The 129619-nt window shown below is 40.4% G+C and overlaps 1 protein-coding gene across 3 annotated transcripts; it reads right to left on the bottom strand.

Moving 5' to 3' along the window:
* Positions 1–14645: 14645 nt before the first annotated feature.
* BCAT1 (branched chain amino acid transaminase 1) lies at positions 14646–127373 on the bottom strand. 3 transcript variants are annotated; one of them, XM_046013407.1, is made up of 11 exons: positions 93412–93840; positions 92258–92329; positions 81874–82074; positions 70212–70322; positions 67141–67260; positions 48012–48175; positions 39977–40119; positions 34935–35020; positions 32112–32252; positions 29056–29130; positions 14646–20871 (listed from the first exon to the last, which is right to left on the bottom strand). In XM_046013407.1, the coding sequence occupies exons 1-11, from the start codon at positions 93628–93630 to the stop codon at positions 20830–20832; spliced, it is 1374 nt and encodes a 457-aa protein (XP_045869363.1). In that variant the 5' UTR covers positions 93631–93840; the 3' UTR covers positions 14646–20829. The 3 variants fall into 3 exon arrangements, with proteins under 3 accessions (XP_045869363.1, XP_045869364.1, XP_045869365.1); XM_046013408.1 differs by lacking the exon at positions 93412–93840 and adding an exon at positions 92403–92712; XM_046013409.1 differs by lacking the exons at positions 92258–92329; positions 93412–93840 and adding an exon at positions 127042–127373.
* Between the last annotated feature and the right edge of the window lie 2246 nt (positions 127374–129619).

Genomic DNA, 129619 nt, shown 5'->3' with positions numbered 1-129619 from the left:
TAATGGTATGAGGAAGTGAGAAATCTCTGGGAATTTATCTGTCCAACTATATTCCTAAACTACAGTAGAGAAGCCACATAATCTAAGAAGCATTCCCAAATTAATTCTACCCATTCCCAACATTCCCAAGCTCAGGAAATATCTGACATTCCCTAGCCTTCTTTCTTGTACACAATTATTAGTTTCTTGAAGAAAAGACATCTATTCTGTTTACTAGACTGTAAGAATTCTCAGGGACTTACTGTCAAAGAGTAGGGCTTGAAAGGTAGAAAAAGGATGTTGAGATAAGTCACTGATTAGGAGCCATGAAAATATACAGCAGGAGTAATACTCCTTTGTATTGGGTAGAAACAAGTCAGACCTCAAACCTACTTTAAGAGAGGAAGAAAAGGCTTACATGGCTTTTTGAAAGTGAAAAAAGTAATTTTTGTCTACTTTAACAACAGCAACAAAAAAAACCTTATGCAAATTCTGTTGTAAAGAATAACCCTGAATGATTCTGGCAGCCAAAATCAATGAGGACCACTCTTAATAACTGGAGATAAGACAAGTTTTAAATGTTAAGTGAAATGAGTAGGAGTTGGAAAGTGCATTTTATCAGGAAATGTGTACTCAAGCTACTCAAGCAATAAAAATTAGATTATTTTAAAAAAGCCAAAGTAAGGACAAGATAAAAGTGAAAATAACAGAGGTTACCTGGTAAGTCTTCAAAATATTAATTTAGACTCTTATTGGAGGAAGGCACAGAAACTATACTCCATAAAATTTTTCATCATCTTCTTCACATTGAAGAATGCGTATTTCTCTACTAAAGGCCTGATTTGTATGAGGACAGATTTTGCTCTTTGAAAAGAACAAAGTTACTCTTTTACCTTTAAAAAGCCCAAAATATTGGGGCACCTGGGTGGCTCAGTGGGTTAAAGCCTCTGCTTTCAGCTCAGGTCATGATCCCAGGGTCCTGGGATCCAGCCCCACATAGGGCTCTCTGCTCAGCAGGGAGCCTGCTTCCTCCTCTCTCTCTGCCTGCCTCTCTGCCTACTTGTGATCTCTGTCTGTCAAATAAATAAATAAAATCTTAAAGATAAGATGAGATAAGCTACAGAAGTAGTAAACAAGATACTTTTTAGGACCATGCTGAAAAGTACAAGCTTTTGGGAGCTTACATCCAAAACCAAACTAAACAAATCTAGTAACACTCAGTGGGGGAAGGGGTACCTAAGTGACACTTCATAATGAGGGACCCTCATGTATGACCAACTGTCATACAGCTATAGCAAAGGATAAATGAGAGCAAGGATTTCAATTAAAGTCATAAGGGTCAATATTGAAGGAAGAGAAACAAACCAGTTTATATATTTTTAAAATATTTATTTGTTTGTTTATATGGAGGTGTAACTGTCTTGGTCCATAATTTTAAAACTATAAATGACAGTCTACTAGGTTATAGCTATCTACAATCTGTCTGTCTATTCATACATTTTAATCCAGATATTTAGTGTCTAAGTGATACTACAGGAGGTGTGTGTGTGTGTGTGTGTGTGGTGTGTGTGTGTGTGTGTGTGTAGGTAAACCACTCAAATTAAGTGCCTTCAATGAAAGGATCTAAGAGTAAGCTATAGTGCTATTTTCCTCATTTTCATTTTCCAAAGATAGATTTACCTTAAAGAACCATATTTTTCTTAGCATAACTAGTGCTATCATTTGGCATTTTATTAAAATCTTTTTTGACTTAATATACTTGTAAGCTGTACCTTATCCCTCTCTCAAAGTAATGTTCCATGCCCACTTACTCATAGGAAAATTGATATTTTATTTACCAGAAAATACTTGCCTTCAAGCTCCAATGGGTTTCAAGGTAAAGCAATTTTTTCTTTACAATTTACCAAAACAACTTTAACTTTGTGCCAGGAAAAATTTAAATCTGGGGAAAGCTAAACCAACTGGGGCATTTCAAGTTGAGAAAGGTAGTTTGGAAGATAGAAATTATAATTTTTAAACAGATATTAGATGTGATCATTTTCTGGGTATTATTCTGGACTAACACTGAGTTGATTCATAGAACATGGAATCCAAAAAGGACTTAGAAATTACTTGCTTACAACTCCCTACTCTCCCCACTTTTTTTTTTTTTAAGATTTTATTTATTTATTTGACAGACAGAGATGACAAGCAGGCAGAGAGGCAGGCAGAGAGAGAGCAGGGAAGCAGGCTTCCTGCTGAGCAGAGAACCCGATGTGGGGCTGGATCCCAGGACCCTGGGATCATGACCTGAGCTGAAAGCAGAGGCTTTAACCCACTAAGCCACCCAGGCGCCCTCTCCTCACTTTTTTTGCAAGAAGGAAAATTGTGAAGGTTAAGTTATCACCTAAACAAAGACATCCCCTTCCTCAGGTTGGGGGGGAAAGAAATGAAAATAAAAACAATTTTATTTTATTTTTATTTTTAAATTTTATTTATTTATTTGTCAGAGAGAGAGAAAGCACAAGCAGGCACAGTGGGAGGCAGGCTCCCTGCTGAGCAAGGACCCCCCGATGTGGGACTCGATCCCAGGACTCTGGGATCATGACCTGAGCCGAGGGCAGAGGCTTAACCGACTGAGCCACCTAGGCATCCCAATAAAAACAATTTTAATGCATGAGACAATTTTATCATTGTGAATAAAGGAGGAATAACCCATGACATATACTTAAAGCTCACTAAAGAAACAATACCAACCAAGAGAAAAACTAAATTCAGTGGCTTGGGTTACTTGACTGTGTTTTAACTGTTTCATTTACTCTATTAAAAGTGACTCCATGAGAGTTCAGAGCTATTACTGGTACAACAAGGGGGATGGTACTTATCATAAATATCTGATCTGCAAACATACATTTGAAAACATATAATTTTTAAAATGGGAATAGAAACACACACACACACATACACACTCTCAGTGAACAAACCTCATAGGAGCTTATTCTTACATTTGAATTCAAAGGACCCTTAAAATTTTGGTTTAATGTAACAGTTGCAGGAATACCACAAGCATGTTCATGCTGGTAACTTTGTCAGAAATGATCAAGGAGAGAGGAGCCTGGTTGACAAAAGCTGCTTCATGAAAAAAATGCATGTGTTTTCACAGTTCTTTGAAGCAGACCTAGAGCAGTTCATTATCTGAAACTTCTAAGCCATGTGAGTATCTAACGTAGGCGAAAACTTCCTACTTCCAAAAACTTTCCAAACTTCTGTACTTGTAAATGCTCGCGTGAATTGCAAGAACTAGAAACCTGGACAATGAAGAAACTCCCAAGATAGAGCTGTTGGTGTGAACAAAGTGTTTTACAAACAGGGACATGAAACGCCTCTGCTAAAGTCAAGTCAAAAGGAAGCTGTCTAAAATACGCAGGCCATGGCTGTGTTGAGCAGTAATTACTCATTCATGTCTCCTGTTGGCAATACATCGGTGGCATTTAAATTCAAGAAAGCCGAAGGCTCAGTAAGAGTCTGTTGTTCTATTTCATATCTGGGTAGTTCATTTTGGGAGAAAACCTGTACATGATGTATGATTAATAATCCCTTGTTGAAAATGTGTCCTGGAGAGCAGGTCACCCTCTTAGAGAAAGACTTTTTGTTTGCTGTATCTGAAGGCTTAGGTCTTGGGCAAAATAATGATCTGCTGTGGCTTATTGAGTTTCTCTCCTAGAAAATTCGAGCAGACACTGCAAGTGTGGCTGCAGTTATAACCCTAAAGTGAAGAGTTGTGTTAGGAGGTTTCCTAATAATCAGCTTGTCACAGACTGCAACATAAAGCCATGGAGAGTTGAGGAACTAAATTCATTTTTCCTCCATTCTATAACCAGAATACCTAGATCATGCCTAACAAAAATAAAGAAGAACATTCCCTAAGAGCATTTAGTTCCCATTCCATATTTAAATTTCTCCAAATTTTCCCAAAGGTCTTGACAGACAGTTTTGGCTCCCAGCCAGAGTGTGATCGATCATCCCACAAAGTTGTTGCTTTATCTCTAACATCCTTATAAATACTTGGCAACACCTCCAACACCGCCCCCCTGTCCCTGGTTTAATTATCCTAAACTGAAATAATAATAATAATTATTATTATTATTGTAGATGATTGTAGAGTCACATAGTGTATTTTTTACATGTAGTATGTAAAAAAATTCCCCCAGTTATAAATACTATGTTACAAAACTAGAGGATTCTATCACAACTAGGATATTGATTAAATCCCACTGAGTTTATTCATATTTTCCTACCTTAGCTTGTACGTGTGTGTGTGTGTGTTTTGGTTGTGTACCTATATTCATTTTTAAATAGTGATTTCAGCTAAAACGTGTGAGTGCCTGCTATCTGCCGGGCACCATTCTAAGTCCTCTGCATGTATAATCTCATTCAATACCCATTAAGTACAGTTCTTATCCCCATTTCACAGATAAGAAAGGCTAAATGACTCAGCAGTGGCAGAGCAGGACCAGTGTACTTGACTGTCATGCCACGTGTCTCATAATTTAAGAGCATTTCTTGGTACAAAACATACAGCCTGGTGGAACTAGACTGTTCCAAGGGGAACATGTTTCTAAAATAGCCATACAGTCACTGTCCCTCACAGGGGATTTTTAGGACTGTGAAAGTATTCCGTATAATACTATATGGTAGATATATGATATTATGCACTTGTCAAACCCATAAAACCATACAACACAGAACGTGAACACCAAGTATAGACTTGAGTTCATAAAAATGTATCAATATTGGCTCATCAATTGTAACAAATGCACCACACTACAGCAACATATTAATAATGGGAGACTGAGGGGAGGAAGAAGTACCTGGGAACTCTTTGGACCTTAATTTTTTTGTAAACTCAATACAGCTCTAAAAAAGAAAGCCTATTAATCTAAAATACAGTTTTTAGAAAGTCAGTGGCTCTTACCGATGGACTCAACAAAGTAAGTGAAAATACTTTATTGTTGGAAGTCTCCAAGCTGTGTTCACTGATCATGTATATTTCACCAGCTGCCTTACATTATCAGAAGTGGCAGGAAAACAGTGACAAAAACTCAAGCACTTAGAGGGTGTCCTGGGGATACGGGTAGCTTTTTTTCCCTTCTGAATCTTCTCCCTACTCCAGCCTCACCAGCTGAACAGAACAAGGGCAGACAGAATAAAGTGTCTGCAATTCCCATCCATTCCTGGGCCCTGTGGAATTTGAACTTCTGCTTCCTGCATTGTCACTTGAACATTAAATCTTAAATGTCAAAATATTCCTCAGGGCAGAGGGAGGATTTCACCACGGTATCCCCAGATCTCTTTTCCATACTCTTTTTGGAGCTCTGAAAGAAAATTTTGCTACTGCTTTAAAAAATTGTTTTTATGTTCCTGTCGAAATTCACAAAGGGAATATTATATTTAATCCTTACCACAAGCAGAAATACTTATTTCTGGTGCAAATACTATCAGACAGGAATATCATGGAAAATATTATCTAAACTTTTATATGGAGTAAGCTATTTATCCTGGACCTCAAGAGGATCGTATGCACACAGCAATCAGGACAATTGCCAGTGACTACCCAGTCTGGAACTTGTTCCTTTGACAAACATGCTATGCTCTCAGGCAAATCTTACCACTGCACCATATCATATAAAACCAGAGAGACAAATTAATCTTAGCAGCTATTTGGAGGAAGAGATCCAAACATGCCTCACCTTCCTCCGCCCCAAATCACAATCCAATATTAACTCATAATCTGTTTCATCGTCTTTGGTAATTGTACCCTTTGAAGACAATCTATGAATATGCATACTGCCTTTAGGCACTTTAATTGCCATTTCATCCAATTAACAGGTAATTAAAAATGCTTCATGTGAATACCTTCTTCCCCACTTTCTTTTATCACCAAAAAGAGTTCGGTGCCTCTAAGAGAGGAGTGCAGGAAGCAGTCCATGTCAATGGCAGATGTCAGGTATCTTAGAGGCTGACACAACCAACTTCCTTCTATCTGACTTTGTTGTCACTTGACCCTCTAGATCTGGGATTTAATGATCTGCTATTCTCCTTTAACTAGTCAACTAGTTCCCATGGGACTAGTCATGAGATCTTCCCAAAGTGTCAGTGTGTGTTGCAGGAGTCATTTTCATGCAGAGTTCATGCGTGGATTATTTTCATAGGAAACAAGGCGTAAGTCATATTTATGGCTCAACAGGTGGTGATATATATTCCTTTATAGATACTGTAAGCAGCCTTTTCGGCGCTCATCAGTGGGAAGAAAGGGGCATACCTAGCCTCAAGAAATAAAACCTAACTTAACAGAATAATCAAATAAATGTATTTTAAGGGATTTCTTTGTTCTATAACAACGAAGAGGGAGGTTGTTGAACTATGATAATAGACAACCCTCAGATCTCAGTGTCTCCATCCAGGTTTACTTCTCATTCCTGCAACATGTCCAACATGGGTCAGCAGGGGTCTCTGCTTACTTTGGTCTCTCAGGGAGCCAGGATGACAGAGGCTACATGCTAACCCACGATCCCATAATCACCGAAGTAGGAAAAAGGAAGTTTGCAGTTGGGCACCACCAGTTAAATGCTTCCACTCAGAGGTGACACATGTCACTTCCACTCACATTTTATTGGCTGAAGCAAGTCACTGACCAAGTTTAATTTCAGTGGGGTAGGAAATTGCAATCTTAACAGGGGCCCAGAAGGAAGAAAACCAGAAAATTTGTGAATAGTTCTAATTATTACCATACTGCCTATTTCCTTTTACTGACATGTAGGAGTTTAGGAACACAATGCACTTTGGTGACCTTTGAGAATTTAACATTGAGTGTTTCAACTACATGTGAGTGACCCTGAAGGTCTAGGATAAGCTCTAATGAGGAAGCAAGTCGGCCAATGAATTGCTTTGTGGTTCTCTATTTGTTACAGTCACTGTAACTCAAGGAAGGTGATTAAAACTGTATCTCTTATAAGCATATTTGGTTGTCATTTAAAGAATTTTGATTGTTTTAGGAACTAAAAAATTCTTTCTCTTCCTGTGAAGCATCGGTATGTTTCCAGTTGTAAATCAGTTAGAATCTGTTGATTTTGCACAGAATCAGGTCACAAACTTTGGATTAGTCCCAAGAACTAATATATTTTCATATTTGCCTTTATTCTTTTTAAAGATTTTATTTATTTATTTGACAGAGAGAGAGAGCGCAGGCAGAGCAGCAGAGGGAGGGGGAGAAGCAGGCTCCCCGCTGAGCAAGGGAGCCCGATACAGGACTTGATTCCAGGACCCGGGGATCACGACCTGAGCCAAAGGCAGTCACTTAACCAACTGAGCCACACAGGCGCCCTCATATTTGCCTTTAAACTTGTTTTCTCCTTTGTAATTAATTTTTAAATAATGGCATTATATTTGTCCTTTTCATAAACGACCCTAGGCCTTTTTGTGAAAGACACCGAGAATGACTTTTTTTTTTTAAACAAAACTAACAAAACCCCATCACTTTGTTTAGAAACAACACTTTTCCTGGAATAAGTACTGTTGGTAGAGTCCTATGTATGTAAATAAAGTGTCAGCAACAGGGGAAATCCATTTGTTGATATGCAGAGGACAAAACATAAGTATGATTCTCAGAGCTAGCTATTACTAGTAGGAAGGACACCTTGCTCCCCACATGTTTTCCATCTGCCAAAAATTCTTCTACATGTATATACAACCTATTTATTTTATTGTTAGAGATTAGGCTTGAATATAATATTTCTTGTAGGAGTAACATTATGACTTAACCTTACATTAAAAACTATGTGACGATCTTAAAGAGAGGGGACCTCCTAGGGTTAGAGAGGGAATTGCTGTAGATGAGATGATATCCAGAAGATTAAACTTTCATGGTAATATCTTACGTATTTTTTTTTTTTTTTTTTTTTTTTTTTTTTAAAGATTTATTTATTTGACAGATAGAGATTACAAGTAGGCAGAGAGGCAGGCAGAGAGAGAGAGAGGAGGAAGCAGGCTCCCCGCTAAGCAGAGAGCCCGATGCGGGGCTCGATCCCAGGACCCTGGGATCATGACCTGAGCTGAAGGCAGAGGCTTTAACCCGCTGAGCCACCCAGGCGCCCCGGTAATATCTTACGTATTGAAGTGGTGATGTGGATGTAAGAATGATAAAGTATTCATGCCTTTAATGTTTTGGATTTTGTGTATTTCTTAAGAGTTTTCTTTTAAGTAGATCATTACCTTCAGAGTCTCTCCTAAGACTCATTTCTTAAACAAGAAAACTCTTAAAATAGGGAAATTAAGAAGACGGGAAGGGATGGAAAAGATCATGGCAAAGACTGAGTCCTTCAGTGACAGATTTCTCAGAATTGAGGAGGCTTAGAGCAAGAAGGGACTTTAGGGGTCCGCTAGTGGAAGCCTTTCTTTTTAAAAGAGTTAATCGGTTTGAGATCATGTAGCCAGTGCAGCTGGTGGAGGACACGGAGTAAGACTCTCAGATCCAGAACTCTTGACTTTAGTCTGTGCCCAGCATTAAACAACTTCCTTGAGTTTCCTTTTTGTTTAGTCACTGGTGGCATTAAATTTCATCTTTGTGACAAAAGAACATCTCTGAGTTAGAAGTACACCTCAAAATGATATTTATTGGCAAACTGGGGGAGGCATCTTAAACAAGGATCCCAATGGACAATGATTAGGATAACCACCAAGACCAAAATGAAAAAGTCACTGAAGAAGTAACTGCCCTTGGTTTCCTAGAAGAAGGAAAGCCATGTGGGAAGAGCGGCATCATATCAGGAAGTACAAAAGGAACGCCACTCAAAAGAACTGTGTCCTCTCAACTGACAAGAACATTACTAAAGCTCATTGTCCAGGGGGAAAGAAGCAGAGAGCTTCCAGACGCTTCATAGAATAGGCACAAAAGTTGAAGAGCAAAAATGTGATCCGAAAAGGAAAGTTAGAATCTCACCTTGGGAAGCAAAAATTGTTGCTAGCTGAATAATATATCAGCTTATATCATATGGAAGGATGTTATATGGGGAAACTTAGATTTTCTCCAGTTTGTAGATGCCTGTCTGTAGATAGAATACGAAAATGTCTTTGGCATCAAAAAGGACTTAGACTTGAGACAAAAAAAAAAAAATCTTAACACTTTAGACACTAGAATGATCTCCAAAAAGGGCCAGCTGCTTTTCCTGTTCTGGCGATAGTTATAAAGGAATAAATTCCTCATATCTTGCTGATTTAGATGCAGTCCAGCCCAATCTAAGAATTACTTCTGGTGTACAAATATAACAAGGAATCACGTTTCTGGTAAGAGCTAACCCTAACTGACTTGATTCTCAACAGCCTAATTGAGGATTCTAGGAAACCTAGACTCAGAACTGGGGAAAGATAACTCCCTGGGCTCACTCGGGCCAAGCACTGTACCTGCGGTCCCTCGCAAGAACCCTTGAGTCCCTCAGGTTATCAGCCAACCGTCACTGGCAGAGAACTTACCTTCATATAAAAGGAAGCACTTGTCTAGCTTAGTATTCCAAGAAAGTTAACAACAGCTGCAACTTGGCTGGGAATCTTGTTTGTCTTTTTAATTGTGTATATATGCCCAGAGGCTCTCCAATGGCTCTAAATATAAAGAATAAATAGTGTGCAGGAATTCAGTAATTAAGAGTCTCCTGTTGTTTCCTGTGCGGTAATTTTCACAGAGACCACCATGATAATTTACTCACTTGAGGCCGAGACAGAAAGGAAGTGCCAGGAAAAAAGTCAGAAGGAATTAGCAATTTGGGAGGCACATTTCATAATCAGACCTGCATATGTTGGGTTTTGAACAAACTCTAAGGCTACCTTGAGTACAGGGATGGAAAAAAATCCCTTCTTCAGAATGAATGTCTTTTTTATAAAATTGATTCTGCCTGTTAAATGAGTCTTGCTTCTAACCTCACAATGATTTCTTAGTAGTACCTCCATTTGATGTGGCTGTGTTCCCTGAGAAGTGTTTAGATTGGGGCTTTCGGATTTGAATGTGCAGATGAATCATTTTGTTAGAATGCAGCTTCTGATTCCGTAGGTCTGTGGAAAGGCCTGAGAGCCTGCATTTTTTTTTTTTAAGATCTTATTTATTTGACAGAGAGAGACACAGCAAGAGAAGGAACACAAGCAAGGAAAGTAGGAGAGGGAAGCAGGCTTCCCACTGAGCAGAGAGCCTGCTGCGGGCCTTGATCTCAGGACCCTGGAATTGGGACCTGAGCTGAAGGCAGAAGCTTAACGACTGAGCCACCCAGGCCCCCAAGAGTCTGTTTCCAGCAAGGGTCTAGGAAATGCTGATGCTGCTGGTGGTCTGGTAATGATGCTCTTGCTTTTGAGTAGCAAGGCTTTAGATAACTTCTAAACTCATCTGGCAGTTGCTATTTTAGATTTTACAAGACACTCTCTGAAAAAATTAAATTAAATTAGATTAAATTAAGCCCAGGCAACAGGAAGCTAGGATGATTTTCAATGCTAAATGGTTATGTCTCTTCGGGGCAAGAAGGGAGCTTTTGCAAGTTGAGACCTCAAGAGCAAGCTGGCAGACAAAGCAGGGCCAGGCAAGCCTCTAGCCTATGGAGGAAGTAGGGATCAGCCCAAATCACCATGCCCGAGGGGTTATGGCAAACTCAGGGTAAATCAAGGCCATTTTTCATAACAAAGCATTAGTCGTGTTGACGGGGTCCAGCAATAACCATAATTGAGTCAGGAGGCAGTGATTTTGTTCCAAAATGGGAACTGGATTCATCTGTGTTGAGATGGGAAAAGACAAAAGTCCAGGTTTGAGATGGTAGCTGGGCCTGGTCAAACAGGCTGAGGCTGTGAGCAAGGTGACTACCACAGAGAAGAACCACACCAGGCCGGAAATCCAGTTCACCAGGATGAATGGACACACAGGTGGAGAGTTAGGAAGAAAGTTGGCTGGGATCAGGGGCTCCTCCAAGGGACACCAGATGCTGGGATTAGGGCAGCAAAGCTGATTTCATGCCCCTGAACCTCAGCTGTGAATGCACTATCAGACCTATTCCCAATGAAGTCGGGAATTGGGTGAGATTCAACCCTCAACAAGAAGTCTTCAATCTTGGAGCTAAATGCTGCTTTGAGGAAGGAAGGTGTGAAGCTGCCTACTGGATGGGAGGCACGATGCAGGGTGCTTAGTACATCTTGCTTATGTCTGATTAAAGATTTTGTTCTCTAGGAAGATAGGAGAATGAGTTGTAATCCTTTGAAGAGTTACTAGTCAAGTGAGAGAGGCAAACCCTGGCATAAAGAATTACAAATTCTCACAACCGCCCAGATGAAAGGGGAGGCTTAAAGGCAGAGCTGTCTACAGCCTTCATACACTTGACTAAAGGCTATGCCTTCAAGTGATTTGCAAGAATAATGGTTAAATAGTATCAGGAGGAGCAGGACTGTTGCCATTAAAGAAAGTTTGCTTTAGACTTAGGGGTTGGAGGGTGGGGATACCCTTGCAAAAAACGCAAACATTAACCTCACGATTATGACAAAAGCAAGCCCAAGAAAAATACTGTTCCTTCTCATACGAAATATGAAATCACCTTCTCCTCTGTGAGAGCAACCAAACTGGTGGGGAGCTATTTTGGATGATCCCTGCCCCCATCACTTAACCTCATTTGGCTTCTTAATGTCTTTTAAATTGCCCTGTCAAATCTCACTGGAGAAGTGGACCTATTTATTCTCTTTATTCAGGAGTTTACAGAGCCTGTCTTGCAAAATATAACTTTAATACATTGGGAAGATAGGGAAATAAAAGTCCAAATGACTATAAAAGATGACTCTTAAATGAAGTGCAGCAGTTAAAGCATCGGTAAGTGTGGGGTTGAGCCTGGTTGCCCTGCTGTGTAAAGTCAGCAGGGTCCAGATGACTGTGATGATCTCTGTGGCCATACAGCTAGAAAAATCGATGAGGCTGATTTTTATCATGAGAAGGTTGTCTACCTGTCAGAATAACCCCATCCCCCAATTATACCAGAATTATACCAGAAAGGGAGTTCTTTCCATCTACTTGTGGCCACATTGCATTTTCTGGGCACAAATTCAGGCCAGAAATGCTAAACTAACAATATTTTATTTCCCTCACTGATGTCTGAAACTTCACTTGTGATATCTGCCCTCATTTAGTTAGTTTGGATTGTGCAATGTCACTTTTCCTGAAATTCTTACTTTCTCCTAAGCACCGTTTGCAGTTAGAGCAGGCTAATGTTGACACCTCTACTCGATTAATGATTTTCTGAATGCTAGGCATGCCTTGGATTAGATGCCTGTGTCAAAAGGGAATAATACAACACATGGTTTTCTTTCTTAGAAGAGGAAACTCCTGGGGTGCCTGGGTGGCTCAGCCCCTTAGGTGTCAGACTTTGGCTCAGGTCATGATCCCAGGGTCCTGAGATCGAGTCCTGCATCGGGCTCCCGGCTCAGCGGGGAGCCTGCTTCTCCCCTTGCTTGTGCTCTCTCTCTTGTCAAATAAATAAATAAAGTCTTAAAAAAAAAAGAAAGAGGTTTTGTTACCTCCAGCCATGGTTTGAAAGAAGACAGAGATTAAAAGTATCCACCCCCTGTTTATCATTTTGATGAATATTAAGAAATGTTTACTAGATTATTGTAGCTATCTTTAAAGCAAATACAGTTTAGGGAAACTGGGGTAGCTTAATCTGTTGCGCATCCAACTCTGGGCTTCTGCTCAGGTCATGATCCTAGGATGCTGGGATGGAGCCCCAGGTCAGGCTCCATGCTCAGCAGGAGCCTGCTTGGGATTCCCTCTCCCTCTCCCCTTGCTCCTGCTCTCTCTCTCTCTCAAATAAATAAATCTTTAAAAACAAAATATAAAACAAATGCAGTTTAATGGCTCTTCACAATTGAAACAGTTCCGCTTAAAAATAGCTACACTGATTTCTACCACATCTTCTTTATCCATTCATCTGTTGATGGACATCTAGGTTCTTTCCATAGCTTGGCTATTGTAGACATTGCTGCTATAAACATTCGGGTACACGTGCCCCTTCGGATCACTATGTTTGTATCTTTAGGGTAAATACCCAGTAGTGTAATTGCTGGGTCATAGCGGTTTTGAAGGGTCAGGGGTGGGAGGTTGGGGGAACAGGTGGTGGGTAATGGGGAGGGCACGTTTTGCATGGAGCACTGGGTGTTGTGCAAAAAGAATGAATACTGTTGCGCTGAAAAAATAAATAAAATGGAAAAAAAATAGATACACTGTACTTGGGGTACTTTCTGCCTGATTCTCGTAAACATAAAATTTTTTCATGAGTTACTCTCAGAAAAATCCTATCGATGTAGTGACCACAGAGACTTAGTGACTTCGGAGAGAATGACCATGGATTTCAGTCAACATGGTCCCTGTTTCATACAGACATAACTAGAGAGTAAGACCGGTGATTGTTCTAACATACACATAAGAAGCGTTTCCATCTTGGCTATGGGCCTGTTGGTTACAAGACTGTGATCCTGCAAGTCATCGCCATTATAAATGAAGTCAGGCTACCACAGAACATTTCACCTAAAGATAAGTCATCATGGTATGATGGCAGCTATGATAGGCCATGTCGTGGACTCGAGACGCTTGGTTTTAAAAAAATATGCCTACAATCAAATTGAATCAGCTTAGCAGAAAAATAATTATGAAGATTGAAAAATCCCCATTCCTCCAAGCCTTTTTTTTGGCTTGTTAGTAAACTGATGTGGAAGAGACACTTTGTCCCCTGAAGGAGACTGCTGTCTCAACTGATAAGTCCTACAAGCTCCAGTGAATGTATGCCATCACCCTCAGGAATGACCGATCTATCTTTGTCACTCTTGTGGGATTTGAGAATTGATGCTGTAAGAGGACTTGACTAATAACCTTCACCTGGACCTCTAAACTCTGCACGTAATCCTTGAAAAAGGCTAATATGTTCACAGGTTGACAAGGTTGGGAGAAGAGGGTCACTGAGCACTTTGACACTTTTAAGTCAGCTATAGTAACTCGATGAAAAACCTTGGGTTTTGCTGTACTTGGGAATCATTGGGACAAATGACAAAAAAAAAAATGAGTATATGTGACCCTCAGAATGCATTTGGCTTCATTCTCTCAGATATGTGCATTCGAGGGCAGTTTGACTAAAAGGATGCATCATCGATGTTCCTTGAGTTTTGATGGAATGCCTTCACTTTATACTGTGTTTTTAATTCTAAGGCTAGGGGGCCACTTACGGGTGTGTTGTGTCACTGAGGTAGAATCATTAGGGCGGTGAATAGGAAGAAGCGATCTATTCCCCTTATTCCTTGTAAAAGTTAAGACAGAGCTAAACTTTACTAAAGACAGACCCATACTCAGAGGAAAGGACAATTCTTAAAAGCCCATTGTATTTCTATCCAGATATTTGAAAACAGATCTATTTAGATTCTCTCCAGGTGTATGGTTTTGGGTCTTTCTGGTGTGCTCAATTCTTCTCCCACTCACAATGCCATTTTGGTTTAAAAATACACTACATTTACATCCCATGACCAAAAACCTTGGAACATCATGGAAATGGTAATTAAGCACTATGTTTCATGCACCCAACAAATGCTGATTTCAAGAGACTACACAAACAGGATTCTTTTAAGTTGTTTTATTGATGGCAGAAACAAGTGTGTAAATGAAGATTTGATGAGGAACCTGCAAACAATAAAGAATGTGTCTATTGCCAGCAAAATACAATTATCCCAGGTCCTTTAGACGCTACAAATATAGAGCTCTTTCACACCAGATGGTTCATATGTGACAAAGCCATTTTAGGAGGTTTAATTGTGCTTCTACAAAACCTTCAAAGAGTGAGGTAGTTTCCTTTACCCACATTGTTCTCCACATTTCCACTACACTTTCAATGAGTTTAAGTCCTTTTACATAACCTGTAAACAGAAGGCCAAGCCTTCTTTACAAAGCGTTCTCCTTGATTTTCCTTAAAGAAGATTTCAAGAATTACTGCACAACTAGAGAAATCTGAGAGACTGAATGGCTGGGCATTTTCATTGCAATTACATTGAGATGCACAAGAACACATACTAAAAATTCCATAGTTAAGCTGATACACTCCTGTTTCTATCTGTAAATTCTGATTTAAAAACGACTTCCTCAAACTACATATTTTCTCTCAGTCACCACTATCAAGCAAGTGCAAATTCTTCACAACAGTGGGTTAGGCTGTTTATGAGCTACTTGACTCCACTACAGAACCATCATTCATTCTCAGAGGCCACCAGGGAAACATCTGCAGAATTTATAGACACATCCAGATTAGCTAGCTTATTCGTAAGAGTTCACTCAAACTCTACTTACACAGCCATACAGTTGAGAGAATTCCTGCACTCTTCAAAAAGTTATCAGTGAAGTAAAAATTGAGGCAGATACTTGCATTCCTGCATTAACCCTGAGAATGACTTTAATGACCACTGCGAAATCAACTTGGGGAAACTGCAGCATGATTTTAATTTAAAACTAAATGTCCGTATTCAACTGATTTCCAAATCACTTAACCTTCACCAAGGAAAATGGGACGGTGGTAAATCGTATTTTTAAGGGGGGGGAGGGGTGGAGTGGGGCAGGGCAAAAGGCACAATCTACTCCTTGTACTTATTTTTTTAGCCTCAAGAAGCTTCACAAATCTTAAATCGTTGAATAAATTACACAATAGATCTTACAGACAGTTGCAATTATACAATAAAGTCTTACCCAAATTTGTAGTAAAGTGGTTTCCATGTAACAAGACCATCAGATTATTACCTCAAGATCAAGGCCTAATTCTAATGTCTGAGGAACTGGCCACTCTATTTAGCCCCTTCCTCATTGGCACTATTTGTATTTGGCACCTATGTTGAAAGCTGAAGGTGCCTATGGCTGGCAGAAGCAAGTTTGACCCCCCCCCCATTCCTTCCTCTACCTTGAGTTCTTCTTCTGACATCTCTAATTAAAATTTCTTTCCCCATAATTTAATAACAGGCAACCTAGCCATTGTGAAATGGATGTGCAGAGAAATCCATCAATGAAACCGTATTTCAATTCATTCTCATACCACAGCTTATCGTCAATTCTTACCATCCTACCAGTGGATTCTGGAAACTGGACATTGTGCAACCCAAGTTTCAGGCCTTATTAACAAGGTCTATGGTGGTAGGAAAAATATAGCCTCAGACAGAATACGATTGCTTAAGACTTCTATCATTTTACTCACCAGATTTTAAAGACTGGTTCATTTCTAATACTGAATTTCATGCCTTTACCATTCACTAACCCAAATACATTTACTTGTATCTAATCCCAGGGAATTATTTACCCACAAATGCTATTATATCTTGTTGACTTTTTATAATCAAGCCTCCCCAAATTAATATCTGAGAAGTCTTGTCATAGAGTATGTATGCGGAAGAGAAAAATCATTTTCTTCTACCTTTGAATTTCTTAAAGTGTGTTTTGGCAATGACGAATATGATAATCTCACTGCAAAACCTTAAATGGTCTTTCTTTTAAGACCTCAAACCATGAAAAATCTTTGTTATATTACTCTTCCACCTGTGATTTTTCTGAGTAGCCGAATCCATCAGTTTCAAGCTAACACTCTAACAGTTTGATTCATTATAGATATTTTCCAGGAAAACACATCCTAGGAATATTTTTTTTCAATAATACCAGACTTTGAGTTCAAGAAAGGATGCTCTAATTTAAGGTGATCTTTTGTTAGATGAAGTATGATAAGTTAACACTGCTCCAAAGAATGTAGTTAACCAAGGCACTAGGTAGGTTGGCAGTAAGCAGTAAACCAAGAGGGAATTCACACCATGTAGACAGTGGCTAAATAACCTCTAAATACTAACCCAACTGAGTAGTTTCACACTAGAAGGAAGGAAGGAATGAAAATAGGGGCAAATTTCCTTTAAAAAAATGAGATGAAAATGTTCGTTGTGATTTCTTGATGAGAGATGTGTTCTGGCTGTCATCTCCTTACTATCTAACTGCATTAAATATTTCTTTTTTTATCTAAAAATTTACTTCAGTAGTAGAGTATCAACTCCATGAATATAATGTCCATTTGCTATTTATTTCGAAAACTAACTTCCTAATCCCTATTGCTAGTTATGTTAGATACAAATTTGTGGGTACGCAACATCTATCCCATTAATTGACCAAATGAACTATAATGTTTATGATGTTTGTCATAAGTAATGCTTATCAAATAGCTGGTACTCTTTGTCTCCTTTGGGGGGAGATATCTGGAAAACAGGTGAACAAATTCTACTTGTGGTAAAACAAAGTGACAGCTGTTACAAAGTGTCTACTAAAACTATTTGTGAGCATTACTATGTATAACTTAAGCTTCTGCATAGCCACATAAGAAGAAATCCACATTACAAAGAATTCTTTGATCACATTTAGCATCAGGACATGAAACAGGGGATGCTTACAATGTTTCTCCAAAGCCTTTCGCTTTAGTCCCTCTGATGAATCCTGATTGCCCTAAATGTTTTAGAAAAGATAAAGTGGACAAGCATTGTCATTTTCTGCTTAAAATACATTTTCCCAATCATAATGGTAAACTGAACATATACTTTCAAACAGGAATTTTGTAAGGAAAAAGAACACAGTGACTGAGCACTGAGTGGGAATGGGGAGCATAAACTTATTCTGGCAGCTGATTTTATAGCACATCTCCCCTAAAGTGGAGGGAGCTGATCCTACCACCTTAATGACGAGGCTCCTACCATTCTTCCGACCAAGATACACTCACTAATCGCCTCGAGTGTTCAAGAGTGCTGATGTGAGAAAAGCGAAACCCCTTGTTTAGGTACAATCACATCAAGCAATAAAATGGACACAATGAAGAAGTTAATTTATGGCATCTAACGTAGGCTTCTCCGAACTCTGGGAGCATTGACTCTGCATGTCATATAGGTGGTGTTACACTGTGCTATCTTGCTGCCACCGTGGGTACCTTTTTTTTTTTTTTTTAATGGTAATATTTCGAGAAAAGAATAAAGGGTGTTTATCAAACCAAACCAAACCAAAACAAAACCCATGATTACCTAACAAGTTTTCTCTTATTTCTTTCCCTTTTATTCTTCCTTTGCATTTTTGAAAGCAAAGGTAAAAACAGGTATTAGTGTGTTCATTCCTGCTGGTTGCAGGTCCCAGAGAGTGAGCTGCATATCCTCGCAGTGGATGGTTCTTTGGGTACATCATGAATGGAATCCTTAATAAATGACTGTAACTAAGAACATGTCTAACAGCAAGTCTCTTTAGGAAATGCCCAAGTTTTGTTTATGTCTGAACACTTCATTTTAAAATCCTGGTTTCTACCCATGTGTTTAGGAAAAAGCTGACAAACTTGGTCTGAAATGTAAAAACTGAAAAAAAAAAAAAGTGGGAGGAAGAGAACATGCAAAATAAGTTAATCATTATCATTCTAAGTGCCACCAGTTCTGTTTATATTCATGCACATGTGAATTGTTGAATCTCATTTGATCAACCCAATTAAACATTAAATAATTGCAGCCAATTATGCAAATATCAGCAACAATATTAATTTGTTGATCTTTTTGAGCAGATTAGCCTCACATGTTCCTAATGCTAGACTATCTTACGCCATAAATGATCAATTAGTGTTAGGATAACTAAGTCTTGAAGAATGGGTAATTGCCTAGTTATAATGTGTCACTCTTGCTGTATTAATCCACTGCAATTAAACAAATAGTGCACAAGGAAAAAAGATGTGCAGATGTTCCTTTTAAATCTATTTAACAAGTTAGTGTCAAGGTCAATTTTCTGTCTTATTACTTAAAAGAGAATGGCAGATTGTGTTCTCTGTTTTAGGAGACCTCCAGTTTTTTAAAATGTATATCCTTCGTTTTCACTCCATCTGGTAGAAAGGGCTTAAAATGCTCTTAAGGTTTGATGAAAGAAATTATAGAGACATAATGTCAAGACATATTGTTCTCTAACTTCTACGATGGACATGTGTTGCCATACTAAATTTAGAGATGCAAAGTATAAAATGTATTTATGGCAAACAAATGATTTCTGTTTGTCATAGAAATGTGAGTCTAGTTATTAAGTGCTACTTGACAGGTTAGAATTACCTTTAAGTCTTTTCTGGACTACTCAGTTAAAAACGAGGTCACGGGATTTAGCCAAGGCAAGTGCATATCCTTAGAATTTGGTGAACGTGTGTAGAGGACAGTTAAAGTACTTGAGGCCTGAAAAGAACAGACTCCTCCAAGATTTCAGATCACCAATTAAAAGCCCCCCAAAAGATATTTTTACTATTCCTTTTTATCTTATACTTTCCTAATTTTCATTTTACCATTCCTATCTAGAAGGACCCTATGGCCAAAAGTCTTGGAAAAGAATCAAAGCCCCATTTGCTATGTGCCACTAAATGCCTTAAGGAAATTTTTCTAACACATCAAACTTTTAGAATGTTTTTTTTTCCTTCCTCTGAAAAGAGAATGAAATATGATCAGCAAGATGAAAGTTATTAGAACTGAGGGAAACCAAAATATAATGTCTGAGAGTTGACCTTCCAAGGGTAAATGTTTTCCAGCAAGATCTGACTTTCCCCTAGATAAACCAGGATTCAATTCTAACTCACAACTCCTAAATGAGGAAAATAACATCTAGAATTGCTCTCCCTGCACCCTAATCATGTGATCATCCAATCCCCATTCAACAGAAATGAACACCTAAAAAAGCAAAGTATACCTCTTTGCTTTCTACCGAAAAGCTAGAGATGAGGATTTATTTTGTACTTAACACCTAACAAATGTCATTTCCATTTGGTTGGTATGATAGCATGACCTCGCTGGAGCTGTTATTTCAATTTCAAGACAGTTTTCAAATACGAAATAAGCCCTCCAACAAGCCATGCCTTTGAGTATCTCTAATGACTTAGTAGTCCCTAGAAAATAAAGAAAATATGAGGTACGTGTGCACAATGTCAGAATCAACCATGAATTCTAATAAAGAGGTTTCATAATATAGAAACAAAGGTGGTACACTTCTATAGAAGCTAAATGTTATTCATTATTTAATGAGTATCTATTATGTGCCAGGCAGGGGACCACAAAGATCTCTCAGACACAAGACCCTCGGTCTTGTATTGGAGCCTGACAAACAGCCAATTACAACACACTGCAGAAAGGGCAATGGTGGAAAGGTGCACAGGTCTTGCCCCTGCACAAGGAGAACTTGGAGCAGACTGTGACAACATTAGGAAGAAGGGGAGAGATTTACCTTGAGATGGACATCGGGGTGGGGGGGCTGCAAAAAAAAAAATGTGAAGGGCAGAGAACCAGTTTTTCGAAGTCTTAATTATAAAAACAAAACAAAACAAAACAAAACCGAACCATTTTCTGAAGATGAAGATACATCATAGGAAATGTTACCCATGAAATTTACTCAGATCAGTTTTCAAACACAAACGCATTTGGTTGAGGAAAATGTAACTTATGCTAAGGAATAAACAAATACCTGTGTATCTGAGTAAAATATTAAGGGAGGCACTACAATTATTGAGGAAAATTCTATGCTATATGGCTTACATGATCATCTTTCCAAGAGAAGGTAAAGTAAGCTTCTGCTACCAAGTTTACAAAATAGCTCTTGATTGCAATTCGTCTTCTCTAGCATGAGGAAACAATCACCCAGGCAACACCGACAATACAAACTACACTATGCACAACTAAAAACAGGTAACTAAAGAAATCTGTTGTAATTCAGCTGCAACAGTCTGTCTCAACAGCACACAGATGATATCCTGTATTTTCCGTTCAGGACACTATGATTGTCCAGTCGCTCTCTTCTCTTCCATACTATAACAAAAAAGCAAGAAAACATGTTTAAGTGCAAAAGCTAACAGTGCAGAAATCGCTTGTAAACATTAATACCACCAACATTGTACAACAGGTATGCTCCTGTTTTGAACATTAAAAGCATATTCACATTAAAAATAGGATTAGAGAGAAAGCATCAAATATGTGGAATGAATCACAAATTTTTAAATTATGGTTAAACTTAGAACTTATAGCTGGTATAGGTCTTGAAGTAATGCCTTTTTATTACCATTCCGTATTTAGCTTCTGCTGTCCAAATAAAGTAACTGAGTTAAATTTAATTACTGTCCTCTTCACTCTGAAGAAGTGATGCTCCAAGTGTATCCCCCAGACCAGGAGCATCAGCATCACCAGGAAACTTGTTTCAAATGCAAATTCTCAAACCCAAGCTCAGACTTCACTGACTCAGAAAAGTCTGGGGGTGGTCCCAGCAACCAGGCTTCAGCCAACAAACACTTCCACTTCCAGGTGATTCTGAGGCTAAGGTTGAGAGTCACTGTTCTTTTTTTTTTTTTTTTTTTTTGAGAGTCACTGTTCTAAAAGCCCCTTTCTCAAGAGTGTTTTGTGTTCATGGAGAAAAATATTATTTGGATAAGCCCGTGGCTCTGAACAGCAGCTCTGTTCTCTAAATTAAAGGTGTTCGTGTTATGTTAGCACCCCAATTTTTCTGATTCCTTCAAAAGTTATGGAACTACATCACAATCAGAATTTGATAATTTGCATCAGCAAGTGATTCGCTTTCACAAACCTGAATTTTCATATACTTAAAACTGAATTAAAATGAAGATATTCCAGATGTCAGAAATAGAAAGCTAGTTTTGATTCATTTGTTCTTTCCTTCATTCATTCATTTCAACATCCCTGTGTGTAAATGAGCTCTCACTCTTTGAGCAAGGACTGCCTGGAAAGGCAATGGTGCCAAGAGCTTTACAGACTTAATACTCAATTTACGCTCATGGCAACTGCAGAGAGTAGGTGCCACTATCAATCTCATGTTATGGATAAGAAAACTGTATTAGGGGATTAAAAAACCTACTCAGGCAATTAGTAAATGGTAGAGCCCAGACTCTAGCCAAAGGTCTCTCTCACACCAAATTATGTGTTCTTGGCTACTCTCTGGAATTCCCGCCACATGTTCACACAGCCACGTGTGTGGAGACTTGGAGCATCTCTCTCCTACCCCCCAGAGGAGCGTGCCATTATGTCTGCCACCACGTGCCAGCCTAAATCACTCACACGATGTCCCCTTTGCACATGAACTGGCCTTTCAGTCCTACTATAACTTCAGTTGAAATTCATACAAAACATTTGAAGTTCTGGGGGCACCTGGGTGGCTCAGTGGGTTAAGCCGCTGCCTTCAGCTTGGGTCATGATCTCAGGGTCCTGGGATCGAGTCCCGCATCGGGCTCTCTGCTCAGCGGGGAGCCCGCTTCCCTCTCTCTCTCTCTCTGCCTGCCTCTCTGCCTAATTGTGATCTCTCTCTGTCAAATAAATAAATAAAATCTTTAAAAAAAAATTCGAAGTTCTGAATTGGGAAGAACTTTAATGATCCTCCAAAATGTAGGGGATTGGGGCATCTGGCTCAGTCTATAGAGCATGTGATTCTTGATCTTGGGGTCTGAAGCCTCGTTTTGGTTGCAGAGATCACTCAAAAGTGAAACTTTTTAAAAATAAATAAATAAAATGCAGGGGATGAGTCAAATAAGCAGGACTCCGGATTTTTACTTCAGAACAATTCCACTTTGATTGGCTTTGTATATTGGGATTCCAGGAAAGATTTCTTTTGTAGAAAATTCTGCTGCTTAAAGATCAAGTGTGGGGGTATCTGGCTGGTTCAGTCAGTTAAGTGTCTGACTCTTGATTTCGGCTCAGGTCACAGTCTCAGGGTTGTGGGACTGAGCCCTGTGTCGCTCTGTGCTCAGTGCATGAGTCTGTGTGTCCCTCTCCCTCTGCTCGTCCCCCCCTCAACTCTCCTCTCCCTCTCTCTCAAATAAATAAATAAATAAATAAATATAAAGTCTTAAAAAAAATATCAAGTGTGAAGAGCAGTGAACTTTTTAAGCCAAGCTTCTCATTTTACATATAAGGACATTAAAATGGCTCTAGAAAACTCTAAATCACAAGCCCTGGGCTTATATAGCATCTGTTTGATGCTATTTCTTCTATGTTACACACTCTATGTGCTATGTTCCTCTTGAAGACCTTTAGAGACCTCGAAGAGCAGAATTTATCAAATTGGTCAAAATCCTGGAAGCCAAGAATGGGTCTACTTAAAACCTTCTGGTTTACAGAAAAAGAAGAATGAAGGAAGCTCAATGACCCTAAGTGACTTGTTGAATCCCTATGAGAAAGAGTCGCTTAAAGAGTGTGGCTTCCCGGGTGCCTGGGTGGCTCAGTGGGTTAAGCCGCTGCCTTCGGCTCAGGTCATGATCTCAGGGTCCTGGGATCGAGTCCCGCATCGGGCTCTCTGCTCAGCGGCGAGCCTGCTTCCCTCTCTCTCTCTCTGCCTGCCTCTCTGTCTGCTTGTGATCTCTCTCTGTCAAATAAATAAATAAAATCTTTAAAAAAAAAAAAAAGAAGAGTGTGGCTTCCCACTGTGAACTACAGATTCATGATGAATGCTGGATAAAACATTCCCAAATTCTGCTTGATTGATAAATGGTGCCAACATGATTTAAGCTAGGATCAAAATATGTTTTATTTCTCGTACTTGGATTCCCATTAATACATTAGACACTTAAGCCGTTAATAACAATTGAGTGTCATCATATTGACACTTCAGCAGATCTATGTTACCGTGATTCATGCCCACCATAATTTCATCTTGAATCTCATCAGTTAAAGTCAACTTACTTCCAATTAGTTGTTTTAGTTTTATAAACAGTCAAAAATCAATTTTCATTACAATGAGTCACAGGTCATAGCACTCTAAGAATCTACATAATCATGTTAAGATTTACCCCTCGCCTCTGTAATTTATGCTTTTATGTAAAATGACAGCATTCTGAGATGCATCCAAGACAGGTGATAATACAGGTCATTTTTAATACCTACACCTAGGCAGTTAGCAATCAAACTTTTCATTTGGATGATAAATAATTCAATTTAATTTTTCAAGGCAAAATAAGTCAAAAACAGAGGAGACAAATTTTAGTAGAAATAGAAATTATCTTCTTTCCTCAGAAGTAGGTGTCCAGAGGAGGGGAAAAACACATGCCTGCCTGGGCGAGGCTGTTCTTATTGCATCGTCGGGTGATTATAAAACCACAGTACAGGCCCACACCTTCAGCATTTGGCAGGTCTACTCTAAGTCACACTGACTTGACTTTGTTCACTGGAATCCAAGATGAAGTTAAAGCAACATGGCAAGTCAGACTGAGCCTATGGGGTGACACTCTGAGCCTAACGATGTGATGTGCAGAAATTTCACCTTTTGTGAATTCCAAGAACACTACACCAAAACACGACTAACAACACGTTTGTTACCTCCCATTCAATGTACATATGGCAAATAATTGTACATGGCCTTTGCTAAATAAAATGCCTTTTACCTTCAGCAGAAAGTTCTGAGCAACTTGAAAGGGCGATCTACATGTCATGCATTTACTCTCTGCGATGCCAGTAAAAATATAATGGGGGCTACCCCCCAGGTAACAATTTGCTATTCTTGTTCTAAATCCTGTTCAGTGGCCTGCAAAGCTCTGTAATCCTGGAACATGGAGAAATGTGTATTCGGGAACAAGGAGGGGCTGGGAAGCCGGTCAAGGGATGAGTCATCAAGGCAATCTGGCCCTGTTCACTTAGTATGCACACAAAGAGGAGGACAACTCAGGACATCAGCAAGGGCAAGTGATGGGGATGGAACTAAAAACTGTCACGCTGTTCCACTGAAAACAAGAAAAATGCAAGACCGCTAATGGTCACTTATTCCACAAAGCTGTAGCTGCTAGTGGGGAAAACAGATTTTTGAAAGAAGTTCCATCTGGTGGCCTCCAATCAATACAGAGCCTGCTCCTATCTCACTGGGCTTTCCTCTTCCTAACCTACTTAGGACTTCACCTCTCAAGTCTTTGCAATCACTACTCCCCATCTTCTAAGCCCTCAAGAGCAGCACTGGTAGTCACGCGAACACACTGTCCTGATACCTAAGACCCAGCGTCCAGCTTTTGTCTGGATCCTGATAGCAGTCTTGGTATGTGGATTTCACTTAAAAAAAAAAAAAAATCTAAAATCAGGGCCTCTGAAAGTTCTCTTGAAAAAGTAAGTTGACGTCAATCAAGACCTTCCTCCCACCTCCCCTCAGAATGTGTTAACATACAAGAGCAACACGTTTCTGTTCTGCAGTATTTGTCTGGTATATCTCTCACTTGTTCATTCCTTTATTCATCGATGCCAGAAGCATCCCTGAGTCTGTACTGCAGCCCAGGCCCTGCATTGAATATCGGGGTTATGAGACGGAAATAAAACAGTGCTTACATTGAAACAACCTGGAACAAAGACAAGTGTGTGACTAGTTAAATAGAATTTAAAGGCCATGTGTGATCATTCCAGGTGCTATGGAAGCTGGAGGAAGAAGCAACATTTGAATGGATAAATAGGTGTTTGTATTGGGGCAGAGGGATGTTGTTCAAAAGAGATTTTAAGGGTTCCTCAAGGAAATGTGTCTTGAAGGACTACCAATAAGTTCTCAAGTGGACAGACTGTAGAAGGTAGAGGAAGGCGGGAAGAAGCAACAGAGAGCAGAGCATAACTGGAGAACAGAGAAGACCCCAAATGTCAGGCACATTGGTGAATATGATGGTGAGAAATAAGATTAGCCAAGAGGCATGGGAGAGAAAAGAAATATTGGCAATATGGCTCATGCTCTCCAAGTTTAAGTCTGGTTAAGTACCATGAGACAAACCATGAGAGACTGTGAACGCTGAGAATCAAACTGAGGGTTTTGGGGTGGGGGGTTGGGTGAGCCTGGTGGTGGGTATTAAGTAGAGAACGTATTGCATGGAACATTGGGTGTGGTGCATAAACAATGAATATTGGAACACTGAAAAAAAATAAAAAATTTTTAAAATTATAGATTTCAAGATTAAAAAAATAAGTAACACAAGAGTGTTTTTGTTTGTTGCTTAAAAAAAGAAAATAAGAGACTGTCATTTGAAATGCTCCTCTCACAGGAAGTATTTGTAGGGCAATCTAAAACCCATGGAATTATATGGAAAATTAGCCAAATGCAATGACTGCTTAACCTCAGAGGTTCTTACTCAGATACAGAAATACACAAGTTAAATGAAAAGCAAATCTGTGGTTAAGAGGAATTTCCCCCCTTAGGTCACAGTGGCAAGAATCTTGAGGGTTTTTTGGTTGTTGTTTCTCTCCTCTTCTTCAATTTACCAGAGCACTTCGTAGGAAATGTCCACGTTTCCACATAATGTCAAAGAGATCAAAAGTAAAACATGATGTCATTCTATGCTTTTCTCCTCAATAATTACTTAAGTTATTTTTCTTGGAGAAAAACAGATACCCGTAGCTTCGCTGACAGCACCAATTTGCCATCTTATAAGAGGATACTTTTGAAACTTTAGGTTCCATGCCCACAGGCATAAAATAATTGAAAAAGGATGTGGTCTTAGGTTCTGAATGGATGGTCCTTTGTTACTTAACAATTTGGAGGAGAGTTGGTCCTTCTGGTTTGTGGTTTAATTCAGAATCATTGTATTACTTCATGTATCCTGTAACTATCCCTTTCTTTCCTTGTTCCTAAGGAGCTCTGAGTATATCATTAATTTTCAGTGTTATTACCATTATACTTTACTACCTAGGGTAAAAAGAGAAATTATTAATTTCTTCTTTAAGATTTTATTTATTTGACAGAGAGAGAGAGACAGTGAGAGAGGGAACACAAGCCAGGGGAGAGGGAGAAGCAGACTTCCTGCTGATCTAGGAGCCTGATGCGGGGCTCGATCTCAGGACCCCGGGATCATGACTTGAGCTGAAGGCAGACGCTTAATGACTGAGGCACCCAAGTGCCCCTATTAATTTCTTCTTAGCCACAGGTATTATAGAGAATATATACAGGTAAGAGGAAAATGTTGTTTCTTCTCATTCTCTGCTTCATATATATCTTTTGTTTTTAAACATATTCATGTGGTTTCCCATTTAAGCTGAATATTTATTTTGTCTTTCTATAGCTTAGACATCTCTAATTTTTTTTATCCCTTTTATCACTGTTACATCACCAGCACCTACAACATCCTCTTGCATAATGTTTGCTCCACACATATATTTACTGAATGAATTAGAACATTCATTTCAGTCCTAATCTTACTTTAAAAATCCTCTGAGAACTTTTGTAATGGCTTGTCGTCTTGCCCCCAAAATATGTCTTTGGGCTTCTCGCTTCCTTATACTTTAGGGTTTGGATGCATATATTTTGTCACGATCTCACTGGGGATGACACACACTTCCACTTTTGCCTACCTTAGCCAAAGCTTCATGATTATGTCCATCAAACACCTCTACTTAGATCTTTCTTCCAATTCAAGTTTAATACAGCTTGATTTTCCCCTCATCCTAGTCAACTAGTCATCCTAGTCAACTAGGATGAGGGGAAAATCATTAGAAGAAAATCCTTAGAAGAAATCATTAGAAGAAAATCCTTTTCTTCTAATCCTTTAAACCAAATCAAATTAAGTAACTTTTTGTATCCCATATCATCTCTAAGAGGTGACTCTGAAATCTCTTGTTGTGTGTATTAACTTCAGTAGAATGAAACATTGTCTTACATACAACTTATTCCAGAAAATTTTCCAAAGTGATCTTTTCTTATCCTCATAATGACACTACCTCTCCTCTTAAAACTTTCAACTTCTGTTGTGGATAAAGGCTTCCGTAATCTAGTCAATTATAAACTTTTTTGTTCTATTTATGTTTTTTATTTGACGGAAACACTAATAGCTTACTACTTTCATCAGATTTACTCAGATAACTGTAAAAAAAAAGATAACTAAAACATCCAAGTATTTTTCATTAAATTTGTACTTAATTCCTTCCAAATTATCTCTATATACAAGAGTAAAAAACAACTCATTAAATTATATGTCTCCTAATATTAAGAAATTCTTTTATTTCATTTATGGAAGATTCCTTTTAATAGCCTTCACGGAAGAGGGGAAGAGCGATAGTTCATTAATTCAAAAACCACAATCATTCTTACCTTTTAATATTATTAATTTTGCATAAATGTTGCTGAGTAAGTTTTCCAAAAATACCATTTTTATCACTATCCTAGGACCTCACTCTGGAGGGGTCTGCTGCTTTGCCAACCAACTTTTTTGATGAAGCCCTGGCATTGTCAATTGTCACCCAAATTATCAAACTTTATTTCACATTTCAGTATAAATCTCAGCTTCCCCTGGCTATGTTCAGTGAGAGGCAGTGATGATATCTGGGCTCAAGAGAAACCTTCAACAACTTATAAGGTGTTTGCAAGTTATAGAAAAGTCTCTTTTATATGACCCAGCATTCACTACCCGGTACTTTATATGCCTGCCTGGAAATAGGCTTAACTGTCTGAAGAGACACTACTGTAAACTGTTGCTCAGAAAAACACAAACAGAACAAGGTTAACTGTATTAAAAATGCACACACACACACACACACACACACACACACTCTTTGACCCAACAGTTAAAATCTCAGAACTTATCCTAAGGAAATGATCAAAGACTGCACTGTTCATAACAGTTAAAAATTGTCAACAGCATAAATGTTCAATAATAATACCTCTTTAAAAGTTGTGGTGCATCCATATAGTGGAATTCAATTACATTTTATACAAGGAATTGAGAAATTCATTGATATGAAAAAGCAAATGATTTACTAGGTAAAAAAAAAGCAGGTGACAAAATCATGTATGACCCTATTTTGTTAGGAAAATTATCTAAAAGTATATAAACACAAAATATTGAAAGTTGAGACACCAAAAATTAACAATGGTTATATTTCAGCATTGGAAGCACGGCGATTGTTTTCTTCTGTGCTTTAATTCTACAAACTTAATTTGTTAACCCCAAATGGCAGTGCTTACTACTCTCTTCTCCCCACTGACACATGATTTGGCTTTAAGCTCTGGTTGAAATAAATGACATTTTAAGAGAAAGCTCTTACCTGAATATCTGTCAATTTGTCCAAGATCCGACTTGCAAGCTTTGGGCCATTCTCCATAGTTGGGATGTGTATGGTCTACAAAAGAAAACCACATGCAGTATAACTTGAGGATATCCATGTGGACAGTGCCAGTAATAAGACACTCAGCAATTCTACTGTATCCAATATCCACTGAGATAAGGAATGGCACCATGATAATGTGACTAGCTCCTTATGCCAAAGACTTTTTTTTTTAATTTTTTAATTTATTTTTTATTTTTTTTATAAACATATAATGTATTTTTATCCCCAGGGGTACAGGTCTGTGAATCGCCAGGTTTACACACTTCACAGGACTCACCATAGCACATACCCTCCCCAATGTCCATAACCCCACTCCCCCTCTCCCAACCCCCCCCTCCCCCCAGCAACCCTCAGTTTGTTTTGTGAGATTAAGAGTCACTTATAGTTTGTCTCCCCCCCAATCCCATCTTGTTTCATTTATTCTTCTTCTACCCCCTAACCCCCCCATGTTGCGTCTCCACGTCCTCATATCAGGGAGATCATATGATAGTTGTCTTTCCCCGATTGACTTATTTCACTAAGCATGCTACCCTCTAGTTCCATCCACGTCATCGCAAATGGCAAGATTTCATTTCTTTTGAAGGCTGTATAGTATTCCATTGTGTATATATACCACATCTTCTTTATCCATTCATCTGTTGATGGACATCTAGGTTCTTTCCATAGTTTAGCTATTGTAGACATTGCTGCTATAAACATGCAGGTGCACGAGCCCCTTCGGATCACTATGTTTGTATCTTTAGGGTAAATACCCAGTAGTGCAAATTGTTGGGTCATAGGATAGTTTTATTTTCAACATTTTGAGGAACCTCCATGCTGTTTTCCAGAGTGGTTGCACCAGCTTGCATTCCCACCAACAGTGTAGGAGGATTCCCCTTTCTCCGCATCCTCGGCAGCATCTGTCATTTCCTGACTAGTTAATTTTAGCCATTCTGACTGGTGTGAGGTGATATCTCATTGTGGTTTTGATTTGTATTTCCCTGATGCCGAGTGATGTGGAGCACTTTTTCATGTGTCTGGATGTCTTCTTTGTCTTCTTTGCAGAAATCAAAGACTCTTTTTTATTCTGAATTAGAATAAAAACAAACTAGCCAATGACAGGTTGTTTCTTGTCTACCAACGGATTTTAGGGCACAAATGGTTTATATGCCAATCTTTAGGCTGATGTGAGGAACCAAAGAGAAACTAGGGGAACCGAAAATAGTGGGGAGACATAAAGAATCCTATTCCTTTCAGGATTTTGAGAACGTGTAGGATGAATGAATGGCCTCCTCGCCTAACCCTTCCAATAGGGGATGAGAAATCAAAAATATTTTGCCACAAATTAAAGCAAATCATTGCAGGAACATAAATTGAAGCAAGTCTATGCCTTCACAAAAGACTAAACCTATGTCTGTTCAAGGTCAGACCTCCAAGGGCCACAACCTCCACAATGCTGGACAGCATGGTTATGTTGGGTGCTGAGAGATTTCATGCTCCTAATTTATATTTGAGTCATGCCCATTCCTGCCCTTACTGGCTTACAGGCTTTTGATAGTTTGATTTTAACACACAGAGCCCATGCTGTCACTTTTCTTCTTATACTCTTTGGGATAACAGGATAATTAGATGTACCTGTTAGCTCTGAATGCCCTTGGACACAAACCTATTAAAAATGCATTGAACTTTATCAACTTCTTATTTCTAGAGGTGAAATAATTGGACTTAAAAAAATCTGACTTAATGACAACTTTAGTTGATTAAAAAAGCAGGCCAATGATGCATGTACCCAGATACTACCATAATAAAATGTGAAACAGTAGCTTTATAATCAGTGTAAGTATTGATACATAATAATTCAATTCTTCTCCACTGAAATGATTAATCTACAGATGGAATCATGTCAAAAGTCATTCCTCACAATCAAGTTTGAAAATTTCAAACAATGAAGCAGCCACCATTAAAATCAGAAAAGAAAATCACTTATGCTAAATTTAAAAACCAATTTTATTTTTATTTATTAATTTATTTTTAATATGTTTAATTTAAGCCAATTCACACTTAAGAATAATACCCACATGAATTTAAGCTATAAGACGATGATGTTAAATATCAGAGCTTGGGGTGCCTGGGTGGCTCAGTCGGTTAAGTGCCTTCAACTCTGGCCATGATCCTCGAGTCCTGGGATTGAGTCCCACATCGGGCTCCCTGCTCAGCCCCTAGTCTGCTTCTATCTCTTCCCCTCACCCTGCTCGTGTTCTCTCTCTCAAATAAATTAAATCTTTTAAAAAAATTTTTTTAAAAATATCGGAGCTTTGTCATAAAGGGGAAGCAAAAAAAAATACCCAAAACCCCAAAACCTACAACCCCCCCAAGAATGGAAATACCACATATTAAATCAGACTTAATTTATTGGGAGAAGAAAATTTCTTCCAACTAAACGAATGAATTCCTTTTGGAGGATTTTATCATGTGTGCCAAATTTGCCAAATGAAAATTTTTCATAAAATAGTCTGAGTAGTAATTACAACAGCAGCGATAATAATAATAATAATAATAATAATAATAATAATAATAATAATAAATGTAGGAGTTGATCATTCAAATGAATTTCCCATAGCTATTTGCCATTACTACTCCAGTAGTTTGGAAGTCCTTTTGGAAGCCAGAAATTGAAACCTAACTACCCGTAGAACTTTTTTAGTGAGCTATTACAGAGAAATAAGAGTGGAAACTTACTGGCACATCTCCAATCCCTACACTGACATAAGGCAGATGTGATACTTTTCCGAGGACAAAGCTGACTCCCCCCAAGACTGGAGCGTACACAAGATCACTGGAAAGATGAGAGTAAGTTTGGTAATATAGGTTTCTTGGGACAAACTGCCAAGTCATATTAAAAAAAAAAAAAATCCTTTGCATCTTGGGTCCAACTAGCATTTCATTTACACATTTAAAGGATTAAATTATAAGCAAATGCTTGGAAATGATAGGAGGTGAAGAAATAGTCTTACCTCACCCTTGTACAGTATATCAGAAATTGGGCAAACAACGCAGGCTGTACCAGAGCCAAACATCTCCCTCACCCGGTTCCCCTCCAGGGCTGTTGTCAAGTCATCCATGGTGAGGTACCTCTCTGACACCTTAAATTCACCCTGTTTGGAATATAAAAAATAAAAATATTAATATTTTCAAGGAAAAGGTATGCAAAAAAAAAAAAAAAAAAAAAAGAACCCTAGTGGTACTTACCTTCCTACATTATATTCTGACTACATTCAAATGTGAGACTCATCCTGTGAGGGAAAGCTGAGGGGAGCACCACCACCGTGTTCACACACGGAGGAGTTGAGCTACCTACTTGAGGTCACGGCATTTCTAAATGAGGTGATCAGAGAGAATAAAATAAGACGATCACTATAAAATACATGGTATATGCTAATACAGGCCAGGTTTCTTAGCCTTTTATTTGTTGTCAAGCCTGAAGCCTCACAAGATAAGGCACCCCCAATGCTAATTAGGGTGTGCTCTATGTTAAGAGTGTCTTGAACCCTATTTATCATAAAAGAATGTATCATATAATATTAATAATTATAGCTACCACTTATTGAGCACCCATTGTGTGCCAAATTCTCTCACTTTTAAGGGGGGGTTTATCATCCCCATTTCACGGATGAAGAAACTTAAGTTCAAGGAGAGGCTAGATGACATCCCTAAATGCACACAGTTACTTAAATGGCAAAAACTGAACTTGAACTCAGGTCCAATCTGAATGGCTCCAAATTTCCTCCTATCTCTACTGGGTCTTTCATAGAGTAAAAACATAGACTGAGTTTCACTATCTGAAATATTTCATTATTTTAAAACATAGAAAGTATATTTGGACTTTGAGAAATTACACTCTATATTTCCTTTCTTCCTAAATTCACTGATTCAGTTGACTTTATAGCAGAAATCCTCTTCCTGTCTTTAGTATCTCCTTAGGTCAGATTTCATCACTGAATTATTGGTATAACGTCATCAGCTTCTGCCAAACCATTTGAACTTTTATTTGCTTGAAGATAGGAAATGAAAAAAAAAATCTGATGTTTTTAAGCTATCTGCTTAAACGATCTGTTTAATACTCATTCTTCAATGTGTTTCATTCTCATTCTTTTATGTTAATGGTTAAAGTTCAAAGCCTGTCTCATCTTATTTAAAAAAAAATTCTCTGTTGTTTTCTTTTTTAATAAGATGAGAGTATTTTTTGAAACTTACAGATCCACGATAAAAATGAAAATCACAGCCCTTGGCAAGATTTAAAACATTAGAGGAAGGTATCATGCTCTAAGTATGATTTGAAAGGGTAGGAAAATATGTCTGCAATAGAAATATGGCTTTTTGCAAGTTTCAATTTATCTCAGTCTGCAATTGCAATTATGTCGTTCAAAGGTAAATAAATAAATAAATAAATTCCAGAAAATCAGCCAAGTTAACTGAAAACAAGATGAGCTCTGTGTTCTGGAAAAGAAAAAAAAATTCTTGTAAATAAACAGAATTGTTTTTACTCTGCTCACCCTTACTTATCTTTGGACAATTTCCCCTGTCTGGCAAGTAATGGTAACCCCCCACATGCCTCTTGGCATTTATGTCTCACTGTTTTCAAATAGCTTTTAAAATAAATTACAGCTGAGGAGTCAAGGAAAAACTTCCTCCATAATGACCTATTTTTCGAGCTAGCAAATCATTAGTGTGGGAAAGCATTTCCACTTACAGCTTGTCATCAAACCTTCTGTACGTGGTTGATTTTTTTTCTTTAATAAAACAAAAATTACTGAGCTTCGAAAATACATCTTTCCAACTGCAAACATATTTAGGACAGGGCAAGCTGCTTGAAATTACACCAACAGTTTGCAAATGTCATGCCCAATGTGCCAGCCAGCATGTGGCAGTTGGGTCTTGTCTACTTCAGAGTTTTGTAGAATTATTTATAGCACATTTCCTTTACTTCCAAAGCCTTTTCCAGAGAAACTATGCTAGTCCTCTCCTAGATAATACGTGCGTTTCTAAACATTTGTGCTATTAATACTGTTTGACCACAGTGCGCTCAAAGTCTTTTCATGTCCCTTGGAGACCACTGTAACACATGGGTCAAAAGTTCCATCCAAGAACCTTTGCCAGATAACCAACTCTTCCAACATTCATCTTGAGTATGTTATAAATGTCATTTCAATACCAAATGGCTTAACGTGCTTGCCTGTGTCACATGGATGAGAAGCTCTACTGAAAACAACTACATTTGCTTGAGTGTTTTGACTTTAAAATAAGCATGTATGTGAATTGGGGAGGACAGGGGGCAGGAAGGAGGGAGAAAAAAAGGCAGCCAAACTAATAATGTGATGTTAGTAAACATTTATATGTCAGTAAAATTCTTTAATTTCTCTGACTAGCGTGGTTACATTGGAATAAATAGAGGAAGGGAAGAACTAGAAATCACTGCCGACTAGAAACAACACACTCAGATTTGAGAAGTTCAGGACGGGTAAAATGGTAGCATGTGAAGTATAAACCAGGTGAGCTGGTAGGAGACACCTGGCAAAGAGTGTGAGATTAGTACTAGAAGACTTCCTCACTAGGATAACTCGCCAAACTGCTTTCTCTCCGCCCTTCCTACAAACAATACTTATCTAGCAGTATTGCCAAGACAGTCCATCTGGAAGAGTTATTTCCGCTCAAGTTCAGATTTAAAGATTAGATAACACTGGATGGAACGACAGAATATTATTTCGACACGAAGCTGGGCTTCTTTCGATTGATTTTTGTTTCATGCTTATAAAGTTGTTCCTGTCAAAGGCACCCACCCACTTGTGTGCCAGGTCCAGAATGCTCTGCCTCGTCACTCCTGGAAGAATGATGCCATCTAGTGGAGGAGTTGCCAGTTCTTCTTCTGTTAATTAGAAATTGAAAGACTTTCAAACTTGAACGACATTAGCCATGCCTTATATTAACAGCCATTAAAAAAAAAAAAAACTGTTTCTTGCAACTTTGCTGATAATAAACATGAAGATGATGTTACCGGTCTGCATTACCTAACTTTCCAAATCAATTCACACTCCAGGTAAATCTTTATTAAAAAGAGGAGGAGGAAGAAAAAGGAAGTAAAGCCACTCATCCAATCATCTTCAATGTATCCTTGCCTAGTAAAAACTGAGAAGATGTTCCACTACCAAACAGTAAGAGGAACCTTCTGAAGTCAAAATTTACCTCCGTGGATTAACGCTGGTTAGTGATTAGGATCATGTAGCTAGATTGGATACAGGAACGCTGATCATTACCAAACCATCTGAGACTCCTGTGGAGGACAGGAAGTACATATGCCTCTTCAGGTTGGTCACCATTTCTACACTGCCCTTTAGAGATATCCCTATCTATAATGATTTTCAAAACCTGGAGGGGTATCCACATCAAAGAGGGAGAGATACTGACTTCACACCTCTATGACTCAAATGTTAATGCATTCAGGGTAGGCTCAAGCATGGATGTGGCTAACAAAGAAAAAGAGAGAGGAAAACAAGAAATCCAAAAGATCAAAACATAGGTTCAAGGGTGATTCATGGAGAGAATAGGCTGAGACCCTGTTGTACTGTGAGAAGGATCACATGCATTACTAACCAACACGGGGGCCGGTATGATGATCTGTCTACGAGAATCAGTGGGATCCGACAACCGCACAAGCTCTCCTTACAGGAAAAGTCTGGTACTCAACTTCCCCTTCTCCTCCCCACATCTGGCACCCAGGAGTCTAATCTAGGGGGGAAATTTAAGCCTTAAATCATCACTCTATAAAGATGTTGAACCTTGTAACAGATGTGTTGCTTATCATTTACTTGCAAGAGCAATAAACAGCGTATGCTTGAAAGGATCGCCAGGTAGCAAGAACTGTAGAAATCACAGTGGTATCCGTAAGCTCCCCCAAGCCATTTTAAGCAGCTAAAAAGGACTTCAGAAATCACCTCATGCAATCCTTACTTTCCAGAAAAAGACAGAGGCTCTCTAAACATAAATGACTTGCAAGATTGGTGACACCAGGGGAGAGTCAGGATCAGAGCTTGTGTGTCCCAACACTGGGGCCACTGTCTTTTCTTTTAGTATCCTGTGGTCAGGGCTCCCCTACTCCCCTGTGGTTCCCCCAGACGTCCCCAACAAACAAGCTGTCTGGAAGACCAAAACCCTACATTCATGCCTGTGTCCCCTGAACTTGGCGCTGTGCCTGGCCCAGTGTGGTACGTAATAAGTGTTTCCGCATTAAAAAAATAAATAAATGAATGAATGAATAACCCTTTTTTCCTAGGAGACAGCAATATGATTTTTTGGAAGTTTGTTTCTAAAAATCATCTGCTGAAAACCACTTTCTGGAAAGGAGAAAATTTGTTCTTGGCAATGGTCTTAGGGCTACTTTTTGTCATGTTTAGAAGTGTTGATCTCAAAATAAACCTGTGTGTTGCGATAGCTAGCTAGCTGGACACATAAATGTGGGGATCTATGTGTGTGTGTGTGTGTGTGCGTGTGTGTGCGTGTGTGCGTGTGTGTGTGCGCGCAGACCCCACACCGAGAGACAAACACACTTCCAGCGCCTCCGAACTGGACCTTTCCTAAAGCCTGCTGAGCTCGAAGACTACATAAAGTTAAATAAAAACAGAGGCCTCGGATGGGCAAGTGCAGTTCTGTGAAATATACTTAACACCCAAAACTGCAACCACTAGCCTAAGGTCAAGGCACAGAACATCTGTTTCTCTGTTTGCCAGACAGAGATGATGACATGACAACATTTGGGTGAGAAATATTCATTTTCCTCTGCAACCACAAACATGCTTACAAGAGCCAGAACTGGCTCCAGATTGCCCAACATGAGGAAAACAGAGCCTACAAATACAACTTGTTTTTGACAAAGAAATCATTGGTAGGAGATGAAGAATTTAGAAGCAGTAACGGCAGATGTCATCTGTGACATCCCAAAGTCAATTTCCAATAAAAAATTCATTATTTTTTAAAATTATAGTTTGTATAGGGTTTGTAGTGCCCAAACACTGTAGTCCCCAAACACTGTCAGCACAAGGATTAAATTTATTCAACAAATGACATACTGAGGGCCTACTCTGTGCAGTTGTCTTATCTGTGCACCGTACGTATAGCAGTGAACAGAACGGATATAATTCCTGTTTACTTTCTAATAGGTAGAGGCAAATAAGTATTATGTTAAATATACATGAGATTATGGAGAAAAAAAAAAAGGAAAGAAAAGAGGGAAGGCAAAATGCCAGGAGTGATAGGGGAGGGAGCCTGCCATTTATTAAGATGCTTGAGGAAAGCCTTACTGAGAAAGGGATATGTGGGCAAAGACTGGAGAGCAGGCAGCAAGCCACACACACATCTGAGGGAGGAGGGCTCCACAAACAAAGTCTACAAATGCCTGATATCTGAGAAGGCTCATGGGGCCCGCGCAGACCGAGCAACATCAACATTCACTGCCATGATCATTCTCCCAACTAACTCTAAACTCAGCCACACCACTGGGTCTTATTTTCAGGGTAGCTCCAGAGACCAGGGCAAGGTAAAATGGTTTGTTCCAGCTGTGAATAGTAAGCATGTTTGGTAAATTACTCAGCAATACAGTGAGGCAGAGAATCAGTGCTGTGTGATCTTGCTCGCAGGGTCGCTGTTACTAGAATCAAAACCACATGAGTTACAGGCCCAGTACCACGGATAGCTACAGTTCACGGCACTGTGCTGTGAGAACAGATTATTTACTTGGTATACCTTTCTGGGGCAGCTGTCTTGTCCAAAAGGGGCAGTGAGTGTGCTCATAGAAAGATGGCAGGTTTTTACTGAAAGGACTCTACTCAGACCTCCGAGGGGTAAGGTTTGTGACAATCAATATCATTTTGTTGATTTTCAACTCATTATTCTTTGTATTTTCCAAAAGTCGCGTGGTATAAATCAAAGCTACTATAGAGTTCCTTTAGTGTCTCTTTTGTTTTTAGCCCAAAGGTTATTCCTGACATTCTACTGATTTCTCTCATGGTATTGTCCAAACATTTATTGTACTTCTTTTCCCTTTATTTCAAATTTTATTTGCTCTGTTAGGTGAACACCAACAAGTTGAAAAAGCATTAAAACTAAAGCCATCTCAGGCAACCATAACAGTTAACTCTTAAGGTCTGATATATTTTCTAAGAGCCAAAAGAAAAATTCACTCATGTCTATTCTGACCTTTAAAAGTCATGGTGGAAATGGTTCATGATTGTTGTTTGGATAACGGGTAATTTTTTCACCAGGACAAGTTTCTAGTGTTTCTGTTTTAAATCATGTAGCCCTGATTTAGACTGTACTTAAATCCTGACATCTCCCATCCATAAACAATGATGTTACCACTTCTGTATGATGTAATTGTTTTTTTTAGGGTTGTGTGGTTTTTTTGAGGGGAAGGGGGTTTGGGGGTAGGAGTGGGTAGGTGGAAAGGAGTCGAATCAATATATTTTCTCCTAAATACAGAGTGTAACACTGGCTGTCATCTTTCAAGCATAGCTTTCGATATATGTCATTTGCAATGACTCAAATTTAGAAATCACAAATATTCCAGTATAAATTTTGTTTCTAAACAGTGCCAAGTACAAAGAACAGAAATGGAAGACTCAGCATGATCTGCATCTGGCTTTTCAAATGCCAAGGATTACCAATGGCCAACCCAAGGACAAGGTGTACTCACCACACCTGTTTATTCTACAACTGACTGGAATATAAGGCTCATCTTATTAGTCTCTGCAACTAATGCTCAAATTAGTGCATAGCTCTGAAGTCAGCCACATCTGAATCACCATTTTCCTCCATAAGTAGCCAAAAACCAAAAGAGCAATAGAAGTTACTGTAGCTACTTTAAAAGAAAAAGTTCACTTGAAATTTTTATTGAAACGAATACTTAGACTTTACAAGTATTTGAAAACTTTTATCTCTAGTCTCTATACTCAGTACTGTGAAATGAACAGCCTAAGAACTTAAGCCTAAAAAGATGTTTTTAAAGTTTTATGACTATTAAAATTCTAATGGAAATAAATGCATATATATATATATATACACATATATTGTCCCCCATTATTGATCATTTCGTCCAATACCATAGACATTGTCAACATTTTGCTAAACCCCTATGGTCTCTACCAACTAACTGAAAAAATAGAAAAGAAAGATACTGAGCATTCGGGATATTTAAGGCAATGAAGAAATACAGATTTTTTTATAATGGGCACATATTAACAGTCTTGAATGAACCAGGATCTAAGTACAATCCCAAAATGGACCAATCTGCCCTTAAAAATAGTGTGTTTTAATCAAATTGAGCTCCAGAGTAAACCTGGAACGTTTCTGATGTATTATCCAAATATGCAGAAAGGGCAACAACTGTTACATGACTTTCAGCAAGAAAATACACTAAATGTCCTATCAGTAGAATCAGCAGACTATGCTTATATAACTACAGCATTTTTCAGCCGATAGCATATGATGAATGGCCACTGAATTGATCTGAGACTGATCTCCAAATGCAAGGGATTTTGGATAGGAAAATGGGTAAGAAGACAGCCGAGGGAATAAGGCAACACATCTTCAAATCACGGAGATTTAAATTCCTTAAGTTGACATCTCCACAATAAGCACATCTAGAGCCCAAACCCCAAAACAGAACTCAGTTCTGTGAATTAACACTCATTTCTACTTGAACAAAGGCACAGTAGTTCTTAGCCTATGGGCTCATGTACTTATTCCTTATTCTAAGGTTCTCGTTCTTTTTTCTCCAGCCTCATTTAAAATGATTGACAAATTGCAAAGAACTGAAATCAGAGTGAATTACCTCCATCTTCATTTATCCAGTAAAGAAAAAGATTCATAGTTCCAACTTCAGTTATCTGATTATCTTCTCCGTAGAGCCACAGAACCTGCTGACAGCCGTGATCCGCGGCTTCACATTGGGCAAAAAGGGATGAGCCGTAATTCCTTTTCAGAAAGAGAAAACATATTGACTGTGAATATACCACCCTTCTTATGCTATCTTTCCTACTAAAACCCTCAGATCTTTAATTTGTATACAGATGTAGTCAGTGCACCATGCCCTTTACATGTGTGTGCATGTATATTCTCTAGTTAACTGCATAACATTAAAGGAAACTCATTCGACAGACTAAATGATTTAACTGCACTCACGTGAGCGAGAAAGAAAGAACAGAGCAAAATCGTGGCATCCTAAATTGAAAAGTAGAGATATTGAGGACAAAGGTAGATAGCCAAGTTAATGATAACAGTCAAAAGTTCTTGGGTATTTTTTCAACTTCCAAGAAATCGTCTGTGGATTATTTCATTGAAACCTCACACCAGTACTCTAAGTTAGCCAAATGTGTATCAAATTACATGAAGTAGCAAAGCACCAAATTGTGCTCTCTTAGCTGAGACTTTTCGATAATATCCAAGAGATAGCAAATGCCCAATGTCTATATTCTCCAAACGGTGGGACAAAATGTTAAAAATCCTGCTTTTTAACCAAAAATATTCCAAAAGCCCATTTTGTTCAACATGCACTACTTATCCTAGATTATTCAAAATCAAAGGAAGATAACACATCTTCCTAGAATAACAGTTTAGTTTAACAATATTTTATTAAATTTGTTATCTTTCATCAAACTTGAATGAGAAAACTATGGAGTATATTACAACATGTGGATGAATGTTTTAGATAAAACAGAAGAGTCCTCAAATAAATATGATGTTTGCTTGCCTCCCTAAGTCCCTGGTTGTATAATTCACTTTCCTGCTGACATGCATTAATGTTAGCGTCCACAAAATACCCACCTAGGCCTTTTAAAGTGCCTCTTTTACATTCGGTCGAGATAAAAATGTCTAATTAAAAGTATCAGTTAAGCACGAGAGCCCCATTCACTGTGGCTGTCTGCCATTTTCATCCTACTATATTCTCTTTGGGCCCTCCTTTGGAGCCAAGTCATTCTGCTTGGGTTGATTGGAAGTCATTATACCTTGACCTACACAACTGAATTAAAGGGTGGGCATGTAGCTGCTCATATAAGCCCTTCTTTGAGTGATTCACTCATCCATTTTAATGTAGGGAAACAGAAAGATGTTATTTTACCCTTTGGGGGTAATGGCAGCCTGTTTGCTCTGACATAAGCCTGGCATCTACTGCATTCACGATCACTACCCTTCACAGGAGAAGGCATCTGAAATAGGAGAGCCCGAGGCTAACGTCAGGCAGAAGCTACCACAGAACATGGAGGGAGGAGAGAACCAGAAGGGAAGGGCAAGAGAGAGAGAGACAGACTGGGTAGGATGGCGGGTGAGCAGGACATACACAAGGGCTAAAGAGACTTGGCAACAATGATCTGAGCCCCTAGTGGGTCCACCGCTGCCATCCTACATACATGAGCCCCTCAATTCATTTTCTGCTTAAGATGGTTTGAGTCTGTTTCTTTTTTTTTATTTTTTAAGTAATCTCTACACCCACTGTGGGGTTTGAACCCACAAGCCCAAGATCAAGAGTCACACGTTTCACTGACTGAATGAACCAGGCACCCCTTGAGTTGGTTTTCTGACTTGCAACTCCAAGAATATTGACTCATAACTAAAACATTCTAGAAAAACTATAGGAAATAGGCCTTACCTTATATGGCTTCATGGGTCATGAATTTATTCACATCAAGGTAATGTAAGATTCATATAAAGAGTTTCAAAATAGGGCACCTAGTTGGCCCAGCCAGTTGAGCATCTGACTCTTGATTTTGGCACAGGTCATAATCTCAGGGTCACGGGATCGACCCCCACGTGGGGCTCCAAACCCAGTGCAGAGTCTGCTTGGGATTCTCTCCCCCTTCACCTTTTCCACTGTTTGTGCTCACTCTCTGTCTTGCTAAAATAAAAAGATCTTTTTTTTTTTATTTTTAAAGATTTTATTTATTTATTTGACAGACAGAGATCACAAGTAGGCAGAGAAGCAGGTATGGGGCAGGGGGCAGGGGAAGCAGGCTCCCCACTGAGCAGGGAGCTTGATTCAGGGGCTCTATCCCAGGACCTTGGGATCATGACCTGAGCTGAAGGCAGAGGCTTTAACGCACTGAGCCACCCAGGTGCCCCAAAATAAATAAATCTTTAAAAAAAAAAAAAAAGACCTTCAGGGGCGCCTGGGTGACTCAGTGGGTTAAAGCCTCTGCCTTCGTCTCAGGTCATGATCCCAGGGTCCTGGGATCGAGCCCCACATTGGGCTCTCTGCTCCGCAGGGAGCCTGCTTCCTCCTCTCTCTCTGCCTGCCTCTCTGCCTAGTTGTGATTTCTCTCTGTCAAATAAATAAAAAATATAAAAAAAAAAAGACCTTCAAAATGCAGATAATAAAATGAAAATTATCAGCCAATCTAGAGAGGATACAATTCTTCATATAGGAGGTTTTTGTTTGATGACCATAAAAAGCTGGACCACCCAGATTCAGAATTAATGGTAAATAAGCAATAGTGGAGTTAAAATTATGAATACTTTTCAATAATGGAGGATAAATGAGACTTCAGCAGGAGTCCAATAGAAAGAGCATGGGTTTGGGGCCAGTGGACTTTATAGTACAGCTCTTGAACTTCTACTATTTGGCTATGTGTGCACTTAAGTGAGTCAGTTCATAATTTTGCCTTAATGGATTCATCTGGCAAATACAAATACTTTACACACTGCATGGGCTATTTGGAAAAAATGAAGCAATAACAATAAAAGCTAAGAAACAGCTCATGTGAGCCACTTATAGCCTAATAAAATCAAGTTTTTTAAAAAAATAACTATTCTAGGGTACCTAGGTGGCTCAGTTGGTTAAGCAACTGCCTTTGGCTCAGGTCATGATCCTGGAGGCCCAGATCTCAGCAGGGAGTTTGCTTCTCCCTCTTACTGTCTACCCCTGCACCCTGCCCCATGCTCTCTTTCTCTCTCTCAAAAAAAACAAATAAATCTCTAAAAAAAAAAAAAAAAAAAAAAAAAAACTCCTCTATTTCAATTGACTTTTGCCTAGTTCATAGACATAGCCACTGAGACTTTATCATATATGAAAATGATTTCTCTCATAAAATGTTCTTCGTTAAGGATGAATACCCAACTTTTGTAGCAACATGGATGGGACTGGAAGAGATTATGCTGAGCGAAATAAGTCAAGCAGAGAGAGTCAAGTATCATGTGGTCATATGGGCCACCCAAGCGCCCCCAAATAAATAAATCTTTAAAAAAAAAAAGACCTTCAGGGGCACCTGGTTGCTCAGTGGGTTAAAGCCTCTGCCTTCGGCTCAGGTCATGATCCTAGAGTCCTGGGATCAAGCCCCGCATCGGGCTCTCTGCTCAGTGGGGAGCCTGCTTCCCTTCCTCTCTCTCTGCCTACTTGTGATCTCTGTCAAATAAATAAATAAAATCTTAAAAAAAAAAAAAAAGAAATACATGTCCTTGGGAGAAAGAGAAAAATGAAAAATTTGGACAACTGTCTATACAGAAAAATTTTAACTGTACATGGAATAAAAATTTGGGAGAAGATAGATTAAATACATCTGTCCAAAAGAGTAAATTCTATTGTGTGAAATCCAAGAGACTGCTCCTAAAGTAAGGTCCAGGAGATGAAATGAGAAAGCAAGCAAGCCTCATAGTATCAACTATTGTCTGCTGAGAGGATACTTAGTACTTGCCAGGCAGGGTACTGAGTACTTAAGTCCATTATTTCAATGAAACATCTTAAAACAACACTAGACTTTATTACACTTTGGAGGACTTAAAGGAAGAGGGCACTTAATAATAGAGGATCACACAGATACAAGCGTAGGACTCTCAGATATCTCTGAGTGCCAAGCCCATGCTGTTAACTGCCAGGTTATAGCACCACACTTATTGGCAGCTTTCTACAAGTCAACCACACGGTCCTAGGCACTTCATAGTACCCTGCTTCAGCCTCACAGGTAAGCTAGGTATTAACTGTCCTAACTTTATAAATGAAGAAACGGAGGCTGAAACCAGTTAAGTAATAGCCTAAGACTGTAAGGTTTTTGTTTTTTGTTTTTTTTAAAGATTTTATTTATTTATTTGACAGAGAGAGATCACAAGTAGATAGAGAGGCAGGTAGAGAGAGAGAGAGGGAAGCAGGCTCCCTGCTGAGCAGAAAGCCCGATGCGGGACTCGATCCCAGGACCCTGAGATCATGACCTGAGCCAAAGGCAGTGGCTTAACCCACTGAGCCACCCAGGCACCCCAAGACTGTAAGGTTTTTAAGCCAGGTCTAACTGACTTCAAAGCTTGTATTCAAGTACATGTAACTAATTAATTAATTAAGATAGAGGGGGGCAGGGCCAATTCTTTCCATATTAACAAGGAAACTAAGAAATCGGGAATAAAGATGTTCCTATGATGAAAGACCTTGTTCTAACTCAGTGTTTCTCAACTTTGTTTTCACATTAAAAAATTCTGATGCTCATAGAACTACCCTATAATCCAGCAATTATACTACTAGGTATTTATCTAAAGAATAGAAAAATAGTGATTTGAAGGGGCACATGCACGCAAGAGTTTATAGCAGCAATATCCACAATAGCTAAACTATGGAAAGAGCCTAGATATCCACTGATTGAGGATAAAGAAAATGTGGCACGCGCGCACCCACACCCCCACAGGAATATTACACAGCCATCAAGAAGAACAAAATCTTGCTATTTACAATGACATGGGTGGAGCTAGAAGGTATTATGCTAAGTGAAATAAGTCAGTAAGAGAAAGACTAATACCATATGATTTCAGTCTTATGTGAATTTTAAGAAACAAAGCTGATGAACATAGGGGAAGGGAAGGAAAAACAAAAGAAGACGATATTGGAGAGGAAGACAAATCCTAAGAGACTCTTAACTATAGAGAACGAACTGAAGGTTGCTGGAGAGGAGGTGTGGGGGGATATGTGGTAATTGGGTGATGGATGTTAAGGAGGGCACTTGACAAAATAAGAACAGGGCGTTATATGCAACTGATGAATCACTGAATTCTGCTCCTAAAACCAGTAATACACTATATGTTAACTAACTTGAAAATAAAATTTTAAAAAAATTCTGATGCTTACTTAGGCTCTAGCCATGGAACCCAGAGAGGAGTAGTTGGTAAAGCTGATTTTAATCTGGAACCATAGGTGAGAACCACAGTGCTAGAACTTTCCTTCAGCTGTGTGCCATTGTACTACTTCTCTCACTTATGCATATTTAGATGTAAAAGAACAACATTATCTCTGATGGTTTCAAAAAAGTGGAATAATCTTAGAATAAAAAGAAATCCAGAGTGCCTGGGTCGCTCAATTGTTAAGTGTCTGCCTTCGGCTCGGGTCATGATCCCAGGGTCCTGGGATCGAGTCCCGTCATCAGACTCCCTGCTTGGCAGGAAGCCTGCTTCTCCCTCTCCTATTCCCCCTGCTTGTGTTCCCTCTCTTGCTGTCTCTCTCTGTCAGATAAATAAATAAAATCTTAAAAAAAAAAAAACACACAAAACAACCCTTCTCTCTCTTCCTTAGCATAACTGGGAAGGCAGAAATTTTCTTGAGCTGAGGAAAACCAATAGCTATTTAATAAATGTCAACTGACTACAGAGGTGCTAAAAAACTTGGAAGGTAATTGTTGAATTAATTGGTTTAGAAAAGAAGCAATAATAAAATCTAAGGGGGCTGCCAAATGTCTTTGCCAACGAAATAGGTTGATACTAAATGAAGAATCCTGTGTTTCCCTTGCACGTCTTCAGTTAAAAAACCACCCTTCGGGTTACCGCCTTCCCACTTGTCATTCCTGCTTTATTTATAAGACCCAATATTCTCTTCTCTAAGAGGTTTTATGCCAACTTCCACTGATCATGGCCCACCTGAGCCTAAAGAGTCCAAGTATATTGATTTTTTTATAAGAGACTTTATTATTTTTTATAACAGTTTTAGGTTTACAGAAAAAGTGAGCAAAAAGAGTTCCCCCGTGTCTTCTCTCTGACTTCAGTTTCCCCTGTTAACTTCTCACATTCATATACACTTGTCAGGACTGACGAGCCAACACTGATTCGCTAATATTAACTGAAGCCCTTAGTAACAGTAGGGTTCAGTCTTCATGCTGTACAGAGAAGAACAGTTTTTAATTGGGCTCTAGTGATCATGTATTCTGTTCATACTGCATTATATCATCTTTACAAAAAGTTACAACCTGTCCCCAACACTAAAACTAAATTTCTCTGCAATTTCTCAACATCCCCATGTTACCTTTACCCTGGGCAGGTAGGGGGAGCTAGAAAGCAAGATTCAAAAGGAGAAAGGAGCTTATTAGGACCTCTTCATCAAAGACGGATTAACTGTAAGGTGAACTCTAGGGGAGGTTCTCACAAAGTGATCCATGTGGTGTCAGGGGTGCCTATGCTGTGTGAAGAAGTCTGAACAGGTGAAAAAGACATCAAGAGAACACCCAAATAAGTTGTTTCAACCTGACTAGCACAGCCCACCATCAGGGAGGAGTGCTCCATGCTAAAAGGATAAGAAAGGGACTTCTTGGGTTTTTTTTTTTTTTTTTTTAATATTTTATTTATTTGACAGAGAGAAATCACAACTAGGCAGAGAGGCAGGCAGAGAGAGAGGAGGAAGCAGGCTCCCTGCGGAGCAGAGAGCCTGATGTGGGGCTCGATCCCAGGACCCTGGGATCATGACCCGAGCCGAAGGCAGAGGCTTTAACCCACTGAGCCACCCAGGTGCCCCGGGACTTCTTGGTTTAATGGACTTCGTTAGGATTTCTCTAGCTACTGAGAGAATGAAGCTGCTAAAAATGCAGGGAGGACAGGACCCAGAATTTTTTTTTTTTTTTTTTCTTTTTGGTAGAAAAGAAAAACAAAAACAAAAACACAGAGGGACAACAGAGGGTTCAAACCCAACTGTCAACATCTCTCCCACATCCTAGTCATACATCGCCGGACACTCCCAGGTCTCCCTGAGTCTGCATGTTTTCCCTAAGCCAGGAAGTCGCCACAGCATTACCTCCCAGGCCTACTGCTGCTTCAATGTACACAAAGGAAGAGCCCCTGGGTGAATTTGGCTATTCAGGCTCACCCAGAGGGGCATTCTCTGTTCACGGCCAAGTCCACCCCTGAAATTGTCTAACACTTTTCAAATGCTCTTTTATTTCCAGCCAGCTACATATGGCCAATGAGACTGGCCTGACAGAGCCAAAGCAGGGTTGTCCCTTAGCCAGCTGGCAGCAGGTACGGCTACAATCTGTGGCAATGAAGACAGCACTTGAGTGAAGCGGGCACCTTCCCCAGACAGGACTCCTTGGAGCCGGCGGAGAGCCTCGGCCCCAGCAGCAGACGCTCTTTCAGGCCACCTGTCCGCCAGCAGCCAGAGCACCAGCCTCCAGGGGCAGTGAATTCAAAGCAGTCATGTTATTCCCGCTTTACTCATCTTAGTTCTTGCTTCTGTATCACACTCAGTTGTTCTCCCTTATAAAGGATCACAGGTTATCCTTTGAATGAGCGCCAGTTTTTTTTTAAACGATTTTATTTGAGAGAGAGAGAGAGAGAGCACAAGCAGGGGGAGCAGCAGAGGGAGAGGGAGAAGCTGACTTTCCGCTGAGTGGGGAACCAGACATGGGACTCGATCCCAGGACCCTGAGATCATGACCCGAGGCGAAGGCAGATGCTTAACCCACTGAGCCACCCAGGTGTCCCTGAACTAGCACAATTTAACACTGAAGAGTAAACACCAAACAGAAAAAGGGCATTTCAATTTGAATATTAACATATGTACTTGGACTGATCTGAGATGGTGATAACGGAATGGTTGTGAGGGACTCTTTCCTTTCATCAGAAACAGATTCACTTACCCTCCCATCTTGCAGTCCCCAGTCCCACCTTTCCAGGCTCTCACGTACTTCGGATTGGCCCACAGGGACACCGGCTTAAAGGTTCCACTTGAAAAATAAGGCCCCACTGGGCTCAAGATTACAAAGAGCAGGGCTTTGGTAGGCTTCTTGACTCCAAGAGAAGGCTGTGATGGAGTAAAAGAACACACAACTGTTAATGTAAATGGAGACACCGGTCCTGAAGTCTAGAACAGATCTGTAACTCTCTCCCAGAGGGGCTGTCTAAGCACGGGGGCTATTACTTTTCCAGTTGAGTTACACAAAGCCAGATGGTCTTTTAAGAGCAAAACACAAAGGCCAGAGTGCTGAGGATCCATTTTGCTTTGCCTTCTGAGCTCCGGTTTTAGGGGAAAAACAAATTTATCACAACTTTTTGTGAGGAGGGCCTTGAGAGGAGAAATATGTTTTTGACAACCAGCTTTATAACACCTTGCATTGACTGGGAATTGAAAAAGGGAAGAACCCAGACATGATTTTCATCTCTAGAGAGGAAATGCAATATTTGCTTTTCTAACTTCCCCTTCTGTGTTCACAGATTACTAACCACTTCAAGACATGCCGGGGCGGGTGCAGGGGACAGGTGGTGGGTACAGGTGAGTGTGCCGTTACTATACCCCACAGTCATAGACAGGAGACGGCAAGAGTGGAGCTTCACAGGAGGCGAAGATACCAGATGAGATCAAGATTCCCCCAAAAGCCAGAGGATGAAGGACTGAGGAACTGGAGTCGTGAATGACTAAGACAGAACATGGGCTTTCCCCACAAACACTGGGAAAGCATAAGGCAACCACGCAAAACTATGTTGTCTCCAGCACAAAAGAGTTATAAGTAATTACTCAGTTGTTTACTAAGGAGGAAAACGGAAAAACTGAAAGCTTTGAGGTTATGTATTATAAAGGCAAAAGAGACCACTGCCCTATCCTATGTGATTCAAGACCATCGGGAATAAGAAAACGAGCCCAGGACGATTACAATGACAGTCTCAGGATAAAAAAATGCTACGTCCAGTCTTCAGCAGAGTGGTGTCTGCCTAGATGGTGGTTAAGAGTCTGTCATGGTAAGAATTAAGAAGGGACTCAACTCCAGCTGATCGTGTGACCGTTTTATTTGCTTGATGAACTGACTAAAGTAGGTCCGGTGGTATTTTTTTTTTTCTGAATTTTATTCTGTCTCCCTTCCAATACCTATGGGCCTAAGGCCCCCACTCACTACTTATGCCCAGATCACCAAAACTCGGGTAAGTAAAATATTTGTGGGCATAAAAAAATCTATTTGTATATGTGCACACTGATGTCCTCCAAAAGGCATGTAACCCTCAGAAAGTGGGAAGATGATTCCATTTGTATTCCATGTGAACATGAGACCAAGAAAGGCTTGGATGGCCAGAGTCAGCAAGCAACAATGGGTTTTGGTTTTTCACTTGTTTGGATTTGTTCTTAGTTGGGACTGAACAGGACTCCCCTACGGGTAAAGAGGGAAGAGCCTTAAAGGTTCATTTGCCTCAAAAAACTTCAGAATAATAATACATACCTGTCTTTCTTCCCAGCTTTGATAAAAATTGACTAACTTATCTCCACACTTTTATGTACCTATCAGTTAAGTAAATACAATGATACATTCATATCAGAGGAGCTTTAAAGCTTAATACTTAAAAAGAAAATGTTTTGGAACCTCCTATTGAGTAATAAAGAGAAACTTCCCAACACAACTTAGAAATCCAATCTGCAGCACAAAACCTCAGTAATTTATCTATCCTCTAAGTTTCTGAATAAAATAGCTCATTTGTGGACAAACTGATGAGCATTTTATTAGAAACCTCACAAATGTCTGAACTTTTGTCACTCTTAACTCATGTATTTTTCGCAACCTGCATTATACTAGAAGCAATACCTCATCATCATGGAAATGTGGGATAAATTTCATCTAATTCATTTTCTTCCTGACTTTAACTGACAGTAAACTTGCATTTCCTCCACTAGGTGGTGGTATAGAGACCACAGATGGATAAAAGGAATAATGAGGCATGAAATCTCTTTCTGGAAAAAAAAAAATCAATAAACCTTTAAGTAACACTTTTATTCTTAGCAAGCAGGTAAGTTATAGATGAGAAGTTTTCAATGCTGAGAGATAATGTGTTTATATGTACTAATATTTTATTTTCTGAAATTTAAGCAAAGCCAACAGTTTGTTTTTGGTTTTTTTTTACAAGTACTTCAAGTACTAGTGTCAATTACAGCTTGGTCACCTTCATCCTTAAATGATTATTTATATTGATCGTCTTCTCATGAAAAGAACTCTGTGACTTTACTGCAAATGGCCACACTGCTTCAAGACTGAAAATAAATAGGTAACTGCATTAGGAAGGGAGCTTGGGGACTGTTTCTAGCCTCAGGAACCATTATCTGTTTTGTCTTAATTCTCCCTTCTATCCTGGAAAGCAATTTAAATTCTGTGCTACTGCTACAATTAAGAGCAATTTCTTCTATAATATTCATTAAATGTTAAGAAACATACTTCTACAATGACCTGGTCGGGCGTCCGTTTGAATAAAGCAAAAGCCACATAAATAAAGAGAAAATAAGAACATATGATAAGCTGTGAAACTGTTTCAATAAGTCTCATTTCCTTATGAACATTTTTTATTCTTTTTTCTAATTTCCAGATTATTTCAATATATAAGGAATTGAGGGCTTTAAAAAAAAATAAAAGCCATGGGAAATGAGGAATATAAAGTCTCATGGATGCAAAGTATGTCACTTCTCAAGGGACCACATTGACTTAAGCTGAAATTCTGATGCATATGAAAAAATACTCATCTTTATATTATACCTCACAAACACATATACAAAAGTACATATATATTCTGCACAAAATAACAAGACCCTTGGGTGTGATGGAAAATAAAGTGACCAATTCCAGGGAAAATCACCACTTCTGAGTCAGTCAGAAAATTAGTATATAAAAAGGCAGAATTTCAGAGGTTATGTGAATGATGGCAGAAAGTGTCCCAGGGATTGAGAAGTACAGCAGCCATGTGGAGGATTGAGAATAATTCTGTTTAAGCATTTGTCAGTTTAAGACAAACACAGGACAGAAAAAAATAAGATAATTAGGAATAACAAGAACATTTTTCAAAAACAGTGGCATGACTTTTTTTTTTTTTTTTATTCTAAAAAGAGCCTAATTTGCTTTAGAGGGGGAAACAGTGAAGAATGTTGGGCTGAGGGGCATAGAAGAGGTATGGAGAGGACCAGGGGTCCAGGCAAGGCCTTCAGTGTGTGAGTTACAAAACGGAGGGATAATAAATACATGTAGTTTTTGCAGGAAAAATTAGTTGGTTTGGTGAATGATTAAAAAATCCTCTATAATTGTATAGTTTTTGGTTTCTAAGACATTTCAGTTATTGCCTCATCTAATCCAAGAAGCCAGGAAGTTAAGGGTTTTAATTTCCATTTTTATGTTGAAGAAACTGAGGCTCCAAACAATTTGCCCAAGGTCTCAATTATTAAGCTCTAGATCTTCTACTCTTAATCTAGACCTCTTTTTGTAATATCAAAGTTTAAAACAAGAAGTACCCAAGATTCCTTACTCTGGAAAGAGTTCAAGTCGAGGCATCTCTTGCTTCTATCTCAGCCTTCAGCATGGCCCTCACACTCTACGTACCTCATGCTCAAACCCCCTCACTTTCCTGCCTCCACAATGTCTTCCTGAACTACTCCCCCTGGACCACTCTCCCTCTCCCTGTTATGGACTGAAATGTGTCTACCCCCAATTTTAAGCCCCAGCCCCCAATGTGACTACTTTTGGAACTAAAGCTTTTAAGGAGGTCATTAAAGTCAAACAAGGTCAAAAGGGCTAATTCAACAAGGCTGGTGCCCTTCTAAGAAGTGGAAGAGACATTAGAGCATGAGTTCTCCACTCGATCCACAACCCGCTCCCCCCGACACACAGAAGGCTCTGTGAGCACATAGTGAGGTAGACCTCGATGGGGAGTCTGTTACCAGAAACTAACCCTGATGGCAGTTTGATCTTACCCCTCCAGCCTCCAGAACTGTGAGAAAATAAATTCTAGTGTTTAAGACATTCACTCCGTGGTTTTCTGTCATGGCAGCCCACTAAGACGTGGACCTCTCCTTCCTAAGTAATACAAACCCTCCAATCTCAATTTAAATGTCATTTCAGAAAATGAACCCTCTTTACAAAGTCAGGTACTCGTGTTACATGCTATCACAGCTCCCTGCACTTCTGTGCATTTAGATAAAATGTCCATCACACTTGCTTACAAATGTTTCTGTAATTCTCTACCTCTTGCTAATCTGCACAATCAGTGACGTGCAAGGCCATCTTCGTCCCCTACACAGAATATTGTGCCCTGTTATACCAGGTTTACTACATCATAAGAAGTTGTTTACAGAGAGGAGCTGTGAAAACAACCTAGATAACTTATTTGCCAAATCTGAATTACTTTGATTAATAAAAAAAAAAAAAAAAGATACTAGTCCTCCTATGTTGCATTGACACCACAGAGAAAATGTTCCTTTGTCCCCTGCCTTATTTCCTAAACTAACTGAATTCATATGTGGACATTCAAAAATACCACGAGGGAAGCTAAAGTCCAGAATATTCTGAGGCTTGCTATAAAAGACAGTATATATTTAACACTTGACAAAAAGACAGGATAGTACTCTTCTGTAGTTTTAAAATAAGAATGACCTTAAAATTTAGAAAGCACATAGTCAAAAGAAAACTTAGGATAAGGAAAAAAGAACAGCCTGTCTAAGGTTATATAAACGTAGTCATAATGACTGCTTACAGCATCAATGAAGGGGTAAATTAGATAAACTGTGGAAAGCACCCAGAACCTCCTCTTTTTCGACGATCCAACAAACAGCAATTATTTTTGTTTTTATACCTACTCATTTCTAACAGTAATAGTGGTAAATAAATTCAGTATTTATCAAAACGCAAAGCCTGAAGGCGACATTAGGAGGACTCTTGATGGGACCACGGAAACTATATTCAACACTCAGTGTTGGAATTGTGGCGAATGAGCACTTGGGGAAAAGACAAGATTATTATACCAGCATCCGGGAAATACAGCTTGGTATGTCTGAAATCAACCCTAAACAGAAATTTTAGCATAGATTATTAAACAAGTGGTCAAGAAAACTTGATAGGGAAGTACCCAGGAAGAGCCTGAATGAGTCACTCTTAGAAACACCATGCTTCATTTCCCTTTCTGAAATAACTAGATCAGGGGTCAGCAAACTTCAGTCTGCTTCCTGTTTTTTAAAGTCTTATTGGAATACATGCATTCATGCATTTATGGGTTGTCTATCGAGGTTCTGTGCCACAAAGGCAGACATGAGTAGCTGCCTGACTTCATTGGAAGTTTGCTGACCCCTTTCTTTAGAGGACAGGAAAATGCTACAGGAGCATTTTTCTTATATCAAAAATGGCCTCGAAACCAGGATGTCCTCACTACCTAGCTTCAGCACTCAGACTTTGACTTTGTGATTCCATCTAATTTGGTTCAGTTGACTGGGCCAAGGACACAGTAGGCCTGGAATAGAGAGACAACTCAGGCCAATAGAGGGAGTTGACATTGGCAATGAAGATGCTCCCCAAATAGGCAAGTCTCAACCCAGCCAACCAAGTGAGATCCTGAGTGAGCTGAACGGTACACTCAAGGGAGCCCCAAGAACTGACTACTGGCTGTGGCAATGTGAAGGTCCTTGGTGATCTTGACAAGCATATTTCAGTGGGAGTTGGTGGGGGTGGGGGGTAGTCAAAAGTCTGAATGTTGTAGATTCAAGAGAGAAAGAGGAGAGAGGAGGTAATAAGGGCAAGTATGCACAAATCTTGTGGGATATTGTGTGACGCAGTGGAGCAGAGAAATGGATGTGCTGTACTTCTGTCCCCTTCATCTCATCACACATCACTGCCTGCCTGAACCGTCACCCTCAGAAGTAGAGCATGGGAAATCTTTTTAGTTTTTTAGCAATTTTCTCTTTCCTCTGGATCATTCCATCAGCTTAGAAATATGTAGTAGTCGCTCCCGTCTAAAACAAACACATTCCCTTTACCACATGTCCCACTCCAGGACAACCACCTCACCAAGGACCTTCACGTTGCCAAATCCAAGAGTCAATTCTTGGGCCTCACCTCTCTGGTCCTGTGGGCAGGATCTACCACAACTGATCATTACTCCCATGTGCCTTACTTGGCTTCTGGTATACCAAGGCTTCTTGTTTTTCTTTCTACTTTACAGGCTGTTACTTCTCAGACTTCTTAGCTGATTCCTTTTTGTCTCCCCTTCTTCTTAATGCTGCAGGGCTTAGTCCTCACCTTCTTTTCACTAGTATCTAGATTTCTTCTCTTAATAACTTCACATGTTCCCTTGACTCTAAAGGCATTACATGTTAAACACTAAGAAGGTATTACTTAAATTCCAAACTCTCCCCCAAATTTCAGACTTGTAGATCTGCTCACTTGCTTGATAACTCAAGCTTAAGTTACCATGCCCAAAACTGAACTCTAGAGTCTACCCATCATCGCTCCAACAAATATGGAAGAAAAACTTAACCTTCCTCCTTTCACATTCACATCCAATCTGGTAGAAAATTTGGGAGTTGCAATAAACATCCTTGAATATATGTCTTCACATGAACTAGGGGATTTGTCTACAACATAAATTCCTTGTAGAAAGCCTGCATTTTTAAGATTACCAAATTTAATGGTCTCATTTTATTCAATTTACTAATAATACTTCTTATGTTTGTTCTATCAACATAATGGGTGATGAACAGGACACTCTTTGCATAAATTACACTACTATATTTCATTGATTCTAAGATATCAATTTTTTCTCACATTTAACATGTCTGAAATCTAGACTCAGCATTTTACAATTGCTATTGGCTAAGTAGCACTCGTGGGAAAGCTGGCATTACCAGACTTGGAATTAGCTATTCATACTGATGGTGCTTCCAATGGCTTTTGGGCATTGGTGATGCCATACATGCTGAGTTTGCCATTTAAAATGTCTTTAAAAAGCTACAATATGACTTGGCATTATCACTGAACAGAGAGTGCAAAGACAGGAGCTGGACATATATTTGATATTAGTCAAACAAACATTTGTAATAACACTGAAAAAATGCAACTGAATATTTTCCTGCAAAGCAACATTCAGTCTTCTCATGGGACCTCTGGGAGGAAGAAATCCATATGAAGATAAAGCTGTGTTAGTTATGAAGCTACATGCAAAAATAAAAATGCCTCTCACAAGCCAAGCAGTGCAAATGATGGCAGGAAGAATTGCAGACGTCCTCTGAAAACACACATTAAAAAAAAATAATAAAAGGCTGGTATGATAATTAATTATAATTAATTAATTATAATTAAATTATAAAATAATAATTAAATTACTGGTTTATTTAAATTAAATTATTTAAAATTTAATTTTAAATTTAAAAGTCAAATTTTTAAAAAAAACTTTTAAAAGTTAATTAATTTAAAAATTAATTAAATTAAATTTAAAATTAAAATTAAATTTTAAAATAAAAAAATAAATTAAATTATTTTTAAAAAATAATTAAATTAAAAAATAATTATAATTAATTAATGAGTGAGTCAGGATTGTCAGCAATGTTTTTTCCATTTCAGTGCAGAAAATAATGGGTGACTTATAATTTATGGCATCCTGTATCCAATTAAAAGACACATATATACAAAGGAATACCTTACAGCTAAGAAAATGGGTAAAACAGAGATAAATCTGTACGTACTGATGTGGAAGAATCTCTAAGACAAAGTGTAAATGCAAAAACATAATACAAACAAAATTGTTCATAGTATGGCTTCCATTTAAATAAAAAAGAGACAGACAAAAACACAAATACATACATATATATATATATATATATATATATATATATATATATACACAGAGAGAGAGAAAGAGAGAGAAGGTACAGCTGGGGAGCCAAAAATAGTCTTCTTCTATGGAGCCTTAATATTGAACAGCTGGCACTGTCAATCAGGGAAGAAAGGATAGGCCACTCAATAAACAGTAATAGAATAATGTGGTATCCATATGGAGAAAAATAAAATTGACTCCTTCATACAAAGTTCACTTCCAAATGGATTTCATCTAAATGGAAAAGCACAACTCTAAAACAGAAGTATGACTGTGGAGTAAGGAAGAATTTCTTTAAAACACACAGAAGTCACAAAATATATAGAAAAAAATAAATTTAATTACATTAAAAATAAACACTTTTTTAAAAAAGATTTATGTTATACAGTGGGGGAGGGGCAGAGACAGAACCTCAAAGAGACTCTGTGCCAAGCACAGAACCCAACATGGGGCTCAATCCCATGACCCTGTTACCGTGACCTGAGCTGAAACTAAGGGTCAGATGCTTAACTGACTGAGCCACCCACGCGACCCAGTACTGCTGTTTTCTAAAAGATACGAGTAAGAGAGTGAAAAAGCAAGACTAGCTGAAAAAACAAGCCACAGACTAGAACACTATTTGCAATACATTGATCTGACAAAGGATGTGTCACAGAATGGAAAGTTACTACTTGTGAAATGTATCTCTGACAAAGAATTTACACCTAGAATATACAAAGACTCTAAAAAAATTGAAAAGACAAATGAATTTTTTTAATGGCAAAGGACTGGCAAAGATATTTCCCAAAAGGATTTTCAATACATCATAAACATATGAAAAGGTACTCAACATAATTTGTCCTCAGGGAAATAAAAATTAAAACTACAAGGAGGTAAGACTCATATATTGGAGTGGATAAAATTAACACGATAGGGGCACCTGGGTGGCTCAGTGGGTTAAGCCTCTGCCTTCAGCTCAGGTCATGATCTCAGGGTCCTGGGATCAAGCCCCACATCGGGCTCTCTGCTCAGCGGGGAGCCTGCTTCCTCCTCTCTCTCTGTCAAATAAACAAATCTTAAAAAAAAAAAAAAAATTAACACGATACTGCCGGTGTCAGCGAGGATATGAAGCAAATAGAATTTTCATACATTGTTTCATTCATTTCATTCATACAGGGAGAATGAACTGGTAAAAGCAATCTGGAACCCTGTTCTGCAGTATCTAGTAGAGCAAAACACACATATATCCTTCTATTCAATTTAACTCCTAAGTAAATACCAAAGAGAAGGAAGTACATAGGTCAGTTATAAGACACATACAAGGATGTGCCCAGCAGCTTTATTTATAAGAGCCAAAAGTTAGAAACATGCCAATTGTCCATCCATAATAAGACAATCCTATATTTGGGGGCAGGGGGTAAAAGGAGGAGAGAATAAAGAAAGAACTACATAGCACACCATGGTTAATTGATTCTAGGGAGGGAAGGGAAATCAACAGAGAAAGATATACAAAAGGTTTCAAATGTACTAGTCACTTTCCCAACTAATCCCAACTGTACTAGTCATATTCTAATGTTAACTGGGAGTTAAGTGCATAAATTTTCATATTTAATTCTTTTCTTTAAACTGTGTGTGTGTGTGTGTGTGAATATGTGTGTAAAAATCTTTGAGTCTGGGAACCTGAGCAAAGAATTATTGCCACTTTTGAAGAAAGAGGATAACAGTTAATGTACAAACACATGTATGCAGGTAGAGGCAAGAATATGGGCCTCTAGGATGTAAGAAAAGGTGGTCACAGGAATTATTTGGAAGGAGGCAAATGGTGGAACTCTGGATCAGAATGAGAGTGAAAGGAAGCTTCCTTACCTTTACATGCCTTTGGTACTATTTGAGTTTGCTACCAGATAGTTTTCCCTCCCCCAAATAGCTCCTTTAACATCCCAGAAAAATACCCTGTGCACTGTTGGTAGGCAATTAAATTGGCGTAGTCTCTCTGGAAAACTGTATGGAGACTCCCAGGCAAATTAAAAATAGAAATACCATATGATCCAGCAATTCCACTTCTGGGTCCTTATTCAAAGAAAACAAAACACTAACTCCAAAAGATAAATGCAACTCTGGGCTTACTGCACAGGATTTACAATAACCAAGATACAGAAACAACCCAAGCATCCACTGAAGGATGAATGGATGAAGAAAATGTGGTCTACCGTCTCCAAGGCAAAGGAAACAAAAGCAAAAATGAACTTTTGGGACTTCATCAAGATAAAAAGCTTCTGCACAGCAAAGGAAACAGTCAACAAAACTAAGAGGCAACCCACAGAATAGGAGAAGATATTTGTAAGGACACTACAGACAAAGGGCTGATATCCAAGATCTATAAAGAACTCATCAAACTCAACACCCAAAAAAACAGGTAATCAAAAAATGGGCAGAAACCATGAACAGACACTTCTCCAAAGAAGACATACAAATGGCTAGCAGACACATGAAAAAAATGTTCATCATCATAAGCCATCAGGGCGATTAAAATCAAAACCACATTGAGATACCACCTTACACCAGTTAGAATGGCCAAAATTAACAAGTCAGGAAATAAATGTTGGAGAGGATGTGGAGAAAGGGGAACCTTCTTACACTGTTGGTGGGAATGCAAGTTGGTGCAGCCATTTTGGAAAACATTGTGGGGATTCCTTAAGAAATTAAAAATAGAGATATCCTATGACCCTGCAATTGCACTACTGGGTATTTACCCCAGAGATATGGATGTAGTGAAAAGAAGGGCTATCTGTACCCCAATGTTCATAGCAGCAATGGCCACAGTTGCCAAACTGTGGAAAGAACCAAGATGCCTTCAACAGATGAATGGATACAGATGTGGTCCATATATACAATGGAATATTACTCAGCCATCAGAAAGGATGAATATCCAACTTCTGTGTTAACATGGGTGGGACTAGAAGAGATTATGCTGAGTGAAATAAGTCAAGCAGAGAAAGTCAATTATCATATGGTTTCGCTTACTTGTGGAACATAAAGAATAACATGGAGGACATTAGGAGAAGGTAAGGAAAAGTGAATTGGGGAAAATCAGAGGAGGAGAACAACCATGAGAGACTGTGGACTCTGAGAAAGAAACTGAGGGTTTTAGAGAGGAGGGGGAGTGGGTGGATGGGTGAGCCTGGTGGTGGGTATTAAGGAGGGCACGGACTGCATGGAGCACAAACAATGAATCTTGGAACACTGAAAAAATAAAATTAAATTTAAAAAAAGAAAGAAAAAATGTGGTCTACAGATACAATGGAATACTACTTCACCATGAATAAAGAAGGAATGCAGCCTTGCAACAACATGGATTGTCCCTGAGGGCACTATGTGCAATGAAATAAACGATCTCATTTATATTCAGAATCTAAAACAAAAATGAAAACACACATAAAACAAGCTTGTAGATGCAGAGAACAGATTGGTGGTTACCAGAGGCAGGGGCAGGGGGTGGGAGAAATGGGTAAAAAGAAGATCAAAATGTACAAACTTCCAGGTATAAAATAACTAAGTCCCGGGGCTGTAACAAACAGCACGGTGACTATAGTTAATAACACTGTATTGTACATTTGAAAGTTGCTAAGAGAGTAAATCTTTCAAGTTCTCATCATAAGAAAAAAAAATTTTAAACTATGTATGGTGATGGTTGTTCACCAGACTTACTGTGGTGATCAATTTGCAATATATGCAAGAATTGGATCATTATGCACTACGCCTGAGAGTTTTACCTGAATTAAAAAAGTCTGTCTATCTATCTACCTACCTACCTACCTATCTATCAGAGACAGAGAGAGAGAGCAAGAGAACACAAGCAGGGGGAGTGGCTGGCGGAGGGAGAAGCAGGCTCCCTGCTGAACAAGGAAACTGATGTGGGGACTTGGATCCCCAGGGTCCTGGGGTCATGACCTGAGCCAAAGGCAGAAGCTCAACTGACTGAGCCAACCAGGTATCCCTAAACATTTTTTTTTAAATAAAAATAAAATCCTAGAAACAGATTGGCGAATTTGCATGTGAAAACTGATATCCCTCAACTTGGAAGTATGGTAACCGAACATAAGATCGTAGGAGTGTGTTATATAACACAGGTGTGTTTTGTGTGATAGTGTGTGTTATATAATACAGAATATATAACACATTATAATATCTGGAGTGATTAGGTCAAATGTAACTAAGAGCAGGAAAGCTGCTGGCTCAGAGAAGGAGAGGAAATAGACACAAAGGTGGACTGATAGGAGAACAAGACAGGAAAGATCTTAGTAGCCCCATCCATTATATTTCCACACTAACCACTGTTACTGAGCTACACCTCATTTCCCCACAGCACAGACCTCCCTCTAGCAGTACACAGTCATTTCGTGAGTTTCTATTAGGAAAAGTGACTGCTGCACCAGACACAGATTTCCCAGAGAGCAGAAACGTCACGTTTGCTCAGCACTGTTTCCCTAGACTCAGCCCCATGGCAGAAAGGCTGAGCTCGCAGGCTTCTTATTTCATCGCTTTGGGGCTCAGTTTCCTCATCTCTGAAATGCCACCAGGAGCTCCTACTCACAGGGTTTGCCAGTGCACAGAAAGCACCAAGCACCAAGTGCCTGAGACTTAGGAGAGCTTCATAATGGCAGGGGTTGGTGACAGTGTCCAACAAGCGACTGCATTTCATCAAAAGGAACCAGAACTTCCCTGAAAAGCAGCAGAACTTTCCCGGACTGGGAAAGTAAGATGGGCCAGGGGCATCTTGCTGGGAAACACTAACTTAAGAATTCCCTGGGTTGTATGTTGTCAAACTCCTTGCTTGCAGTATTGTATCAGGTGACAGGGAAATGGAATCCCAGTAAGGGACCTGGCACAGGTGGGGCAGATGTCCAGCATGGAGAACTTTCCAGCACTTAGAAGTAAGTGATGGACTGGATAGACACATAGTAGCCTGCACAGAAATGAGAAACAACGTGCCTTTGGAAAACGTTCAGAAATGGGAGATCAGCAGAACAAAACCATTTCTAGAAAATATAAATAAGAGATATCGAAAACACACACACAGACCAAAAGAATATTCATTCAAGGCATGAGATGATTGCCATGGTGAGGAGATGGGATGAGAGTAGGGAATGAAGATGGAAGGAAATAAGGAACCAAACAGTGGGACCTCAGAGCCCATGATGGGAAGTGCCAGGAACTGAGAGGTAGGAAGAGCTACATCTCAGTGGAGGGTAAAAACGAAGACAACCACAGCAATCATCCCCTGTGATAATGATGACACGGACCAGAACAGCCTCAAGAGGCTGTCCATTGGTAGGAGTGGATAGTAGCTGGTGAGAACAAGCTGTGTTTCACAGGCTATATCAATGCAAATAAGCTGGATCTCAAAAAACAAATTCCAGGTTTGAAGATACTTAGATGGGGCTGTTGATCCGAAGCATGTTAACAGAGTTTCACAAATGAGAATTTAATATTGTTTATAAGCAGTGGAATCAATACATATGTGTGTATATGTATGTATGTGTGTGTATCTCAAATACGATTGCAAAAGAATGCATTAAAGTGTAGACAAACCATTAAGTGACAGAAACATAAATTGCTGCTATATTTAGTTTTTTGGGTTTTTTTTTTTAAGATTTTATTTATTTATTTGACAGAAAGATCACAAGTAGGCAGAGAGACAGAGGATGGGAAGTAGGCTCCCCACCGAGCTGAGAGCCTGATGTGCGGCTCAATCCCAGGACCGTGAGATCATGACCTAAGCCGAAAGCAGAGGCTCAACCCACTGAGCCACCCAGATGCCCCTTAGTTTTAAAATCTGTTCATATTCTTTCATTTATAGAGGTTAATTGTGAAGAGAAATGATGGTAAGATACAATATATATATGCATAAGAAAGGGCAGTGAATAAAGGGAATTCTTTTCATGGGAACAGTTATGATTATAGGTTACATTATATGTGTAATATGAAGATTTTACAAGGTGATAAAAGGAAAAGAAAGACGTGTCTATGAAATTTATGTCCTTAAGCTGCCCATGCAGTGAACCAGAAATCAAGGGTTGGACCATTTGGCAGCAGGAGTTTTATAAATGGGAGCGCTAATGAAAATGTCATTCTGAAAGATTTCCAGAAGTTGTGAATGGGGAAACTGTTTATGTGAAGTGACTGAAAATGCTCTGCACTGTTCAGATTGTATTCTGGGCATCCGAGGCCGCAATTAACCAAAGCAGACTGCTTCTCTAGTGGGGCTCAACTCCAGAGATTTACGTAGGGGCGCTCTGAATGTAGAAGTATGAGTTAAGGGGTGCCTGGATGGCTCAGTCGTGATCCCAGGGAGCCCCACATCCGTCTCTCTGCTTAGTATGGAGTCTGCTTCTACCCCTCCCTCTGTCTGCCGCTCTGCCTACTTGTGCTCTCTCTCTGTCTCTGTCAAATAAATAAAATCTTTAAATATACATATTTTTTAAAAAAAGAAGTATGAGTTAACTGAATATGAGGGATTCCTCACCTTCTGCATGAGCCAAAAACAGTCTGTCTAGGAGAACAGCTGAAAAAGCCCAGTCTGCTGGTGGCTTGTAGATCTGTGGCCTCAGCCTGGGACCTGGTCAAAGGGGCTGAGTGGGGGCACCTGGGTGGCTCAGTGGATTAAGCCGCTGCCTTCGGCTCGGGTCATGATCTCAGGGTCCTGGGATCGAGCCCCGCATCGGGCTCTCTGCTCTGCAGGGAGCCTGCTTCCTCCTCTCTCTCTGCCTGCCTCTCTGCCTACTTGTGATCTCTCTCTCTGTCAAATAAATAAATAAAATCTTAAAAAAAAAAAAAGGGGGGGCTGAGTGGGCTGTCCCTCCAGCATCAGACTTGATTCTTCTCCGTGACACAGATCCTCAGCCCTGCTACTATCCAGTGCAGCCTCACTCTATCACCTCGCCAAGCATCTCCAGTGGGATGAGAAGACACTGAGAAAAACTGGAAATGTGAAAGGATTTCAAAATTCATGGTTGTGCCTATTTTGCTATAGACTGTGGTCAAAGCATTTGTACACTTATTAGAATCACTAAGGAAATAAAGCCTATGTCTGTTTGTACATTCATATAGCTGTACCTGCTTGGAGTTACTAAAGAGTGAAGCTGGATAAAATAGATGCTAAAATCAGCAAAACCCAGGTTCTTTAGAGGTAAGGCTGCTCAGTATCCCGTACTAATTCTGATAGCCATGTAATTTTATCTTCTTGTCTGATAAAGTGAAAATCTCGAAATTGTTCATGTAAGTGTTCTTTATTTAAATAGTAGGCTTTCAGATTTTATCTTAATTTCCAATTGACAGAATCAGCAGTAGTCTGAAGCACTCCAGCTTTTAGTTTCTGTTTAAGTTTTTAACTACCTATAAAAAAACATTTTAGAAGATAGTAAAGGGATGTTCAAATTCTTTTTTTAATGAGAAATCTTTTGGTAACATGAATGATTTTACTCTCTAAACTTTTTCCAAGAGTTTATGTATTAATGTTCAGCATTTTGTTTAGTAATGTGAACTTCATGGGAAAAATTTTTTTTTTAAAAATTTCTACCCATTGTCAGCCTTGTATATTTTTACTGGCAAGCTCTACCCAGTAGTTATATACTAATAGATAATTATAAATATCCCAATAAAATACTATTCTGTTTACTATAATCCTAAATCTAACAGGCTTTTAGTAATGGACTCAGTTATTATCAAATAAGTCTGGAAGACTTGCACGAAAACATTCATAGGTAGGTCTTACCTACGTAAGTCAGTAAAAATGAAGGGTCAGTTAATGATAAACATGTGAAGAAGCAGAACGCTTTGCAAACATAATGACATTCGTAAGCTGATAGGAGAAACACTCTCTTATCACATGGCTGATACCGAATCAAACTGGGCGTAAGAAGGAATAATTAACATTGGACTGTTGTATCATGGCCCCTGAAAGTGAAAACGACACAGTGCCCTTGGGACGAAGTTGAACTTTCAAAGATGTAAATATTTCTACCTGGTGCCAGTTGGCAATCCCAGGAGCAAATAAAGCTTTAAAGACTGCTAGCCATATACTTAATTCTTTCTCAAGGCTTGAGATGGTGATACTCTTGAAAGTAGTAAAGAAATCCCTGGAACGTTTGCTTAAATGCAGGGTCTCTGATCCTGGCTCCACAGACTGAGATTATTTGGCTCTGGGCTGGAGCTCAATACAGGTGAGTGGGTTGTAGAACACTGACTATGCTACACTCACAGGGGAGTACCACACCCAGGACTAGACACTGGGCACACAAGATCAAAGAGGGGTGAGATCACTTAATAAATTACCCCGACATATATTTATTTGCTCATTCAAAGAAGTCAAAACACCTCCTAGATTGAAGACCCACTTAATCAATTCATCTAACCATGAAAAGAACTGGAAACAAAAATAATGTGGATGTTAGCCAGCAGAAGACAAGACCAAAACATCAGATAACCGATACAGAGGTGAGCCTGCAATTATTCTGTGAAGCCAGTGACAAGGCAGAACCATCATGAACCGGAGCAACATAAAATGCCAGCAAAAGTTAGCCATCCCTGATGAAAGAGTCCCAGTGGACCGGAAGCCACTGGGCCTAATCCTCAAGCCAGCATCTCACTTACCAAATGCAGCCACCATGAAAAGTCAGTGTGTGGTAATTTACCAGACTAGACTGTAAGACATTTGTGTGGTGTACAAATGTTTAAATCCAATGCTTTACTGAACTTATTTGTGTTATGCTCATTTCTGAATTATAGGTGATTGTCTTTTCTGCCTGTATATATATTTATATGTATTTATAAATATATTTATATTTATAATGTAAATATTGATATAAATATATGTATAAATATACCAACCAAATATAAATAATGTTGACTTACAACATGATAGCAGTTATTTCCTTCAATTCTTAACTTACTACTTGTAAAGCAGATTTTGAAAAATTCTTGATTTTGAGGTCCAAAGCATAATCAAGTAGGTAAGTTAATAGTCTAGTGGGAGAGAACTACTTGGTGGGGCTTTTGTCACTGAGGTTCCTAAATTTGGCCCGACATCAGAAACACCATTCTGATCTACTCAATGAGTATCTCTGTGGACTGGGGTCAAGATGTGTATTTAAAAAAATACCTGGGGGCACCTGGGTGGCTCAGTGGGTTAAGCCTCTGCCTTCAGCTCAGGTCATGATCTCAGGGTCTTGGGATCAAGGCCCATATTGGGCTCTCTGCTCAGCAGGGAGTTTGCTTCCCTCCCCACTCTCTGCCTACTTGTGATCACTCTCTGAGTCAAATAAATAAAATCTTTAAAAATAAATAAATAAATAAATAAAAAACCACGGTGGGGCACCTGGATGGCTCAGTCAGTAGTCAGTAGTCAGTTAAGCGTCTGACTTGATGCTGACTCAGGTAATGATCTCAGGATTGAGAGACGGAGCCCTGTGTCAGGCTCCAACTTGGGGTAGAGCCTGGTTAAGACTGAGTTTCTCCCTCTCCCTCCCTAGTCAATCAATCAAATGATCAGTCAAACAAACTTGGGTGATTCAAATGCAAAAAGTTGAAGACCACCAATAGAGAGGATTATTTTGACAACAGGCTAGACTATAAAATCAGGTTTATAAACTTGTCTAACTCTAGATTATAGGATTCTGGGACTCTGAACAATTTACTAAATTGCAAAACAAAATACACTAGGAAACTATAGACCAATACCTTTTAGGAGCATTGACAAAAATTCTTAACAAAATGATTGCATACTGAATACAAGATTTAATATGAATTATTTACGGTAACCAAGTAGGATTTAGTCCAGGAATGCAAGGTTTTTTTAACACCAAAAAAACGAATATAACACATATAATTTAGAATAAAGGACAAAACCACATAATCTTGTCAAGACATTTAGAAAAAGCCATCAACAATATCTAACATATTCATAACAAAACTTTCAACAAACTCAGAATAGAAGAATCAGATCTTAGAGTGGGAAAGTACTTCAGAATAAATACAAGACAGTGCTTCCAGAGTAGTAACAATGTTTCAACAAGCTTTTAAAAATTGTTTCTTCTTATCCTAAAATATAAACACTAAAAATAAAATATATAAATAAAATAGAAAATTAAAAATAAACTTTATTAATATTAAAATGTCAGAAACATAAGGAGTAGATAACTTTTGTAATTGTCCCAATTCTTCCAAATTTGTTGGGGATACTGCACTTCATGAAATTCAATGTCTGGATTCATAATAGTCTTTCAAAAGGCATCCAAAGGATGCCAAAGAACCACTTAGGTATTTTTTCCATGGCCTTATATATTTCCATACTTCTGGCATTCAGATGTCAGAATAGAGAAACTGGTAAGCATATAATTACCTAGTAGAGAGCAGAATGGCTAGACTACAGCAAGAGTGCCATCTTCTCCCTATTCCTAAAAATCTCCATATCCCACAGCCCCTTCATTTGCTACCCACACTCAATCTTCCCCCCTCCATTATCCCTCCATACCACCCACTCCCCATAAGACCCCAGCTACCTAGAAGAGGAAGGAGACAAGTAATAGGGTCTTTATAGGACACCCATCCAAGTGGCCTTAGCTTCTCCAGGCATGTCCTCCTTTTGCAAGGGCACCAACCAGTAGACTGTGACCTACCAGCAGATCTTATCGTCCTGATGTGTAAAGCTACTACTCTAGCACTCAAGGTCCTTCCCTAACACCCATTGTGAACTTCATTTTCAACATTTCCTGTGGGGGAAGAGGAACTTGCACTCCCATTCCTTGGTAATCCCAAGACTTTGGGAAAATGAAAATAAAAAGCAGCAGCTCTCCCTCCTCCAAATTTCAAATCATTACTGCTTCCACCTTGGAGAACCGCTTGAGTAAGGAAAGACAAACAGCCTTGCTCATTGCTCATTCCTTGACTCATCTACCTTGGTAACTATGGCTGCTTCTGTACCACAATGTTGGAACTGAGTTGTTGGGACAGAAACCATATGGCCCACAAAGCCTGAAATATTAAAGAAAATGTTTGCTGACACCTGGTCTTGATAATCAGGAGAAAGGAGTCATTTATGTTATTGGGGGCTATCATACTATATCCTAGAAGTTTCTCACATGAAGAAACGATGGTAAGTTGCCCACCCGGAAACAGGGAGTCAATTTGTACCTCAGTTCCGATGAACGTAGGACGAATATACAGACTAGCAGATGTTGAATAGGGGACCCATTCTTGATCCAATTTCACAAGCTCTTTAATACACTCTAAAAGCTCTTCCTTGTCAAATACCTGAAGGAATGGAAAACATAATGAAGAGTGAGATTTTCCTCCATTGTAGCAATAAGAAATGATCCTCATGAAAGCTTTAGACTGTTAAAAAAAAAAAAAGAAGTAATAAAACCAAATTTTTTTTCTTTTTTTTCTTTTTTTTTTTAATTTTTTTTTTATTTTTTATTTTATTTATTTGTCAGAGAGAAGGAGAGAGAGAGAGCACACAGGCAGGCAGAGGTGGAGAGAGAAGCAGGCTCCCTGCCGAGCAAAGAGACCATGCGGGACTCGATCCCAGGACCCTGGGATCATGACCCGAGCCGAAGGCAGCGGCTTAACCCACTGAGCCACCCAGGCGTCCCAAAACCAAATTTTTTTTCTGATTTTTTTCTCCAAAATTGGGATGATGGATTATCTTCTTGGAGGAGAGAAAATAGTGGATCCCTACCTCTTACCATAGCAAATATCAATTATAGTTGGATTATACATTTAAATGTGATAAAACATTAAGACTTTTATAAAGTAAAAATCAAAAATTACCTCTGTCACCTTAAGGTAGAAAAGAGTTTTGCCTTTTTTTTTTTATGATTTATGTATTTAGGGGTGCCTGGGTGGCTCGGAGGGTTAAGCCTCTGCCTTTGGCTCAGGTCATGATCTCAGGGTCCTGGGATCGAGCCCTGCGTCAGGCTCTCTGCTCAGTGGGAAGCCTGCTTCTCCCTCTCTCTCTGCCTGCATCTCTGCCTACTTGTGATCTGTCAGATAAATAAATAAATACAATCTTTAAAAAATATATATTTATTTATTTAGGGACGCCTGAGTGGCTCACTGGGTTAAGCTTCTGCCTTCGGCTCAGGTCATGATCTCAGGGTCCTGGGATCAAGCCCCGCATTGCGCTCTCCACTCCGTGGTGAGCCTGCTTCTCCTCACCCCCCAACCCCCGTGCCTACTTACAATCTCTCTGTCAAATGGATAAATAAAATCTTAAAAAAAAAAATTATTTATTTATTTGAAATAGCACAGCACGCACTAGAGTGGCAGGGTGGGGCAGAGAGAGAGAGGGAGTACTTAAGCAGACTCTGTGCTGAGAAGCAACAAATTGGGTGAAGTTACTCATAACCCATAACTAACCAAGTATCATAACATGAATCTGTTAAGATATTCTGAAAATGAGTAAGAAAGACACAGATAACCCAAGAGAAAAATGGACAAAGGCAAAGAGAAGTTTCTTTCTAAGGAGGAAAATGTTTTCATATATTAGATGGGTGACAGTTTATAAAATAAGTTAGTTTCTACTCACTTAACAGGGCAAAGAAACATACTTTCAGAGATGTAGGTCACGGGTTATCCAGGGTTGAAATGACTCAGAAATACATATCTAATTAGAACTCATGACATTAAGAACTGCCTACTTAAATGAGAACTTAGAACAGCAATCGCAGCATAATGATACAGAATTCAGGATTGCCAATCATACAGGACATATCGTTCACTCAGAGTCACCAAAGATTTAGTGACAACAGAACGTGACTAGGAATTAAAAAATCTTGCACCTGATTTCTTGCCCTGTCCTTTTACTCTGTGACTTTAAGCCAGTCATTTAAGCACTTGAGGCTTGAGTTTTCTTCTAGGTACAAAGGTGCTACTAAAACGTACAACACATACTTTTTTCTTTTTTTTTTTTTAACACATACCTTCTGGAGGGTTACTGTTATGATTAAACAGAGAAGGAATGTAAAACCACATAACACAGTTTATGGCAGAGCTGAGGTCCAACAGATGTTAATTCCCTTTCCTTCTGCCCCCGCTTTAAAGTATTTCCTGGTAATTTGTCTGTAATGGCACAAGAGTGAAACTAGTCCAAAGAACGTACCTTCATTTCCCTTCTGGCACTACATTATGGCCCCTGAAGGGGGTGAGTGAAGCATGGGTTACAAAAATACGGGGAGGAGAAGGAAGAGCCTGGCTAAAATGGAGTAGTTACTTGGGTTAGGGTTAGGGTTAGCTTGGGCTGGGCTCCTGAAAGTTAGGTATGCAGAATTTGCAAAAGAAGAAAAAGACTCCTACAGTTCGGAAAGGCAACCTGATCACGTATCAGGGAAGGGCAGTAATTGAAGACACCTTCTACCTAGATGTGAGCCATAGGATCTAAATCCAACCCACCATATAATGAATTCTGCTGTTTAACGATGTTATAGACAGTCACCAATGGCCATAACAATCCATTTTGATATCATTTTCTTAATAAAAAAGAAAGCTTGGGCTAAAATATCAAAATAATTAAATCACTGCAACCTTGCTAGTGTCCCAAGCAATTGGGCAAAATACTCCTAAAATACCTGTGTGGCACACCCTATTTCCCATTTCACATATTATCATTTCATAGGGTCTTCAAATTTTATTTATTTTAGTTTGAGGTGTATTTTTCTTCCAACCCCCCAAGGACATTTATGAAGAAACAGATCGTGGAACTGCCAAGTGGTATTGGTTATTTCCTTGTATTTTTACCTCATTCATTACAAAGTAGATAAGTACCTTAAGAGCTCTCATGGCTTGTACTGAATATTGATCTAACTATAGTTGAATCTTGAACAACATGGATCTGAACTGCATAGGTCCATTTGCATGTGAATTTTTTTTAATGTATAGTTTCTATAAACGTATTTTCTCTCCAGTGTGATTTCCTTAATCACACTTCCTTTTCTCCAGCTTACTTTGTTACAAGAATCAAGTCTACAATACATATAACATATAAAATATGTGTTAATCAACTGTGTATGTTTTGGAAAGGTTTCCTAGTCAAGACTAGGCTCTTGGTTAAGTTTTGGGGAGATTTTCAATGGCCTGGGGGTCAGTGCTCCTAACCCCCGCCTTGCTCAAGGGTCAACTGTATTCAGAAAGGATTTTTTTGTGGTAAAATCACAGTGACTCATCACATCCAGAGAAACACAAAAGAAACTCCTAAATTTACGTACCGGCAGAGTAGCCCTCACAGCAGATCGGTGCATTCTATCCATGTTGAGGTCTGGCCGAAATAGTCGAATTTTATTATCTACTCCTCGAAATGCCTTCAGTCCTTCAAACAACTAAAGATAAAAAGAGAAATAAATTTTAGGGGATAACAAAATGAAAACAATCTCTGTGTTTAAAAGACTGGTTTCTGGGGTGCCTGGGTGGCTCAGTGGGTTAAAGCCTCTGCATGTGGCTCAGGTCGTGATCTTAGGGTCCTGGGATCAAGCCCTATGTTGGGCTCTCTGCTCAGTGAAGAGCCTGCTTCCTCCTCTCTCTCTCTCTCTGCCTGCCTCTCTGCCTACTTGTGAACATCTCTGTTTGTCAAATTAAAAAAAAAAAAAAAAAAAAAGACTGGCTTTTCTATGGGCATTCATCTTCTTCATCATGCCAAGCTCTTGACGTTGACCAAAGATTTCTAAATCTAGACAAGACAACAGTTGACGGGCTGGTTATTGTAGCTGGACTAAAAACAAACTCTTTTTGTACCAAAATCTGATAGGAATTCAAAGTTACCCTTTCCCTAGCAGGAGCCGTACTGCCAAATAACACCTCCGTGGAGGTGGGGAGAACACGTTGCCAATCACACAACATGGGCTAACCGTCCAGTTAATGAAGACGGAAGCAAAAAACCCACTCTTGCCACCCTAAACACATGTGCCTCCTTTCATTTAATCTGGCTCATTCAAACTCTGGATCGTAGGTAATCTAGATGTGACCTGAGCTGGTTTAGTCCCCCAAATCACGGAAGCCCAGCAACTCAAGACCATCCTATGGTAGGGGCAGGGCACTTTCTCAAACCGCCAAGGCCAGAAGAACCACTGGGCAGAGATGATAAAGACTCTGAAGTAGCTGTATATAGATAAACACAGAGAAAAGAGAAAAATCAATAATTTTAGTGGGAAATCTTAACACCGGTTCTCTAGATAACTGATAGAACAAACAGGCTGAAACTCGGCAAAGATATGGCCGATTTGAACAACAGGAACAACAAACTAAGCTAGTGGACAAAGAGAACCCTGCACACATCACCTGCAAAATGCATGCTCTTTTCACACATTTTCCAACCAGAAACCAGAAATCAGGATCGGAAATAGGATGACAAAATGTCAACATTTTTGGCAAGGAGGAAACTTATCACTAAATAAAGTATGAGTCAAAGAAGAAAAATAATAGAATTTACAAAATTTATTGAACTGAAGGACAGCTGGGCCCTTAGAAGCTTAGAGTCTTAAAGCTCAGCTCACGTGAGAAAAGAAATCTAAATCATGTAGCACAATTTCAAAGGACTATATTAGATTTAAGGGCAAATATTTAACTTATTCAATGGAACAGGGGTAAAGCTTGAGTTAAAAGAGAAGTTTGTCAGATTTTGGACTCAGTTGAGAACATCTGAAACATAACTGAAGCAAAAAGACATAGCTAGCAAAATGTCATACAAATTCTTTCTAAAGTAAAGGTTTACTTTACTTTATATAGGTTATATAGGTTATATTGTTAGTAAATATAAAACAAAATTAAATTTTATTTAATTTTAAGAAAATTAATAAAATTTATTTTTTTTAATTTTTATTTATTTATTTGACAGAGATCACAAGTAGGCAGAGAGGCGGGCAGAGAGAGAGGAGGAAGCAGGCTCCCTGCTGAGCAGAGAGCCCAATGCGGGGCTCGATCCCAGGACCCTAAGACCACGAACTGAGCTGAAGGCAGAGGCTTAACCCAGTGAACCACCCAGGCGCCCCAAAATTAATAAATTTTAATTAGTAAATATAAAACAAAATCAGTAGATACAAAATGAGTTTTAAATTAAATTTTACCAGAGGTTAGAGAAAGTGACTTCATAGGGTTCTAATTGCTTCATTTACTTCACTTTAATTTTAAAATTGTAGGCACCTGATGGGGGTTCAAGTATATGTAAAAATTATATAATATTCTCATTAAGCAGCACAGATGCAAAATATACTAAGGGATAACACAGCATGACAAAGTTGGACTTATCTCAGGAACAGAGGTTGATTTAACATTTAGAAAAATCAATTAATGAGATTCATTATATTCATAGCCTCAGTGGAAAAAAAAAGCGATATGATCATCTCATTAGATGTGGTAAACGCAACTGATAAAACTGAACATTCTTTTGAGTTTGGTTTTTTTTTTTAAGTTTCCCAGATAACTAAGAAGGAAACTTTGGTAAGTGATAAAGAATATCTACAATGAACTTGCAGCAGACAGTGTGCTTAATGATATGGGAACATCACAAATTGCCTGCTGTGACTACTTTAATTCAATACCATACAAGTGTAATAAGGCAAATATACCAAATAAATAATCATGTAAAAAGCATCGGGTCGAAAAGGAAAAAAAAAAAAAAAACTGTCACAGATTATGAAACATAGATAAGATTAAATATGTAGAAAATCCAGAAAAATCAACATCCTCTTTTGAAATTATTTGGTTAGGCAAGGTAACCAAATGCAAAATTATATTCCTGTGTAACAGAAAATAAAAACTATTTATGATAGACTTAAGAGAGAACTATTTGGGGGAAGGGAGGGCCTAAAAGAAGAGAAGATCCATAAGGACAACATAAAACTTTATCAAGTCATTAGAGGGCTAACTAAATATAGAAAGCTACTGCACACTCATGGATCCAAGGACTCAATATCATAAAGATACTGATTCTCCCAAACTGATTTATATACTCAACGTAATCCAAATGAAAATCAGGTCAGGGCATTTTATTTTCTTTTAACAAACTAAATTACAAAAGTTGATTGACTTGATAAACTGAGTTTAAGAGTGATCTAGAAAAGCGAATGGCTGAGAAGACGCAAAGCACTCCTGAAAGGCAAAACTGGACTTGTCCTAGGCAGACATCAAGACTCAATGAACTGGAAATTAAGACAGTGTGACATTTGTGCAGATAGACAAGTAAGACAGCAGAACAGAAGAGAGATCCAGATAGACAATGCAATGAAAATGGAGATCCAGAAGCAGACCCATACAAATGTGACAGAGGAGGCAGGGCATAGGAGAGAAAAAAGAACAGTACTTTAAAAAAATAAATAAATAAAATAAAAAAAGATTTATTTATTTATGTGTGGGAGCAGGGAGAGAGGGAGAGGAAGACAGAATCCCAAGCAGAATCCCAATCTGCACTGAGCATGGAACCTGACACCATTCTTGATCTTATGATGCTGAGATCACCCACCTGAGCCAAAACCAAGAGTCGGTCCCTTAACCATCTATACCAGCCAGGTGCCCCAAAGAACAGTATCTTTTGAATGGTGCTAGACAACAGGGTATCCACTGGGAGAAAAAAACAAATTGGACCCCTACTTATATAAAAACCAGCTTCTAGGAGTAAAGACCTTCCTGTGAAAGACAAAATCAATAATACAGAAAGATGCCATTATGATCTGAGGGTAGGAAAAGAACCTTCAGACAAGATCCCCAAACTGCCAAATATGAAGCAAGGACTGATAAATTCCACTTAAGAGTTAAATGTACTTCTTGTCATCAAAAAATTATAAAAAGAGTAAGAGACCTTAGAAGAAGATACCTAAATACTCAAAGTACTTCCACAAATCAAAAAGACAACACAATAGAAAAGTGAGCAAAAGAACTGAACAGGCACTTTAAATAGGATATCCGATTGCTCAGTAAACCTATGAAAAGGTGTTCAACCTCTTAGAGTACTGGAAATTAATGTCACAATAATGAGATGCCATTACACGAAAGTAGCTAAAATTTTAAAATCTGACTATATTAGGAGTTGGCCAGGTTTTGGAACAATAAAAATGCTTATTCATGGCTTGTGGGTATAAAATGGTTAAAACCACTACAGAAAATAGTTTCCCTTTTCTTGTAAAATTAAAGACACGGGGGCGCCTGGGTGGCTCAGTGGTTTACGCCACTGCCTTCGGCTCAGGTCATGATCTCAGGGTCCTGGGATCGAGCCCCGCATCGGGCTCTCTGCTTGGGAGAGAGCCTGCTTCCCTCTCACTCTCTCTGCCTGCCTCTCTGCCTACTTGTGATCTCTCTCTGTCAAATAAATAAATAAAATCTTTAAAAGAAATAAAAAAAATAAATAAAATTAAAGACACATCTGATGACTAGCAGTGCTACTCCTCGGTATATCCTTACCCAGAATTTGTCAAATCTTTTGGCATCAGGATGTCTTTAAACTTTTAAAAATTATTATTACTTCTCGGCCTTTTGGCTAAGATCAAGTGCAAACTTTTAAAACTTATAAAGACCTGCAAAAGTTTTTTATGTGCAGTTATTCTATAATTACCATATTAGAAATTAGAAGTGAACCATTAAATTTATTTAACAGTAACAAACCATGACACGTTAACAGATTTTAATGAAGACTATCTATATTTTCCAAGAGGATTATTGTTAAGTGTGACATTTCATTACTGCAAATCTTTCATGGGTGACTTAACAAAAGACAACTGGATTCTTATAACCTGCTTTTGCTCTTGCGGTATATTGTTTTGGCTGAAGTACACAAAGAAAATCCCAAAATCACACAGACACGTGGTTGAGAAAGAGAGAAGTATTTCTGATAGCCTTTTCAGATAACTGTGGCTGTTCTTCTCGGATCCCACTTCAAAAGGTGACAAGTGGTGGTTCCTTGAAGATTAGTTGCAGTGAGGAATTTGAAGCCCTATCAATGAAGTTTTTATACCCAGTTAATTTATTAAAATAGTGTATCAGAGTTCAACAAAAGAAGCAGAACAGGAGATACCTATGTTATTACCAGATTTGTTGTAAGAAATTGGCTAATGCGAATGTGGTGGCTGGATAAGCAAGTCCAAAATCTGTATGACAGGCCATCAGGGAGAGATGACAAGCAGGCTGGAAAATGCAGGCATGAGTGGCTGCTGACCCACCAGCGGCGATCAGAAAGGGAGAGACAGAGGAAAAGAAAGCTGGGTCTAGCTATGTGTCCTAAGGGTAATTTCCCTTTTGGTTAATTTTAAGTCAACTGATTAGGGACTTCAATCACATCTACAAAATTCCTTCACCACTGCACCTAGAACAGTACTTGACTGAACACTTAGAAGAAGGTTATGTGTATGCCATGACATGGTCATGCCTCCCTCTATCCTCCAACACTCCCAAAGGAATGTCTTGTCGGTATTCTAATTAAAAGGATACTAAAAGTCAGATTCTGGGGGTTGCAGTTCAGACTAGCCAAACTGACACATCAAAAGCCATCACAGTCTGTCTTGCATTCTGAATGGATCTTAACTCATGCATAAATTTGTAATGTCACACAATAGTTATTTGGAAAATGTTGGTTCAAGTTATGCAGATCTTCCAAAGGTTAACACCTTTTCCATAAAACATATTTTTAAAAATCTGCTAATATTACCACTAACATCATCAAAAAATTCTTGAATAGTGGAAAGGCTCAAGCTAGTGGTGGTGGATACAAATTTTCCAAATTCCTAATTTTTACTTGAAAGCTAGAATTTGAGGGGCACCTGGGTGGCTCAGTGGGTTGGGCCTCTGCCTTTGGCTCAGGTCATGGTCTCGGGGTCCTGGGATCGAGCCCCGCATCGGGCTCTCTGCTCGGTGGGGAGCCAGGTTCCCCCCCTCTCTCTCTGCCTGCCTCTCTGCCTACTTGTGATCTCTCTCTCTGTGTCAAATAAATAAATGAAATCTTAAAAAAAAAAAAAAGCAAGCTAGAATTTAATCAATGGCAACAAATACGGTCCACTGTTTTGCTTGAAGTTGCAGACTCATTTTGTTCATTTTCAAGAAGACACCTGCAAATGCCCAAGTCTGAATAATTATACTTTGTCCTTCCAAGTAAACTGGTTCTGGGTGAAAAAAGGAGCTGATTCCGCTCACAACATGGGCGTGCACGGCACACACACACACATACGTGTGGATCACACAACTACTATTCCTTGAGACAACTGTAGAATTTAAGGATATAGAAGTGCTTTAGGCAAAGATGCTATTTCATCACACAGATTAAAATGCCATTTACTCAAAATTTAATAAAATAATTATTACCACTTCACCAAGAACATTCTTCAGCAAAGCTGACATTCTTTATACATTCACACTTGGTAATAAAGAGTAAAATGGCTAACTAGCAGAAGCTGGTGTCAGTCTTACTGTAAATGTCAACACACAATGAAAAAGAAAAACACAGTCTTGGTATTAATGTGAAGTCTTTTAACTTTGGTGACCCCTTGAAAGGGGTCCTAGGGGCCTGTGAACCACACTTTGAGAATGGCTTAAAGAAACTTATAAACAAGTACATCAGCATACTATGTATAGGGATGTTCGTAGAAAAAAAACGCCCACATGGCCATCAAAAATAGACTGAATACAGGTGGCTGGGTGGCTCAGTGGGTTAAAGCCTCTGCCTTTGGCTCAGGTCATGATCTCAGGGTCCTGGGATCGAGCCCCGCATTGGGCTCTCTGCTCAGGAGGGAGCCTGCTTCCCCCTCTCCCTCTCTGCCTGCCTCTCTGCCTACTTGTGATCTCTCTCTCTGTGTCAAATAAATAGATAAAGTCTTAACAACAACAACAACAACAAAAAATAGACTGAATATATTCATGTAATGGCATACTGTTGTTACAGGAGTACCTGAATTTGGTCCCTACCACACTTGGGCCCAAGCAACTTGGGCCTCTGCCCTGAGCCCACTTTAGACGGCCTCTCTCCTCTGCCTTCCTCAAGCTGTGATGTGACCTTTCCTTGGGGCAAGCAGTCACCTAAATCCTGAATTCCATTTTTTTAGACCAGGCTCCAAAGACCCACTTCCCTGAATTCCCTTCCCAAATGGCCCTGATCCCATTTTCAGAGCCTGAATGACTCTCTTTAGGCTCACCCTACTGAAAACAGGTAGCCACCACTGGTGTGCCCAGGCTTAAGACCAACGGACGGCCAAGGGTCATCTGTTCGCACATGGTATAGGTATCTACACATATGTGTGTGAGGCTTCTCGTGGCACAGGATGGAGCCAGGACAGTCAGAGAGAGTGGCTGAACCACCGGGTCTCTATTTGCCCTTTTGTCTCAGGCTCCACTGATGCTCACGTTGGTCCTGGATGAATAGTTCTTACATAATATTGAGCTCAAATAATACTGGTGTGTGTGTGTGTGTGCGCGTGCACACACACACACACACGTTTCCATTGACACACAATTTCAAAAAGAGGCAAAACTATAGTGGTTGAGATATATACAATCTAAAGCACTCATTTGTCAGTATTCATCAAATAATAGTACATATGTTACCTAGTTTTTGTCAAATTATGTTTGACTATCTCAACCTGAAAAGGAACTATTATCAAGTTTCCTATTTTATCCAAGTTCTCTAGTCATGGTTCTTATTTTGCTATTTGAAATCTTCACATATGTATCTATTAAAAAATACTTTCTTGGGGCACCTGGGTGGCTCAGTCAGTTAAGCATGTGCCTTCGGGTTAGGTCATGATCCCAGGGTCCCAGATGGAGCCCCACATCTGGCTCAATGCTCAGGAGAGAGTCTGTTTCTCCCTTTCCCTATGCCTGCGGCTCCCCCTGCTTGTGCTCTATCAAATAAATAAAATCTTTAAAAAATAAAAATAAAGAATACTTTCATAATTAATAAAAAACACATGTTAGTTGTAGATCTCAAGATAAAATGGATACTAAAATCAATAGGGTTTATGAAAGGAGGAGAACAACTTTTAAGAAGACTGCTCATATTCACTTTGGGGTTAAAACAATACAATTACAACTATTATTGAACTTAAAAATTGGGTGATGTCCAATAATGTAGTGTCCATAAGTGGGTCAGTATAAGAGAAAGAGCAGACCTCTGAAAAAGCCTAAAACATGAATGTTTCAAACACATGTGGGAAGACAATTTTTGTGATAAACTATCTGCCTGTTAGTGGGGGTTAAAAGATTTAAAAAAAGCACATACTGAGGGCAGTTCGCTTGCCATCCTGTCCTAGGCACACTGCACTCCCTGGGAGCCGAGTAGACAGTCAACATCCATTGCACAGGTAAGTAAATAGGAAATCGAATGAATATACCTCAGAAAATTCCAGGATCCAGTTTCTCTGCTCAAGGCAATCACGTTTCCTAAATCCCTATGACAATGTCCTAATATTTTTGTCTGCTAAATCTAAGAGCCCAATCTACAAAAAGCAAACTAAATGCTTTCCTCTACCTCCCCATTTATCACTGATACATGTCACAGGCTGTATTTCCAAAAACAGCCATGCAATATTTTCAGTCCTACCTGCTCTTCTAGAACCTCGATGTTCCTCGCCAAGAAAGGTGGATCCCCTTCTTTTGAACATAAGCAGGCCTTGTGAGGACCACGGTAATAGTTATGACAGAAGTCACACTGTGTGAGTGGGGAGTTAGGACATAAAAAGAACTAGAGCTTCCATGTGGGCTCAGTGTCTTGAGACACACAGCTTAGAGCCTATGGTGCCATGTACCGAGTCTGACTACTCTGAAGCCACCATACTTGAGAGACCACATGGAGAAAGAGGGATGTGGGCAGAGCCTCAGCTCTCACCCCCATCCTTCTGAGTTTCCCCACCGAGGCAAATGGACTCCAACCCCAGTCACTATCTGACAGAAACTGCATGTGAGACCCCAAGCGAGAACCACTTACACCATCCTATTCAACCCCCAGAAGCATGGAAGAGAAAAAGAAAATGATGGTTTCTGTTTTAAGCCATTAATCAATCGACAACTGAGGTAATATATGATCCAGTTCATGAAAAATACTTCTTGCATCCATATTGTAAGTGAAACAGTAAGAATGTAGAAAAGTTTGGGGCACCTGGGTGGCTCAGTAGGTTAAAGCCTCTGCCTTTGATTCAGGTCATGATCTCAGGGTCCTGAGATCAAGCCCCGCATCCGGCTCTCTGCTCAGCAGGGAACCTGCTCCCCCCTCCCACTGCCCTGCCTGCCTCTCTGCCTACTTGTATCTCTGTTGGATAAATAAATAAAATTAAAAAAAAAAAAAAAAGAATGTAGAGAAGTTTTCAATTTTTACTTCACAAAAGATAATAGTAATTAAAAAAAAAATTTTTAAACTATCCTGGTCACAAAAATCTAAATTGGTAAAACCAAGCAAACTAGCATTCTTTTTTTTTTTTTAATATTTTATTTATTTATTTGACAGAGAGCGAGAGAGCGAGCACACAAGCAGGAGGAGCAGCAGGCAGAGGGAGAAGGAGAAGCAGACTCCCCACTGAGCAAGGAGCCCAATGTGAGGCTCGATCCCAAGACCCTGGGATCATGATCTGAACCAAAGGCAGATGTCCAACGGACTGAGCCACCCAGGCGCCCCGCAAACTAGCATTCTAACTAATTAGATTTCCAACAAGTTTTCAAAAGCCAGTGGCCATCAATATTGTTTTTAGCTTTCAAAAGTCACATTAATCCTGGGGCACCTGGGGGCTCAGTCGTTAGGCATCTGCCTTCGGCTCAGGTCATGATCTCAGGGTCCTGGGATTGAGCCCCGCATCGGGCTCCCTGCTCAGCGGGGATCCTGCTTCTCCCTCTCCCACTGTCCCTACTTATGTTCATTCTCTCGATGTGTCTTTCTGTCAAAGAATAAATAAAATCTTAAAAAAAAAAAAACAAAAACACATCAATCCTTTCTCATGTACTTCCAGTTCTCAAAGCTTGGTCCCTGGAGTGGCGGGCATGAACATGGCATGGGAATTTGGTGTAAATCAAAAACTCTGAGGAAAGGACATGTGCTACATTTGAGACCACTGTCCTAAGATTTGCATATTCCTTCTTTCAATTTTTTAGGCACTTACCTTGCCTAAGGTAAGGCACAGGCAAAGACTAGGCACAGGCAAAGGCTAGGCTACCACTCTTATTTTATAGTTGAAGAGACTGAGGCTTGGAGCAAATAACAGAAGAGCTCATCCAAGTTGATACAGTGAAGACACAGAGCTGGAGATGAAAACTAAAGACACAACATCCTGTGAAGACATCTGGGCATCGAACAGGTTTCCAAATTATTCAAGTTTATAATTTTGTTTTATTTTAAAGATTTTATTTATTTATTTGACAGAGAGAGATCACAAGTAGGCAGAGAGGCAGGCAGAGGGAGAGGAAGGGGGAAGCCGGCTCCCTGATGAGCAGAGAGCCCGATGCGGAACTTGATCCCAGGACCGTGAGATCATGACCTGAGCCCAAGGCAGAGGCTTAACCCACTGAGCCACCCAGGCGCCCCCAAGTTCATAATTTTAAACACGTTAATTGGACAGGCCTCTTCATAATTTTAGTGTATATGTTTAGGAGTGATGTCACAGGGAGTAGTACTCAGCATTGGAATTCTGTCTCTTCCCGTAATACTGTGTAATCTTGGCTGAGAAACTTCACTTTTCTGAACCTGCTACTATAAGAGAGAAGGCTGCTTTAAGGGTTAACAACAATAGCTAACAGCTGGGCTCTCATTATGCACCAAGAACAGCTGTATATACTTAAACAAATTACCTTACCTTATCCTCCTAATAGCACTCTGAGGTAAGTATTATCCCTACCTCAATTTTCTAGGTAAAGAAATTGGAAGCACAAAGTGATTTTAAATAAGCTTCCCAAGTCATAGAGCTCCCTATGGAGCAACAGAGATGGAATCTGAGCCAGGAAGTCTGACTATAGAACCTGAATGCTTTAACTGTTTTCTTACTTAAAATAATTAAATGAAACGACCCACATAAGGTGCAGAGCACGTTGCCGGAGTTTAATAACCACAAGTAATTTTACCATTATTGTTGGGAATATCTACTACTTTTACTCCCTTAATAGGTAGGTCACTGCTTATTTCCAGTACCCCAATATTCTGGGAAAGATGTCCAACACATTAGAAATGAGTAAAATAACATGTGGGTAAAGGGAATGAGGAGTGTATTGTGGATCTTAGTGTGTTACTGACAAGGACTAGAGAACATATTCTCAACATATTTAGCTTTTTATGCTTATAATTATTTCACTCATGCCCGAAGGCTCTTAACACATATAACCTACATGTTCATGCTGGTCCTAAAAACATGCAGGAAGCCCTAAGACTGAACTGTAATACTGTATTCAATGACACCAGAGTCATTAGGAGATCTGATAAGGGACTCAGTAAAATGTTAACAGTCCTGGATTTTTGAATGCAAATTTTTTAAAAAGATTTTATTTATTTATTTATTTGACAGAGAAAGAGAGAGATCACAAGTAGGCAGAGAGGCAGGCAGAGAGAGAGGAAGGGAAGCAGGTTCTCTGCTGAGCAGAGAAACCGATGCGGGACAGGATCCCAGGACCCTGAGACCATGACCTGAGCTGAAGGCAGAGGCTTAACCCACTGAGCCACCCATGCGCCCTTGAGTGCGAATTTTCTTATCTACCATCCTTGCATTTGCAGCAAATGATTTTTTTTATTGATATAATGAAAAGTTCAAGATGAGTTAAGACTTACCTTCAGTCCAACTGTCTATGCAAAAAGTTTTGAAGACATTTATGATTTCCTCGAGTAAATCTGATGAAGCCCATCCTGCCCCAAAGCTAGTTTATCCGGAAGAGCTACTTCGTACTCACAGGGAAGACCTAGCACGTCACCATCACTGATTTCCTCGTACTCACCTCCACGGCATAGTGGAAAGCTGAGGAGCCAGGGTGCAAGGACAGGTTCTGAAGAGGCTTGATACGTGGTTTCTCCCATCCACACTCTGAGGACCACTCCACTGTCAACATGTGATCCGTGAACACAGTTCCAAAAACCAGAGTACTTGGGTCTGGTTTTTCCTTTAAAATGGAGGCTGGTGTGATTATTAGATCTTTCGCCTGAGGAAGAAAAATAGGCACCATTAAAGAAAAGTTACTGGACATCCCCTGGCTGCATGATGCAGAGGGTGAAAAGACAAAATTCAGGTCACTGGCCACGAGAAAGTGAAATCATTTGACTTTCAAATGCTGGCAACTAACTCAGAAATTTAACACTACGTGAGCCAAATAAATCTTGTTGGCATTCAGAATCTGGCTTGCTGTTTGAAATCTCTACTGTACACAGACTAATAAATAAAGACCAGTGATATTTAGAAACAGGGACAAAATAGCAGAAGGGGTAAAATGATGGAAAAAGGAGGACACATGTCTTTCTCGTTCCCACCACAGGACTTCTATCAAACACTCAGGAATGAGGGAAGGGGTGTCTTCTAGAATAATGATAGCAATACTCATAATGATTTGTTAAACTAAAATTAAAGTCATTAAGAATCGAATCTCTTGGTGATAGTTGTACTCCAATTCCCTCAAACAATTCTTGGCACAAGCCTTCAAAACCCCCTGGGTACATCATAGAAGAAAGGAAGAGAATGAAACAAATGTTTTCCTCTTTGAAAACAGAGAAGTAGAGAATGTACACCAAGATATAAATCCTCCATTCTGTGTTGAGGAAACAGTGAACAAAAGACCTCTTATTGAAAGCATGAAAAGTAAGAGTAATAGGAAACAACTTCACACAGCACCATTACACCAACTCCCCACAAAGCCAGCTTGAGCATTACAAATGGCCAAACACACACACCCCAATCACAGCACCATCTCTAACTTCACAGCAGCTATAGACAGCTGACAAACCATTGGCAAAGGAGCTTTTTGATCAGTAAAAACAATATAAACCAGGGACAGGTTCAACTTGTTAACAGGTTGTAAGGAAGGTCAAACTCCATAAGAGTACTCATCGCCCCCCCCAAAATCAAGTACAGAAGATCCCTTTAGATCATCCGCTCTTAATCCTTATAGTTAAGATGATCCAGGGGCACGTGGGTGGCTCAGTCGGTTAAGCATCTGACTCTTGATTTCAGCTTGGGTTATGATCTCGGGGTCATGAGATTGAGCCCCATGTCAGCTCCAAGTTGGGCATGGGGCCTGTTTAAGATTCCCTCTCTCCCTTTCCCCTTCCCTGCCTTGTGCACATGCTCTTAAAAAAAAATCCAGTTGCTTCTGATTAATTCAGCGCCTTACACATGCCTCAGTCACTTGATATATTATGAATGATAATGAGTTTTATTTTTATAATAATATTCAGCTGAATGTATTCTAAAACAACAAAAAAGCTCACATTACAGGGAAGCCCAAGGCACTAAAGATAACATATTACTATAATTTTCAGGTTTAGTAATGTTACTTTGGAATATGCCAATAAAATGCCAAATTTGGAGGCAAATGGACTTTCTTTTACCACTATTTAATCCAAGTAAGTAAATTAACTTAAAACCCTTTATTGAGTGCAGAAAAAGAATTTATTTCAAGGGATACACTCCAGCTCAATTATTTTGTTCCCTGAATCCCATTTCTCTCCCTTTATCCTCGAGACCTCATCCCCCAAATAGGATATTGGGCAAATTTCACCAGAAGGCTAAATGCAGCCTTCTGGTCTATTTTGTAAATAAAAGTTTTATTGGAATACAGGCACACTGTTTTTTTAGTTTTAACGATGGCATCGTCCATGAATAATGACAGAAACGTTATGGTCCCCCAAGCCTAAACTATTTATTATTGGACCCATTAAAAAGTTTGCCAGTCCCTCTAGACTGTTCAGACAAGAACTGAGTAGATATTCCAGTGAAATCTCTGACCCTAGCACAGTGCCTCACACACACAATACAGTACATCTTAAATGCTGAAAATAAGGTTCGGCTGATTTCAGGTACTCCCTGAGGGATGACAGGCTCATCCGCAGAAGATGGCCAGGGTTTAAAGTGAGTAAAATTCTAACATAAACATTTCATTACATGAATGGTTTCACAGTGTTCTTGCACAATGAAGCACTTGGGACTTGGCTTTAGTTAGCTTTAAGTGGCTTTTCTTAGCCGTGGGCTAAGAAAAATCTGTAACCGTATCACTAGAGTTACATAAACAATGCAAATTTTCCCCTATTAAAACTACTAATAAAAATTTCTCAGTAACAGGGGAAAAGAGTAAGACCCAGAACAGAGAGGTGAGAGTAGGTAAAGATGGAGAAGTGAGAGTGTGAGTAGAAGTGAGTTTTTTCTGCTTGCCGAATTTGGGGTACATCTTCGATATTGCAAAGGGAACAGACCTTAGCCTTTCCCCCTAATGACAGAATGAATACTTCGCGTGGTTCTTCAAAAGTAAAATAAAGATCACCTTCTCTGTTATTTCTATCATTAGCTAACCCATTCTCCCATGAAATCAACTACACATGATCCTTACAGCTTTCAGGATTTCTAAGCTCTCCAATAAATAACCACCTGCCATGAAACCAATAGGCCATGGAATATATACTTTGTATCAATAACAATCTACATAATATTTAAAAACAAGACTATGGCCTCATATAAAGCAGCTTTTTAATTTTTCCTTCCCTTGCTCTTTCTTCTATATCTGCTTTATTATTCTTAGTATTTTGCCTTTTTATTCACTCAATGAACACTGACTGCACCAGCACAATGCTTCAGGCACTGCGCTAAGCAAGCCCAAGAGATGCAAAGATGCCTGTGGCTCAGTCTCTCTTCCTCAGCAAATTCAACGTCAGCCATGGACAGACAGGAAGCAGCCGCTGTGAGCAAGTATTACTCATCCAATCTATTATCTGCTGAGCTACTGTGTACCCATTGTTACAGGCCCAAAGGAATCTCTGGGAGGAAAACATGTAAAGTCCTGTTCTCTTAGTGGAGGGAAACGGTATAAAGAATTAAGTGGATAAAGAGAGGTAAGGAGGTGATTAGTGCTATGAAGAAAATGAAAGCTGCTTAAAAGGATAGTGTGGGGAAGAAAAGCCTATTTTTGGTGAAAGGGGTGGGAATGACCTCTCTGATGAGGTGTCCTTTGAGCAGAGACTTGAATAAAGAAAGAAGGTAGGCCATGTAGATATCTAGAAGCTAAGTATTTGAGGCGGAGGAAGCAAGGGCCCAGGCCTTGAGAGGGGAATAGACTTGGCATGTTCAAAGAACCGAGAAGGCTCAGTGTGGCAGGAATTCAGGAAATGTGGGGGAAATGGAGGGGCAGAAGATGTCACAGAGGCACTGTGGCTGCTGGAAGAGAAGAAAGCTCTGGGCCAAGAAAACTAGTTACTTCATGCTGTACTGACCAACATTCCAGGTCTCCATGGGTTCTGACTCCGTGCAGTTAAGAGTGCACCCTGTCTTGGGGCACCTTGGTGGCTCTGTCAGTTGAGTGTCTGACTGGATTTTGGCTCAGGTCATGATTTTGGTCGAGGTCCTGGGATCAAGCCCCACATTGGGGCCTGCAGGGATTCTGCTTGAGGATTCTCTCTCTCCCTCTTCCCCACTACCCACTGCACACATGCTCTTTCATAAATAAGCTTTGAAAAAAAAAAAAAAAGACTATACCCCATCTTCCTTATTTCCCCAGGAACCTTTACCAAAGAGGCTGCTAACAATTAAAATAACCCCAGTTTACCTTTACTCCAGGCAATTTGAAGTAGCCATCAGGGATAATATAGAGACACGGCTACCATTCTTTCTTAATTTTTTTAAAAATATGAAGGAGTAAAGCAGGAAGGGGGAGAAAGATCATTTGACAGTGGCAAAATACAAAAATCTGGGTTAACACTGAGTTTTTTCCTTAAGCTTCTACATCAGAGATCCTCGGCCCTGGCTATACATTGGATTTAAATACAAAGCTTTTTAGAAACACTAAACCACACTCCATTCCAGAACTGAACTAGAACCTCACAAGGAAAGGGCAGGGGAGTGGCTGGTTGTTCGTTCAAACTTACCCACGATATTCTAACTGGCCACTCAGGGTTCAGAACCATTCTACGCTCTCTCCCTTGAAGATTTCAGCAATGGGAGAGGAAAATGGTTTCCAACACTGGCTGCTGAATTGGTTCACCTGGGAAGTTTTTTGTTTTTTGTTTGTTTGTTTATTTAAGGAAATGCCACTGCCCATGCTGTAGCCAAGATGCACAAAAACTCCAGGAAAAAAATGAAAGAAAATCAGGAGTGGGACTTCACATCAATCTTCACTGAAGGCTCTCCAGGAGATTCCAAGGCACTGGAAAGGCTGAGAACCACTTAGGAGATTCAAGTCTCATTTGTGAATTCTTATCAAAAGCCATACATTATTTCATAAACACAGGACCTTGGTTATCTCAAACTGAATATATCTAAAATGGGACACATGTTTCCGCTGAAACTTGATCCCTATTTCTGATATCATATTACATTCTACGTCTTTCCTTCTTAATCCTTAATTCATCAAATAAGAGGAATGCATGTTTATTTTTAAATTCTACTGTAAAGCGCAGAAAAATGAAAAGTATAAAATTCCCGACAGTCAAAAAATAAATCATTACCATTTCTAACTAGTACCCTGGCCACCATGTTCCCACTTCCCAGACATGACCTCCAATAAAAATCCACTGAGCATGGTTTCCCATTTCCTTTACATCTTCATTACTTTCAAGATAATATACCATTCTCAATTAACATTCTCCCAGCTCTCAGCTTCCCCTGTCAGTAACTGAGACACACATACTTTCAAGAATCTCTTTAATAAGTCTGATTTCTCAATTTCTACCATCCCTTCAGTAGCAACTATCCTGTATCTCTTCCCTGTCATCTCGGAACATAATCACATGCTTGATCATCATCTTCAGTGTCCATGAGTAGCTGAACAACTACAGATAAGTCCAAATCAAATTTAGCCACAAAATCAAGTATCCCAAGTATGGCACTAACTTCTTTTGTCAATTCTACCTCTTACTAATGTCCTGCATTAACTGTCTACTTAACACTCAGCAATGCGTTCAGTTGCAAGTAAGTCAAGCACAGAAAGAGGAGTTGGTTTTCTCACATCTGTCTGGAGCAGCCAGGCCTGGCAGTGGCCCAGCATCTCAAGGCCCTTTGATTTTCTGAGCCTTCTCCTCAGAGTCAAAAGAAAACTCATTATAGCTGTAGCTTCAGCTTTCATGATTTTCAAGGTCCAAAGATAGGGGAGGAAAAGGATAACAACAACCAAGTCTGTTCCCTCTAATCACAAGAGCAAAATTTCCCCAGGAATTCCCATGTGCCTTATTGGTCAGACACGGGTCACGCTGATCTATCTAGCTGCAAGGGAGGCTAGCAAGGCAGGTCAGAGAACTGCAAACAGCATCAAGGAACATCAAGTCGATAAGGAACACGGGTAGGCTGTACTGGGGGTACACACTGACCCAGCGGCTGAACGCTGACCAGCTCTTAAGCATTCTTGTCTACATGCCTCTGTTTAACATGGAAGGACTAAACTTGGCTACAGATGCCTTCCCACCATCACCTCTTTTTTTCTCCCCTATCATTTCCTCCACCTGTCACATCGGACATATGGTGTAGCCAGTTTATCCCACTCCTTTCGTCCTCCTGGAGGAAGTGTGGAAACTTCCTCCTGCAGGAAGTATGTAATGCCCCATCTGGCCCAGCAGTCTGGTGGTATCCTCAGCTTTTCCAACTGCTTAGCAGTTGCTCATACAAGCCCTCTACATAGACATCCCAACCCCCAGAATGTTTGGTTCGGCTCTATAAAATCTTTTAGTTAATTTGAACAATTGGAAAAGGGAGTCATTTCTTTAAATTATGCTGGATTCTCATTTAGCACAGTATTACACACATCAAATATGTGCTAAAGATTCTGTTCTAAATTTTGCTAAACATTGGGGCACCTGGGTGGCTCAGTGGGTTAAGCCTGTGCCTTCAGCTCAGGTCATGATCTCAGGGTCCTGGAATCAAGCCCCACATCCGGCTCTCTGCTTAGCAGGGAGCCTGCTTCCGCCTCTCTCTCTGCCTGCCTCTCTGCCTACTTGTGATCTCTGTCTGTCAAATACATAAATAAAATCTTTAAAAAAATTTTTTTTTGCTAAACATGGATTGATCTTCATGGTTTGGGATCTCTCAACAAAATAGACTGCTGTAGTTTTTATAAAAATCTTGTGTACTTGCTGTATTTCATAAAAGACCCTTTTGTTAATAAAAATCCTTAAAGAACCAACTTTAAGAATGATCATGGCCCAGTAACCCAGTATATAATTTTTACTTTTCTGAACTGTCCTTAAAATACCTCTAGGACTACTCACCACTCACAGTGATCCTGACCCTGTGAGATCAAGTTAATTAATGGCAAAGATATAAACAAGGTGTTTTTATGCTGGACTTTGTGCTCTTGTAATTATAACTTGATACTACTAGTTAAGCTCCTGGAAACTGAGTGCAAATGCTTAAATTACCAGGTATTCTATTTTAGTAAGCTACTACATCCTTTTGTAAGATGTGACTTATTAACGGTAGGAATAGCAACCCTCTGATTTTCTAATTTGTAAATAAGGATTGCCCTATATGCAGTTTTTCAAAGTAATACACAACTGAGTGCCTTCAGAATTTCATCAAGAAGTCTAATTTCTGTCATTTAAAACAATTTCTGGGAGGCCTGGGTGACTCAGTTAAACATCCGAATCTTGAATTTGGCTCGGGTCATGATCTCAAGACCTGTGATGGAGCCCCATAGAGGGCTCCAGGCTGAGTGTGGAGCCAGTTTAAGATTTTCTCTCCCCCTCTCTCTTTGCCCACCTAGGCAACCCTTCCCCAATGTGCATGTGCTTTCAAAAAACAAACAACAACAACAACAAAAAACCCCAAAACAAAAACAAAACAAAACTTCTCTAATTCTAGAAACTAAAACTAACAGCTTTTAACCTGAGCTCCAAGAGAAATTACCTAAGAATATTAAATCAAAACAACCAGTAAACTGAATGAAATGCAAAAATAACCAATATTAGCTGAAGGTTTGTGACCGGTTTTGAGTAGATGTGAAATCTAGTTCTAAGGGGGAAAAAAATCTTTGTTTGGCATACAAGAAACAAATTTTGCAAACAGTTTTCAATCACTGTTTAGAAACCTTTTTCTGCATTTGCTTTCCAAAGATGGATAAAAATAACAGTATTTGTAAAACGACACTTTATCCTACATAATTAATCTGTCTCCTTCTGATGCTCCATGTTCTCTGATGACTTCAAAGCCAGAATGTTTCTGGCCATATGCTTGTGGAAGAATTTGGAAGACCACAATGACTGGATTGTGAAATGACAAGAAATAATGTACAAATACAAAGCATATTAAAAACAGCAACTTCTGAACTCAAAATTCATGCATGGGTACCATCTGCTCTGAAATGGGGAAGCCCAGAGCAGGCTGATGTGACCTGGTTGCACCCAAGGGCTTGTGTTAGCCAGCATTCTGGCCACATCTCCTGTTCACCACTCAAAATCATATCTGTACTTCTCTGCACTGGACACAATACGTAAATGTTTAAAAGCTATCTCTGCATTACAAGTGTATCAGAAAATGCATAACTTCGTTCTACAATAAGTGCATTTTTCTTACTCTATTTGGAAATCTTTAGGTGCTAAGTTCATTAGAGATATTCTTTTAAAATCTAATAGAGGTGGGGCGCCTGGGTGGCTCAGTGGATTAAGCCACTGCCTTCAGCTCAGGTCATGATCTCAGGGTCCTGGGATCGAGCCCCGCATCGGGCTCTCTGCTCCGTAGGGAGCCTGCTTCCTCCTCTCTCTCTGCCTGCCTCTCTGCCTACTTGTGGTCTCTCTCTCTGTCAAATAAATAAATAAAATCTTTAAAAAAAAAATAAAATCTAATAGAGGGGTGCCTGGGTGGCTCAGTCGATTGAGTGCGGCAGGCGGTGTTCTGCTTGTGGATCCTCTCTCCCTTCCCTCTGCCCCTCACCCAGCTTGCTTGTTCATGCTCTCTCTCAAGTAAAAAAATAAATCCTTAGAAAGACCAAATCTAGTCTAATAGAAAGGTAGAAAGGGAGAATTGCAGATTTAGAGTGTCACACTCTGTGGAGAGCTACTGAGGAGGGGAAAGTGGAAGAAACAGACAGCTGGTCTCTTTGAAACATAGAAGGCTGTCGAGTCCATAGAAAGATTCTGTAGGATTCCCAGTAAAAAGGCATTTCAATTTGGGGCCTTGTTGGGAAACTGCAACCTTACTTTAAAAGGACTATATCAAGATGGGAGAAGGGATGCAATATGAAAACTCAATGAGAAACTCAAAAGGCAACTCAAATATATAAAAGAGAAAATAAAGGAAAAAAAACTTTGCTTTTTGTCAAAAGCAACAATGGTCCTATAAAACCCATCATTTCCCCCCAAAATTATCAATTTCATTTCTCCTTTGCCTCATTACATATGCACTGTGAATACAATCACCATTACAGCACATTTTATTTTTATTATTTTTTTAAGATTTTATTTATTTATTTGACAGAGAGAGATCACAAGTAGGCAGAGAGGCAGGCAGAGAGAGAGAGAGAGAGAGAGGGAGGGAAGCAGGCTCCCCACTAAGCAAAGAGCCAGATGAGGGACTCGATCCCAGGACCCTGAGATCATGACCTGAGCCAAAGGCAGCGGCTTAACCCACTGAGCCACCCAGGTGCCCTACAGGACATTTTAACATGTAAATACAAGTGGAGAATGTCAGTCACTCTCCCTTTAACTAAAACCTAATATACAGATTTATATTCAACAAATAGTTTGTATTAAGAACTAATTTTTTAAAAGATTTGTGTGAGAGAGAGAGTGTGTGTGTGCATACAGAGGGACAGAGAGAGAGAGAGAGAGAGAGGAAGAAACTCCTGTGGATGGATTCCCCGCTGAGCTCTAGCCCAGTGCAGGGCTCAATGGACCCTTACCCCCAACCACCACCATGAGATCATGACCTGAGCTGAAACCATAATCAGGACCTGAGTCCGATGCTCAACGGACCGCGCCACCCAGGGACCCTAACATTATGAATTAATTTTAACTTCATAAAAATTCTCTATGTATAAAAATATAAAGGCCTTTTGGGAAAAAATCATATTCATCTATATACCCTTTGAGGAATACACCTACTATATAAAATAACCCTTAGAGATTATCAAATAGTCTGTTTTATCTCATTCTTTCTAGAATCCATATCTCAATATCTAAGTCCCCAGAGTGTATCGGAACTTGGCCTTCATAAACTAGATGAGTAGACTAGATCAGCTATAAGGCTATAGAAGATACTAGTTTTAAAGGACTAGGAATATTATGGACAAATAAAACTCAAAAACTTATCCTAGTAAGGAAATTACTATATTCTTATCTATCATCTATCTCTTATTATTATTATTATTTTTAATCCTGAGATCACAGACCTTATCTTGAATTTATCCTCAGATTTCCAATGCCTACCACATAGTAAGAGCTGGGTGTGTGGGAAATTGATGAGTCAAGTTTCCACTCCCTCTCTGAACCCTGCCAGGATGTGAGATCATTAGGACACTCTGTGCTAAGGATGACAATTGACAGTGACTGAAATAGGCAGGAGAGTAGAGGGAGACATAAAAAGAAGAAAAACCCTCCCTGGTTGGTGGAAAGCTGTGGGGGTGGGGTGGAGATAATGATTCATAGAGAAAATAATAATAATACACCCTATCTTTGTATTTTTATGATTTTCAAAGTGCTTTTACAAGATTCTTTCTCATTTTCTCCTCATTAATCGCCTGGGAAGTTACATGAGATTACTTAATATATAAACCCCATAATTCATAAAGAAAGTAAGGAAGTACAACACATTTACTGTAAAATGTTAGGTGTTGCTTTAAAGAGAAAAATGGTTAAGTGTAGCTTTTTCCACGAGTGAAGGGTTATACTTATTTATACGATCAGATAAACTTCTAGGTGAATATTTACAAATTAATTGTTTTCCAAGAAAAAGTTATGACTCATGAAGTGAAATAAACAATTCACTGCCTGGTAATTTTAGATGTGAAGATATTACTGCTCCCCAAATGATACCTTTTGGTATCATTTAAAATGGAATGGAATGGAATTTAAATGGAATTTAAAATGTATGGCAGCATACCTAAAATACGATATAACCCACAGGTGAAAATTGCCCAAATCTCAACCAGAAATAGATTTATTCAGTTGATTGCTGTTTCCCTTAACCTCTGGCAAATCACTTACCCTGAAAGTCCCCACCACCTCCTTTGATCCCGCTTCTCCAGTACATTCTGGGGAGCATCCGTTATTGCAGTCCTTAAAGAAGAATTAAATTCATTAAGTAAAGCCAGGTGGGTAACTGCGGCCTGGGGTAATCTGGATCGCTTACCATCGCACCGCGGGCTCCGCTCAGGTACCCGAGCAAACAGGGAAAGGAGGCGCAAGCACCCAGGCACCAGCCCCAAAGGAGAGCTTCCTGGAGTGTTGTCCTTCACTTTCTACCCTTCCGGACGACGCAGCTGTTTTCGTCCTCCACCGCTGGCTTAGGGCAGACCGGTTAAATGCCAGGGTCGCCCTACAGAGCCAGGGTTCACCAGCAAAGAACAAGAAGGTAATTGTCCCCCCTTATATCCGAGTAAATAGTCTAGACGAGGGTTTTAAGCCATTTATAGAAAAATCTCCTGGGCGCGCTCAGCCTCGTGGTCTTGTCAATCACTCGCGCACAATAGCAAGACTGGAAAAGGGATGAGGACGAGAATGAACCATTTTCTCCAAGGACAGGGTCCTGCAATGCAGGCGCGTGGACACAAACCTCACAGGTTAAGGACAAACCCTCAGGGAATTAGGCAGTAATTTAAGATACTTAAGAACACAATGGAAGTGGGACGAATTGGGGAAAGGTGCAGACCTTTAAAAAAGAAAAGAAAAAAACGAAAAATCCTAATCTGCTAAATAGCTACGTGGGGGGGGGGGGGTGAGAGGGAGGGATCCAAGGAGGCAGAAGGCTGCGGTCAAAATATTTTGGGGTGGTGAAAGCACGGAGGATGTGGCTGTCAGTTCTGGCCATCCAGAAATTCCGCTTCCCCCTCCTCCCCCAAAGCGGCTTCCATGGCGACCCTCACGTTCCTGGTGGCTGTCCGCGCCCCGCTCCACAGCGGGTCACCGGCTGGGCGTTAGACCTGGCGGGCAGGGGCCTCTCCAAAGCGGAGTTCGCGGGCTGGAGGTCTAGATTTCGCTTAGGGTTGGGGAAGGAAGAAACGGCTGGGTGGAGACAACGGCGATGCGCGGCGAAGCAGGATGGTGCAAGAAACGCCAGCACTGCGCCCGACCAGGCCGGCTGGCTTCGGAGACCCCGGGTGCATTCCGCCCCCCTTCCACAAACGCCCGGGTTCAGGTACCTGACGGGCGAGGGCCGCAGCGGCGCGGGTCGGGCTGGCCATAGGGAGCCTCCGGGAGCGCGGGGCTGCGGAGAGCGGCGGCGGCACGCAGTGCGCGACTGGACGCGAAAGCGGGCGGCGCGGCCAAGCCCCGGCGCACGGACTGCGCGGCGCGGGCTGCCACCGCCGGGAGCCCCGCGCCAGGGCGAGGCTCAGGGAACGACGCAGTCCCTCCAGCATCCCTGGAGGTGGAGCCTCTACCGGTCGGGTCCTTCTCGCTGTTCAGTGGGGAAAACCAAAGCCCTCGTCCCCGCCACCTGGTCCCGGGCTGGGGCACGGGAATGCGCGCCGCAGGCGAGCGCCTTTCCAAATGCAGGCACTTCATGAGCGTCCTTATTAACAAACAACCCCTGGGTAAGCAGCCCGGAAACACCCCTCGGCCAAGGCGAAGGCCACCTTGGGGAAATCAATTTACATTAGGGGAGAGTTTCCTTGCACAAACCGACTAAAGGCAGTTTGCAGCCCAGGACTGGCAGTTGGGCACTGCTCTCATCTGCCGCCCACCCGCACGCGCAAACCGATGAGGGAAAACGTGAATCTGGGTTTTCGATTGCTTTGCGCCACCTACTCGAGTGGATTTGTTGCGGGGTGTAGCAGGGCTCCCAGGCTCAGTCATATCTCTACGAGCTCTTTCTGTCCCGAGACCTCGGTGCTACTTAGACCCACCCTATTCAGCGTTTTCAGGCAAAATAGACTATGGAGAGCTCCCCAATTGAACCGAGCTTTCTGATGTAAGCCCGTGAGCGCAATATTTTTAAAGAGAGCTGATAAAGCGGCCTTTGAAAGGGAAAAGGAAGCTACTGCCTCCTCTGCTGTGTTCTCCTAGGGCAACGTCAGCCTAAGTTATGAGCTTTTCTGGGCTTCAGAACTAATAGGAAGTGGTGACTTAGGCTGATTTGTTCTTGGAAAGGAGGAGGGCCATTTATTCTGGGTAAGTGCGGTTAAATCTGGTCTGGTTTTAGAATTGATTTCATACAGCCTTCTCGACAATATAGCTCTAATCTTATCAACTCAGAAGACATTCACTTCTCCCTTCCTCCTTTCCTTTCATAAAAGGCATAGAAAAGCCTCTTATGAAGCTCCAAAGACCATGTAGCCCAGGCAGGTCACAGGTCCCTGGAAACCAGTCTCTTTGAAGAAATTTAAAATCAAATTAAAAATAGAAAGTACAGACTAAACTCTAAGGCTGCCATTTTCCAACCTTGTCCCCATGCCTAAAAATAAGAAACCCTTGGCTGAAGAATTAACAATTGATTTGCATTCAAAAGCTTGATTTAACTGACTACACCAGACATGTATTAAAAGCCTATAATTGTTTTAAAGGTAGACACCATACAGCTCCAGTTTTCTTGCTATTTTACATGTTACTTGTAAATCCTTGCTTTTCAGTCAGGAAAGCGTATATAATACAAGAATGAGGTTATTAAAGAATTACCACAGTGCCACTTGTACCTCTCATCTTGTCAGAGCTAAACTTTGCACAAAGGTATCTGTATTAACTGCTTCTACTTTTTCCCCACTTCAAGTGGCTGCAGTTGGATTCCTCTCCAGTTATTCCATATGAACAAGGCTCCGTATAGCCTTCATTTTGCTCAGCCCAATGGTTTTGCTTCCTGTGCATTTTCTTTTCTTTTTAATTTATTTATTTGACAGAGAGAGAGATCATACGTAGGTGGGGGGGGGGGGGTGGCAGGCTCCCTGCCAAGCAGAGAGCTGATGCGGGGCTCGATCCCAAGACCCTGGGATCATGACCTGATCCAAAGGCAGAGGCTTTAACCCACTGAGCCACCCAGGTGCCCCATGCGTCCTGTGCATTTTCATGGCTGACCCTATGAGGTGATAGCTCCCAAAAACATATTTTGTCAGTCCACCACTCTCCTGAGCAGTAAGTATTTACAGCCAAAAATCTAAGATATTTATTTTGTAGGTAACATTTGTGAAGGTGAAGGCTCTGGGCTAGGTGCTGGGATGCCCTGTGAGCCTACCTCCATCCCATTGTCATGCAATGCCTGCAGCCATCTAGAAAAATGTTACTTTGTTGAAAAGCATCAATAAATTCTACAATGTAAAACTGCTAAAGTAACAAGCGCCACCTGTATTTTACCAGCCTCTAATAATGGAATGTATCCCGCTTGGAAAGGTCTGGAAAGGCTTTCCAGCCAGGGATTCTTAACTAGAGACCTGGAGGATAAAACATGTTTACTACAAGGGATGAAAAAACATCTGGGGTGAAAGTGAATTCCAGGAAAGGACATCTCTGAGGGGAGAAGGAACATGGTGCTTACAGGAAACAAAAGAGAGCGAGAGCTGGAGTGGAGAAAGCAGAGGGTGCTTGGTTCAGGGGGAGGCTGGGAACATTGGCAGAGAGCCAACCATGCATAGTGCCTCATAGAGTTAAAGGATAATTTCCCTGATAAAGGTAAAAGCATGACTGTCACATACATACAAAATGAACTTGTATTACAGTCTATAGTCTTGTATTAATTCCTGTAATGAAGTTACCAGGCAGATGTTAAAACTTTACTCGAAGAATAGACACATTTCTGAGTCAGAAACAGTGACATCAATTTGCAATGGACATAAAACTAGCTTCTTCCACAACTGAGAGGCTAAATTAACTGAACCGTGACCCTCAGAATTTATTTCATGTGTATTGACAAGAATGATTTTTGTGGGGCACCTGGGTGGCTAGGTGGGTTAAGCCTCTGCCTTCAGCTCAGGTCATGATCCCAGAGTCTTGGGATCGAGTCCCGCATCAGGCTCTCTGCTCCGCAGGGAGTCTGCTTTCCCCTCTCCCTCTCTGCCTGCCTCCCTGCCTACTTGTGATCTCTGTCTGTCAAATAAATAAATAAAATCTTAAAAAAAAATGATTTTTGCGGGGCGCCTGGGTGGCTCAGTGGGTTAAAGCCTCTGCCTTCAGCTCAGGTCATGATCCCAGGGTCCTGGGATCCAGCCCCACATCAGGCTCTCTGCTCTGCAGGGAGCCTGCTTTCTCCTCTCTGCCTGCCTCTCTGCCTGCTTGTGATCTCTGTCCGTCAAATAAATAAATAAATAATCTTTTAAAAAAATGATTTTTGCTTTCCGACCCATTATCTGTAGAGTAAATAAAAAACAGTGAAACAACATGAAAATGCAATGAAAAAACTGATGGGAATCCTAAGAACAAGCAAAGCCATGGAAAGATTAGATTAGGTGGGGAATGGAGGTAGAAGTGGACAGGATTGAAAGCACACTCTGGCTGCAGTATGAAGATTGGAGGAGGGTCTGGGTGGAGTGAAATGGGTTTATAAGAAAGCTATTACAGAACCTGCATAAATGATGATCCTATTAATAAGATGGACTTGGCAGGTGGTAGGTGACCCAGATGAAACAAAGCAGCCAGATTTCAGCAATCTTTCAATAGAATGGACAAGAGAAGGAACAGGGAGAGAGAAGTGACAAGAAAGGCTCCTTCCATTCTGGCTTGCTCTTCTGGTTGGTGATATTCACTAAGAAAAATGTAACACTGAAAGACAATGTGGTTGGAGGGGATAAGCAGGAATCTGGTTTGGGGCATACTGAGTTTTGGGCCATCTCTGAGACTGGCTGTGGGACATATGCTTGTCTGAAGTTCAAATGAGAGGTCTGGTTTAGAAGTCAACATCTGAGGAGTCCGTGGCATGGAGGTGGTAACTGATGCTATGGGTATGAGTGAAAATATCACATTCGTGCCTCTGTAAATGGGACAGTAGCAACACCATGTTTGCCAGTTGGGATGGAGTATCATAACATACATACCATACGAAAATTATTTAGAACATTGTTTAGTAAGTGTTAATACCTCAATAAATGAAAATAATGACCATTTATCTCAGTTGGCATTTTCTTAAAGGGCCAGATAGTAAGTACTTTAGCCTTTAGGGCTATGGGGTCTTTGCTGCAATTACTCAGATCTGTCAATGTATTTCAAAGCAGCCATGGGCAGTATGTAAAAGAATGGGCATGGCTGTGTTCCCATAAAACTCTATTTACAAAAATAAGACAGAGCAGATTGGCCAGTTGGCTGTAGGTTGCAGACTCCTACCCAAGGCAGTTGCCCTAACTAGAAACCTGAAGGTTGTCCTTCAAACACAACCAAGTGATTGCCAATATCTATACATTCTAGCTCCAAATATCCTGACAGTTGCCATTTCTGCCATCCCCGTACCAAATAGCTTCCAAGTAGCCTCCCCACCTTCAGTCTTGCTTCCTTTTAAAGCATCCTTAGCATGTACAGAAATCCTCTCCAGATGCAAATCTGAACATATCCCTTGTAGGCTAAAAAATCCTCACTCATCACTCTTATGGCAAATATTTTAACAAGCTCTCCCACCCATCCCAAATTCTGATTCCTGCCCCAACTAACTCCCTGGCTCACCTTTTGCTGCTCTCCCTCTCTCCAGCCACACATTTAATTGTTTGAGTCCTTCTTCACACCAGGCTTTCTTGCAGCTGGCCATCTGCCTTAAAAAGACCCCCTGCCATTGGATGGTTGTCTAATCCTGCTTTCTCAGTTTATATGGCACTTTGTCCTCAGGGAGGCACCCCTGAACCCTATCAAGGTTACCATGGGCTCTTCTGCTATTTATTTCTATAGAATTTTTTCCACTTCAAAATAACTGCTGTACTTTAATTATTTGATTATTGTTGCTCTAATTTTTATGACAGTAACTTACGCCTATTTGTTGACCTAGAAGTCCTCCCTCACTCAATGCCAGGCACACACTTGGGATTTATCTGTTATATTGTAGCTCTCTAATTTTTAAAAAGTATATTTTAATATGCTTTGGAATTTCCACTGCCAACATTTACAATATAACAGACTAAAAATGTCCTCAGAGCCTACTCGACTCCTAGACGTAGGCTTCTTTCTTCACTAAAAGTCTCTCCCTCACCCTAAATCTTTCTCTTTCCTCTGTTCTCTTCCTTCTGCTATTCCTTCTCTCCCCTCAACTGGCTGTAACATGGGTTTTCAATGTATTCTGTTAAGGGATTGGACCAGTGCTTCCTAATAGAACTTTCTACAATGATGAACATGTTCTCTACCTATACCAAGCCATATGGGGCTAGAGAGCATTGAAACGTGGTTAGTGTGCCCAAGGTACTGAATTTTTAATTTCGCTTAATTTTAATTAATTTTCTTTTATATTTTACTAGCCACATGTGGCTCTCATCTCAGTGGGACTTGAGTATTGTCACGTATTTGGTCCTAGTGGAGGGTTGGTACCCTGGCTCTATCACGTATCAGCTGTAAGACCTTTGGCAAATTACCTGTTTTGAGTCTCACATGTAAAATCAGGGGAATAAGGCAGTGATGAGATTCAGCACGAAGATATGTATAAAGGACCCAGCAATACTTAGCATCTTGGTGTTGCTCAATAAGCATTAGCTACTGTTACATTTCTACTTTTAATTTTTAAAAATCATGATTCTTTGTCACTTAAAGGTAGCCCTTTGATTAGATATATTAATAATCAGAACAATATTATATAGGGGGACCTTAAAAATATGTATTTAGCCATTCAAGGGATTTTAACCCAAAGATTTATTTATTTATTTTAGAGAGACAGAGTATGGTGGGGGAGGGAGGAGAGAGAGAGAGAGAGAACTCCAAGTAGATTCTGCACTGAATGCAGAGCCTGATGCAGGGCTTGGTCTCATGATCCTGAGATCATGACCTAAGCTAAAACCAAGAGTAAATGCTCAACTGACCAAGCCACCTAGGCACCCTCATTGTTTCTTTTTATTTCCTTTTTTTTTTTTTTAAAGATTTTATTTATTTAACAGAGATCACAAGTAGGCAGAGAGGCAGGTGAGTAGGGGTGGGGGGAAAGCAGGATCCCTGCTGAGCAGAGAGCCCGATGCAGGGCTCGATCCCAGGACCCTGAGATCATGACTTGAGCCGAAGGCAGAGGCTTAACCCATGGAGCCACCCAGGCACCCCTGTTTCTTTTTGTTTTTAATGAAATATTTTTAAAAGGCCCAGTTTCGTTCATCAAACAAACTGCATACCTATGATTTACAAGTTTCTGCTTGCCATTTGGAAGGCACAGAGAGACGAGTCACAGCTTTTAGCTGTCCTGAGAAAGCCCCACCTCACATCTCTGGAAAGGCCAACCGGAAAGAAATCTTGACAAAAGAATTAGTTGGGCTTATTTAATGCCTTTAATACTTTAACCAAGTAAAATGAATACTACGTTATAGTATACATACATCGTTACTGTATCTGTTTCTTAGGGCTGTGGTAACAAAGTACCATAAACTGGCTGGCTTAAAACCACAGATAAGGGGGCACCTGGGTGCCTCAGTTGGTTAAGCATGGAACTCCTGGTTTCAGCTCCAGCCATGGTCTTGCTGGTTGAAAGATGGAGGCCCAAATTAGGCTCCACGCTCAGTGCAGAGTCTGCTTGAGTGTCTCTCTCCCTTTCCCTCTGCCCCTCTCATCCTAAAATAAATAAATAAATCTTTAAACGCACACGCACACTGTCTTGCGGTTCTGGGGCCTAGGTGTGGGCAGGGCCTGGCTTCCTTTAAAAACTGCAATGGAAAATCATCCCCTCCCTCCCTTCCAGCTTCTGGTAACCCCAGGTGTGGCTTGGCGCACAGCCACAGCACTTCAGTCTCTGAGGGGAGATTACAGGTGTCTCTATTTCCCTCTTCTCGTAAGGACACAAGTCATACTGGATTAAGGGCCCCTTCTATTTTAGCTTTACTTCACTCTATCTTGATTACATCTGAAAAGACCCTATTTTCAAATAAGATCACATTCACAGGTAGTTTAGGATTTCAGCATATCGTGTGGGGGGACTCAATTCAACCCATAACAGCTAACTAACTTTATTTGAAATATAATGATATGACATCTTATGTCATGTTTTCTACTTTGAACAATAATTTTACCAATAAAATGAATTGATTTACAAAACAAAAACAAAAAATATGACTTTCACACAATGATGTTCCATTAGGACTTGGTGATTTTATGAGACCAGATTCTTAATAAAATTTACTTACTATCTAGGAAACCTCAATCTCAAAAGCAAAAAAGCATAGCTCTAGATGTTTCCCTTCCCTTTCTCACCCCATTCAGTGAGTCACCAATTCATACTGAGACTTCTGCCCGCACATTTCTTCTCCTGCTTGTCTCCTTCCCTGATGGTCCTCACCTGATGGTGGTCTCCCCAGTGGTCCCCTTGGCCCCATCCTTGATCTTCCACCTTCTCTATCTGATACATCCTCCATGCTATCATCTGAGTGCTTGCTCTGAAAAGCTTTTTCTAAACCAGTCACTCCCCAACTCAAAACCATAATATCTGCTACTGATCCAGCCAGTTATGATATTCTGGGCACTTTGGGTATACATGTTCTTATCTAATATTCAAAAGTGTCCCCACCCCACCCCATAGATTCTATTTTCTCAATTTTCAGAGACATCAGCTAAATTTTCCCAAGATCGAAGAACCCTAGGTGAAGTTGGTTTGACCACAAAGTATGTGATCTTACCTATAATTCTGAGTTATTCCAGTAGTCCAAACGTTATGATTATACACCCCATCAGGAAAAACGTTAGCATTTATGGCAGACTATATTTTTCAAGGATGGCCATAATATTATCTTCCATTAATATACTCTTCTGCCCAACCCCATCATGAGGTGGCTTATTTTCCCTCCCCTTTTGAATCTTGTAGGCCCTGTGATGGTTTTGACCAACAAAATATGACACAAATGTAGAAGTAACACTGTTCCATTTTTAGGGGCATACTTTCATTGACCTGGCAGCTTCTGCTTCCTTCCTCTTGAAAGGTATTTGTGTCTCCCCCATTTGGAATCCAGATACCATTTTGTACAAAGCTCAAATCCCATGGAGAGACCATGTGTGGGCTCACAGAAACCCAGATGCGTTCCCAGCCAACATCCAACATCCACTGCCAGACAAATGAGTTCTATCTTGAACATCCAGCTCCGTAGAGCTTCCAGAAGTCTGACTGAAACCATATAAGAAACCCCAGGTTAAAAGTACCTTGCTGAGCCCAGATGACCCACAGATCATGAAAGATAATAGTACATTGCTGTTTTAAGCCACAAAGCCTTGGGTTGTTTGGTTACACAGCAATGTTAACCAAAGCAGCATACAAGCCTAACATGTTTGCTTAGTTATTTATGAAAATAACCTAATACATAATAAGTCATACACACAAATAGCAGTAAAAAAGATGACATAATCATGAAATAATTCACATTTTAAAACGTCTTCCAAGTTACGGTTGTTTTCTTATACCATCCTTGGCTAAAGGCCCAATATACACAAGACCCATGTAATCATTAATGACAGTAGATATAAATCCCTTTTAAACAGTCTTCATGACGTTGGGTGCCTGGGTGGCTCAGTGGGTTGAGCCGCTGCCTTTGGCTCAGGTCATAATCTCAGGGGTCCTGGGATCGAGTCCCACATCGGGCTCTCTGCTCGGCAGGGAGCCTGCTTCCATCTCTCTCTCTCTCTCTCTCTGCCTGCCTCTCTGCCTACTTGTGATCTCTCTCTCTCTCGCTGTCAAATAAATAAATAAATAAATAAAATCTTTAAAAAAAAAAAGTCTTCATGACACCAAAATGGCCCACTGCTATCAGTTCTGATTAAATCATAATATTTATTTTTGATATTTTACAAGATTTTTATTTATTTATTTGACAGAGAGAGAGACAATGAAAGAGGGAACACAAGCAGGGGGAGTGGGAGAAGGAGAAGCAGGCTTCCCACTGAACAGGGACCCCAGCACCCTGGGATCATGACCCAAGCCAAATGTAGAAGCTTAACGACTGAGCCACCCAGGCACCCCTAAATCATTAATATTTTTATCTTGGAACATGAATAATGGAGAACTTGTAATAACTGAAAAAATATTAGCTGTCTTATTTTTGTTAGATCCTTGTTTTTATGTTTCTAATATTTTCTTTATTCTGATTTTATGCTTTTAATTTTTTGTTTGTGTTTGTTTAGTTTGCAGATATCTTTTAAGGCCAGTTTTCCTTTTTGCAAGGATTATCAGTTAATACTGGCTGCATAATCTGTAAATCTTCTTAACCGAGTTCACATCAAGTGCCACAACCACAGCCTGCTGATAGAGGGCAAATGCAGAAGGCTGCACAAGTAGCCCCTTGGGAGAGGTGAAGCTTCCCCTCCAGTCCCCGAGGAAAGCTCAGGACACGGTGATCATCTGATACCCAGGCGGAGCACAGGGTGCCCAGGTCAACCCATGTGAGTTCAATACAAGCAATTTTTCTGACCTAGTAAAGAAAACCAATGCTTCCAGCACCCAGTGTTCTTTGTTGCAGAACCTGGGTGCACACACTCCACTTTGAAACCATTGGGCTCAGTGTGCACAGTGCTGAGCTCAGTCTCTGTATGGGGCTCTGCACCTTTTGCAGTTGCCCCTCGAGTTCTTTCTTCATCTCTCCCTTCCTGACCTTCCCCTCACCCTCATTTGCACTTCCCATTTTCCATTGCACACAGAAGAAACCGTGAGCATGGCAAACTCTGGGTCATCGTACAGTACCCTAAACAGAAGTGACAGATGGACGGGGAGGACCAGACACCTGAAGACTCCAGATAGAATCTAGACTAGAAATAGCATTTCACATCTGGAAATAAGTAAGCTTTTAATTTTGCTTTTTACCAAAATAGAATCACATATGAACTCTGAGAGGGAGAAATTAATCCTAATTAAATGAGGCTGGTTTTTAAAAATCCAGAGTATTATATCCTGGACTTCTTTAGAGAACATTTTGTTTTACACCAGCCCATAAGTAGCTGTTGTGTTGGTAAAAGTCCAAGTTAATCTACTTGGAGGAAATTAACAGCAAGAAGAAAAGGCTTTGGGCTACAACCCAGATGTATTAAGTTTTTTTCATGGTTGTTAAGGCATTATTTACAGTGGAATCCACACTATATGACCACTAAGATAAAATGGTTTTAATTATGTGGTAAATGGGGGGGGGGGATGAGATGTGGTCGATGATTGACACTGAGGAAAAGATAAGCACAAAGGAAAATGTGGTATTTGGGGATACACTAATCTTTTGGAAATAGTTAATGGAAATGCTTTTCCTGGGGCACGTGGGTGGCTCAGTCGGTTAAGTGTCTGCCTTGGGCTCAGGTCATGATCCCAGAGTCCTGGGATTGAGCCCCCTGTCAGGCTCCCTCCTCAGTGGGGAGCCTGCTTCTCCCTTTCCCTCACCCTGCTGCTTCCCTGCTTGTGGTCTCTGTCAAATAAATACATAACATCTTTTAAAAAAATAAAAAAGAAAGAAAGAAAGAAAAAGAAAATGCTTTTCCTGTGAGTGTTAACACATCTTCAAGAAAACATAAAATACTAACTTCTCTTAGCTACGTCTCTTTTGCTCTTAGATATACCGTTCTCCATCAGAAGTAAACAGAGCACGTAATACCCCTTTGAGAACATTTTAAATATGCAACAGGAACACAGATGGGAAGAGAATCTACCAAGCTTTCTCCTGCTGACAGTAATACAAGGGCACACCCCACAGATTTGTCATTCCTGATCTGTGTGTTTTTTTTTTTTTTAATAAACCTCAAATACTCTAATTTTAACATGGAGAGTTAAAGCCTGGAGGCCTGCCATGCGTCTGTCACCTGGATGAAATAAGGACCCGCCCTCTTCAGCGTTCCTCTCCAGCCTTGATGATTCACAAACCATAGTCAAGGCACAGAAGAGGCAAGATTTTTAAACAAAATGGCATTGTCCCTGCTGCTTCCATCTTTAACATAGTCTGGACGGAGACTATGTCAACACACACCAAAACTTCTGGTTTCTACTGCCATCCTCCACCCTGAGTGGGAGAGAAGTAGCAGTAAGACAGACAGGAAGCCTGGCAGTGGGTTTATGGTGACTTGATTAGACAAGGTTTTTCTGACACTATAACGTGAACCATTGATTTCTTTATGTTCTGGTGGCTTGCCGGACAATTCAGAGTGAATGAAAGAAAAGCTTTTTCTTTGTAGACTGGGAGAAGGGCTGCTGTGTAATGGGAAGTAGCTAAGAAAACCAGCAAGATGCTTCCTCCTTGAATGTGTTCCTGCAGGATGGGACTGGGAAAGACTTAAAGAAGGTTAGGAACCTGGAAATTGATTAGCTTCCTAACTTGCATACTGCTTTGGGAAGTCCTCGTGCATCCCCAGGGCTGTGACTGGAGGTTGGAGATGTTAGTTTAGCCTTATACTTGCTAGAGCAGTTGTAATTCTAGATTACTGCCCTGCTTGTTTGTGCACCAGTACCCGCCTGTCTGGGCACCAACTTCATTGTGTCTTTCTTTCTTTTTTCTTTGAAGATTTTATTTCTTGGTGGGAGAAAGAGAGAGAGAGAGCATGAGTGGGGTCGGGAGGGGGGACAGAGGGAGAGGGCGCAGACGCCCCGCTGAGCAAGGAGCCTGATGTGGGGGCTCGATCCCGGGACTGTGAGATCATGACCTGAGCCCAAAGGCAGACGCTTAACAACTGAACCACCCAGATACCGGTCTTTTGGATTTCCAGTACTTAATACATAACCAGGCCAATGTGTGAACCTCTAAAAATATTTTCTGAATAAACTGCTTGAATATATAAATCCACCACGTTTTTATTTAAAGTAAAAATTGATATGATGGATGTCAGCTAAACTTATTGTGATCATCCAAAAAAATTGATAAACAAACTGATATATTACACACACACACACACACACACACACACACACGGGGAGAGAGGGAGAGGGAGAACAGAAAACTGGTACCTATATAAACTCTATTGTATTAGGCATAGAAGAATCAAAAATAGATTTTCAATGAGGTGATTTGTTCAGGCTCTGTGTCATAGATATACTGAACCCTATTTGCTAAAACTGCCTGTATCTATTAATAAGATATTTTGCTAATCCCCTCTCGTTTCTGTGTAGTTCCGTTGGAACTTTTTTCTGAGTCTTACTAAGCCATGAGTTCCGAGTTCATTACAAGACTTTGTTTCAAGCTCCAACCCATTATCTAGTAGAGATGTGATGTCTCTAAACCTCACGTTTATATCTTTGAACCTCAGATACCTTCCCTGCAGAGGTAAAAATGAGCTATGTAAGTGAGAACATTTTGCAAACCATTGAGTAGAGTATGTCACAGTTGTTTCTTCATTCTAACGGAAGGTTGCCAAGCTTATAAAGAGACCCTATAATACAGCAGTGAAGCACATAGCGTCTGGGGTGACATTGCCAGATTTCAGAGTTTGGCAAGCTGGATCTAGTTACTGCACCTCTCCGTGCCTCAGTTTCTCCACTTGTGAAATGCTATTCATGAACACTGAATGAGAAATTCACGCAAAGCCCACGCCAGCACCCAGTGAATTCTCAATTAATGGTAGTTATAATTAATAATTACAGTAAAGATTCTGCAGTATGAATCTGAAGGGATTTAGAGAAAATTTGGCATCTGTGAAACTGGAATTATTTATAATTTTAGAGAGAAGAAAGGCTCTATAGATACTTCACTTGTCTATAAACCAAACCTTGTGGCATGGCTTCCTGAAAACCCTGCTGCCTGGCTGAGAAGAGATGGTTTGGCCTTAGATGCTCCATAAATCCTCTTGGTGAACCAACCACTCAGTGTGGCCAGACCTTCTTCCATTGTACTAGCAGAGCCAGTATTTTTGTTTGTTTGTTTGTTTGTTTGCCTTTCTTCAGATTGCTGGAGTAATCTTCTATTGGAAATCCTTTACTGTTTGGATCTGGTATAGTCCTCAAATGACTTAAAACTCACCTCCTCGAAAAAGTCTGGTTAACTTATTTATCTACTTTAAAAAATTGGTATGGAAGCTCTTTCTCGCTAATGATGATGGCAAACATTTTTCTCCCCACTATAAGTAATAAGCCCAATAGATGACAGTCTCAATTTACAAAACAGACCTATCATAAGGCTTCTAATATGCAAAAAGTTTTGCCACAGATGGCTTTTATTCTTTTTTTTAAAAAAGATTTTATTTATTTATTTGTCAGAGAGAGAGAGGGGACAAGCAAGCAGAGGCAAAGAGAGAAGCAGGCTCCCCGCTGAGCAAGGAGCCAGATGCGGGACTCGATCCTAGGATCCTGAGATCATGACCTGAGCTGAAGGCAGCAACTTAACCAACTGAGCCACCCAGGCATCCCACCACAGATGGCTTTTAAATACTAATTCAGCTTGTGCATTTGAATGAAAGTAAAAGCAGAAGTTATGACTTTAAAATGATGCAATCACTTGTTGTGTAAAAACAGGCTCAACAGTAAAGAAATGCACTTCTCTCTACCAAACTATCTTCCGTCATAAAAAAGAGACAGTTTTAAAAGTGTTAGCATATGTGTGTTTTATGTTTACCTGGTGTCTTTTGCTGTGGTGATTCCAGCTACTTCAAATCATCAGAATAGTAGCCTATTGGTCACAAAATATTTCTGACCAAATAAAATAGCCTATAACAGGTCTCCATTGCAATGCAGCATCACCACACAGCTCTTTAAAGCAGACAGCCGTACAGAGGAAGTATGGTTTAGTCACAGGAAGCTGCGTGACGTAGAAGATAAAAGAGATTAATGAGAATTATTTGGGGCAGGTTGTGTGAGGATTATTAAGGAACATCTATGCCAACAGTTTATTCTATGGGCAATGGGGAGTCTTTTTAAGGCACTGGATTCAAGAAGTCAGAGGTGCTACCATCCTCCTGAGAATGTATGACTCAGGTTGGAGCAGGAGAACTGGAAGAAGGATGCCCTTCTGGATCATATTCCAGCCCTCTGGGGCCTGACACAGAAAAGGAGCAGACGGTGAACAGGGCGATTCTGGGCGCTGCCCCGATGGCTGGCAGACAAGGGGCGCAGGCCAGGTTTCACTGTGAAGCCTCCAGTCTCCCCACACGGTGTTTGCATATGCAGGCATGAATGGACCGTTCTCAAGGACGGAGGACTCCTTGAGTACGAGGCTGTTCTATATCTGGAATCACAGAGCCAGTCGCCCCTGGGATTCTGCCTGGAGTCTGATTTGTACTCTCTGTCAGCTGTCACGCAGTGTGGTGCTCGTGGCATTGAGGTATGTTCCATCCCAGCCTCGGAGTCTTCTCAGTGCTTTGCTTTCTTGATCCGAAGAGCTATGACCTCCCTGACAGATCTTTGGGCTATTTAATGAGATATTCAGAAGAATTCCCTCCACCTCAACACAGCCAATGGACAAACTTCGTAAGAAATCCAACTATAGGGGCGCCTGGGTGACCCAGTGGGTTAAGCATCTGCCTTCAGCTCAGGGCATGATCCCAGGGTCCTGGGATCGAGCCCTGCATCATGCTCCCTGCTCAACTGGAAACCTGCTTCTCCCTCTGCCTCTGCTCCTCCCCCAACTCGTGCTCTTTCTCTCTCTCTAAGTAAATAAATAAAATATATAAACAGAAGAGAAATATAATTGTAGAAGGAGTGGATTTATGCTATATCTTTGGTACATTTTGTTTTAATAGTTCCTATTAGTCACAATTTGAGAACCTCCAGTTTCTGTCAAAATCCACTCCATGCACTTTCCCTACTTCGTAACCTTCTGCCATGAATGTGCGTTTACTGTGCAGACTGCCAGGGACACATCACAGGAAAGCATGAAGAGAAGAGGGCGGAAAAAAAGAGAAAAGTGTCTTAGTCCATCTGGGCTGCTAGAACAGAATACACAGACCGAGAGCTTATAAACAACAGAAATTTCTTTTGCACAGTTCTCGAGTCTGGAAATCCAGAAACACAGTGCCGTCCTGGCTGGTGAGGGCCCTCTTCTGTGTGACAGACTTCTCAGTGTCCTCACATGGTGGAAGGGGCAAGGGATCTGTCTACAGCCTCTTTGGTAAGGCATTAATCTTAGTCATGAAGGATCAGTCATTTCCCAAAAGCCCCACCTCCTAATACCATACCCTTTGGGGGTGACATTCAGCATGTGACTTTTTTGGGGAGGGATACATTCAGACCATAAAATAAATTCCAAATTATTTAATACTTGTGAGGTAGTGAACACACACACACACATTTTAGTGAAAGAAGCAGGAATCCTTATAAACTGGCTTGTGAACCTGTTGTTCCCATCGAATGAGTCATCAAAGATTTGAGAGTTAATTCATTTGTAGGTCACTGTCACCTGACAAAAAGTCATGAGCATACACCAACAAACACAAGATGCTCTTTAACGAATGGTTAACACATAACAACCACCCTCTATCAGATGTATCCTCCATCACTTAGTTCCACACACATTTTATACTCACAACACTTTAAGGTAGATAGGATTACTATAAATCCTATTTTATGGAGGAGAAAATTGGAAGAGGTTTGGTGACCTGCTGACTCACAGGACTCTGTGCTCACAGCTCAGAATTATTACAGGATAAACAAGAACACACAGCAAAATCAGCAAAGGGAAAAGGCCCATGGGACAAAGGTCAGAGGAAGCCAGACACAAGTGTCCAAGAGTCCAAATATATAAATACAATGTATATAAAAATATATATATAGTTGCACATATAAACAAAAACTTCTCACTCATCTGTAAAATGTGAGACAGAATAATCAAAAACCACTTGCAGTCTCTAAACCCCATTCATTTCAACTCTAAGCTATAATCTTCAGCCTCTTATTAAAATTCTTCTCTGAAGTAATAGGCATTCATTTTGAGTTAAATTTCAGCTCTTTGATGATGGCAAAATGACCAAAAATCCCCTTGTGGGGGAAAAAAAGAAGAGAGTTCAAGGTGATCTATATAGACAAATAAGTAGTGGTACTGAAAACACTGAAAATGTTACCATTTCTCCTTAAAATATTTGCCTGGGATTCCAATTAAGCGTGGTAGACTGAACAAATGCGCCTTCTCCACATCTTTCCAGAAACTCATCGAAAAAGCAATATTTTTTAAGGTGGTCATGGACAAATAACTAATTGCGTAGAAACTCGAACCACACTGCTCAGTGAAGGAGATGCGTCTGAAAAGCTGATTTCTCTCACAGAACTTGGAAACACCCAGAAGAGAGGCACCAGGGATTTTAAAAGGTGTGGCAGGAGCAGGGAGTTTTGATGAAAATCAGTACAACCATTTACTGAACAGCATTAACTTGAGAGAGTGCAATCAGGGAGAGTTTCATTTCTCTCTCATGCCTGCCCTTCAAACCCACTTTTGAGTCTACCTCCCTAATGAGATAAGGTTGACCCAGTTATGTTTCCAGTCAGTTTTAGATATCTTTTTTTTTAAGATTTTATTTATTTATTCGACAGAAAGAGAGAGGGGGGGAAGCAGGCTCCCCACTGAGCAGAGAGCCCGATGCGGGGCTTGATCTCAGGATCTTGAGCTCATGACTGAGCTGAAGGCAGAGGCTTAACCCACTGAACCACCCAGGCGCCCCTCACTTTTAGATAGCTTAACTATTATTGTCATAACCTTGTTTTCAAGTATGTCAAAGACCAGCCTGACCTGAAAGAAAATTTTCATCTCCTGTTGCAACTGAAAGCTGTTCCTCTCTGAAAGGTCCCCACCCCACCCCACCCCATCCAACCCCACCCCATCCAACCCCCAGAAAGATCGGGATGGGTAGGTCCAGCTGAAAGGGGGCCTCCTATTCCGCCCCCCCACCTTTCTTGTTCCAGTTCCTCTCCAGTCCCCAGTTGCTGCTTCTGGATCCCCCAGGATCATGTTTGGACCATAAGTGAGAGGAAATGGAAAAGGCCTTATTTATCTAGATATTATTAATCTGGCATTCCCCTCCCCTTCAGAGGCAACTGTGCAAATGCTTTTTTTTTTTTTTTAGCATCATGGAGTATTTACGGATTCCTCTTCCCTCATTCCCACCACCAGAGAAGGCCGCAGCCCTGCAGCTCCCTACTACAATGATGCATCATCTGCCTCACCTCTTATGATGCCCCTTCAGCTCCAGCTCTGGCATTATGCCCTGCACAGCCTCTGAGAGCTGGGCTCTCCTTGCCCCAGCAAGCAGCCTTCTTGGACAGGGGCCTGTCTAGGTGATTCCAATATGGCTCCTTTCTTGAAAGTTCTCAAAACTCATGGATTTGGCAAACCCTTTCTTTTCTTTCTTTTTTTTTTTTTTAAGATTTTATTTATTTATTTGACAGACAGAGATCACAAGTAGGCAGAGAGGCAGGCAGAGAGAGAAGGGGAAGCAGGCTCCCCGCTGAGCAGAGAGCCCGATGTGGGGCTCAATCCCAGGACCCTGAGATCCTGACCTGAGCTGAAGCCAAAGGCAGAGGTTTAACCCTCTGAGCCACCCAGGCACCCCATGGCAAGTCCTTACTTGACTCTCTGTCATAGGCAGCATCAGCCAGCCTGGACTGTCCCAGGGGAGAGTCAGAGGCTGGTATTTCAACACCAATAGGCCAGGGAACACAAATCCAGTGCTCTCAAGAATCTCCAGGCTCCACCCCAGACCCTTAAGGCAAAGGAACCTACCAATCTCCTCATAAAGTGCTTGGTGAGTATTGTGTTGGAGAGATAGAAAAACCACCCCTCCCTCCTCTGAGGTAGAGAAGGGGAAATGGCAAGCACACTTGCTTGGGCAACAGGTCCCCCACCCCCCCCCCCACCCCCAGCTAATACTCTTCTTCCTTGCCTGCTCAATCTCCAGACTTCTTTTTTCCCCATTTTTAAAGATTTTATTTATTTAAGGGAGAGAGAGAGAAAGAGACTGGGGGTGGGGGGAGAGAGAGAGGACAGCAGGCAGAGGCAGAGGGAGGTGACTCCCTGTTGAGCAGGGAGCCTGTTTCGGGGCTGGATCCCAGGACCTCTGGGATCATGACTTGAAGGGAAGGCAGACACTTACCTGACTGGGCCACCCAGGCACTCCTCTCCAGACTTTTTTTTTTAAGATTTTATTTATTTATCACACAGAGAGAAACAGCGAGAGAGGGAACACAAGCAGGGGGAGTGGGAGAGGGAAAAGCAGGCTTCCCACTGAGCAGGGAGGCCAATGTGGGGCTTGATCCCGGACCCTGGAATCATGACCAGAGCCTAAGGCAGCCACCTAATGACTGAGCCACACAGATACGCCCAAACTTCTTTTAAATATAAATTAGAGGCAAGTAAGGAGTTAAAGATTGCAGAATTGGTTTTGCTATTGTTTAGAAGATTCTTTGCATATACCCAACATGTCCGTTTGGAATGGGGAGGTACCTGTCACTCTGTGCTCAGCACTGGGGCCTCCATGGTGCAGTCAGTTAAGCATCTGACTCCTGGTTTCAGCTCAGTTCGTGATCTCAGGGTGGTGTGATCGAGCCCCACAGTAGGCTCTGTGCTCAGCTAGGAGTCTGCTTAAGACTCCCTCTTCCTCTGCCCCTCCTCCCCTGCTTGTGATTTATCTCTCTCTTTCTCGCAAATAAATAAATAAAACTTTTAAAAAATTAGAGGCTCCATCATGGAGGTCTAATACCAAACTCATAGAGAAGTCTAAGAACCCAGGAAGTGTCCTTTGTTACTCCCTCTATAGGACACTCTACCTCAAGATCACCCTATAGTTTGTGTGTGTATGGTACTCAGTTCTTGGCTCAGAGAAGAGAAGAATCTTCTCTGGGAAGATTCCCCTGACCAGCCAGAAGGAATTAGTCCCAGCTTCCCCTCCACTCTGTCACTTGAACATAATTTCATCCTATTTTCTTCCTGTGACACCACTAACTGAAGTATTGGTTACTCTATGAGGGTACAGTGTGATTTTTTTTTTTAAAGATTTTATTTATTTATTTGACAGAGAGAGAGATCACAAGTAGGCAGAGAGGCAGGCAGAGAGAGAGGAGGAAGCAGGCTCCGCGCGGAGCAGAGAGCACGATGCGGGGCCCGATCCCAGGACCCTGAGATCATGACCCGAGCCGAAGGCAGCGGCCTAATCCACTGAGCCACCCAGGCGCCCCTACAGTGTGATATTTAAGTAAAACTCATTTTGGATCCGGCACTGAACACTTGTTATTTTATACAATCCTCACAGCGTCTCTGTGAGGTAGGTACTATTATTACCACCATTTTTTAAATGGAGAAATTGAAGCACAAATAACCTGACAGAGGTCATTCAAGAGCAAAACCAGGCCACACGGGCAGTGCAAACCCAGTCTATAACTACCATTGCACATGACTTTCCCTGCAAGGACCACGAGGGCCGTGACTTTGCCAACTCTTCACCCTCATGGCTTCAAGATCTTCAGCAGCTCCTGATGCTTATATGGTGGGCAGTCTTAAATTATTTGTTCAATAACTGCTTTATAGTATCTGAGGTAAGAAGGAGGTAAATATTTTGCTTAAAAGCCAGTATTTGGGGGGACCCAGATGGCTTCATTGGCTAAGTGTCTGCCGCTGGCTCAGGTCTTGATCCTGGAGTTCCAGGATAGAGGCCTGCATTGGGCTCCCTGCTCAGTGGGAAGTCTGCTTCTCCCTCTGCCCCTCCCCCCGCTCATGTGCACACGTGCTCACACTCTCAAAGAAATAAAATCTTAAAAAAGAAGAAAAGTCAATATTTTGTTTGGAAAATCTCAACTACATATCCAACTTCATCACATACAAGTTCTGCTTTCCACATATCTGTAATACACGATTCCATTAAGCTTTCTGCCATGATATAACAAGGATCCCCCTTCTTCTGGTTTCCATGAACATGTTCCTCAAGGTTTTCTGAGCCCTCATCAGCAATGCTTTAATATCCATGTTTCTACCCATAGTCCATGACTTTTTAGATATTCTGTAAGATCCTCTGCATTTTCTCTGCCTTGTCCCTCACTTCCTTCTACGTCCTTACCAGGAGCACTTATAATTTCCGTATTTTTACCAGCAGTCCAGTGCAAGGCAATCTAGGCTTTTTCTTTTCCCCATCATGCTCCTCGAAGTTCTTCTGTTCTGTGCCCAATGGTCAATTCAAAACCTCGTCCACATTTTTAGATATTTGTTACAGCAGTATCCCACTTCCAGGTACCAAAATCTGTATGAATTTCCTATTGTTGCTGTAACAAAATCACTGCAAATTTGTGGCTTAAAAGAACAGAAATTTATTATCTTACAGTTTCAGAGGTCAAGGTGTTAGCAGGGCTGCATTCCTTCTGGCAAATGTAGGGTGAGAATCTATTTCCCCGCTTTTTCCAGCCCCAAGAAGCCATAGAAGCCACTTCCTTTCCTTGGTTCATGGCCCCTTCCTCCTCCATCTTCCAAGCAAGCAGTGACGCATATGCAAACCTAACTCCCTCTCTCTCTCCTCCCCAGCCCACCCACACACCCCATTGCTTTTATTACCATATCTCCCTCTGACCATGACCATCCTGCTCTCTCTTGTAAACACCCATTGTGATTACACTGGGCCCACCCAGATAATTAAGGATAACCTCCTCATTTCAAGACCCGTAACTTATTCACATCTGCAATATCTCCTTTATAATGAGAAGTTTCTGGGGATTCAGACATAAACATCTTTGAGGGGTCATTCTGCAGCCTACCACACTCACCAACATGTATAACGGGAATACATATAGTTGAATGGTAATAAAAAGCAATATGTTCCCTTCTTTCAAGAAATGTATGATCTAGAGGCAGAGTCAGACATCAATCCCAAAACCACAATGGTAATCACGCCAATGAGTAACTGTAGATTGCAGTTAGTGCACTGAAAGACTGGGAATCACAGAGGGTCCTGAGGGTCTCTCTGAGGTAGCAACATTCAATCTGAGGCAGGCAGAGTGACAAGATGCTAGCTAGATGAGGAGTAGGAAGAGAACCTTCTGAGTGGAGGCATCAGCAAGAGCAAAGGCCTCAAAGAGAAATTTGGGGGGATGACAGGATGTGGCCACAACAGTAACTAGGTGAGGCTGCAAAGAGAGAGGAGCTAGATTCCTCCAGGACTTCTAAAGCATAGCAGAAACCTTGAGTTTTATTCAAAGCATAAGGTAGGGGCTCAGGAATTCTTTTAAGCAGATGAGCGATGTCATTACTCCACTCTATGGAGAACAGATTAGGGGTGTGCAAGAAACATACTCAGCGAAGAGAAGACAGTGGCTTGAACCAGGCACACGGCAGCTAAAATGGAGAGATATGTAAAAATGTCAGATATATCTTGGACAAAAATAACCCACAGGACTTGTAACTTAGTGTGATTCAAAAGTCCAGGGTATGGTCACAGGTGTTGGGTGGCATCTGGGGAGTGTAGCAAGTTAAAGGAGAGGAGAAATTAAAGTAGTTGTAAGAGAGAAGCAGGAACCAAGGCTAAAATCTTCAGTGCACAATGGGGACAAATTGACCAGGCCGTCTTTCAGTGACAGTTACAGGGAAGAGATCGGGTATCACAGACTGACAGTGTGAGGAGCAGAGAGAGGTTTTACAGGAGGAGCCTGACATGGAAACAGTATTGGGCACAGTAAAGGAGATCAGCACCCCTCTAATTCTGCGAGCAGAAGGTAGAGAAATTGAGCAACATCCACTAGAGGTTGGTAGGGAAGTGACCTTACCTAAGGCCAGGAGGAGCAGGATATATTTAGGGAAGGTGATTGCAACTAATACTGAGTTGCAAAGGGTATTATGGACAAATTTGGGTGGGAGGTTCCAGTGAGGCTCGAGTCTAGACAGAAAACAAAGAGCATCAAGAAAGAGTGAAGGTGGATGTGGGCACTGTGAAAAAGGCGTAACAGGACGCATGTCACTAGTGGCCAGGTTGCCAATGTTATGAGTTCCAACAGTTTGTTCCCTGGAGGGTTTTGGAGGATGGCCTCAGGGCTCTCTGTGTTTACCAATGGTCTGGCAGGAGGCTGGACATATGTTTCCTCACATTCTTCTATGGTAAGTCAATAATGGTTGAATCCACTTCCAGAAGGCTGGGGTTGGATACAAGCGGAACATGTATTGGCCTGAGATGCACTCACTTCCTTGTCCATCTGGCCTTCTTTCGTGGTTCTGCTCAAACTTCCTCTCCATTGGACAGCCTTCCCTGATTCCTCTGACTTATCTTTGTTATGCACCTCTGTACCTTTTGCAGATTTCTTTGTGGCAACCGTTATTCTTTATTGCATTTGTTTTTATACATTTCTCTCCCTGCATAGTTATTTCTCAAGAGTAAACATAATGCTTAAATTATCTCCATTTGCCTATTAACCTAGTAAAAGCCTAATAGCCTTAATAAGAGTTATGTAAGTATTTAATGAAATGAAACTCAAATCAATCATTGTTTGCTTATCACTATTATATAAATTTTAGGTTTGAAAAAGAGTTTGTGTACTCTTAATATAACAGGTACTGTAAAATTGGGTGTGCACACTATAACCTGCTTTCTCAATAAAGCATTTTCAGTTAGTTAAAATTAAATATAAGTTTGAAATTTTGTCAAGATATATATCCTTGGTCTTAACTGAATTATGCTGAATTACCCAGTATTTCTGAATTTCCCAAAGTTTCAGATTTTCTTGAGAATGGCTTTTGAGTCAAGTGAAGTCCACTACAAGGCATTTCCATTTCTTTTTTTATTTCTACTTTGAATATAATAAACTCATGTCATAAATCAAATACGTAAACATATACAGTGAAAAGTCTCATGGACATTTTCCTCTTGAGAGCCTGCTTATTCTTCTCTCCACTGATTTTTTTTTTTTTACCTCATTCTTTTTCACACCTGATCAATATGTGGGTGAGTTCTAATCTTTAGTTATTACAAACATTGCTGCAATAAATACTCTTGTTCATACATCATTTCACAAGGAAATACAATAAATACATTTCTAATTAAACTAAATATTAATAATGATACTATTAAATCTATCTCATGTGGGCATATGATGTAAGGAGCACTGGATGTTATATGCAACTGATGAATCACTAAACTCCACCTCTGAAACTAATAGTACACTCTATGTTAATTAACTGAATGTGAATAAAATAAAATAAATTTTCCAGCAAACACAGAAGAAAAATATGATCTTACTTTTATTTATTTATTTTGAGAGAGAGAGGGAGGAAGCATGCATGTAATGGGGGAGGTAGGAATAGAGGGAGAGGGAGAGAATCTTGGGCAGACTCTGTACTGAGCATGAAGCCTGATGCAAGGCTTGACCCACAACCTCAAGATCATGGCCCAAGCCAAAATCAAGAGTCAAACATTTAACCAACTGAGCCACCCAGCACCCCTCATCTTACTTTTAAAATAATCTAATGATCCATCCTTTAGTAAAACATTTTGATTATATTTATGCCAAAGGATAGATCATCAAATTATTTTAAAAGTAAGACCATGTTTTTCCTCTGTGTTCACTGGAAAATTTTTCCTCAGTAGAAAAGACAGAATTCTTATTTTCCTTGTTATACCAAAATTAGTTAAGGCTCTCAATTAAGCTAGTGAATCATGTAAGTCCTAAAACTTTCATATTTATCATATAAATATATTCACATATTAACCAAATATTTCAATCCTAAAGTAGTTTATACAATTTAATTTAGCTTAAATAGATCATTTAAATAGATAATTTAAGTTAAATTAAACTAATATAGGGTTGAAAAGGATATCAATTCTTTTTTAAAAATTTTTGCTGTTGAGGTGCCTGGGTGGCTCAGTGGGTTAAGCTTCTGTCTTCGGCTCAGGTCATGATCTCAGGGTCCTGGGATGGAGCCCCGCATCATGCTCTCTGCTCAGCAGGGAGCCTTCTTCCCGCCCTCTCTCTGCCTTGCCTCTCTGCCTACTTGTGATCCATCTCTCTCTGTCAAATAAATAAAGAAAATCTTTAAAAAAATTTTTTTTTGCTGTTGTTCATATTTGTTGTCAACTAAATAGATAAATAAGAAATAAATGTAACATTATATATGTTACGATATGTAATAAATTTTACTTGAATTTAAATACCAATTGTGTGATCCTATAGACAAAGAATGACCTCTAAGCTGTATTATTTCAAATATTAAATATTACAAATAATATTTTATTTTATTTTTTATTTATTTATTTGACAGAGAGAGAAATCACAAGTAGGCAGAGAGGCAGGCAGAGAGAGAGGGGGAAGCAGGCTCCCCGCTGAGCAGAGAGCCCAACATGGGGCTCGATCCCAGGACCCTGGGATCATGACCTGAGCTGAAGGCAGAGGCTTAACCCACTGAACCACCCAGGTGCCCCTATAAATAATGTTTTAAACAGATATTTTAAAAAATAAGTGGGTTAATAATAACTCATAATTTCATACTAAAAATTATCTTACGTAATTAAGTTCATACGGTTGCAAATGACCCCTGAATCCCAGCTTCAATGTTGTCTTTTAACAGAACATGGTAGATTAATGGGTTACTGTAAATAATGTTCTCGGAACATTGGTCAAGAGGAAAGAAGGAGCCTGGTTGACCAACACTGATGACGTTAATGTTAAGAGGCATGAAATTATTAACGCACATAAAACTCACTGACACCCTTTATCTACATATTCACGGAATGACTGACATTCCTAACTAATGTTACTGAAAAGAAATGCCAGTTTAGTTAATAACATTGGACTTTATGGGGCACCTGGGTGGTTTAGTCAGTTGAGCGTCCAATTCTGTTTTGGCTCAGATCATGATCTCAGGGTCATGAGATCAAGTACAACGTCAGGCTCTGCCCCTCCCTCCCCACCAGGTGGGCTCTCTCTCTCAAATACATAAATCTTTAAAAAACAACAACAACAACAACGATACTGTACCTTAAAACCAAGCAATGAAAGCATACATAATGTTATATGATCTTTTTTAAAAAAGCATAAAGACTCGTGGCAAATGAGTCAGCAGAGCCAAGCATAAATGGTGGATGTGTATAACCAAAAGGAAAAAGAAATAAGTTAATTATCAGGAAACTTTACACAGTGGATATACTAGGCAGGAGAACTATCCACGGAAGATTTGAAAAGTCTTGGTTGTCGAGGTATTTAAGTGGAATGGAATTGAAAGCTCGAAAAATAAACTTGAAAGAACAATCCTTCTTTGGCAGAAGTAAATGCTGAACATGACCTAATGGATTTTTTTCTTTCAAAATTCCAGTATTCAATGAACACTGCCTCTAAGTGCCTCTTTTGTTGGATTTGTTTGTCAGTGTATGCATTAATTAGATTGCTTAAGAACTGCATTGTTCGCAACAACAAAAAAGAACATGTTAAACAGTATTGGAATTGGTTAACATTCCCAGACACATGACTCTGTTCTATATTCTAAGTCAGTTCCTTGGGATATGACAGGGGAGTTTCCCATTACAAACTGCTGAAATACAAACTGCTGAAAACAGTAGTGATTTAGCAGGGTGGCATCGCTGGGATTATTTGTTAGGAATTTTGTGGTCTTCAGTTCGTACTGCTATTCATTTTCCCAGAAATATTTATAGTCTGTTTACACTTACAGTCTATTTGCAATCTACACAGTTTCACCACTGACATTCTGTAAAAAAGGAGTTTGGCAATAGGCATTAAAACACGTAAATACTTACTGTTCTCTACGTGTTTATAGACCTTTATCTTTTGGGAGTCAGTTAAAGCTTGACTCCAAACAAATCCAGACATGGAAAGATGCAGCTGCTGTTTGAAAAGGAAGAGGTAAAAAGCACAATTAATCTGACCTATGAAGCCTAGAAGTCATAGATGATTTAACAACTCAGCTACTACCTGTAAAGCAGCAACAATGGGGCAAGATTCAGGCCAGAGGAGAGGAAGGGTGAGTGCTGAGAGACTGCAGGGTGTGATCAGTGTATGTATGATATGAGATATCCTAACTTCAAAATGGAATCCTACTCTTACCTTTTCACCTTCCATCCATGTTCATTTCCCTATGAAAATAGTCACTGTTCTCAAAAAGTGCCTGGGGAGTGAGCCACATAGGGAGGGGTGCACCGGAGGGGACAGACAGGGAGAGGCATAAATGGGGAGAAAGGGGTTAGGAAGGAATATGTGGAAATGTAAGAGCTCATTCTGAGCTACAGCAAATCCCCCATTATGAATAAAGGAGTGCACAGATGGAAAAGTGATGGGAGAACAGATTAGAAAAAGACCTCATGCACTAAAGCTAAATTCAGTAGACAATAGGCAAGTCATAGAGGTATTCTGAGAGAATAAATTGACATAATTAAAATAGTGCCATAGGAAAATTAGCTTGAGACCAGTTGAGAAGCCAGAAATAACTCAAGCAAGAAGCAACAAGAGCATAAATCAACCCATTAGCAATGGGAAAGAGAAAACATAGATACAGAGAAAAGAGAATCCACAGGGTAGGATATCATTGACTCGGGGAGACGAGAGAAAAAGAAGTAAGAGACCCAATTTGACATTGGGTCAAATATACACCCTTCCTACAATCAGCTGTGACTGAGGTGGGGTCACCTGGTAGGAACATGGCCTTGGAGGCCTGCCCCTTTGCCAGGCACTAACAGGTAGGGAATTATATCTAAGAAATAGGAAAACGAGGCACCCAAAACTATTAAACTCTACTAAAAAATTATGTATTAACGCTGTTTAACCAAACAACCATGCACACACTTCAAAACTAGATTGAGACCAAAGCTATTAGGATGCAGATTCTATAAATCAAGTCCTATTCTATGAATACTATAGAGATCAAAATATGCCCCTTTGACATAAGGATTACCTTGAGCTAACAGCAATTGAGATCCAAGAGATGCAGAAAAAAAGCCTTCCTGGAGCTTTCCTTCTCTGACTAAAAGCAGATACTTCTGAGAAAAATTTTACAGCATTAAGACAGAAAATCAGCAGTGAGATGGACCTGCACAAAAAATCCTTATCCCCTTGGATTCCCCCAAGATATTCACCTGCCCCCAGTTTGATGCACTTGGAAGCCTAAAACCTATGCCCCTATCCTTGTTACTTTTCTACAAGTTTATCATTCTTCATTAAGATACTGTATAAGTGCAAGTCCTAACCACCCTTTTGAGTTACTCATCATTGAATTTCTCTCATGTGCATGTATGCTACAGGAAGCTCCTAAACTTGTTCTTTTCTCTTGTTAATCTATCTTTTGTTAGTCTAATTTGCATGCCCCCAGGTACAGAACCTAAGAGGGTATTGGAAAAATTTGTATTCCTTTCCTATACTATACACCTTAGATCTTTATGAAATAAAACATAAGAAACTGATAACTCACATGCTGCTAAAAAACAAGGAAACTGTCTTTCTGTTTGAGCTATAGGCAGATGATTATTTGGGGTTTTTCAATATTCAAAGGATGGTGTTTATAAATGCATACACACACACACACACACACACACACATATATATATTCATACTTCAGCTGACTACAGAGGCAAGAGCCAATAGGTCTCTACTGCTCTGAATAACTAGATCATTTCAGTATTTTCCCTCAGTTTCCCATGCTATATGGACTCCACTGTCCTGGTTCAATAACAAATAACCAAGATGCAAAATTGTATGCCTATGTGTGTTTGTTTTTTGCTGGAGAGATTGTTTATACTTTTCGTAAGATTTCCAACATGATATCAGACCCAAGAGATCCTAGAAGCACTGGTAAAGTGGATAGCACGTTGGACTGGGACTCAAAATATCTAGTTTCTATAATGCTTTGCTATTTGTGATTTTTTTTTAAGATTTTATTTATTTATTTGAGAGAGAGACAGTGAGAGAGAGCATGAGAGGGGAGAAGGTCAGAGGGAGAAGCAGACTCCCCGTGGAGCCAGGAACCCGACAGGGGACTCTATCCCAGGGCTGCAGGATCATGGCCTGAGCCAAAGGCAGGAGCCACCCAGGCACCCCTGCTATTTGTGATCTTAAGCGATTCTAGTATTCTGATCTTTATTTTCCTTGTCTGTAAAATGAGGTTAATAATAGTTGCAATGCAAAACACAAATGTTCTGAGGTTACAATTCAATGTTACGTAATTTATATGGCATCTAGAAATATTAAGCATCATTATCTTACTTAAGCAAAGAAGTCCTTCTTCAAGCGTGGATGCATTCCTTCTATAAATGCCAGCACTAAGCTCGCAAGTGGACGTAACATTCACAGCGTTGAAAACCGTGGAATCCCAGAGGAATACATTATGCTTCCACCATAAACTCTATAGCTCCATTTTAACTCTACTTTTTATCTTCAAAGTTCAAATTAACGTTTACTGTGATTTCAGATTCCTGAATTAATATCTGTACTAAAATCAAAACAATATTACTGTGAATCTGAATCAGCTACAATAAAATGTACTAGGCAAAATCATCCTTTACTGTAGTGGTGGTGAATACTAACAGCTGCTCAGCGATCACCCTGTGCAAATCCATCCTTGTCCTCATGCCCAAACTGTGTGGAGAGCTTTTTGGTCATGCAAGAGATATCTGTGGCATGTTTGGCCTAGAACGTCCCAACAGGTGCTCCTTCTGTCTAGACTTACGAGGAGTCAGACAGAATTTGAATGTTCTAATTACATCCTAGGCTTCTTAGTGCTTCCTAAGGCAAATATCCATCTAGAGTTAAAATAGTAAAAGCATTTCTTGGATTAGGATAGACTATAAATGCAGTTGATCAAATATTCAGATCTACCTATCAAAATAAAGATCTAATAAACTGGTTCTTTTTAGATGAACGACATGACAAGTGTTAAGGGAACTAGCTGGATTTCATAAGTATTTGACAATTTTTCAATGACAAAGAATCATGTGTTTTCCAGTACAACTTCCCTGGATTATTGCTTGTGGTACTGAAATTTCTTCTATTTTTTTTTTTTTTTACTTGTCTTCCCTTTTCTCTCTCTGACTTTTTCCCTGTATTGTTGGGGAGCATGAATATCTTTTTAAGATTTTCTCTCTCCCAGTAATCACCAAACACAAGAAGTGTTTTTGCAAAATATCTTCTCTCACAAAAAAAGCACCAGTATGACAAGAGAAAAACATTTATTTATGTGATGGGCTATGCTGTATTAATACAGGGATCTGATTTCTAAGTTATCTTTAAAATAAAAATGCTCGGGGTGCCTGGGTGGCTCAGTGGGTTAAAGCCTCTGCCTTCTGCTCAGGTCATGATCCCTGGGTCCTGGGATGGAGCCCCACCACCCCACCCCTCGACTTCTCTGCTCAGCAGGGAGCCTGCTTCCTCCTCTCTCTGCCTGCCTCTCTGCCTACTTGTAATCTCTGTCTGTCAAATAAATAAATAAAATCTTAAAATAAAATAAAATAAAAATGCTCAATTTCTAGAGGTAATATTCTTCAGCTTGTGGATTTGAGAGGACTAATCAGAACCTTAGGTCCAATTGGCAATTGAATCTGATGTTATAGATTCTGCTTTTGGCTCTGCATTCACCATTGCTGGGGTGAACCTGGCCAGATTTTAGGATTAAAATGTTTGCAAATATTTGCAAAGTCATATTTGTAAATCAGAGCATCCCAAATGCTTAATTTTGAAACACAAAACCTGAGTTGCGCCTCACATTTATCTCTCAGTTGATTTATGCAAAATGCAATGTCAGAGGCATTAGCGGAAAGGACACAGACATGCATTACCAAATGGTACAGAGGCTCAGAAAGCCCATCAGTGTTTAAAGCATTTGGACAGCTGTTGAGGGAATAAAGTTACACACAGACTGCCCGCATCTACAACTGGAAAGTGAGCAGACCAGACAGTTTCCTCCTGTGCTCAGCAAGAATTATAGTACTATACAGAAAGTAGAGGATGCCTCAGATAATAATGTCCATCATAGAAGGTCCTAGAGTCTGTCCATCATATGATAACCAAATCCCCTTAGGCAGAAGGATGAACATTCCACTGGGTTTCCCTAGGGTGGCACCTGTCATTTATAGGAATTGTGGTTGCCAAGCCTAAAGGGAAAAAGAGAAAGCTCTTAATTTCCATCTTCCTACACCCACTGAGAAGAGGTCATTTGAAGAAGCAGACAACATGAAATCTCAAAAGATATGACCAACCCAAACACTAAAGATGGGCAGTTTAGAAACAAGTTTTCATTGATGCACAGAAACTGTTACTCCCAAGCCCAGGCTTCTCAGGTTAATAACACTACTATCAAACTCTTCATATCACTAGTTTGTATCTTAATATTAGAAATAAGAAGCTTAAGGGGAGTAGAATATGCCATGCCAAAAATATGCCTCTTCGGCATAATAATTATTTTGGACTGGTTATTTTTGAGAGGCACAAGGCAACCTCTGAAAACAAAGTGGAATTTGAGGGAAATCTACATTTGTAAGGGAGACCTCCATTTTTCAGGGACACTCCCACCCCGTACAGGGTATGTCTTCTCTGAACAGAAGGATAACTAAATGTCAAAACACATCAATGGAGAAGGTACTGATTTAAATCTGCAACCATTCCTTACTTACTCTGCTTTGCCTGAAAACTTCCCAGCCCGGCTCCCCCGTTCACCACACCCCCAAACTCTTTGCTTTGTCTTTAGCTGAAGATATTTAAGATGGTAGCTTGGGCCATTTTGGGAAGTTACTTTTCCTAGATACCTCCTATATATATAGAAGGTACACATGTTATTAAACGTTTGTTTGTTTTTCTCCTGTTAATCTGTGTTTTATTACAAGGGGGTCTCAGCCAAGAACCTAGAAGGGTAGAGGGAAAGTTACTTTTCGTCCCCTACAGAACACAAAGTTTTGACCTGAAATAAGGGATAAAATCTAAATTTATGAAAACAATGGGAAAATACACTGTTGGGTCCATGGTCAAAGGAGCGAGACTGATACAAAGCGAAGGTCAAGCAAAGCTTTATTTCGCGCCAAGCATCGAGAATCAAACTGACGGGCCAGGGCTGTTTCTTGCAAAGAGGCGACCCCTCTCTTCTTTACAGACTAGCTTTTAAGGGCAAAGGCCATGTGGTTGGGCCTGGCCACGCACAGGTGACCAATGAGATTGTAACACAGAGAAAGCTGCACAGTCCTGCTAGGTCACACGTAAATGACCAACTGAATTACAATTTACCCTATAGTAGATATTTGAACTAGTCTATCACCTTGGTCAGAATTGGAGCCCAAAAGGCACCCAAAGGGCGGGGCCCATAATCCTTGGTAACTAGGGAAACGGTATGTGCCCCCACCAATTGGATACCTCCACCTGGCCTGACCCACCCTTGTATTTGGGCTTTGTTACCTGGGACTGGTTTCTGGGACTTGTTTTTAAGTCAGTCCCCTGAAGGGGGTGTGGGGGCAGGGTCAGGATGGCGCTGCTCTGGCTAAAAAGGCCCTTACAACACAACTACTGAAGAAAACCACAACTTGTTTTTCATTCTCAGCATAAATCTCTGTAATTATCAAATGACTATTTTCAACTTTCTTTCATAAGGTTTTAAACCCATTTCAAATCATTAGACCTTCTCAGGGTTCAATGAGCAAGAGAAATTCTTGCATACAAATGGAAAATTTTCTTTCTTTCCTTTCTCTCTGTAGTTCTAAAATCAAATGAAATGGTCTATTATGGCAACTGACTAAATGAAATATAAGTCCAAATTAAGTTCTTGTCTTTTTTCCCCCCTCCCTTTTTCCTTTTTTCTCAGCACCAGTTTCTACCAATACCCTTTTGTTATGCCTCCTGCACTAGCCCTGCATCCTGAGTCTTGCCTGAGGGGCCACATCCTGTGTCTGAAAAGTAAACCCTTCTCCCTGGCAGGCCCCAGGTCTTGCCCTCTGCACATACACAAACAGCCTTCTCTACCCTCACTGCCAGTCAAGCCCTCTCACTTCCTTCACTTAACTATACATCCTTGACAATGACTTCTCTTGTCTCTATCCCTTCAGAGATATGGCTCTTTTCAATCTCCACATTAATTTAGTCAATCATACATGTACTTACTATTCTTATACACATTCTATTCAATGTATATGCTAATTTCCTTATTCAGTAGTCCATGCTTTATGTGTCCATCTTAAAATATATGCTCCCAGGGAAGGGAGCCAAGTCTGGAAAATGTGCGAAGGACAGAGCTTATTTTGGTGCCAAGTGCAAATTACATCTAAAAAAATAATAATAGGTGAAAGGAAAGTAGAAAAGTGTCATAACAACAACAAACTTAAAGGAACCTCAAGTACTTCTTAGATCATGCCTAGAAAACAATCTTTTCATTCCCAATCTCAGTAAAATATCAGAAAAGAGATATGAGACTTGAAGATATCTTCTAGTTCCTGTGTTAAAAGTACCTCGTTAAAAAAAAAAAAAAAGTACCTTGTAAAACGGAGAGGGGTTTTTGGACTCCCATTAAGGCAAGCATGAATTTACAAAAATGCATCAACTACAACTCCACATAGCACAGGGAAACCTGGAAAAGCAAGAGTGTTTATTCTCATAATTTTCTCCTTTTACTCACTACCCTATATGTGACCAGAGTGTATTTTTCAGTTGAAATTAGGCAGGAATGAGCAGGGCAGAAGTAAAATATCTGACTGTGGAAGGGAAGGCTGCTAAATTTTTCACCACAGCACATTTGCATGATCTCATTTCAACACAAAACAGTGTTTGCACTCAGTTCTCCATTAATCTTAGAAATTTTTGTTTGGTGACAGAGGCACCATTTACATATTATTTCTTGTAAGTGGAATTGTGGATGGGGATGGATGGGAAAGTGCAGTTGAGAACCATTACTTCAATCTTTCTCCTTCAAAACCTGGAAACATGGGTTTATTTCTCCTAAAAGTTCAGGTTGCATATCTCTTCCTCCCAAGACATTTTTATTCATTTATTTGGGAGAGAGAGAGAGAGAGCACCAGCGGGGTGAGGGCAAAGGGAGAAGCAGGCTCCCCGCTGAGATGGGAGCCCCACAGGGTCCTCCATCCCAGGAGTCTGGGATCAGGACCTGAGCCGCCCAGGCGCCCTCTCCCAAGATAGTTAGATGGCAGGGCTCCCAACTCATCCTTTACTTTCCTTAAAAAAAAAAAAGTCATTGCAGTTTTCCAAGGTGTAGAAACAGGAAGACACCGATTTTTTCCTACATCCAAACCGTCAGAATAGGCACCTAGGCTAATTACCCTTGATTAGCATAAGAATAAAACCATTAGGGCGGCTCGCTCAGTTTAATAAAAGAATGACCTTAGGCTAATATGATTTGTTGCTCGTAGAAGCTTATAATTCCATAAGCAAAAGACGAGGCTTCTGCTTTTCATAGCGATGAGGCAGCTTTCCTTCCCTTGTCCCTCCCTCATCCCCTGGCTCTGCACCTCCCTCCTTCATCGCACACATCCACCAGGAAACCCCTGTTTGCCGCCACAAACACCCCAAGACCTCGTCCCCCGAACCCACACCTCCTGTGCATCTTGCCCATTGAAAGAAGCTTCCTCTTCCTTTCCAAACTTCAAAACGGGTAGGGGAGGGAGCTGCGAGCCGCCTTTCATCTCCGCTCACCCCTGCCGCGGTGAAAAAGCCTGAGGAGGCACATGCTGTGAGCAAGTTTGAAAAGGAAAGAATGGAAGGTCCCGGCCGGCGAGGACGGACAAAGAAGGTACGAAAACCGTCTGCGCGGAAACACACCACGGGGGTCTTTCTTCCGTCCCCTTTCTGCCGACTGTGTGTCTCTGGGGACTCGCAGGCTCAGTGCACACACGCGTTTCTGTAAAACACAGCCCCGAAAGGAAGCAGTTACCTTCATGGTTCCGTGGGCCGTGGGGAGCGGTGCGACCGCACGGAGGGCGAGCCGGCTGCGTCCCAGGCGCGGGCGGCTGGAGCGCGCGGCGGCGGCGGCGGGAGTGGATGCCCTGGGCAGCGCGGGGTGGCGGCGGCGACACGTGGCGGGCGGGACTGCAGCCGGGCCCTCCCGCCGCCGAGATCGCGGGCTCTCTCGCAGATTGCATCAGCAGGAAGAGCGAGGAGGCTGTGTTTCCCCCAGACCGCCCCGGACGGCAGAGTCTCTCCCCCCCGCGGAGAGGCAGACCCAGCGCCCGCTCCAGCCTCCCTCGCCGCTTGTTCCGGGGGGTGCCCGCGTTTCCGACACTTCTGCACAGGTTACCCCTCGGTTACTGCCCGCGAGTGTCGGGATGCCGAAGAGAGGGAGGAAGCGATCCCGATGCCGCTCCCTTCTTAGCCCGCTGCCTGCCCGCCTCGCTTCCCGCTGCCCCCGGAGTAACTTTCCCGCGCGTGCTGCTCGGCGTTGTACAGTGGATTCCCATCATCAAAAGCCAGAACATTTCAGAGTCCATAGTCTCTTATGGTTCGCCTCCCCTTCCAAAATTTTTTTTTAATAAACATATAATGTATTTTTATCTCCAGGGGTACAGGTCTGTGAATCGCCAGGTTTACACACTTCACAGCACTCACGATAGCACACACCCTCCCCAATGTCCATAGCCCCCTCCCCCTCTCCCAATCCCACCTCCCCCCAGCAACCCCCAGTTTGTTTTGTGAGATTAAGAGTCATTTATGGTTTGTCTCCCTCCCAATCCCATCTTGTTTCATTTATTCTTCTCCTATCCCCCCAACCCCCCATGTTGCTTCTCCATGTCCTCATATCAGGGAGATCATATGATAGTTGTCTTTCTCCGATTGACTTATTTCACTAAGCATGATACGCTCTAGTTCCATCCACGTTGTCGCAAATGGCAAGATTTCATTTCTTTTGATGGCTGCATAGTATTCCATTGTGTATATATACCACATCTTCTTTATTTCATCAAGATCAAAAGCTTTTGCACAGCAAAGGAAACAGTTAACAAAACCAAAAGACAACTGACAGAATGGGAGAAGATATTTGCAAACGACATATCAGATAAAGGGCTAGTCTCCAAAATCTATAAGGAACTCAGCAAACTCAACACCCAAAGAACAAACAATCCAATCAAGAAATGAGCAGAGGACATGAACAGACATTTCTGCAAAGAAGACATCCAGATGGCCAACAGACACATGAAAAAGTGCTCCATGTCACTCGGCATCAGGGAAATACAAATCAAAACCACAATGAGATATCACCTCACACCAGTCAGAATGGCTAAAATTAACAAGTCAGGAAATGACAGATGCTGGCGAGGATGCGGAGAAAGGGGAACCCTCCTCCACTGTTGGTGGGAATGCAAGCTGGTGCAACCACTCTGGAAAACAGCATGGAGGTTCCTGAAAATGTTGAAAATAGAACTACCCTATGACCCAGCAATTGCACTACTGGGTATTTACCCTAAAGATACAAACATAGTGATCCGAAGGGGCACGTGTACCCGAATGTTTATAGCAGCAATGTCTACAATAGCCAAGCTATGGAAAGAACCTAGATGTCCATCAACAGATGAATGGATAAAGAAGATGTGGTATATATACACAAGGGTTTTGAAGGGTCAGGGGTGGGAGGTTGGGGGAACAGGTGGTGGGTAATAGGGAGGGCACGTTTTGCATGGAGCACTGGGTGTTGTGCAAAAACAATGAATACTGTTACGCTGAAAAAATAAATAAAATGGAAAAAAAAAAAAAAGCCAGAACATTTCAAACCTGCTTTCTAATGGAAAGAACATGTGTCTGGTTTTTAAATTTTGCCAGTCTTCCTTTCTCCCACTGTTTCAGTTATACAGCCTATCCTCAAATGCCACCATTTTTGCCAGTTTCTTCTGGATCTGGAAAAAGAATCCTGAATCCTTTGAGTGTACAGAATTATTACTGATTTGAACGTTGCCTGTGGGCTCCGTTCATCCTCTGTGGGATGCCTCCCCACTGCACGAGAGTTCCAGCCAGCGCTGCTACTTTTCCGTTTTAGGCTCCCCGACGTTGCCCAAATACCGTCCTGGTTGATGGCTCACTCTGGCAACCTCCTGTTTTTTTAAATCTCAGAACACGTCTTTGCTGGGAAGTCCTTGCTGAGTCTCTCAAGCAAACCTGAACCTTTTGTCTATGCACTATGCTTTGTTCATACCCTTTATTAAAATCCATTTTCTTTTAAGTATTTGTTTGCACGGGTGATGCTTCATGAGAGTATGATTCTTGAAAACAGATCCCAATGTTGAACACAAATGGGGGGGAGCGGTGATTAGGTGAATGAATGATGAAATCATTCAACTAATGAAATAATCTCATTACATTTCCAATGCTGGGCAAGACTCTAGGCATAAAGTAAGTGGTTAAAAAAATGCTCTTGGGCACATTAAATTCATATTTTAGTGTGGGAAACAAAATAAACATTTATTCAGGTAGCAAAATGTCCACGCACTAATGAATAGATTTACACAATGAAATATTATTTA

The sequence above is a fragment of the Meles meles genome, chromosome 7 (assembly GCF_922984935.1).
Source record: "Meles meles chromosome 7, mMelMel3.1 paternal haplotype, whole genome shotgun sequence".
In the NCBI taxonomy this organism is placed as follows: domain Eukaryota; kingdom Metazoa; phylum Chordata; class Mammalia; order Carnivora; family Mustelidae; genus Meles; species Meles meles.
Note: the sequence above shows the minus strand (reverse complement) of the source record. Positions and strands in the feature narration are given on the sequence as shown.

What these genes read in the sequence shown, in the direction of transcription:
- BCAT1 (XM_046013407.1), bottom strand. Translation starts at nt 93,630, where the DNA reads ATGCTGGAGGGACTGCGTCGTTCCCTGAGCCTCGCCCTGGCGCGGGGC. An exon ending in CTTTCCACTATGCCGTGGAG is followed by an intron (nt 70,323 to 81,873) that starts GTGAGTACGAGG and finishes TTTTATCTTTAG; the next exon opens with TTGTTTGAAGGACTGAAGGC. An exon ending in CTACGTTCATCGGAACTGAG is followed by an intron (nt 48,176 to 67,140) that starts GTACAAATTGAC and finishes ACTCCATCACAG; the next exon opens with CCTTCTCTTGGAGTCAAGAA.